Consider the following 144,179-nt stretch of genomic DNA (forward strand, 5'->3'; position numbering starts at 1 on the left):
TTACCTTGTGTTCGCTGATCAAGTGAGCAAAATGTACTTCTTGCGTGTCTTAGGCCATTCTTCATTTGATCGGAAGAGCTCCTAAGAATATTTTCTAAATAGAAGACAGTTCCAGAGAGAACTAGCGAGCGAAGGATCACGTTTAAAATTGAAGTCGACGTGCATCTCGAGGACATTTGCGCTACCTGTGGACGTAACACACGGATTAAAAGCTCGAATAGATAGTTGTTTGGCCGTAGCGACGATGACTTCTTAGTCGATAAAGCCATAACACTGACCGGGAACTTACCGATTAGGCGCACGCACCCACCTTCTTATTTTAATCATATTATATATAGAAGCCAAAAGAGGCCATCCCCCGAATGATTGGTCATATGAAAAACAAAAAAAAAAATTTACATACAATCTGTTAACAGATACGTTTATAACATGCCATGCTCGCAAAGCACGTTTTTAAAATCTATTTAAAAAAGCACTTGATTGTCTTTGATATCCAAGTGATATAAGTGCAAATATTTTCATTAAATTCTTTTTATTATTTCATTTGCTTATAATTAAAAAGTTCTAAAGATATTTTCTATACCATGTATATGAGATCATAATCACCGTCATCATAATCGTCGTCGGCATCATCGTTATTAGCTTGGTAAGGATTGATTATTAGCTGTTTCCTACAAAATGTCATTGATACGTTTTGATGAGGTCGCATTCATTTGGCGAGCATTCATATCCGAACACTGTAAAGAGCACAAAAGACAAAAACAAACAAGCAAATGTGATATATTTTCTATCTATCATGACTCGACTCCCAATGGTTTTGAGCTGCAAGTTCTCTGATTTTAAAAAATAATTCCAATGCAAACCCCGTCTTTAGCTTTAGGATTAATTATCATAAATTAAAAAAAAAAAAAAAAAAAAAAAAAAAAAACCTTTTTAATTAACAATAATATATTTTTGTTTATCATAAAAAAGCTGACATGCGAGCCACAGTCTACTGATGCGGTCCGTAGTCATTAATCGCCAGATGCTTCAAAAAAAAAAAAAAAGAAAGAAATTTACTTAACTGAAAAAAAGAATAAGAACAGAATTTTATTAAATAAAAGAAAAAGCTATTATGTATATAAATATGTGAAAAAATCGAGATTAACGCGGTTGCCTCCATGCAATAGAAAAAGCGAATAACGTAGTAGAAGAAAAGACTTTTAAGCGGAATACAAATAGCAATGTTTTTTATGCGAAAATAGAAGAACGTTCTTAGAAAAAATAGGAGAAAATGTTAAGCTTTAATCGAGCAAAATTCGTCTACTATAATTCATAACGAACTATATAAAAATCAATTACAGTAAGAGCTCTTAACATTTAACCCACTAATGGCATAAAGTCAACTTACTAATAAAATCCTACTAAAATGATAAAATGAATTATTATGATTAAAGCGAGATGGATAGCAAAGATATTTGTTCAAAATTAAATGTAGACAGACATTGACATATTGGCGATTTTTACAATATCAGCTAGAGGTAAACTTAATAATAAATGAGGTAAACTTACACGTTACCTTTATGTGGATACCTCACACCGCTTGTGATATGAGGATATATTAAGTTTGTGCGAATATATGCGGCGCGAGTAATTGAGATAGACCATTCTTTCATTACACCGATTCAAACTTGTCTGCCTGTCCGTCCGTTTGATTGCCGACCTTTATAAGTCGCAATATATGAGATATTTTGACGAAATTTGGTAGATCGATATGTTCAGGCCCAAGGACGAACGCCATTGGAAGTGGTTCAGATCTGAGAACTTTTTCGAACACTTCCCAAATGACGTCCTACTCTGAAAAGTCCTTGTATGAATAACTGAAGGTGGTGTAGAGTATTTAATGGAAGGGGTGCCTCACTATAGTGTCTACTTGTTTTGTTTTATAATTTTGAGGAATTTTCTTAGATCGTAGATCTAACGTTTATTAAGACTTGGATGCTTTCTTCTTTCACCAGAAATAATCAGAGAAATACAAAATACGCCCCGATTAATTATATTTTAAAAGATTTTAATTAAAATTAAGCGGAAATTTTTTTTTATCATTTATTAATTTTTGCTTTGGAATAGAAATGTTTAGTATTTAGTATAATCTGTCGAAAATAAAATTTAAATAATTCCTTTTTTTTTGCTAACGCAAGTAAATATTTTACTAGTTAATAAGACAAAATTTATTTTTATTAAAAATTAAGAAAACTTTTCAAAAAATATATTAAAAATTATAGATTTATTAACTTTGTACGTTTTATATCTATACATAGATATATATATATATAGATATATATGTATACATATAGCATATATAGTTAAAAATAATAAATTAAACCTTAAAATATGGAAATTCGAAGAGAGTCGTTTACAATAATTATTTGTATAAAAACTAAGAGGTCTTACGAACGAATAATAACGCTTATCGAAGTCCAATGACCACAATAATTCTGTAAAAAAATATTGTAAAAAAGACCAACAAAAAATAAAAATAATATAAAATTACGTAATGTGACTTGAGTAAAAGTTTTTAACCAATAAATACAAATTAATAGAACGAAATAAAAACACACGTCGCCGTAATGAGTCGGAAAAGATCGAAATACAATCAATCAGCATCCAATGAAAACTTTTAGAAAAAATAGTTAAATAATTATAAATCTTTTTTTGTCTGGAGAGATCTATTCAGTCCTCTTAGACTTTTCTCAAATTTTGAATTAGCTTGACATATTTTCGACTCATCGTGACAACTGCTATAAGGTTAAAACAATTTATTCACAGTTATTTAATGTTCATAAGAAAAAAGAACAAAACTAAAAATTACTAATCATAATTATATCAGTTTTCAAATAAATTTCTTGCACTTTTAATAGGGAAATTTTCATGCAAACGTGTTTGAGGTGAAAACTATAAACATTATTTTCAATTTGGTGAAGTCAGCCTCTAGTTAAATGTCTTCGGGTTTATCGTAAGACAATCAGCTGATGAGGGAAAAGATTTCAGAGCATTCATCTTTTGTTCACATTATTTGTATTGAATGTATTTATTTGTAATGATCACATACGCTCTAATATTAATGAATTTGTGTTAAACGCAAATATAGGTAGATGATTTTAGCAATTGTCGGGAGCTATTTTAAAAACAAAAATCGATGTCCTATTATATTTGCCCATTATACTTTTCCTTCATTTCTTCATTTTTTCATATTTTTGGGTGTTAACCGTCCGCTACGTCACAAGAAAAATTCTCAAAAATTCTTAAATACAAAGTTAAAATTTTTCTTTGGTATATTTTACATTTTCGCACACATTTGTCCAAGTATCTACAAATGTTTTATTTAATTTCTTAAAAATAAAGCGTATAAAAGCATCTTTTATAGCCCTTTCTTGATAATTTTTCCAAAAAGAGAAAGAAAAACTAAGAAAATTCTTGAAATATTGTAAGATTTTTTTAAACTTTTTTTCATTATATTTCAAATTGTGCATTTTTAAAAAAATCAAAAATCTATTGAAAGGAACTTTTTAAAAGTTTAAAATAAATCAATCCCAAAAACTCTTTCTATTATTCCAAAAGGAGTAAAAACATTATAGTCGGCCACGGCTCATCATTAAATATCCTACACCTCTTCCCGTAATGCAATTATATATTCATATAATGTCTTTTCAAACTAACACAATGTGTGGGAACTGGTCACAAAAGTGGTCGTATCCAAAGCATTTTCAATCGGATTTATATCTCGACCAATATTGGGATATTAAATTTTATCAAAATATCTCAAAAACTATGACCTTTAGATTGAATGCAAAAATACATGAACAGATATTAGATGGACAGACGAGTTTAGATCGTTAGGATCATTTTTGGAATCGATCGGCATAATAAAACGTGGGTCTATCATAAATTTTTCTGGATGTTGCATACACTGCCACAAACTTAATACACCTTGTATCAAATGATGTAGGATATAAATATAGGTGAAGTTTGAAATGCTTGAAAAATGGGTTGATAATTAAAAACGCTGGAAAACACGTCCGAATTGAAGAGCATACTTTCATGACGAGTGCGAGTAAATGTCACTTAACTAAAGATATTCACAACTGAACTGAACTGAAATCACTAACTAAAACTTGCTTTTTTTTTATTCGTACAGCAAGATTAATTACATTAATGGTCACTTCAATCAAAAAGCAAGTGGAAAAATAAAATAAATGTCCTTCGAATTGTCGACTAATGACTTTAGATTGATATGATTAACAGTTAAAAAGACCTAAGACAGGTAGAAAACAAAAATGCATTATTTACTAAAAAATTTATCTTGAAAAAGTCTGCGCTATCATAATAATGATTTAAATTTAAAAATAACAAAATTCTTACTTTCTTTAAGTCTCTCAATTACAGGATGGTATTCCGCGTAGAGAAAACTTTTAATAAAACGGAAAGGTTGCAGCTATGAAACTTTCACTTAATTGGTCATCCAATTAATCAACACTTACTCAAAAAAGCAACTCTGTTAACGTATAATAAAAATTGAAGTCTTTTGAGACGTTTTTCATTATCTTCAATCGTTTACAGATTAGACTAGAAATAATAGGAAGATAGGAGAAAATAATTGGAGAACTTAGGAAAGATCACTTCTAACAAAGTAACATCGTTAAAAGGCGAATATGATAGCACGCAAGACGTATACTTGCAACCAAATCTGTCGCCAACTTTATTAAAGTTCAAATAAAAACCTACGTGTCCTTTTTTCACATCCCTACCTCATCTGTCCTTGAAGTGTTACCACACATCTACAGTGACGCGCCAGAAACTTCGGGAGCTTGGTTGGGAAGTTTTAATGCATCCGCCATACAGTCCGGACTTGGCACCAAGCGATTATCATCTTTTTCTTGCATTGCAAAATTTCTTTAATGATAAAAAATTGGAATCTAGGGAGGATTGTGAAAATCGACTACTAGAGTTTTTTGCAAATAGAGATCAGGACTTCTATGAGAGAGAGGCATTTTAAAGTTACCTTTAAAATGGCAACAAATCATACAACAAAACGGTGCATATTTGACCCAAATCGGACAATCCGAAGCATGTTCAATAAAGTCCTAAAGTTCATATAAAAATAATGGATTTCTTTTTTCCCAACCTAATATATTTCATTTGATTGTTGTGAGTTACAGCGTGTTAAAAATGGAAGTGAACAAAGAGAAAATTCGGTACATTTTACAGTTTTTCTTTGACAAAGGCGAAAATGCAAGCCAGGCGGCTAAAATTGTGAATGGTGTTTATGGTTCCGATACTGTAACAGCCAATTATGTGCAATTTTGGTTTCGTAGATTCCGTTCAGGAATTTTTGATGTTAAAGATGCACCTCGCACAGGTAGGCCGGTCGTCGAAAATGTCGATAAAATCGGAGAAATGATCGAAGTTGACCGGCATGTTAGCAGTCGTAACATCGCCCAGGAGATAAAAATTGACCATAAAACAGTTTTAAACCATTTACACAAAGCTGAATTCAAAAAGAAGCTCGATGTTTGGGTGCCACACCAATTAACAGAAAAAAACATGATGGATCGAATTTCCATCTGCGAACCTTGGCCAAACGGAATAAGATAGACCCATTTCTTAAACGGATGGTGACTGGAGATGAGAAATGGATCACATACGATAACCCTGTGCGAAAACGATCGTGGTAAAAAAGCGGTGAAGCACCTTAAACGGTGGTCAAACCAGGACTAACGGCCCGGAAGGTTTTGCTATGCATTTGGTGGGACTGGAAGGGGATTATTTATTATGAGTTGCTTTCATACGGCCAAACGCTAAATTCTGATTTCTACTGTCAACAACTGGACCGTTTGAAAATAGCGATTGACCAGAAACGGCCAGAATTGGCCAACAGGAGAGGTGTCGTGTTCCACCAGGACAACGCTAGGCCACCTCAAACGCAGTGAGCCATCTATTATTGATTTGCAGAAGAATTGTAGGTATTTATCTGAACATAGCTCGCAAAATGATAAAACAGATACGCTTAAAAAAGACGAGACAATTAAAATGCCAATCAATTTAAACTGTTGCCCTGCAAACCGTTGTGACACCGTTTAATTAGCCGAATTGCTCTAATGAGGCGTAACAAATATTTTAAATTACATCGCACTTGGCTGTTATATTGAAAACAATTTTTTTGTTGTTGTTTCTGGGTAAACGGAGTAAGTCTGTCGACGATCAGGCCAATGTATGAGGAGTTTCTATAACTTATTGATCCTGTTTATTAATTTAAGGTTATGAGTCTTCCTGTTGAAAATCTTATCCTTATTGGGTGTGAGATTTTCTTCAAGTTTTTGGCTGTGTATTATGTGTGAGCATTGCGCCGCAATGCGAAATTTGCCAAAGAAGATTCTTTAGAAAAATTTCATGAAACCATTTTATTTTGAAAGGGAAATAGAAATTTTATAAAGGCGTAGGTAGTAAATTTTCCATATGAGTATTGTGTTAGAAAAGTTTACATAGTTTTATATAGTTTTATACAATTAATGATCAATTGATTTTAATGTGGAATATTAAAACTTTATTTAATTTTTGTGAATGGAAATGATAACAGGTCGACTGAATATATTTATTTTGCAAATTTTTGCGTCTGTGTGCATGCAAAACTTACATGTATATATATATATATATATATATGTGTGTGTGTGTGTTTTTGTAAGTATTTATTAATTGCTTTTTTTTAAAAAGTTGCGCTAAAAAATAAAATTTGTAATTTTTTCTTTTTAATTAAAGCTTAATAAAATTTATGGCTTGCCATTGAAAACTTATTTATAATGTTCCGATATTTTTATATAATTGTATAAAAAAACCAATTTCGGAATGTTATGCCTAAAAACTAAATAAATGTATACATATGTGTAGATATTTAAAAAAAAAAGTTACAAACATGCTTCAAAATGTAACACATTTCCACAAAAATTACAGATTATAATCTAAAGACAACTATTGTTCTTAGAGGAGAAAAATCGAATCTAGAAAAAAGCAAAAAAAAAAAAAAAGAAAAGCAAAAGAGCAAATAAAAATACTATATTCGCTTTGGAGCGAAACTTCCATACCCACCACCTGAGGCGAATATCTATTTGAAAATCTCGGAAACAATTTTTTATATGAACGAAAAAAATTCTGAAATTTTTTTTTTTTTTTGAATATAATCTCATTCTTCTTTTCTATGAAAATGAAGCAATACGTGTCCATTCAGGATTATTTTATAATCATTCTCTTAATCATAATGTATCGGTAAGAATTTTAAAAGCAAACCTACTGAACCGATTTAAATCAAAGTCGGAATTATTATATTCACGTGTTCAATTTTGTCTAAGTTCTCTTCTTCTTGTTCCTGAGTCTTCAACCGGGATTATAACATGTAACAAATCCCAATACCCTCGGGTGGTCGGTATTAAAAAAAAGAAAATAAAACGTGTTGCAAATAACAAACCATGTGATTGCACGATTAAAAATTTTTTTAAGTATTTTTTTAGAAGTAATTTTGGCGGCCGAAAATTAATGAATGAACCAGCATACATTGAAATTTTAGTTACAAAGCATAGGAACGACCAATTATTAGCTTGTGGGGAAGGGTGTTTTGGGAAAGCATTTCGTCAACAATCAAAACTTAGTTCATTCAATTCAATGCATTTCAGCTTGATACTTGTGCAGCGCTCTGCTCTGTCGCGCTCTGTTTCTTTTTCGTATTTTTTACCTGATTTGACCAGTCTCCGGTGGGTATCGTTGCTCTGTAGAATTTTGAACTTGTTTTATTAAAAATAGGTAACAATTCATTGGCCTCATCAGATATTGCCTGGAAAAATTGAAAATTGGCATTTAGTTTTAATGCATTTTCAAAAAATTTCAGTAAATACCTTTAAATAAATAATGGCATCAGTCCCATAACCTTCACATGATAGCAAAACAATATCACCGTGAAAATAACGAGCGTAGAGACGTGATATCGGCAGACCGTAACCATAACCAGCTAAGGGTACTGTATGCAAATCAGATTTTGATGGCTGAGGAGCGGTGCTATACATATATTTAAACAGTTGATCGCTTTGTGAGCGTGGAATACCACCGCCTTGATCGGAAACCTTTAACAATTATTATAATCAATTAGCGGAATAGCTTCAGTAATTTTTTTATTTACCTTTACACAGATATCTTCTTTACCTCGAACTACTAACACTTTAATTGGCGGCAATTTATCGCTAGTATCTTGATCGTGATGTTCCACGACAGCTCTCATTGCATTCTTAAATAATTCAAATAGCATATGATACAAATGCGACGGTACGTATACAGTTCGTATGGGCTGCTTTTCATTGTCCACTTTATTGTGTTCTTGTATCTCCAGTCGTGGACTTGTCAAGTAATATTGATCACATAAAAATCGAGCATTCTCATAAGCATCAGTCACCACATTCGTTATTTGGCACGCGGGATCCAAACAGCCAATGTGTCTTCCCTGATCATTCGGAAACTGGCCGAACAGTAATGCTAAAAAAATATTAATAACACATGTAATAAATCAACTGACCTTTAAACACTATCGCAATAATACACTTTTAATCAATCTATGATGATGATAGTGCCATTTTACATAATCATTTTGATTAGTTATAGATTATTATATATTAAAATTGTTGATGCAGGGATATGGCGTCATTCTATTAGATAACGATAAAACCAACCAAGGCCAAGGCAAGGCAAACAATGCCGCTGATAATCCCGCTTTTCAGCAAAAACTAAGGTCTCTATAAAAATTTTCACATTCGTTTTTTCAAAGAGGGGAACTCACGCTTAGATCGCACCTTTTCACTTAAGTTGAAAAGTTTGATTGCTTACTAAACGATTCATTATACCCTACATCACTTATTTGTGCGGATGTATGCGGCACCAAGAAGGACTTTTGATAGAGTCACCTTTTATTATACTGATCGATTCAAAGACCGTTTCTACACCGATCTAAACTTGTCTGTCCGTCTGTCACTCTTGTCTTCTTGTGTTCAACGTACAAGTCGCAATTTTTGAGACATTGATGAAATTTGGTAAAACGATATATTTTAGATAAACGACGAACCGTCATTTAAAATGCTATATAAACAGTTATTTTGAACGCCTATATTAAACCAAGTGACGCAGAGTATTGAATGGTAAGCCGCATCTCACTATAGTGTTTTCACTATTCCTGAAAGCTAAAACACGTTTCAGAACATTGACGCAAGCCATTGCGCAGCATAACTGCGCAGTCAGCGTCAATATTTCCTTAAGTCCTTACTTCTCTTTGTTGGTTTTGATACAGATACTTATACATTTTTTAAATACCTCTTGACCGTTTGGTATGCTTCTAACGAACACGAGCTGTACAATATTGCCACAACAGTGCAACATGAAGTAAATTAGCCTAAACACACGACGATGAACAAAATAAATAAAGGCAAACTACTGCCTGCCAGCCTGCAAGCTTACTTTTTGTGACACCATTTAACATTTTGTTCCTATTATGTTACCGCAATCTTTATAAGGAATGCTTCTAAAGTTTCGTTTGAAAAAATTCAAAATTTGCAACCAAGACTTAATATGAGACGGCCTAAAAAAATATTCAATCTTTTGGAGCGGAGTGTTTTTTTTTTGTCACTCAAGCCTTCTACACTATCATCTTAGGATGGGAATATATTCAGTTTGCCAAAACGTTTGCAACACCCGGAAGGAAGCCTCATAAGTTTATAAATTCTTCATCAACATCAAATTCTAAACCGGTTTAAGAAGACAGCTCTGTACCTCTGTATAATGTCTGCGATAAACATTCTTCTTGCGCTTTGCTTAGGCGTTTGCAAATCGGAAATTATGATTGAAATGTAACGCCCGTGTGTAAATGTTATTTACAAATTACATCAACCACTTGCTCGTGGCATATGTTTTGATATTTGAATATTGAAAATAAGAAAAGACAAAAGCGCAAGGGGTCTACGTCATACTTTTTGGCAATTCGCTTCGTCATTTATTATTTTACAGTAGTGTTCATAATTAACAAAATTAACAATGTGTGTATGGATCGAATCTTCTAATCTCATATATTGGGCAGTGTTAGATATTTGACTGCAAGATTGAGTAAAAATTTGTTCCATAAAACGTGTTCTTGCGGGATTGCTTGTAACGAAATTTAAAAACCTGTATCTATAAAAAGAAAAAAACACTTAGGCCAGAAGTTCTTCAACGCATTCAATGCTGTTTTGGTGCAAATATGCTTTCTCACTCTAATGAAAAAAGTTATGACTAATAAATACTGCTTTTATTCTTATTCATTCCATATGATGACGGACGCACGTACTACTAAAATACACACGCACACATACAATTACAGAACCATACAAATCCATAACAAGTGCGAAAATTATCCTCGGCTGTGATAGAATCTTTTACACCTACCACCTTTGTCATAGAATGAGAAAAGAAACGAAAAAGGCAAATTTTCGTGCACTTCAATATTGGATGGGCGTGGCTGATTGTTTCCATTTTGGTGGAATATATGGGGAAATTTTGTGGGGAAATTCGAACGTGATATCTCCATCTTTTCAAACGGATTATCGTGCACTGATTGCAGTTGGAGAGACGGACACGCTTAAGTACCCTCCGAATTTAAAAGGTGCCAAGAATGTGTGTGCTTCAATGGGATTTTGAAGTTCGCTGCTTCAGTGGTTCAGGCAGTGAAATACTATTGAGTGGGCATGGACGAATTTTTCCATTTTCCAATCGAATATATTTGCACATTTTTATACTTTTATCGGCTATAGTTTGTGACCAAAGAGCAAAGAAACAAACTGTCTTTGCTTTTGAAAACTGAGATGTTCTCACCAATGTGTGCACTGTGTGCAATAAATTCCAATGTTTCTGTCAAATTTGAAGGCACTAGCTTCCTTTTTGCGGCCAGCAGCAGACATTAGACAGACGTGCAGATGAACGTGCTTAAATCGATTCAGCTTTTAGTCCTGGTCAAGAGCATGTACACTCTATCGAGTTTCTGAACCATCGTTCTGCGTGTTGCCAACGTTTTGACAAACTGAATATATCTTCACCCTCGGTGATGGGTACAAAAATAAGCAAGAACATGTAATCCTACATAGCAAGCTCTCTCCCTCTTGTCTTTCTCTCCCCGTTTATATTTTTCTTTGATTCTCCTAAACCCCTAAATGAAACATTCACAATAATAAAGAGATTTATGTGAAAAAACTTACTATGTTGATTAATTAGCATACGTATGCTAATGCGCGACATATACAAGCGATCTAAAAAGTATTGTATCGAGGCTTCCATAGAAGAATCCACAGCATCACTTTGAGTCTCTTTCATTTCAATAACGCCTTGAGCCATGGTTTGTACCACATCACTGTGACGATTGCGTATATGCTCCAAAACATTAACGAATCTAAGAAAAATGAACGCAAAGTTAATCCTCTTCGTCTTCTTAATAAGTTATTAAGTAAGTTCTTATGTAACTTACAATTGCAAATTTTCATGTGTTGGATCAGCTTTTTCAAATTGTAAAACCTCTTCGAAACTTTTCACGTACCACGAACTAACATGACCCACGGATCGCGTGTGCAACAGATCATCAGGTAACAGAGCGATTTCTTTCATAATATTTGCCAAGCGTACTGGAAGTTCTTTTTTTAAAAAAACAAATGATTTCTTTTCGCAGGCATTCTGACCTGAAAAACATTAGCACATAAATAGATGAGGTTAAAAAGTCATCTAACTTCACTTTAGAGCCTATCATGCACACGTACCTCCCTTACTTTATATAAAGTTCAGACATAGTTTGGTCTCTCTTTTCAAAATGATTTTTTACTAACTTGAAAACAAGTAAGGACGCTATATTGGGCGTGGGCTCATCATTAAGTACCGTAGACCACCATACAGATATTTATGTAACGACTTTTCAAGATGAAGCGTTGTATGTATGAAAAATGGGTGAGAAAACGCTACGATCGGAATTGAATTTCATCAAAATATCTCAAAAATTGCCGGATGTAGGTTTACAACGAAATGGACAGACGGGCAAGCAAGTTTAAATCGATTCACAATCAGTCGAATCGATCGGTGTAATGCAAGGTCGGTGTATCTCAAGTCCTCCTGGATGTTGCACACATCCGCGTTAAGTTAATATACCCGTGTAGCACAAGTCGTAAAGGATGCACAAAGATTTGGATATCAAGTGCAGACAGAAGGGCTGCTGGATTGTGGAATGTGTATAAATAATATGTAGAAAAGTGTTCTTCATATACTATCAGGTAGCTTTCAGTCAGCTTCGGCTAAAATAATGAGAGTTCAGCATATTTTCCGATCAACGTTTTTCATAGGTAGCCAATGGCCAAAGATGTTTTTTACATTTTTTTTATGAAATCAAATTAAGAGCGTATACTTTCTACACAGATTCCCTCCACGTTTTCATAAAATTCAAATTCGGGGATTTTGAAATGTATAGTGTTTTGAACTGTTAGATAAGATAAAGTGGCAAAATTATTAGTAAATTTCAATTTATTGGAGATAATTATAAAAACTACTCAAATTAGATTCACTTCTGTATGCCTGCCTGCAAACACATCTGTTTACATGCACTTCAAAATGGACTGACAATTATTTTTGCACATGTGGTATTGAAGGTTGAGGTGCATTATTAAACAAGTGCAAAGAGTCTATTTGAATGTGACATAGATGCGAGGGAAGAAAAGGGAGGCACACGAAAAGTAAATTTAAAATATCAATAAATAAATATATTTTTCTTATTCGATTATTTTTCTTATCACTTAGCTTCAAAAAAAACAAATTCTGTCTTTATATAAATAAATAAGTACTTTGTAAATTTGTATTAATTAGAAAATAAAAGAAAAAAAAAAAAGAAGAAGAAAATGATTATATTCGGCGTATGACGCCCACCAAGTGCCTCACCACCCTTGAAAAAGTATACGTGACCTATTAACATGCGGCACTTCATTTAGATTGATGCAGTGATGTAAGTACTATACATATATATGCATATACTTAAGTATGAATATTAAGTTGTATAAGAGAGAATATAGGGAGGGAAGACTCTGTCTGAATACCATAATTTTCGGGTTAAGGTAAAAGTGTCAACTAACACTTAATGGAATTGTAGACATGTAGAGTTTCAATTTTTTGGAGTAAGGTAATAGTGTCAATCAGTTCGTAATAGAATAGAATAGAGTGGACTTGCAGCGTTTTCGGAGATTTACAGATCTGCGTTTTATATTTTTAGAGTCAGATGTCAGATGTAATATTTATCATCTCAGGAACGTTTATTAATGTTAGTTAAAGCAGCGTTAAAATGGCGGTAACTAGTTTTGAGAATGAACTATTTTCATTTCTCTCTTATTCTTTTTACATAATTCTAGCTACTGCTACCTTGTATTATCAAAACTGATTTATGAGCAACGAGATGGACGCATGGTTGATAACTTTGACAGCAATGTAAAGAAATTTGTTATAGAGGAGAGTAAATATTGGCCGGGTGACTAAGGCCTACTATCTTTGGGATTAGCAGGACAACGTGCAGATGGCCATTTCTTTATAAATCTAGAAACTAGAGCTTGTTAAAGAGAAGCAGCGACAGCACCAAAGGCGCGGGTATGTCTTAGAAAGATGAACGGGGTTTAGTGATTTAGTGTGAACCTGCAAGCTACAAGCTACAGTTAGTTATATCAACTTATACAAGTCGCCACAAAGCTTGATTAAACAGACTAAGTATTTGAAGGCGCTTCTTTTAAGATTACTTTATAAACTATTGAGGAAAATATATCCAAAATTTCGTCATTATAGCCACCACTTACTGGTAACCAAATCTTTAGGGCTAAATGTAAGGCGTCCGCGCACTCACATCTCAGTCGGCCCGCTAACTTACATTTATTCTTACATATTTGGTTCGGAATGTTATGCTTATAGAGACCAAACGGGTCAAAGGTTGGACTATCTCTATTTTCATTGTGAACTTGTGCATAGATTTGATGCTAGTCAATGTTGGTAAAGCCTGTAGTGAGATAAACTGATAAAATGTACAAAATTCAAAGTTAAGAGAGCACGGCTTGAAGGAATGGAAGGACTAAGCAAAAATAATCAAGCGATAAAAAGTGAATGAAATCGTAGGCTTCTAAGAAATTTGTTTTTGTGTCTTTGATATAACTTCAAAAAAAAAATGAATTAAATCTTACGCTGATATAAAATGTATACACTTCGTGCCTAAAAGTTCCGAGCTTTCTAAATCATATTTGTTGACGTTACCCAAACGAATAGCAAGGCAAATGAATGTATTTGGCTCGAAGAGAATATAATTTCAATTTTATCATTATTATAACTCAGTAAGTAATTTTTTTCGTACACAAGCGGAGAAACAAAAACATTGTCTCGACAGGTATTATAACAAAAAATAAGGTCGATAACTAAATAAACATAAAAATAAAAAATTTTGGAGGCCATAGAGAGCTTTGGCCGAATCTTTTCACACCCAATAATACGCACACATTATTTATTTATTCCGCAAGTATAGATTTCTTCTTATCAATCTTTTCGCTAATTTATGAAAACGTAATTTGCATGGACTTGCGAATTATTTTTGTTTTCTTGACGTTTTAAATTTTATAAATTTTCTTTCTAGAGGACTCTCAGCGCTCTAACTGGCGAGTAGACCTTGTCTAAAGATACCAGATAGCAGCGTGGCTTCTCCTCTTCTCCACCCTCTACAAATAGCGATAAAATATTATGGGCCTCTTCAGTGTTATCTAAGTTCAAGGTACGATCTATTCAAAAGGTTCATGTCTAAAATCATCAACGATATATGGTATTGCTAACAATTCACCAGTTCGATGTCCCTCTGACAATTTTCCAAATATTATTTTTGTAGAATTTTTTGTTCTTTTCTAAATATTTATGCAAGCACTTAAGGCCACTCGCATTATTGCAACGTACATGTTAGCGTTACAAACGTAATCGCGAGATTAGCAGATTAAATCAGTTGTAGTTTTAAAAAAACAAAGAAAGCTCATACACACCCCCTTATCATCTGTTTACGTTTTCTAAGACGAAGTAAAAACAAACAAAAGGAATAAAACAAAAAACGAAAAGACTTTATTATGAGTGCTTCTCTATTATATACAAATTAATGTATATATATATATATATATATATATGTGTGTGTGTGTGTGTGTATGTATGTATACATATTTATTTTATGTATTTATACATTACTCGTGTCACTCAGAACGGAATTTAAATCTATTCAAACATGGCAAGATGTTCAACACGTTTAAAAATAATGTAAGAATAAAACCTCGATGTCTCACCTCAAGGTTTCCTCATGAATACTTTCTGATTTGGACTTGCTAAGGAGGGAATTAAATCTTTCATATCCACTCCGCGTATAACTATATTTATAATTGTGTGTTTACTATTATCCACAAATCCCGCTTCAAGTAAATGATACAATAATTGATTGATTGAAGTTAATGAAATTGATTGAGAAGAGATGAAGGAGGAACTGATATCAATTTCCCCATAAATTAGTTCGTTTACACGAGCGATTTGTGTCACTCTTGTGTTTGAATTCATTTTTTGAGTTTTCTTATTCCATCTATTCACAGTTCAGCGGTTGTAATGTCATTATGTAGGCGAAATTCCTGCATGTGTTGGAAATCATATTCGTTTTAACAAAAGAATCGAGAAATTAAGAATTTAATCGATCTCGTGGCATTAGTTGTTTACATTCACTCGATCAGTAGGATGTCTATAAAATCTAAGTAACGATATTTTATAATAATAAGCTTGGCAAAGGTAGCTTAAGACATGAATATGTTTCTTTAATCTGGATCGGGGGATTTCAGTTTACGTTTCAGGTATGAGACGTCTTGCATTGCGTGATTTCAGATCCACACAAGATCTAGGTTAATCATAAGCTTTGGAAAGATTGCTTAAGATGTGAATATGTTTCGTTAAGCTAATCGGGATATTTTAGTTTGCGCTTTAGGTATGAAAGGTTTTGCATTACATGGTTCAAAGGGAAGGAAGTCTTACAACAAAACCTCGGATCCATATAAGTTAATGGCTCTTTGAATAGCAAATTTTGAAGATTTCATTTTCTTTTCTATTCTGATTTAACACATCAAGGTCCCATTTTAAGTATCATTTTACTTGCTTTGTGATGGTATTCGACACCTTAAAGGTTAATCGTAACAGCGACGCAACCAAATACACTTTTAGATCCTATTCTCCGAGTTCAGTAAAACAAAAAAAAAAAAAAAATGTTCAATCCTCTGTCTCAACATTTGCTGCTTTCAGTATTCAAGCCCCATGTTTCCAATATTTTCTGGGAGAATCCAAAGGTATCAGTTGTTGGTGATAGGGTCCCAACAATTTGATAGCTTGTTCATCTTCTAGGCATTGCAGACGCAAAGCCTAAACATGTTACGATTTTATCTAGTACGAATAACCGGCCCTCTTGGAAATCTCGAAAAGTAATGCGACCCCTATTTCATCAACACAAACATTCCTGCAGAGCTTTGATTTGACCTTTCAATTAGGGAATGTAACAAGCAAAAGCTGACAAATGTTATAAATATTATAATAAAAATTCTTTCGAAAATATTACTTATTACTACCAGCGGACATGAATTCTACAGCATTTACTTTCATTGTAATGCAAATTGACGTAAGTGATTGTTTCATTAATATTTTATATCATATGTAGAATTCATGTAATTTTATAGGAATCGGACTGGTAATATGCATAACTGTTAAAATATATATTCTGACGATCTTTACGGATGTATATCATGAAGTTAACGCAGATACTCACCATGAAGGCTTAACTCTATGGCACCCGCGAGCATGCAGAATGAAAAGGCGTCAGTCACGCCACACAGGAAGCAAGGGAGGGAGGCTACCCTGAAGTTCCAGAATAAGAACAAGTAAAGAGCGTACTGACTATCCTTACAGATATTTCAGTGTTTCGAGATTAATTAGCCGTAAGGACGTATCCCTCCCTCTGGTGAGAATAAGGCACTATCTAAAACTTCATCCTTCCTCGCAGATGTCTCTAGTGGTTTAACGTAAGTGCTTGTATGGAAACCTTATCCTCAATACACCTGTTGACACACGGGCTATTTGTGCGTGATCGAGTGTCCTCCAGAGTGTGAGAGAATTCCCATAAGCAAAATACCACACTGAGTTAACAGTGACTGACAGTGGAGTTTAAACTTAGACTATACAATATAACTAATCACAACATTTCGGATATCACACCTAATATTGAGAAAATATTGCTTCTCCATTTTTGCACTTCAATGAAATTTTTATCGGTTGTGAACCCGTTCACGTATCTCATTAATTAACTTGCAACTAATTTGTGTGTAGATATGCCTACAGTAATTTCAATTACTTTTCTTTACAAAATGCTCTTAGCCATTAAATAACAATAGAATTGTTGTTAATTAATTTTTCATTAATTTTCTCAGCTCAATTTGCAAACTTTGCGGTTTCAAATGGGCAGATGGTGTAACAACGATAATAATACGTTCTCCGGAGCGGAAATGAAAACGTTTGTTCAATCTGCCCGCTATCGTGTTTCAAATAATCGGACGGAATAACAATGCTAATGTACGGATATGAAAATCTCAGTACGCTTTTAACGACTCTTTTGTTTTTTTTTTTTTTTTTTTTTTTTTAGCAATATAAGTTACATGCTGTGGCAATGCTTTTCGCTATTAAATGAATACGAGGTTAGATGTATCGGGTTGACCTTGTACAGCGCAAAGGCTGTTGACATTTGTATTTCAGTAGAATTGAATATGCATACACAATATATGAAACATAATTGTGCAAAAGTTCTACGTCTTTTCTCGTAGACTGTATTCTAATATCTCACAAGTAATTCTCCCTCTCTCTCTCTCTCTCTCACTCTAGTTAAGGCGTTAAGGTGTTGGTTTCTTTAACATCCAGTTAATCTCAAAAATAAACGGACAATATCATGGACTCCTTTTTGCGGACAATCTGATGTACAGAGATTCCGAAGAACGACAGAAAGATCGTAATTTTAGTTTTTGTAACCTACATTACTTGTGGTATGTATGCTACACACGAAAGGACTTGACATGGATCTTTTATTATACCAGAACCCTTTATGAATCGATATAAGCTCGTCCGTGCGTCCGTCCGTCTTCTTTTTTGTGTTCCCCCTACGGGGCGTAATTCTTTGTAGGGATGTATGCTATATCAGGAAGAACTTTAGATAGACCTACCTTTTATTATATTAGAACCTTTCTAAATCGATTTGAGCTTGTCCCTACGTTCGCCCGTCTTCTTTTTTTTGTACTCCCTGTACAAGTCGTAATTTTTAAGATATTTTGATGAAATTCGGTAAGCTGAGATGTGTAGGCCGAAGGACGACCGCTGTCAAAAATGAATCAGATTGGAGCACTTTTTCGAGCACTTAGCCAGATAGCCACCTTAGGTCAAATATTATTACAGAGGTCTTAAAGGAAATTATTTCCACAAAGAACTAACTGAACTCGTGAAATAAATAAGAACAACTTTTTAAACGGAAAAATACATTAAAAAACTTACAATCTCCAAGTAGTCTAAATTTTTGAAAGAATTTTTTCAAGTTTCTTATAAAGAAATAAATCATAAGTAGTAACCTCGCTTCAATTTCAATAAGAGAGCTCATACATAGTTAATTAGTCACTACTAAACGATCACAAAGAGGCAAAAAAAGAAAAAAAAATAATAATAATAATTTTAATTTATATAGCGAAACATTTAAAAGAAAAGAAATTGCAAAATATTTTACCAAACACCGCTCACCTACTTGTAAAATGTTTGCTGATAAATGTGAAATGATAAAGGAAATGAAAATGTTTATATGATTAAAGATAAAAATAATTAATTGTTACTCTCATTTTAAAAACAAATGAACGAACACAATATTAGAATAAAGTATAAGGGACAACAAATTTGATCTAATATGATCATTTGCATATAAGACTGTTTGCTGGCGATTATCAGGTGTTTGTTGTTCGCATATTGTCATAGGAGGACGCAAACGTGCAAAAACAATTATTACACAATACTCACCGAAATCAATGAATTGTTTAATGGATAGCGGTGATGGATTGAATTGCGAATAAAAATCTAACATTTTCGTTATGTTTGAAAATCGGGCTGGAAATATCCGCATTTTGACCAATTTTTGTAGAGTGCAGCTTTTAAAAAAAAAAAAACAAATATATACGTGTATATAAATATTTATATATATTATTATTCTCTGTATTGGATATAACGAACACTTAGTAGATATATACTAATGCACTTTTCTTTTCGCGAAAACCACTTTCAACGTCCACTCTCACCGTCTAACAAATATGTACTGCTTTAAAATGTTGTTGCGTTGTTAGCTTTTAGTTTATTACTTTCTCAATCTCGTTTATTTCGTTTCAATGCTTTCTTTAACATTTTACGCAATAATAATAATAATAATAACGATAAGTAATTGTTTAGACAAACTTCTCTCTTTTTTTTTTTGAATATTTTTATTACTGTCTACCTATATTTACCCGTTCTCAAGTTTGCTTCACACACATATACATGCAAGTGAAAAACATAGAGGGAGGTGTGTCGCGGAACTTTTGTTTTTGTGAGAAATATTTAGAAGAAGCGGCAGGGGAGAGAGAGAGAGAGAGAGAATAATACATTTTATTTATTGTGACGTATGTACATACATAACAGCTGTTATAAAACGCGGGTTAATTTATTGAAGAATTCATTGCGTCCGCAATTCGTTGCAGCTGGAAAACAAATCATCGATTCGGTACTTACGCGAAATGAGGAACAAAAAAAGTTTGCTCGCTCACAATTTTTCGTACAAAAATTTGAATTCACACATTCGCGCTGGCCGCGCTCTTTTTCAATTATTGCGATTTACTCTTCCGTATCATTAATTATTTAATTATTTATACATTTTTTCTTCCCGCAAAAGCTACGGAGTAAATAGCTTTGTTGTTTAAACTTTAGGAAAATTCGATATTTATTGTAGAGTTACCAGACTTTTAAACGAATGTCGACAAATACGATAAATAATCGATAGGAAAGATTATCATCGTTTATCGTGCCGTCAAATGATTTCGAATTATAATGCAATTTTCCCCATTTTTACAATGTTGTGATGCTGCCAAGTGAAACATATGGCCTTTTATCGCTATGTTATCCTGCTTAGGCAGTGCAATGTTAGTTACTAATTAGTTAACATGCCAGCGTATGATTACTTTGATGCTGATGAACTACTTTATGAAAGTACATTCGATAGTGTTAATTCAGATGGTGGCAAGTAAACCTCTCTGAGTATTGACGGAGATTATTGAAAGTAGAAAATATCATGAAACCATTCTATCAGGGAAGATGTTTTAAATTAGAAGATTGTTGCGAAATTTTTGTGTTTCTGTTATCAATAACAGTAGTAACGCTGTTAACTAGTAGCCAGTTGATAGCTTACTCTTTCATTCTCATTATTTGTCCGAGTAATAATGTGTTGCATTCTCTAAAACCTTTGCAAAGCAGATACGTGAAGAGTTTACACCAATTGGTGATTTCCTCTGCGATACATTGTTAATGATAAGTGAGCGAGAAAACAGAGCAATTTAATAAACTGTTGACGATTTTTATAATTTATTTCATTCATTTTTATATCTATGAACACATATACATAAAAAAAGGGGAAAAAAAGGAAAACATTATAAATAATTTAAATAAAATAATAACTTATTTAATTGCAATTTTCTCGGTGAGTGAGAGAAAAATTTATGAAAGAGAAATACTATTCGAAAATAAATACGTTTTTTATGTTTGCCTGATGCTAACCGCACGCTTGGTGTGGATATGAGGGGTTTGTAGACGGTATTTGTGTCGATATGAACGGTTTGCAGACGATATTTGTAGAATATAAGCTGTTTGTAGACGGTATTGGTTTGGTCATTAGCTGTTTTTAGAAACTAATGCTTTATGTGAAATTCAATGCAAAAGCGATCATTCAATTACAAAATTAAATTTAAAAAAATCGTAGAGAAAAGGAGCTTCGAGAGGAAGATTTAGGATCGAAGCCAGATTATTAATTAAATTATTAGGAAGAAGTGCAGATTGTTGTCTTTGAAATGTTATGAATCATCATTGGAACATTTAAGGCCGAATGTTGCAAAGTATTTTGAGATTTTAAAACGGTTTGTTGTTGAAATTCAAATTGCTTTGAATTATCTTGAGTAGGAACCCATTCACAGGAACCCAAACCAAAGAATCGTTAAAATCCTGCATTCATAATAAAATGGAAACAAAATCAAAACCAAAGACATTGAATGTATTTATTAAATTATAATATAACACTAAAAATTTCTGATGTTTTTTTTTTGGAATCTAATGACAACAAGCGATTTTTACGAATCATTGTTGGAACATTTGAAGCCCGATGCCCGATGCCCGACGTCGGTTTGTTCACATTCAAATTGCTTTGAATTATTTGGAGTAGGAACCCATTCACTTAATATGATGTCGCTTCCCACCTCTCCACTGCCTTCATCGTTTTCAACTTTTATATTCGACTTTTTGTCATCTCCTGACAACTTCCTGCTACAACTGGGGTAATCTCCTTCTTCTTTCCTGTTTGTTAAAGATGTCTTAAAAGCTTTTTTCTCAGACAGTATGCTTTGCTTTTTAGAAATAACTTTATTTATTTATACAAAGCAAATTATCCTCAATATCACCATCACTTTCATGAAATTCATTTATCAAGGCTTCCACACGTTTTTTCCCTTTCTCAGATATGAGCACTTTCTTGCCATTAGCCATTTGGAAACCTGTGGGTTTGTCGGCTTGTGCACTGCTCTTTGCCATTTTTTTAAATTTGAATTCCATGCGATCTTTCTTTCCAGTTTTATAGTCTTTTTCGAACATTAGTCTTTTTCTGGTTGCGGTTGTTCTAAACGTGGATTTCATACTTTTATTCGATATCCGAGCTTTTATATCTTTTAATTCAGTTTCATAATCCGTTTCCTGCAAATCGTCTTGCAATTCTCTTCGAATATTTTGTATGAATATTTTGCTTTCTTCCGATATGGAGGTTGTTTACCATTCGCTGTTTGAAAACCTGCAGAAATAAATAAAAAAATATAAAAATAAGCCTCAAAAAATGGTGAGGAATCCATACCTTGGGTTATCTACTTATTTACTTGAAACTTAGATTTATTGGGAAAGTTATTATTATTGATGTTCTCATTTTGATCTAAGATTTCTTGTGCGCTAATGGAGGCAAATAAGTTATCGTCATTTTCATACCAATCATCATTTTTACTTATCCCAGTTTTACACTGATTGGATGGCACTAAAGGTGAAAAATGTTGGATTAACTTAAACGTTGTCTCTTCACAAATTTTAAAAATAACTTACTTTGATTTACGTTGTGCGTGTGTAACAACGATCTGAAGCTTTTCCTAAGAAGAATGTACAAAGTTAGATTTGTTGGCCTATAAAGAGTCACTTACTTTCTGTTTCTGGCGTAGAATCGTATGACTTTTTAGAATTCAAAAAATGCTTATCATGCAACAATGTACTCATATTCTCATTGTCATCAATAGCGGCCTTGAATTTTTCCTCCAAATTTGAATTCGTCTTTTCTTTAAATTCACGGCTATAGTTACGTTTCGGTTTCTCTTGTAATATAAATAAAGGGGACCGCTCCAAATTTATTAATTTTCTCTCAGGCGATGCTGTAGGACTGTTAAAAGGCGTTGTAGAAAAGTCCTCAAATATTATATCTACTATTGTCCTCCTTTTGTTGTCACCACAAGCTCCTTCTGGTGCGTCTACGTTGTTGTTTATTTCTTTCATCATAACTTCCACTTCATTGCAACATTCGATTAAATTTATAAAATTCACTTCCATTTGTCGATAACTTTCATCCAAGGTGGGAATACGGCATTGACATTGGGACCGGCTATGCATATGTTAGCCGCCACTGAAGTTGGTGCTGTAACATTGGTATTCACAAATCCATTATGGGTGATCAAGACACGTTTGTGTTTACAATACGATGCGGCTGATAACAAAACAGTCAAATATAACGGCATGCTACACGGTCTAGCACACATTTACAAAGAGGATGGCATAAGAGTTTTATATAGTAGAAGTTGTTCGGTGAGGGAAATCGATAAACAAATTACTTAATAAGTAATTCAATGTTCCTGCGCGTCCGTTTAAGTGTTTGCGGCTCACAAACCTAAGTCAATATGGATCATTAACTAATTTATGGTTGCATATAAAAACTTGAACGACATTTATAATCTCATTTCCGTATCGCCATCAATACAAACCATAAAAGGGCCTTAAAGTACTTAATAGACGCATAAAATATCTGCTTGTACACATAAATTAATCTAAAAAATATCGAAATTAAAAACAAGTAAGAACTTTATAATTGGGCAAGGTCTACGATTAGTCACCCTACACTACTACACTATTCGTCTAGTACAATTATTTACTCATTCTGATAATAATGCACCAAGAAGTATAATATATATTATTTTCATGCAAATGCGTACACTTCATGAAAGTCCTCATATTGACGGATGCCCAACCATCGCATAACGTCATCGAAATTTAGTAAACTTGGCTTACTTCTCAAATATATTATTATTTCTCGGGTTCCGGCATAAAAAAAAGAAACTAGGCGTTCTCATCCTATAAGGGCCTGCTTTTCTTTACAACCCCTATATATGTTGGGATCAAAAGCATATGTGATCCTAATTCATTACCGGTAATTTATTTGCTAAATTCCAATAAATATGTTTTTTGATAGAAGTAAACAAAAGCTGGTAGTAAGGGATCTTCTTTGACCTTTTAATAATCAATTTCTTAATCTCATTCTAACAGGAGCATTGGCGTCTGCCCTTTCATCGTGGAACACTGTATGCGTTCATTTAGCATGTATATTGTACTTCTGATCGCGTTCAAAATGATTTTAATTCAATATTTAGTTATTTGGTAAGCTAATGAGATTGATGAAACGTTCTGCATCGTTTACGATAGTATTGATTACACACATAAGCTGTCAAGTTTTTCTTGAAGCGAATAATTAAGAAGCATGATCAATTATTACTTCGGGAAACGATTATTGCCAGAGCCCGAAAGCTATCGGCACTGCGAGTATATAAATAATAATAATAAAATTAGATAAAGATAAATTATTCCTAGAAGAAAATTCTTTTTAATAATAAAAAAATTTCTTCATACTTCTTAATATAGAAATATACTTAATTGAACTTTGTCGGAGCATTTGACGAATATAAAATTTAGAATTCTTCAATGTGAAATAAACGAAGTGAAAATTATATTTGCCACTGCTTCACCTTTTTCATGCATACGCATTTACTTGTAATACAAGGCGCGCTTATCCACTCAGAAACACAGAATTGGATATGATTCTGATTAGCAAACATTCGACGGAATGCGACATAATATCACGAAACTATTAACAGAATCTTTGATAACACAAATAATAAAAATAGAAGAACTGTTAACGAACAGCGTTACAAGTGTCATTGATAACAGAAGTACAAAAAAAAGCCCGTAATAATCTTCTAGTTTGAATTTTGAGCAAAATATTGGAGTAGCTTGTCATTTCGTTGTCTCTGCTGGTTTTTGTTTAAAATTAATCGAAGCCAATTGTTGCTTGGCAATTGTATAATTAGGATACCATTTCTGAATGCGTGTGAGATATGCAAAGTTCCTAGTGAATGATAGATGAGCGAGAAATAGAAGAACTTTGTTAATAATTTTTGCTCGTCAACGAAACAAAAATTGCAAAAAAGAAACAATTTTTAAAAAAAAATTTTTGCAGCATTTTTCTGAAAACAAGAAAAAATAATTTTTGCTTTTGCTGGAATATTGTTTATGTTGTTAACAAGTAAAAATTTTTGGAAAAAAGACCTGAAAAGTATACAATTAAAAACGGTGTATATGTAAATGGAGAGAGATTAAGTGAATAAAAAATGTAATGCTTGTATCCCTCAAATGAGCGTTTTTCTTAAAAGTTAGTTAAATTTTTTCTCCAATATTCAGTAGATTTTCCATTCCTTAACATTAGAAAATTTTAACTAAAAATCTAGTTAAAATCCCGGTAAAGAAATCAAATTTCCATTTTGAGTTTGTTTTTGAGATTATTTTCTTTTATTCATTGTGAAATTGAATTTGTTTTAAATATAAAATTTTATTCTTCTATTGAAGGCCTATTGGGCAACGTATGTGTAAATAAAAAAAAAATAAATAAAATGACAAATTTGTTGTTTCTGTAACAAAAGGGATCGATATCACTGCTTTGGCTCTGTTTAATTCACCAAATTTTACTTTATCACTTCCCATCGTTACGTTGTATCCGTTATTTTCGCCCTCTACATTCGAAATCATTTTTAACGATCTAATGTCTCCTAATGCGGGCCTTTAAGCTTGCGTCCAGCTTTATTGAAGAGCTGTCTGATGGACAATTTTCTTCGCAATGCAAACCTAATTCGCCAACATGTAAAAGTAAGATGTTCAGCAACATCTTTCATTTTTATTTAGTAGATAAGCGTTCAAGACGTTCTTTCCTGCCTTTTATTAGTTCAAGATCTGCTATGTCTAACACCAAAGGCGCAAAGAAATTCCAATGAAGTCTTTTTTTTATTTTTTTAAGTAAAAAGCAGCATCTATGCAAATATAGGAAAACACGTTTCCTATATACCTGTTTTATATCTATATTACTCCCAGCTGCAAACGCTAATAATTAAGTAATAATTCATTTTTGTTAAAAGGTATTCTGGATTTTTTAATATATTAAGAGGTTATATTAAGTTAGTGAGCGAGTGCCGATCGATTCAGAAAATGAATTTTCTTCTGCTTGTCTGTCCGTCTTTTTAGTGTTCAATCTAGGAGTCGCAAATTTGTTCAAATATTTCGATAAAATTCGGTTCCATCAAATTTAAGATGAACGCTATTGAAAATGGTTCGGATCGGATCACCTTTTCGAAAATATCCCATATAACGACTTACTTTTTAAAATAATTGAATATATGGAAAAAAATTTGCAATTTTCAAAATTTCCCAACAAAAGTCGCTGAGAAATATGATTTCGACGTTCCAAGTTTCTATGAAAAGCTTGTTTCGGCTAGGGTAGTATTTTGAACTTCTCGTCCATATAACTAACTGTTCTTACATAAGCTGAATCCTTTTTGTGGAAAGAAGGTTGATTCACAATAGTAAATTGAGAAAGGAATCAATCGCATTAAATTTGGATCACGTAGGCCTATTTTTTGGACACCGCTGCATACATGGATTCTCAGGAAATGTGACAAACAGTTTAATTGTTGTTTTATCATTGAAATTTGTTCCCGTTAGTAATTTGACATAAAAATTAAGTGGACCAAAGTCTATTTCTTGTATGTCACTCTATATAAGATTCCTTATGCATAGTATCCCCTCAAAGAGAGTTTTAATATTTTATGATGAAAACAGGTCCATAGTAGCAGCTTTGCACGCGTTGTGAATAGAGGGAGAGGACAGAGTTGCTTTCAATAAATGATGAAAAAAAACCTAACCAATTTTGCTAAACCTTAACAGTTTTGCTAAATGGGAATAAATGGTGGAAAAAAACCTAAATAATGCTGCTAAATGAGAATTTGCTACGTCTTTTAAGCGGAATGATGTTTCGAAAGAGTTTCTTAGAGTGTTCGAAAACGCACTATTTGTAATAAATCAAGACTGCTGCATATTGTATTTGCATTAACCATTTTTTACACCAAACTTCATTTTTATATTTCGGTACGAGCGCTTCGAAAAATGGTATACAAATTATTATAAGCAAATAATAAAGAAAAAATTGAAATTTTGAATAAGATGTGTTTTCGTAGCGGACGGAAATAAAAATGCAAAATTAAATAAAATGCAAGGGAAAGGAAAGAAATAAATTCAAGTTAGGATTAAGACAATCAATGTCTTTTTTTTTGCTTTCTCTACGTTAGGCTTTTCGATTGATTATCATGTGAAAGTATTAACAGTTCAAATGTTTATAGATATATATATATATTAAACAAATTTATTAAACTTAAAATTACAACATGTTGCAAAGTATCAATATTGTGTTTATTAATTGTAATTACAATAATAATAATGATAATATATATGATTATGAATCGATAATAAAATCATTGTTTATATTCAGGCGCGGTAAAAATAGTTTCAAGTAAAGGTTGGTTGCGTGCATTTCATTCATGTAATTGTACGTCTCTAAAAGTAGCCAAAAATTTCAATTTCATTGCAGAAGCGTTTTAAAAAATAATTTAAATTTATGTATATATATATATTTATATATATATATATATATTTTTATTTTTTTTTCTTTTTTGTTTAATAAATTAGAATTTTGTTTGCGTTACGCTACGCAAAAAGGTGATAGATAACTGACAATATTTTCGATTTTCCTAAGTATTTGCATCAAAAAAAAGGAAACTAACCGAGTCATAGACTAATTAACTTGGTTTATAAATATTATTATATTGTGTATGTATATATATATATATGAAAATTAGATTCTCTCTCAACTCGACTCCCATTCAATCCCATGTCATTCACTATTTCAGTTATTTCGTATTTTGTTGTTTCGTTTTAACAAATTGCATATGAAATTGAAAACAATTACGTGCCATTATCACACGCTTTAACACATACGCTATCAACAAGAAGAGGCGAAGGAATACTTTTACTTGATGATTTTTAGTTATCTTTACTTTTACCAAGGAAGGCATTGCGCAAAAGTACATAAGCTACTGTTTTAATTACCCAATTTTTACGTCATATTTCTGAAACATTTAGGTTGATGTATTAACGCGTGCGTGGAGTGACGAAACAAAATTTTTTTAGTTGTTACTGTTGCATTTTTGATTGTCTACTTGTTTTACTCAGTACACAAAACGATTCATGTTAATATTCATGGCGTTACCACCACAGCTACTAGCAGGCGGTGGCTGATCGTCTTCGTCATCGTCGAAACCGTCTCGTGTCTGCTTGGATTGAAGATTATGCATAACGTTTAAATTTGCATTTTTATAATGTCTCATCTCCGCGGTAAAGGCCTTATTGTCGCGCTTAATCATTTCTCTAAGCTCAAGAGGTAATTCTTCCAGGCTTAAAGGTTCGGGTATGTCAACCTTAATTACTTTCGTAGAAGCTTCTTGGGTCTCATTGGAACGTGCGCTCATTTGATAAAACAATATATATGGAGTATTTGGTGGGGAAAGATTGTGCAGTTCCTCTGTTTTGGAGAGTGTGACAATGTTGTCATTAAATTTATACCATTTATTGGTTGCATCTGCAGCATACGTATAATAATGCCCGGAATCCATACTAAAACCGGAATGCACGACGCCAGCGTAAAGGTCGTAATGAACTGTTGCAACTTCTTCTAAAGTTTCCGGCGAACAAACTTTGACCGAAACCTAGGCAACCAATAAAAACAATAAAGCATCTATATATATATATATATATATATATATATATATTATTATATATCTACCTTTTCATCGTGGAACACTTTGTGCATTAATTTAGCACGCATATTGTACTTTTGATCGTATTTAAAATGTTTTAAAGTCAGTATTAAGTTCTTTGGTGCGCTAATGACATTGATGAAGCGTTCCGCATCGGAGAGCTTTCTGCAACGTTCACAATAGTATTGGTTATCGCCGTCAAGCTTTTCTGGCGAACAATAGTATTCAATGAGATCTTGAACCGAATAATTTGAAGCACAGTCATTTTTTACATCGGGAAACGATAATTGCAAGTCGCGAAAGCTATCAACATTGCGACTTTTCCAACCACAGGTAAGACATTTATATGTGGTGGCCAATTTACCGGTGAAGGTCTTCTCAATTGTCGAATTCGATGTCGGCAATTGCATGTTGGTCGTCGGTGTCGTGCATATTGGGAATAGTAGCTGTGCGCTCTTCTGTGTTGTGTCTTGAAAGATCCTATTGTTGATGGCTGATGATATCCTTACCGATTCTGCGTCATTATAAGCCTCATTGTCTTTACATACAGCCGAAGCACCGGCTTCTTGTTGTACCTCTGCAACATTTGTTGTAAATTTTTCTAACGAAAACACTTCTTGTTCATGTAAAGTTTCCAAGAGATATCCCAAAAATTCGGAGCTATCCTGTTGTAGACCAGGTGAGAAACCAGGCGGTCTTGTGGCATTTAAAACCTTAATAGGAGTCAACTCATGACGCGAAGAGTACAGCATCAAAGCAATCTGTTGTTGTATTTTTACCAACAGTGGCGATTTACTTTCCGACAAAAGGATCTCACGCGAAAATCTAATAAAATTATATAAGTAAATAACTACAGTATGAGAGTTTAGTTGATGAACTTACTCTTTCGTCATGGCTAGAGCCTGCAATACGCTATTCATGTAACAAGTATTCCCTAGATTAACCAAACCAACTTTGACATTTGTGTGCTGAGTAAACGATTCGCCATCGAAATCCAACGAGGCGTACTTGCGATAATTTAATGACGGTTGGAAATCTTTAAGAATTTGCTCCTGAAAAAAACGCAATTATTATGTAATTAAAGATAATGCTGCAAAATTTAAGTCATACAATAGGTTCATAGAGGTGATCATAACCATAGAAGCGGACCATAAGATCACTTGTAAGATCCACTAATTGCTGTAGCGACTTTTTCGCGCTCTCTGCAACTTCTCCTGTGCCAGTAGACTGTTTTCTTAGGACCTTTACAACCCGGGTGAAGTTTGGCAAAATCTGCAAAAGAAAATTGGTTTAACCTATATTGGATTAGGGGATACCGCCTTACCTTATGAAAAACGTCTGGTGTTTGATCGGCAGATGACAACATAAGCCAAACAATGGGTGCAACTTTTGGTCGTAACGCTGGGATCATAAGGGATTCAAACAATTGCTTTATATTATCAAGCGCAATCTCTTCGAGAAGGGTTAGTTTCTGCTGTTTTTGGAGACCAGTTAGAATGGCCTTAATCCAGACATTTAGATTGTGACAAAAATTACATGTTCGCAGCCATTCACACAATAAACCAATTGTCTTTCGCATCACTTTATCGGAAACTTCGCGTACTACCAGGGATTCGACTGCTTCGGAAATCATATCCGGACTGAAAAGTTCGAAAATAACAGCAATGGCACAGGATGGTGTATCTCCGTTCACTGTAATAAGTTTGCAGACCAAATGCAAACAAAACTTGTAGACCACTGTGTCATTGGGTTTGGCAAAGAACGCTCCCACCTTGGCCATGTCTTCTTTAAAACGTTTCAAGTCGTCCGACTGTCGAGGAATCTGCACAAGCGCTAGCTTGAAAATGAGATGTTGATAAATTTTAGCGCGCTCGTGATTGAATATTTCCTGACGATCTGCAAGCCATTCGATTATGCTAAGTATACACGTCATATCGTTATGGTGATTAATGGCAGCGTTGTTGGTGACATCAGTCATATTTGAACCGATCGAGGACATGGCTTTGGTTTTGCTTAACGTCCCAGAGCTACCACTGCATCCAGATATGTCAGCGTTATCGCTTCCTGACGTTATGTTACCTGCACTATCCTCACTGCCGACATTGGAATTAATTTTTTTTGATTTAGTACCCGTAGCATTAGACTTGATGCCGTTTCCATTTTTAATCTGATTCGCCTCCGCTGATGTTCCATTTGACTCTGTATTATTTTGCTTAACAGCCATATCCCACTATGCAGTTTTGTTTTAACTGCACCAATGAACCCTTACAGACACAAAAAGATTAATGGACAATTTTTTTCGGAATGCAAGTCTAATTCGTTCGCTTGTAAACGTAAGAGGTCGCGCAACGTCCTTGATATTTTTATTATTTGATAGGTGGGATAGAATTGAATGCACTTTTTTGAGTTCTTCGAACACGACGAAATTTGGCAAAATATAAACAATTCGATTATTAGTTCAAAATAAAAAAGAAAAATTCTGACACGTCGATTTTTACGAAGTAAGGGTTCTGTTTTTCATTAATAATAATATGTATATTATACTAAAAATTACTTTTTCTATATTTCTGCTGCTTTTGTTTTTACGCCTTTTCTAAGGTGATACGACTTATAAAGACCTCTTTACAAATTTTCAGTTCCAATGCAGGTATTTTTTGTTATTTTGCGGCTTTTCCTTTGGGAAACTTTTCGAATGTAATCTGAAAGCGTATTGCAGATGTAATTATTATTTTTTTTTTTTAGTTATGAAAATTTTCAATTTTTTTTAAGATTTTATTAATTTTTTTGCTTTTTTTTGTGAATAATTACAGTAATGCCAACTCTACATATAACGCATTCAGTCATATTACACGAAAATGCGGCCGTTATTACGTGAAATAATTTTGGAAACAGAAAAACCTATCGTAAATGTAACAATTTTTCAGAAAACGAACAATATACTGATCATTTCAACATATTAATTTATAATATTATTACTGAAATTAGTAATTGCGTATTTATAAATTTATCATCGAAATTTTCGTTTTTTTCCTTCAATTGGCAACATTGCTAACACCTTACGATACAAAAAACGTTATTAATCTTTATTCAACGTGATTGGTTTGCTTTTGAAATATTTTAATATATGTTGTAAATTTGAGGTCTCTTTACAGGGTACTTGAGCGCAGTAACATAATGGCGTAAATGGCATTTTTTAAATTCATCGTTACACTGAAAAAACATTGTCACATGTATCGCGGACTGCTTTATATCCAAAACGAAAGCTTTTTAATAAATAATAACTGTGCTGCCCACGATGGGAGGAAGTATTGCAAAAACAGCGCTCAATTTAGTGTTCCAGAGCTTAATATATAACCAGAAGTTCTTAAATTGCAAACTAGTAACAGTGTCATTACTAAAAATTACAAAAAATTATCCTTAAATTTCTTTTTCTACAATTTCTATATTCGCCAGTCGTTCGGCTAATTTTTCTGCATCATCATTTAGGAATACAAGTTCGAAAACGCAAACTAATCGATTAAATTGGAATAAAGATTTTGTAATCGACAAACCTGTATATGATTTGGTTTTCTTTATATAATTGATGTAGAATGATTTTAATTACAATAGAGCAATTTTAACTGTTCAAGGCGTTTAATTAATTCGTGATCCGTTTATCTTTTTCTACTCACGTTATGGTCCCAATTTCATGAATCGGAACATGGTGCCGTTATGTTCCTAAGTGCGATCAATTTGGAATTCTGTTTATAACCGTGTTATTTGAAGATCTGCAGTTATATGTCCTAAAGGAAGACATACGCTGCACAACGAAGACGTTCTTTTTGAAGATTTTTTCTTCAAATTGTTGGTGGTGACTTCGTTATATGAAACAAAAAATATTAAGGACTCCTCCTCTAACTAAATTAAACGATTTTTTAACTCCTTGACAACTTTTTTTTTCAATTTTGAGAAAGAATTGACATTACAAGTTTCAGAGAAATTGCCATAGTTTCTTTTTAAAAAGCAATACAAAGATTATGTGGTATGGATGTTATTATGTATTGATAAAGGAGGAAAAGAAACCGGCCGCACAATTTCTTTCATTTCACTTATTCGTTTCTGGACACAAAACGAATATGACATAAAGAAAGATTCGAGTTTTTTAAAATTAAGGCATAGATTTTTGTTTGGCCATAAAATTCACATTTTTATCAAATGTGATAAAAGCGTTAATTATACTGTAAGGAGCCAAACCAAAGTATTTTTTTCTTTCAGCAAACATTCCATAAGTTTTCAAAAAATTCTCGTACATGGCAACAGTAAAATCGGAAAAATGAATTATCAATAGCTTTGTTTTGGAAAAATTTGGCTGAAGAGAAATATAGGAAAACATATAAAATATGGAATCTAAACTTATAGAAATTGGTGAGATCACAGACTATTGGTCATTCCTAATGAGTGTAAGGTGATTCCTCGAAAGCATGAGCTGAAAAAACATATAACAATTTTCAATAATTGCAGATTGACTGGAGAGATCCTTGGCTAATCGGCTTAATAGCAGTTCATGTATTAACAACTTTTACAACTCTCATGACACGAAATAATACAAACTTTCAAGTGCTATTATTTCTGATATTGTTATCCGCTGCTTATTTCTCAGAATCCATTAACGAGTACGCCGCACTTAATTGGCGTTCGTTTTCTAAACAACAATATTTCGATAGTAATGGTTTGTTCATTTCGACGGTTTTTTCGATACCCATTTTGTTGAACTGTATGCTATTGATAGTGAGTGATAAAAATGATAAGGTAATCCAAGAATTTCGTCTGATATCTTCTACTTATTTTTCTTTTAAGGGAGCCTGGTTATACAATTCAACTCAAATGATGGCAAAATTAAAAACGGCTCAATTAAAAGATAAAGCTCGCAAAGAGCGCTTAAAAAGACAAGTGCCAGATGTGCATTAAATTACAATTATGTCGCAACCTTCGAGATGCATATCAGTTTCTTACTAACAATGTGGTCGCTCGCTAAAGAAACCAGTTTTTCTTGACTAAAAAATCTAACCGCCTCTTCCTTACAGATAGACTAAATTTAAAAATTCAACGATTTGATGGTATTGTGTCAAGATTTTTGCTGAATAATGTATTTAATAAATTGTTTTTAAATGTCTCCAAATTCTGTTGCTTGTCTTGTACTTCTTCTTCCTCCGTTATTCAACAAATTAAGAACCGGAAATTCGAGGGATGTGTAAAAAAGACCCATTGTGAACACAGAGTTCTTTGTTTGGGCCTTAGTAAAGTTGGTGATATGACATTATTGTTTATTTATTTTAGTGGTTTTTAGATCAAAGTGTAAACGTTAAATATCTGAACACTCAAGTTGTTATTTTATTGATATTTTGTTACCTCTATTCTTAGCTCACTTTTCTTATTTTCGTGTCCTCTATCCCTTCTGCTTTCCTATTTAGCTCACATAGTATTGCCACATTTGCCACATAATGCTTTGTGATTTAAAAAAAAAATAAATAACGTATTGCTTTTTGTTAAAAAAATTTTATCATTAAATTGTTAAAATTCATTAAGTAAATGTAAGACTGAGCAAACAAACAATGTCGTTTTAAATGTAAAAAATGAAAATTAATGTGAAGTAAGTTTGTTTTTTACTCATTCAACTTTTGAACTCAGCTTACTGACGTATGAATTTTAAATTTTTAAATGGATTTGTGGATAAATGTAGTTATGCGGCCGAACTGTGAACAAAATCACTGACATATATCTTCGTCACATTTTGATATTCAAGTTTCTAATCATAAATTTGGAGACTTAAAGAAAAATCAAAATCAAATTTTTATCCATCTCAATATAGAAGCATCTGAGAATAATTAAATGAGCGAGTCTGAAAACCACTTGTTAGATTGCAATACGACTCCGAATTTGGGAGTATGAGAGTAATTAAATGAGCAACTTGATTTGTTAGATTGTAATCAGTTCAATTTTTTCTTTTTCTACCTTCTTCAATTTTATCTTTTTACTAGCATTCAGCAATTACGAAACATTTTTTTCTCGAGTTTTTGGGCAATTTTTACTAGTTTTTTTTTCTATTAATTTAGTTTCAATTTTTCCGCCTTTCAAGCACAAATGCAATTTTATAATTTTAATCCGAAAACGTTCTTCAAATTACAGCTGATTATGATATTGCGCAACTAAATGGTTGTGTTTATAAATTGAGAATAAACCGACACGCAACTAAATGGTTGTGTTTATAAATTGAGAATAAACCGACTTTGTACTTGCATGTATATTTATCAGCGACATCTATTCGTCGAAATGATAAAGTAACGTGAAGTATTGACAAAATAAAAAAAAATCAATTATATAAAAAAAACAATTTAATTGAACATTTTGAACATTTTAATTAATTAAATTAAGGCTTTGATCGTAATGGTTTGAAGAAGTTTGTAAGTTTCTCCTGCTTGGCAGTTTTTAGAAGCTTCTTCAATTCAGACTGATACGTAGCAGTCGCATTAGCAATTTGCCTCTTAAAAATAACACTTCGTTCCATAGAGGAATCAATGATCATAAAGAAATCGTCAAGCTCATTTGCCATTCTTAAACCTAAGATCACTAAGACCTTTCAAATTAAACGTCACGTTTTCAGTGCTACTTGAAGCCTCTTCTGCAATGGGCGGTGAATTTAACATTTCCTCCAAACGACAAAAAAGTATAGCTTACGACAAAAATAGTATAGCTTACGACAAAAAAGTGTAGCTTACAACAAAAAAGTATAGCTTACGACAAAAATAATAAATGTTTAATGAGAGAAAGAAAAACACGAAGAGATACAAGGAAAGTGAACGGGAGAGAATTAAAAATTCTAAACAAAACATACAAAACACAGAACACAAACAGCAACGCATACACAAACAATCAAATAAAGCCAATTGCACAAAAATCCAATTGCAGTGATTCATTGATGAACTCGACTTTCTCTACATAAAATAACATAAATAACTCACCAAGAAGAGTGAAACGGCTTCAAAAGAAAGTTTTTTGAAAATTGATAAAAAGCTTTTCAACACCGTGACGCGCTATTCCTAATTTCGGAATGGTACTTCAATTTTGCCTCCTTTTTGCTCGGGTTTGTGAAATTTTGCAGATCATAAGCTTTTGCATATGTGCACACAAATAAAACAAGCTGAAAATAGTACATAAGAATTTTGAAAATTAAAATTTTGTTTCATATAACAACTTTCACAGAATGGGGCGTTATATGGGAAGCGGACCGGTCCGCATCATTTTCAGTGGCGTTTGTGCTTGGGCTAAAACACGTCACTGTACCAAATTTCACCAAAATGTCTCAAAAATTGCGACCTGTAGCTTGAAAACAAATCCACATGGACAAACATCAGACGGACAAACAGGCTTAGGTCAATTCAGACTATGATTCTCAATCGATTGCTATACTAAAATATGGATCTATCTTAAGATCTTCTGCGTGTCACATACGACCAGATTAACTTAATATACCCCGTACCACAAGTGGTATAAATATATATTTATTTATATTCATATATATATTAAGGGATTTCTGCAAATATCTGATATACAAGGTATAATTGTAGCAACTGGTTACCTTCACGTTGGAATTATTTCGCAAAAGTATTTACATTTATATTAAATGTCAAGGACTCCACTTCCTTCTGTTTTTGGGAATTTTGATTGATGATGAAAATTCCAAAATTTTGGAAACAGCAAACAATTCTTTTCGATGCTTTTATTTTCTAGTAGCATCAAATGAAAGTTCACAAAGAAATTGTTGGAAAGGATTAAAAGGATAATAAAAAAATTTGAAAAAAAAGTTGTCTATCAATGGGGCTCAGTCGTGGAGAAGACACCATCACTCCCAAAAGAGATTAACGAATAAAAACAAAAATTTTTTTAAAACATGAACATTTGGTTCTGTCAGGGATACTAACTGCTTTTGCAGGAAAGTGGGTTACTCTTATCCCTTTACACGTTCCTTGGAACTTTCCCATGATTTTTTCTTGCAATTGCTTGGAGCGACAGTGAAATTAATTTATTTATTCGTACATTTTGCATAAAGTTTTAAAGTTTCACATGTACTTACTTTAGTTTATATTCAATATTGTTTTGATTATTTACTTTTTCTTCTTCTTTGCATTCATTCGCATATAAATCGTTATTCTAACACCGAAGAAATACAACGCCGTTTATATTCCGATTGAAGCACGCGGGTGTGTCCTCTCGCGATATCGAGAACCATAAACAGCCTTCAGGTTAATCGTCCTTGCACCTTTTTGCCCGCCCGTGATAGGTTTCAAAAATCTTTTCCCGTCTCGAGAAAGATTGATTGAGTATAAGAAAGCCTTTACTGCTTTACATATAACATTTTGGTTACAATAGTTGTTTTTGTAACAAATGCCATAAATTACGTTACGTGGCAAATTAAGTATTAGTCAAGTTGGTTTCGAAAGACTTTTTATTAAAATTTCACGGTATTTTATGCAACAATAAAAACTAATTGACTTCGAAGAATTTTTTCCATCAGTGAATGGAATCGTTTTCACGTTTCTCCTACGGCATACGGACAACGTTGGGCGTTAGCAGACAACCTATGAATCGACTGATTGTTTGCGTTACTGGTCGAAGCGAAGTGAGACTAAAAAGACTACCTGAAGTGAGGGGACACGTTTTTCTGTTCTTTGACGTGTTTTAATTAATTAAAAATGTCCCATCGTACACTTTCGGCTTCTCGCCATGGTTCTGTGCAGAAACGTTCCCGTTGTCTTCGCTGAAAAGTTAAGGCGTTCCCTAAAGATAATGCCAGCAAGCCTGTACATTTAACTTGCTTAATTGGCTATAAAGCGTGTATGACGCCCATTGCCGGTAAAGCTGATCGTTCCGGTTAAAAAATCATTAGAAATCAAGTTGTGGAAGCTTTCACCGTTTTGGAAATACCCCGTATCATTGTTGTTGGTATGGTAGGCTACATCGAAACACCTTTTGCCTTGCGTGCTTTAGTTAGCGTTTGGGCGCAACATTTATCCGAAGAATGTCGCCGATGTTTCTACAAAAGTGGACTTTCGCCAGGGCTAGCAAAATGATGATCTCGGGAAGAAGAGCATTGAAATTGACTTCCGCAAGATGTTATGTTACCACCAAGTGATTCGCGTCATTGTTCATTCTCAGATCCGTTTGATTGAGTGACGATAAAAGAAAGCCCATTGAGGAAAAGATGAAATGGATGCGTGAGCATTTAGAAAAACCTGTTACGGTTAACAATGTTTTCGGTCAAAATGAAATGATATTTTTTTATCGTTTTGTTCAAAGGTAAAAGCTTCGAAGATGTTACTTCGAGTGTACGTAAAGCCGCCTTTGTAGGCTCTCCATCTTGAGTGTCGGCCACTGTGGCTCGTGCCGTTCAAAAAGCTTATCATTATCGCACTCAAAAACAACGCAAAATCAATAACAAAACTTATCGCATAAGTACCGGCATACATAGTAAGGACGGAAAGTTTATCAAAAATAACGTCTCAACCGAAGACGATTGAACACATAAAAGCATTACACCTATGGGTGGTTTACCTTATTACGGTGAAGTAACAAGCGATTTCGTTACGTTCAAGCGCTTTTGCATTAGCTTGAAGAAACGTGTGATCACTTTACGCGAGACTTTGTTGAAGCAGCTCAAATTGAAATTTATCTACACTTCTTTGAAAATAGGCCGTGGTCGCTTCCAGAGAACGTCCGACAAGCTGGCTTTTATGGGTTCCCTTAAAAACGAACGCATCAAACGGGAACAAGCAGCCACTACCACTGCTGCCGCTACCACGTCGGCTTAAAAATATTTCCGAGCTTACGATTGCTAAAAAATCTTTGTATTACCTACTGCTGGTGGTAAATAAATAAAATTTACTTTGTGTTTACGTAAATTCTGATTTTTTGTTTAAAGAGTACAGTTTTCAAAGTGGGCCCGACATGGGCTTCAGAAGTAATACACATTTGTTAAGTGTTCAAGTCTAAGGTCGATGTAAAAGTGAAGAGTCAGCAGGCTTGTCTTACTGATCGAGACAAGAGATAGTTGGAAGGAGCAATGATTGGAAGAGTCAGCGGATGGGATGAAATATTCGCATTGAATGTTCCTAAGTAGACTAGTACTGGCACCTCAATATATTGTCGCGATAAAAAATCGTTTTGTTGCGTCTCGACTCATAGTGTGGACATTTCCTTTTTTTCGGTGCTTGGGTCAAACATATCTATTGTAGTCAGTAGCAGTCCACTTCTTCGTATAATTCCGCCAAATACGAAGGAAGAGAACCTTGAAAAGTAATGTTCAAGCATGGTCGGTCTTATAGTACGGTTTCTTATGCTTTGAATTGTCTTTTCATCACCAACATGTGCGTCAGTTCGAAGATTTGAATTGGATTGGTTTCGTACTATTCCCACGGCTGTGAGACGTAGACAAATTGTTTGCTGGGACAACCAGAAAGATCCAGCAACTTCTTGCGTTCGACATTGGTCTCAATCGTGCTTTCAGTTCCGCATCTCGAATTTCAGTCTTCCTTGGTCTACATAGCTAATACATAGCTCTTTCACCACTTTGAAATTGAAGATGGTTAGATTAGGATCAATTAAGGGTACGATTTAATATTTGTGAAGCCCTCTATTGTAAATCCTTACTATACATTACTATCCCTAATATTGTGTATTATAGCGATAGTGTTACACGTTACTTTACTTTTGCCTGAAAATTTCCAAAAACTATATTTACTAAATATACTATAAATTTTATGATAGCGCCGGTAGCGCCGAAACACTGCCCACGTTGTACTTCCACTAAGACGAAATTCAATAACATCGTGCAGAGTAGGAGGTCTAATGTTACGCTCCGAAGGATTTTAATCACATCATCGCAATGAAACGAAACGGCATGCAAATGATAAACGAGAAAAATTAATAGAAATGGACATAAATTACAAAAACAAAGTTTCAATCATAAATTTCTCTTTGCTTAATAATGAAATATCGTTCTAAGTGCATAAGCAAAGGTGGATAAATTAATAAGCCTTGTTGGTTAAACAAAAGAAAAAAATAAACTAAAAACTTTATGATCCGGCTAGGCCGACTTTTCTATACCTTATATCACTTCACTTATTACAACTTACGACAAAACACATAAAGTTATATCAAGTTTTACTGTCGTAGGCCAGAAATTCGAAAATTGATTTGCAATAGGCCCGGGCTTCGTACCAAATTTTGTCGAAATATCACCAAAAATTGAGCAAATCAGACGGACAAAAACCGACGAGCCGAGAATTAGATCGAGAGCTAAGCTTAAATCGATTCGGAATGTGTTACCCAATCAATCCGTATAATAAATGTAATCGGGCGTATCTTAGCTTCTTTCGAGCATTGCAAACATTCGGTGGTGTTAGGTGTGATAAAGAAAGGAAGGAAATTTAAAATTTATGCGTATCTTACGATACCCAACACTTGCCTGTTAATTAACATAACTAATATCTAAAAGACGCGAGGCCACTTATGGGCAATACATAGGCTTTTAGTAAAAGACTAACTTGCAGGTACTGGTACTCTTACCATCTCTTTTTCTAAAGGATTAGCCCCATTAATGTTTGAATTGGAGTAAAATGTGCAGCATTATGTAGTGAGTGCGAGATTCATGCGCTGTTGTCATGTTCCTTTCGAAAACAAGCGGATTTCAAAAACTCTCAAGTACAACACAGCCATTGCATGGCAGATATACGTAAGGTATGCGACGTCTACGCTATTTTCTCAAATAAAGTCGTTGAAATGTTGAAAGAGCGCCGTTCGATTGAGACTGGGATTCAATAATAAATTTGCATCATATGGTAAAATGTATGGAGTGCGTTTACTTTCACTGCAATCGCTTCAAGCTTGGGGCTAAACAAAAGTCGAGAATTCAACGTGACGCTGAGAAGTCTGGGGAGCAATAAAAAAAATCGCAAGTCGCATGGGAAATGAGCTTCAAGGTTAAAGAATAAAGGGAAAAAAACCGTTAGCTAAATTTCCAGATTATACCGTTAAATTCGATTGCGAGTAGCCAGACGAAGCAACCAGACGGCAAATGTATAGACAGACAAAGGGAAAGGTGAACATATTGGCCTACACACAAGGTGTAATTGATTTCGCATTTCGAGCTAACCATAAGCCGTACATTTTGATAAAGTGTTTAATGCCTTATGAAAATCTGAATAAACGCAGGCTCACGATTGACGTAATTATATAAAATTTCAATCTGAAATTTTTACACTTTCGCTGATCGTGCGAACTGTTATCGTAATCCTAGATATTATATATGTTTGTGGTTTGTGCTTGGTTCATGAATTTCATTTTTTCATCACCGTGGTCATCATGGTCTTTTCACTAATTGGATAGACAACATGAGTAAGCCCACTCTAATCGAGAGTAGCCATTATTTACTTCTTTGCGTCACAAGTATTTGTCAAAGTTAACATATTTCCTTGATTGTATATAAGAGCGAGGAGAAAATGTAGCAAAACATCCAAACGAACTCATGTACTCCTGTACCTATCAGCCATGCCAGTGCATTTGAGGTTTACAACATAAGCAATAATAGAGAACATGAATAATAGGAGGAATAGGGAATAGGGAAACATGACCTTCGTGAATGAACATAGGGGTCAGTTGGTGTCTGTACGGCTACGCAAACTTTCGTAACAACGCAAGAGCATGTAAAAATGTAAGTGTGAAAAACGATGGCTACTTGTTGCGTCGCTTCCTTTTACACACCACCCACTTTTCATTACTCATCTAAAGGTTTTTCATGCGAAGTGTATGTAAATTAAAAATCAATTGACTTCAGTAAGGTTATGGAATGTGTGCAGTCCTTGATGTGAAAATTTACGACATGCACTGTTTAGATGTCGTTTAACATTTAATAACCGCAGGAGTGTAGACTTTTTACTCAAGTAAGATAGGAAAAAAAAAAAAGAAAAACAAAAAAATATTTTCTTATCGTTAAAGCTTTAAAAACTGTTGATTTATTGTTGTAATTAAATTAAAAAAAAAACAAACAACAATTTTTTTAGTTATGGTCTTAGTTCAGTTCGAAGCAATGGTTTCTTTCGAAGAGTTTGCGGATAGAATTTATTTTACTCTATTAATTATTCAAACATTAAGTGTCCTTCCTTATCGAAAGAAGAGAGAGGAGAAGGAAGAAAACCAAGAAAATTATTGAACTCTTACTTAATAATCGTAGTTGTGGAGCTTATAAGGTTTTGCTTATTTATTTATTCATTTATATTCTTTTTTCTTCTTTAGGTATTGATCAGACGGTTTAATTAGGGATAACGGAATACGCAATTATAGATTGAATTACAGTTTGCCATACATCTCTCAGTACTCAGTTAATAAAGTACTGAAAAATGTCGTAAATGATAGATTTTTATACCCTACATCACTTTAAATGAATGTAAGCAACATTTAGAAGGACCTGGCATAGAGCCACCTTTTATTATACCAATCGATTTGGAATCACTTTCGCAGTCGATTTAAAGTTGTCCGTCCGTCTGTCTTGTTTTCTTGTGCTCAATGTACAAGTTGCAATTTTGAAGATATTTTGATAAAATTTGATGCACTGACATGCTTCAGCTCAAGGACGAACCCTATTAAAAATGATTCGGATTGGACCATTTTCGGCCAATTTCCACTTAAACTAAGATGATCTTTGTTTTATAAAAAGGAAAAATTGACTTCTTGTTCATTACTTGCAGGCTACAGCGGATAGGTCTATGAAGCTTTGCGCTTACATTCCGTATTATAGTACCGGCAAAAAAATGGCAAAAATGGGCGACGCCCATCCAAATTGTACTTTTTTGTCAAAGCCTTTATTACGCGCAGAAGTTTGAAAAACTCATGATCGGCCGATCATTTGGTCGGCTCCTCACCGACAGTGGACGTTATCGGATTTTCTTACAGTTAGTGGCACGTCGTTTGGCAGACGGTTCGATTCTGAAGTTGGAAGACACTCAGTACTCTCCTGCTCTATATTTCTGCTCGAATATGATTGGCGTTTCCAATCGGTAAAAATTGATCCCATTCGAAATATGTCAGCCGACTTTCGTCCCCCTCCTTATGACTTAAACCATCTCGTCGACGAGAAATTAACAGCCCGCTTACTCAGAGAGAAACTAAACAAATAGTAAGAAAAAGAAAATATTTATTGTGTTTAAAACCGCATGTAGGACAAAACAAGTCGAACGAGTTTGGTTCGTACAATCCATAAAAATGATATTGTTACGCAAATCCCAAATCCTCTTCATTCCAGCTAAGTAATAAAGTCCCTAAAGAGGGAAAAACTAAATCCACATTCGCAGCGCGTCATGCAACTGCCGGCCGAGGAAACCGAGTACCAGAAGAGCAGGTTAACGAATTAAAAATGAAGCTATAGAATTAGGTATAGTAATGCGATTGTAAAAATGTATATAAATAGAATATTTGTGGAAGACAGAAGTCCAAGTACAAGAACATTTTATTCAATTTTCTTACAATTTTAATAGATTACCGCTACGGAAAGAGGGAGCTTGCAAAAAAGCACTGTTTTTCGAAAGCTGTCTCCTCCACCTCCATTTTGTGTTTCCAAAATCTGAAAGAAATTGTTTACTTCCCTTAAGACTTAGACTTTCACACCTAAAGCCGAGTAGCTTGGCAAACATTTTTAATTTTTATCATATAAACTTAAAATATACACACATACATATATACGAAATGTAATAGATGCTTGCATGTATTCTGATTAGAAATTTTCTGTCTCACGAGCAATGCGACCGCGATGTTGGAACGTCTTGAAATGGCATTTTCAGCCAATTCGTATAGTAGCCACTTTTTGTTTCCTTTTGGATCTTTACGATCGCAAGTAAACGTCTAGAGACAGTTTATTCATCGACTGCTAAGCTGTCCGAAAGTTCGCTGAGAGTTTGGGCAATTGCTGTTGCACTGAACGTTCACTGCAAATGCGATCATGTATTTTGTTTTTATTTTTTAACAGCAATCGTCATTTATGGCTTAAGGCGAGCCGTCTGAGTGGCCAAGTAGGTGAAGGATTTCGACTTACAAGTCAATGATCGTGGGTTCAAATCTCAGTTGCGATAGAGTTTCTGTAAAGCTGATACTTTTAGATGGTGGTGTTTTAAGGTGTCAGTCTTAGGATTGATTTCTGTAGGCTAAATTAATTATAATAACAACAGTAAATAATAATAATAATAATAATAATAATAATAATATACAATAACAATAGCAATTCAAGTCGGGTCTTGCTTTCGTACTAACGACTTCATTCATTGATTCTACTACAGGTAGAGTGTTAATAATTTTTTGTACTTCTTCTTATGCGTGAAGCACTTTTTCCTACAGGGACCACTAAAAAGGAATTCTGATCTCATCAATTGAAGAAAGTGGAAGGACTTCTTCTTCAAAGCCTTAGTTCATTTACTTTTATATTACGAATAACATTACATTACATTACATTTTACATTACTCGGCCTGTAAAATTTCTTCCTATGATTTATTAAATATGATAGCAATATCGGCATAATATGTATATCTCATCTCAGACCTAATCGCGCTTTTTTTTTTAGAAAAAAATTACTAAAGGTATGATTATAACTTAAAGTACATTTAAGTTGAAAATGATAGATAAATCCCACGGGTAGAAGGATTGAAATTTAATTTTATGTGACGCACACAAACCACACCACAAGAACAAAAGCGAGTCAATGTTCAGTATTCAAAATACCTAAGGACCCTTTCAATGGCAACTTATTACTTTCACAATGAAATAAATGAATAAACTATGCTTTTATTTTCATACATATATACACACGGCAACGGAAAATGTTTTTCCATTGCGGATTGACTGAATGACAGTTATGTAGTCATGAATGTGTCTTTTTCTTTTTTTTTTTTTTCTTTTTTTTTTTTAGAGCTAGTCATCCTCATGGAAATAAAAAAGTCCTCCATTGTTTTGAATCATACGATATTAGGTAACTAAAAAAATGATTGCCCTCTTATTTTGTGCATACACTCAAGAATAATGGTCAAAGATTCATTATTAATTGCCCGCAACGTTTAACATTAGCTTCCTTAACGTTCATTTTGTTGTCTTCCCAACAGGCCTTTCAGCTGTAAGAAGAAACTATGATTGAAATTTAAGATTAGAGGGCCCTCTTGAATTATATGGAGAAGATCTAATGAAAGAGTCAAGATTTCTCGAATTCTAATATATGCTCGACAAGGCGCTACAGTTGAAAGTGTACAATTTTTCGCTAGGTTAAGAATGTGTAACTGGCAGTGCAAGAGAGCCAAAGCGAACTTAATGAAATTATTAAAAGACATGCTTAAGGCCTTCGGCAAGTATTAATCCTTGTTAGTTAAAAGTAGACAGTCTTGAGGCAGACAAATCATCCGCAGATTAATTCATAACAATGAAAGCCATATAATATTTACTAACGCTTATGTTGCGAAAAAAGGAAGAACGAACGATATTAGTGAACGGACTCATGGCGAATTTATCAATTAAGACCTTTTAAAAGATTCACAAAAACTTTAATAATTGCGATCTATTGCAGTAGATCTGCAGTGACTTTAAGATGATATAGTGAAAACAGCTGGTATTTCGTATTTTTTTTGCTTATTTCAGAACTGGTGATTGAAAAAGAAATGTTGGTCGAAAAAATGGACCGACCCGAGCCATTTTCAACAGCGTTGGTCAAAACAGGTCACTGTGACAAATTTGGAGATTGAACACAAATTTTCTGTCTTAAGTCCTTCTGCGTGCCATATACGCCCGCGCTAACTTAATATATCCTGTACCACAAGCGGTGTAGTGTACAATAAGAAAATGTTCTTAACCCGAAAGATGGCGAGCGTGGTCACTTTTCTCTGACTTGATGTCTTTACGCATTTAATCTATAAAAAGTTCGATTTCCTCTACACTCCCCAAGTATTTACCCTTCTTCTTCACTACAATTCCCGTTATTTGATATCCATATCAGGGCGATCGGCAAGTAAAAAATATGCCGAAACGTTGCATTCGGGATATTTAATTTAGAACTAATGCACTTAGTTTGCGGTATTCTACTGTGCTAGCCCTTTTAATTTGATAACCATTTCAAAGGGATTACTAAGGAAACGATATATATATATATATATACATACTGTGACTACCGCCATTTTAAATCTGCAAAAATATCGGTTATGCTACAATGCATTGTAGTTAGAATCAAAGTGGTGGCCGAACTTCGGCCTGTTCGGTTATACGAAAAAGCCCAAAATGTCGATTGGGAGCGTCCATGTTAACGCGGAAGCAAGATAGATGAAAGCGCAAAAAAATCATCAAAAAATATATTTTGTTACCCAATACTACCGTATGCTCAATTATTTATGTAAATACAATAAAACCCTTCTTTATGCGAATATTGTTCCCTGTTGTGTGGTTTGCGGTCTCTACAAAAACTTCGTTTTTTCAAAAAATTGAAACGTAGTTCGAATGTTTTTGTTTCTTCGAAAAAACCTTTAAAGTAAATATTAAAATACTGAAAAAGCTTAAAGGCGATTCTTTAATTGAAACACGAGTTCAGGGCAAAGTAAAAACGTTTCCTAGAAATTGAAAGAAATTTCGAAGATAAGACGTGCTTTAAAGTGTTATAGTATATAATACAGAACCGTGCCAAGTGAGTCTTAATAATATTAAGAACATCAAGCGATTGATGACGAAATGAGTGTTCTTAGGAATGAGGCAACTAATTTATCCTTTAGGTCTCGCTCATGAAAGTTCTTGCTTATTTCCAATATCCGGAGGAGTACACACAAATAAATCGTTTCCCGGCAAGATATGAAAGAAAGCAAAATCACGCAAGCAACCCAAGATTCTACATGAGAAAGCATTTTTTTTTTTGCTTTCCAAGCCAGGAAGAGCTTTGCCAAAAAATCAATTTCTAGTGATTACTAGACATTTTTTTTATATTTTCCTCAAAGTGTATGTTATCGAATATAGAAACCTTGTTATGATCTTTGAAATCTGTTGACTTCGCAGCTTCGTAATATTAACGCCAGTCTTTACTAGCAAATGGTTTCAGGATCCAGTCATTACTCCTTTTATTAAAAAGCACTAATGGTACGAGTCAAAGGCTCTCTTATGGAAGCGAATTAAAATTTTATTACTTTGACACAAAATTTTAATAATGTTGTCGGGTAAACATACACTTAGGGATATATTCTGCTGTCAGTCACAATCAGTCATAAGAGAAAACAATGTTTTTATGGCTAACAACACTTGTGGTACAAAATTATATAAAGATGTATACAAGCTCCAGAAAGACTTGACATAAACCCAGAGTGTGATTCTAAGCTTGTCTGTCCTTTCGTCCATCTTGTTTTCTTGTGATCATCCTACAGATTGCAATTTTGGAGACATTTTAATAAAACTTGCTGCATCGGTGTGCCTCGATCCAAGGACGAACGCTATTGAAAATGGCTCATATCGGAGAGCTTTTTCATATAAGACCCCGTCTTTTCATAATCCACTGTTTTAAATGAAATGGTTTAGGGTGAAGGTGTTTTAAATGAAAGGCGGGCCATGGCCCGCTATAGCAGGTTTGCTAATTTTCTTTTTATAGTCGTTTGGATTTTGCATGAACCTATATCTGTATCATTACAGAGCAGAGAGTTGTTAAGTTCCTCAAACCATTCAGAAAAAAATGTCTTGTGATTTGTAATGACGTACGTAACACCCAGAAAGGCTTAAGATAGACCCATCTTTTATTAAACCGATTGGTTAAGCATCATAATCAGAGTTCATCTAAGCCTATCGTCCATCTATTGTCAGTTCACGGATATTGTGTTCAAGTTACAAGTCGCATCTTTTGAGATATTTTGATGGAATTTGGTACAGTGACAGTAGAGTGTTTTGACGAACGCTATTGCAAATGGTTCGGGTTGATTCACTTTTTCGACGCTCTGAAAAGTCGTTATATAGAAAACACTTGCAGTTTTCAAAATTTCTGGGCAAAAGTGACTAAGTAGTAGCATTTCGCCATTCTAAACTTTGGACCGACTGTGGCAATTTTTGAACACCTTTTCATATAAGGGAAATGGAAGTTCGTACGACAAAAAGCTATAATTTTCAATGCGTCATGATGAAAACCAGATCATAATAGTAATTCAAGATAACAAAATTAACTGTACCAAATTTCGACCATTTTGGCCTATGTTTTGGCCTCTGCTCTATACATAGATTTTCACGAAAATTGATCCTTTGCAGAAAAGTCTACATTTTGATATGTTATGATGAAACTTAACTCATAATAATAATTTAGATAAAAAAAAGGTATTTTACCAATTTTGGACCACCCATGCCTATTTTTGGGTCTTATCCTATGTCTTACCCTAAGTAATTCTGCGAAAGTTTTTGCTTTTCAGGACAAACAAATTTAAGTTTTAATTAGTTACGATGAAAGTTGATCCATAGTAGTAGTTTAAAGCAAAAATTAACTATGGGGAATTTTGAGTGCGCAGCATAATTTTTGAATCGCTTAGGAACAACCATTCTTACGGAATGTTAGCCTTTATTTGCAAAGAGCTCTAATTTTTAATATACGATCCGAAAATAGTAAGTTCACACAAAAACGGAGTATAACTGTTGTGTTCTGTGACAAAAATAGGTGTTGTGTTAGGGAATTTAGTGTAGTCGGCCTGGCGCGACTATAATGTTTTCACTTGCTGTAAATTATATTCCGCAGCTTAAGGGGAACCTTCAAGTATTCATTTGTTTCACCTTTTAGGTATCTTTAGAAAATCCCTCCTTGGAGAAATATATGCGTCACATGAAATGAGACTTTGCTGTGACATAAATATATTTACTTTGGCATAGAAATGCTGACGCGTGTGTAATGTTGGCAAAAAGCAGTAAAGGCGCACGATTATTTACTGAATTAAAGGTGAACGCATTCTTTGCAAATTTCTTTAAATAGTATAGAGATATAGACAAAACCCCTGTAGTAATATCTTGAAGTAAAAAATGGAAAAAGTTAACGTGTCTTTAACCCTAATTGCATCACGATGTGTCTTTGAATCACCTTTGCACTTTAATTTTTTGAAACCATTTTTTTACTTGACTTTTTAATAATTCACCTTAGACAATGAGTATTATTATACCACGATATGATTCATAGTCGGAGAGAGAGAAAGGAATTTCCTATCTTGTAACGAGATCTACCAATGAGGTAGCGAGAGAGTTATGAAATGGGAGCACAGGTTATACAAGTTTTTTTCACCTGTTACGCCTTTTTTTTTATAATTTGAAATCGAACAAGGTCAGTCAGTTATAATCAGCGAAGGCCCATATATACCTCGTACACCCTCCACATAAACTCTTGGTCCACTTAAGATTTTAATGTCCAAGGAATGGCTTTCTTCCAGACGCCCCAAGACTTTATCATTAAACGTCCATTATAAGTAAATTATAGCAACACACTTTATTACATTTTACTCTCCAACTCCTTTCAACTGATATCTATATCGAAGGTGTTTGTAAAATTTATTCACTAAGTCTTACCACAATTAATTCAGAATCAGCTCACTTAACTTTTCGCATTCTACTCTCCAAGTCCTCCAAGTCCAAGTAAGTGATACCGATATCACAGCTATTTTAACGAAAAAATGAGTTCATTACGCCCTGACGTAACTGACTGACACCCCTAGCTTTTCACATTCTTTTGTTTGATACCTATACCGCTAGTATTATTAAGAACAAACTAATCCATGAATTCGCGCTATCCACCCTGTACTTTATAGAATTAACCCATTTTTAGGCAGATTATATATCTTCATTTGAGGGATCTACAAACCTATAGAGTTTGAAACATTCTGTGTTGTTTGTCTTGTGATAAATAAGCATAAAACCTCCAAAAAGTGAGTAAATATAAAATTTCATCATTTGTAAGTTTGTGTAGGCGTGGCAGATTTTTCCATTTTTTCACGTAAAGACTAGAATGTTTCGTAAAGTAAATGTGGATGATATCTCAGTAAGGAACAATAACCCACAAATTTTGGTTAAGAAAAACGGAGTTGCGTTCAGTCCATGCTCCACTGGGGGCTTCTGCTCTGACCACTTTTGACCGTTTTAAATACCACACTGCGTGCAAAAACTTCCCATGTTTCTATCGGATTTGAAAACGATATCTTCGCTTCTGCCAACAGATTGCCAACAACAAACACCACACAGATGGGCAGATATGGCTTAATCAATTCAAAATTTCAAGCTGATCAAGAATGTGTCCACTTTATAGGGTCTTTGAAGTTTCCTTTTGGATGTTACATACATACATACATTATGAAAAAAATAAAAAAAAAAAACAAAATAAGTACACACCCATCCTTCAGTGGCCTATGTAGAAGAATTTATGTTTAGATGTGTATTATATACATAGCTTGCTGGGATAATTTAGTTATTCAAACAACAAAGAAAAACAAAAGCACATTAATTATTGCCATGATTCTCATAATTGATTGATTCGTGCTATTATTCGTTAGAAAAACACATAGTACGACTGGGTTAATATTGGCCATACAGTAAAAGTTCCTTATTCGCGGGGGATACGTTCGATAAAAATTCCGCGAATACAGAATGGTGGTAAATACGGAATAGTAATTTATATAAGATTAGAGGGGATACGTTCCTAGGTGACAAAATAAAAAAAGACACCGTGAATACGGAATGATAATTTATATGGGATTAGAGGGGATACGTTCCTAGGTGACAAAATAAAAAAAAGTCAATTTAATTGAATGCGAATGTGCATTTAGTTTTTCCCTCTTTAGGCAATTTGTTATTTGGGGAAATTACTTAGCTGAAATGAACTAGATTTGGGATTTTCGCAACGATACCTTATTTACTTTATTTACTCTGTTTGTTTACATTCTCAAAAACCGCGAATAAAGAAATTTGTAGTCGCGAATATGGGAATTGGTCGCATTTTTTTCATCCGCGAATAGTGAAACCGCGAATAAATGAAGCGCGCATAAGGAACTTTTACTGTATTATATGTGAATAGAATAGAAAATATTTCCGATTATTTTCTAGCTATACTCTACACCACTGGTACTATAGGGACATATTGCTTGCAAATATGTTGTTCAGAGACTTCTACAAGTGAAGAGATAAAGGAATGGGAAATATCAGTGTACATGACGGCCGAATTCGATGGGTTTGATCTTGCTGTACGTGAAATTTAATATTCTTGATTTGTTCAGCGTACGCGGACGCTAATCATGGTACCATCAAAATCGGATTTTCCACATTCATACTTGTTGTTGCTTGATTTGAAGATATCTGCTGCCGAAACCCATCAAACATGTTTAGAAGCTTATGATGGTAATTCTCCATTACATCCCTATTATCGGTCTTGGCTTCAACTTTGTTTGATAATGATTTTGATGTCAATTACAAAAAACGGACTGCAGGATCAAAAAAGTTCAAGGACAGTGACTTGCAAGACTTATTGGCCGAAAACCCAGCACAAACTCTCGAAGAGCTTGCGAACAGTTTAGCTTAGTTGACGAAGGAACAGTTGATAGATGTTTACATGCGATTCGAGAGGTCCAAAAAAAGAGAGCGGCTACTTCGGAAATTGGCTGAAAATGCTATTTTGGCCACTTGTTGCAAGAGTTGTCCAGTATACGCTGCTGCAACTCGAATGGGAAGTTCTGCCACATCCAGCGTACTCATTAGACATGGCGCCTTCTGGTTACTACTTGCTCAAATCGATGCCGCATAACTTGATCGCCAGCCGGGTGTGCAAAGTTGAAGAAGTTCCAAAATGGATGGGTGGGTGGATCGCAGTCAAACCAATATAAGTTCTTTCAACATGATGTCGCCATGTTGCCATGTTGCATTGTAAAATATTGATTAATATACATTGGAAAACACCTAATATTAATTTTGGGCGGATGTGTGTACCATCCAGGCAGATTTAGGGTAGATCAAACTTTCAGTATATATAATAAACGTCTGAAGGGTAAGCCTTTATATGATGAATATGTTTAATTTTTATTACTTCATAATGGAAATTGGTCCATATTAGAAATATAAATTAACTGTACGCAATTTGGACCATGTAGACCAATTTTTCTAAATTTCACTTCTTACAAGATTCTCATTTACTGAATCGATTTAAGAACGCTTGTCCATCTATTCGTTCGGTATATATGCATTTATTTTCGTACTGTACCTACAAGTCGTAGTTTTTGACGAACCGGTTGGATCGGATTAAATTTTTATGGTGATTCCTCCTATAATGCTTTTTTTGAAAAAGTCATCACAAGAAATAAAAAATGTAATTTACAAAACTCTTCTGATCCCATTAGACAAGGGGTACCGTCCTGCTACCAAGGCAACCCATTCTAGCAGTCGATGTAGATGACACGCTTTGATTTATCCATGAACTTCTTACGCTTCGGTTTCTCAAAATAGATTCGCTTTTCATCGAAGATGATGTTAAAAACGCTTTCTTTTGTACCGTTTGAGCAGACAAAGAGAGAGAGAAAGAGAGACAGGCAGAAGCATTTCCACAAGTTCAGCCACGCATGTGTTCCACATGTGGTCTTAGAGTCCGGTTTCATATTTACATACTTGATAGTTCAGAGCGTACTAATGGGACATTGCAAAACCTTTGATTTGCTTAGCATACCGTTGATGACATTGGCAATTGACGAGGAATTTTCCCTTAACAAAGTTTTCTATGCTTATAAATCATTATATACCATACATCCTCACACGCGCGTATCTATGCTTTTTTTATGTATATTATATATAGGGTAAAGTTGATGTATAACGTACATGAAAATTTCTAAAGAGAAAAGTTTTTTATTTTGGTAATGCGTAAAACTTTATGAAATATTGATTTCAGTAGAGCGATATTTTTATTACGGTATTATTAACAATATGCATAAAAATGTTTATTGCTTTCAATGTTAATTTTTTGAAAGTCTTTTCTATGAACATTGAAAAGTGTACTGAATCACGTTGATTTCTTTTGTTTCTTAAAAAACTATAAATAATATATTTATACATAACATATATACGTAAATAAAAATTTACTTTACCCTAAACTCTCTCTCTATTTGCTAGATGAATAGGGCATAAAGAGTTCGGCTGCTGATGCATGAATTTAAACAAGTTTTTCCCCTATTTTTCCAATCCCAAGATAATTGACTTTTTTTTGCGAAATTCTTCTTTTGCGTACGAATATGGGCAGGAAGTGTACTATGATGTACAAGGCTTTAAATTCGTTGAGCTTTAATACTTCGGAAAGCAGTTTTATATTAAAACTAAGCCATAGCTTATTGTGCATGACATACGATTTGAAAATACAAAAAATATTTGATATATCGATCGTATATCGTATAATGAAAACTGTTTTATGTATAAATGTTGGTCTTAAAATCTAAATTAACTTAGTAAATATCATTTGATATAGCTTTATAGGTTACCCAAAATACCTCTCGATTCGAGTCAGTCGTTTGTCGATTCTGATGTGAATATCCAAGTATGAAAAAATTGTAGAACCAAACTAAAGCTTTGAAAAGAAAATAAAATGGAAGTGTATTAGAACTTTGCTTGACGGGCGGTCATCGGATCCCTGACAGAGGCGATGAGAAAAAATTCGATGTTAACACTTTGTTGACCGAGCGCTTGGCGGAAGACCTTCGTTGTTGCCCGCCCTGTTTGTATGGAATATCTGTGATTTTCTTATTCTGAGATAAAATTGCTTCCAAAGCAAGGTAGCTCCTCAACACGAAGCAAGAAGTGACTGTTTGCAACGATGACAACCGACTCTCGGTATTTAAGCGACGGCGCCAGAAAAGCTATTAATAGATTATTGCTCATTCAAGCGTTAAGTTAACCATTCGAGATGAAGGCTTGTGATCATAACCGTGATATTTCAATCGACAGACATAGGCCAAGAGATGCTATTGATCAATGATGCTTTTGTTTACTACTTAGCACCGTTGCTGGTGATGATTTTGTTCGTGCTATTTCTTGATACGAGGGACGACAGAGCTATTGTTGTTAACACTAAATTTTGCTTAGTGTTAATGTTCCGATAATACTTGTTGGAACGGGGCAGCAAACTATTCGGGAGGCTATGCTTTTAACGCCTAAGTATTCGCTGCACCTACGATCGAACCAAACTCTACCGCGAAGAATAGCGATTTGGCAATCGAGATTCTTAGTAAATTTTATTTACGCCTTCTTTAATATCAACTTTGCTCGAAATATCGTTCATTGATTCAATAATTTTTCTTTTAGTATCTGAGAATCACCAGTAAAATAAAGTAAGTCTAAATCTAAATGAACTTGGCAGGGGCTGCATATTAGTTTAGTGATTTCCCCGCATATCTCAAAACATATTTGTATGCAACATTCTTTTAAAAAATATAGAAACAACAATTGTGCATCATACCGATTTCGTACTTTCCTACTTAAAAAGGTACTATTTGATAAAAATTTGAATATAAAGCAAAGTAAACTATTTCTCAGCTATGTTATGATTACAAGTAATAACGTATTATATATAAGAAATAAATGCGTGAGCAATTTCTCATATGACTGTATAGGTATATCTTTATCTGCGTATCTCTCATGTAAGTTTTAGGAGAAAGCGGCAGATGGCAGGGGAGGTTTATAAAATTTTCTTTTCTCCCTCTCAAACATTCAGAAGCAAAGTAAATCTTGTCTGAGTGGTATTAATATACACCACCTGCCCTCTGAATAGACTCTTAAAGAATCTGACGAGAGGATAAAAAGAAAAAAAATTAATAAATTAACATAAATAAGTGAATTTAATTTAATTATAAAATTATCAGCTTAGTTTTCAATAATTATCTGCTTAAGGAAATGTGCTCAGGTTCACCAATAAAAAAGTAAATCTTAAAATTTAACGATTTGTGATCTGATCATAGTATACAAAAATGCAAAATTTAACTTGTCGAGTAATTCCACATTTCCACATTTAAGAACACAAGTTTCTTTATTAACATATGGAGTGGATTTTGTCACACTTTCCCGTTATTCATACTGCAAGAAACTTATATTCGACCAAGATCGAATCTTTCATATTTATCACCGTTATCCCAAAATGATTAAAATAGAAGAAAAAAATTTCATTTCCATACTCTATCGCATAGTGGTGGCGTGGGTGTAGAATAAAAGTAGTGCTTTTTATCTAGTTTATGGGCACGTGCGCCGACTTTCATCTCTTTTGTCGAATTTAAACCCGATATCACCCGTTCTGCGATCATCAGTACGTCTACCACAGCAATTAACAAGCAGATGAACAGAAGCGTTGACAGATATTCCTAGATAGAATCAGATTTGATATTGATTTTATGAGATCCTGAGGCTTTCTTCTGGGCGTTGCAAACGTTTTGATAAATTGTTGAATAACAATGATGACCGGTCACAACGTCAGAATACGATCGTCGCAAGCGCATTAAGCCGTTACCAAATAAGTAAGAAAATTATAGTCACCGCCGTTATCTTAAAACAGAATATACGAGTTTTTATTGTTGTTATCCATAAGAGATGACCAGAAAGCTAATTTTTCTGCTTTTGGAAACAAAGCTGTTCTCAGTTGTATGGTTGTTTGTTGTGTCTTGTATTGCGGGCGTTTTGTTTGACTGATTTCACCGATTTTCAACACCAATCTGTCTCAAATATCTTCCAATACTTTTGCTGAATTTGAAATCGATTTTTTTAAATTAACGAAAATGTTTACATATACAGACGGACGGACGGACATGGTTAAATCGATTCCGATTTTGATGCTGGAAAAGAATACTTTATGGCGCCTTTGAAGCTTGCTACTACGTGTTGCAAATGCTTTGACAAAATTAATATATACCACCCTCCTTTCGGTGGGTGGTATAAAAATATTAATATTAATATTAAATACAACCAACTCTTTTTTACCGACCTTGAAACAACACGGTTCACCGATCCGAACCATAGCATTCAATAGCATTGGTCCTTGGATGGAACTTGCCAGTGTACCAGATCTAAGAAAATTGTGTTGAACACAAGGAAACAACGCTAGCAGACGGACAGGGAAGCTTAAATCGATTCAGAAAGTGATCCTGAATCGATGGGATTATAATAAAAGGTGGTTCTGTCTCAAGTCCTATGCAATCTTGCTGTTGCATACCTGTTGCAAACTAAATGCACCCCTGTACTACACGTGATAGACATTAAAGGGGGCCGTTGCCCACTATCAAACACCAGTCCAGCACTTTGCTTGATACAGTTATCTATATGCATATTCAACGACTTGTCAAAATAAGGCGGTATGAGGAAGTGATCGAGAGAGTGGTTTAATCCGAAGCATTTTCGATAGCGTTCCTTCCTGCACTAAAATGCTTCACTGTATCAAATTTCATCAAAAATATTTCGAAAATTGTAACCAACCGGGTGAACACAAGAACGCGTTGGCAGACATCATAGGGAGGTCTATCCCAAGTCCTTCTGGGTGATCCAACCGTAGCTCGCAAAACCTAATGAGATGCAGGGTACGAAGCCACGCAATAACTACACGACTATTAGTGTACCAATGGAGCTCTCTAACAACATGCCTCGTAGAATTGTTTATATTTACTTCCGACTCTGCATAGTTGAAGCAAATACTTTCGATGATAATTGTGAAGATTAAAATCTGATCGTTTACGTATTTGAACAAAGCTGTTATATAACTGCAATGCGAATCTTTTGCTGTATAGTAATTTGTCTAAAATTTGTAAAATTTTAATCAAAAGTTCGTATATCTAACATTACATTAAAACCCTCAACCGACCAAAGAGCTAGATGGGGGTCTATTCTGCTGATGAAGAGTGTGATAAGTTTGCAATAATTTCTTTTTAGTTTTATTTTTTCCCTTTTTAGTTTTTTTCTTCCAACTCTATGCTTACATTTCTCTTTTCCACTCTTAGCGACGGTCAAACTCTCCGGGGTTTTTGTGTGTTTGGAGTTTTGCAGAGAGAGAGAGAGAAAGAGAGGGAGAAAGAGAATACGAAAACCAATCAAACGATTGACGGCAGACAACAGAATCAACAGCTGCTGCGAAAAGCACTTGTTGTTTCAGTAACATTCTGACGAAGTAAAGAATCCAACAGATACACGCATAATTTAAAAAGCGATTGAATACGAATGCATAGCATAGCATAGCATTTGTAGTGTAGCGTAAATGATAAATGAAGTGCGCGCAGGTGTGTGCGTAAACGCGCGTACATATGTGTATACATTTTCGCATTTGATAAAAAGAAAAGTAAAAACCTGTAGCATTTCGTTCGTTTTATATACGCGTTGTACGCGATGTACGCGATGTTTGTAGCGAGACAAAACACATCTTATTTCTCGCACGGCATGTACTTACTTCAATTTGATTCAGTTCACTTCATTTCGATACGATTTGACAGTATTTAACGATGTGCTAGCCGGCCGTCTGGTTTCGTATTATTATTTTAAGAGTGAAAACTAATATATTCATAAAACACATTTACACATACTGATAGCACGAGTCTCTATTTCATTTTGCGTTCAACTTGAGGCGCGGTGTATGCCTTAAAAGTCTCTGATTAGAGTGTTAATTAGACAGACGCGGTGCGGTTATTGTGTTATGTTATGTTTAGATTGCGTTCGTTGTACAACGTTGAACGCGCTATAAGAAACTTACGTTACGATACTTTTGCGAACAGAGTACTGAATGCGGTGCGATGCGGTGAGGTACGGATCAAAACGAGAATAATAAATAGTTAACGAAGCAAAATTGTTAAGGTTAACTTAAAAAAAAAAAAACAAAAAAAAGAAAAAAAACAAAACACAAAAAACAAAAATGTGAACAAAAATGAAAAAAAAAATTTTTTTTTTTTAAATTTTATTGAACACACGCACGCAAAAAAAAAAAAATAAAAACAAGAAACAAGTGCGCAACAAACATTTACATGCGAGTTCAGTTCAATTTTCAATTATCAAAGCAATAAATTTTGTTAGGCTATCTATCGCGTAGTGAAAGTACTATACTATCCTTAATAAAGTGCTTTATCTTTATCATAAGCCTACATCTGTCGACTTTCATAGGCACGTAGAAGAAACCTTACATCTGCTCCCTTACTAGACATAAATATAGAAATTTGTAATAACATTGAGCAAACAACAAAACATAGTTTGATAAATTTCAATTTTTACTTCTTACGCATTTCTTTTTACGCGAAGCGAGTAAGAGTTGATAACCTTAATTATATGCCATTGCTAAATTTTGGGAACGAGACTTAGGGCAAGTGCATGTTTTGATCTACCGCGTGCCTTAATATCTCTTTTGTTTAGATTCGTAGTGCTTTTATCTCTTACGCATGCAAATGCTTGTGATGTGGCTCGTGCGAGGAAGCATATAAGGACGTTAAAGCAAGATCAAAATATTTTACCTTTATAAGTATTTTTATCGAAAACAAGTTTTTATGGAAAATTTTCAAAAATTTTTGCTGTTCGTGAGTGAATCGAAACTTTGTCTGATATTTGTAAACCCTTGGTATGCTGTTTGAAAACGTAAACATAGCAAGATGGGAAATTTAGGTTCACTTCTTCTATTACAGGATTTGTTCTAGTGGCTGTATGTACAAGTGATTGCCTAAACTTGGAAACCTTTGGCAAAACCTTTAACCTTAATATCCTTTTAAGTGTGCTTCGTCCGAGCTAGATAAAATGGAAGACAGCGTCGTTGTAAAAGTTCTTTGGATGGTTTCGAAGTGACTACAATGCTTGCCTTTCTTCGGCATATGCATTCTTCGAAGAAATAGAAACGTCAACGCTGTAAATCGGGCGAAAATGCCGAGTGTGATTAATACTTGAAAGGCGACCCTTGGCTTTAATTGTGACTTTTGCTTTACAATATCTGCTCATCAAGCAAAGTTTATTTATATGATCAACGAAGAGAAGGGTGGAAATAGAAGGAGGTAGGGAGGCGGTTGTAGCTGACTGAATTTGTGTGCAACAAAGTCTGAGCAAATATTTTAGAGAAGCAGATACTCGCTCAAAAAGCCTTAAGATGAAATTCACTTTGGAGCTTTTGGTTGATCTTCATATTTAGGTCTTCTGCATCTTTAGTTATTACAAAAATGCTTTGCCCTCCTCGTTGATCACTGGTTTGACTATAACATATATATACATATATATATATATATATACATTCCGCTTGGACTCTATTATGGGATAAACGCCAGCATCATCGCGAGTTTGTTTGATTAATTTAAGCTTTTTTGTAAAGTTGCTACAAAGTTTAAAAAGCTGGTCCTTACTTTCGATATTCATTTTTGCATCGATACAACAAACGCTGCGTGACTTACAAGCCCGTAACTCGTCTTCTGTATATCCGATTCCCATGCACGTTTACAGAGCCTGTGTGAATGAGGCACATATCCAAGCATATTATTTCGAGAAATTCTTTTGTACTGTAGACCGTATCTAGGAGTGTTGTTATAAGTCAATTAAGCAATGGTATCATTTTTGCACAGGTCATATGGCAGGTGGCGGTATCTCGCTTAAATTAACTGAATATCTATAACATCAATTTCTGGCCAAGAAATCACAAATTTTTCGTACCGCTTCCGTTCATCGTGTGGGCCTTATCACTCGGAATGATTTTGTTTAAGAGATCATCACACATTTCTCAGACCCAATGCAAATGTCAGCAAATATATCTGAAAATCTACTGGTCTTTCCTGTCAAATGTCGCCGCATTTTTAGCCGTCTATTGACACTTTAAAAATGGCGCGAAATTTAAATTGACACCTGTTGTTGAAAAATAATACGTGAGGGGAGATGATGGGTTGAATGACTTATTTCTACGACAAATTTCGATTGAGGAGACTGATGTGATTACAGAATTATTGATGGGAGTGAACTCTGTCCGTCTTTTATTTTGTAACTGTGTTCGTTTATATTAAGGATATTAGGTTAGAAATCAATTATATTTGCTAACATATTTTTCTTAGGTTTTACTAATCGTTAGTAAAATATTTAACGTTCCAAGCCTATTCCTTGGAAAATTTGATATTTTTATTAATCCCTACTATCCTGCATTATTATAACGCCTACTGTTCGGATATACTTTGATAAGTTTGTTACTCCGCAGTTACTTTATTTATACTCTTTATGCTCTCTTGTGCATTCGATAAAGGGCGTTGACTTCATTGTGACCCCCGGTGACATAATGAAGAACACCTGTATGCATTTAATGCAATGTCTTCAAGAGCATGCAATCCTTATACGAATCAAATGAGTTTATTAACATGTAACGTTCATTATAAGCCCCTAAAAGAGTAAGGATCTTTGAAGCTTCCCTTGCCTGTGCTTCTGTCTCTCTCTTCTTATAAAGCGCTTAAGATTTGCTTATAAATTTTCACATCTTTTTTTGGACTTTAAGACATAGGATCAAAAGAACGCCGAAGTTTGTTTGAGCCTATAATGCCCTGAATAAATCTTCATGTGGGGGATGAAGACGTCCTTTTCTCGATTGATATCGGAAATCTCTAATTAAAAGGTCAGAGCACTTATATCTAAGAACTTTTATATCCATATATTATGTGGTGTATAGTGAAAGTCTCTTATTTTGTAAGTAACTTTATGCACTTATCCTTAAGTGAATGTGTGCATACTTTTATCATTCTCTCTCCTCTCAACTCATTCTCTCTTCATTAGTTTGTTTGTCGAATGGATTTCTTTATTGTGCAACAAATCTGGTGTGTTTGTTAAGTATTTTTTGTGAATTGTCATTTCGTTGTTATTGTTGTTAAAATACTATCATCCTATTGTTTTTATCAGACGTGTTATGCGGATCAGAATAAAAGTGAAAATCGTGTTTATGTTGTTTTTCTTTTTAGAGATACAAAAAAAAAAAAAAAACAAAACAAAAATATTGACAAAATAAATTTGTGCGTGATTTTTATGTAAAACGTATGGATTGTTTTTAAAAGTTTCTTTCAATTTAATTATCTTATCTAAAACAAATTAAAAACCAGAGAGTAATGACAAATAAATAAATAAAAGAAAAATATTAAATAATTCAATAAATGAATAAATTAAACACGACATCTGATTATGATTTTTCTTCTCTCTAGAGTTAATTTTTTAAACAAATTTCAACTGATAAAATTTCAGTAAGAAAAACACAACAACACACACAACACACAAAACAAAAACAGTAAGAATTTTATTATATGCGGCTTACATCGATTCTTTTGTTACCTATTATTCGCTTCTGTCAATTGCTTCTTTTTTTTTGTTGTTTTCTTTTTCTTCGTGGGTTAAGGCGTGAAAATAACATAACAAGTGCGGGCTTTGATCAAAAAGTAACGAGAAAGCAAGACCTGTTTACACTTTCCATACGAAAGTGTACCAAGTTATGTAAGCTATAACTTAAGAACAATAACATAACATATATGAAGAGTAAATGCAACAATGTAAGGCAAAGACACATATTGGTTGTAGAGATACATTTTCTTATCTGTTCGAAAGCTTGCTGTTAGTTCGTAAGTCTTTGAAAAAATTAAACATTTTTTTGACTTAGTTAGTAAGCACAATCCGCTTGAGTAGCCGGGTAAGTAGGAATTTCGACTACCAGGTTAGTGTTCGCGGCTTCAAATCTTCAGTGTTTAGAGAGCAGAGTTTATTTCACTCGTAATTATAGTGAGTGCTTAGTTGGTGAAAGCATAATCTTTTCAATTCTCTCTATCCGGCACCGTGCTGCACGAATAAGCGACATGCCCTGAGAGAATGGTCATCTTAAAAAAAGAAGAAGACATCACTTAAGAATCCATTTCGACCAGGAAGCGATGTTGCAATAATGATATCTAAATCAAGCACGGACCAATTAAGCCAAGACGTACGGACCAATTAAGCCAGCATATTTTGTAACTTGTAGAGTCACCTGTGCCCAATTCTATGCTTTACATGCATTTGCCAATCACCTAACACTTACTTGTCAATGATTACATTGGAACGCTTATAACGGCGACTTTTTAGTCGTCAAATTTCGGCACACAGCACAGTACAAGCTGCAAAAAGGACATGTGATGTTTTGGAAGCCTTCGGTAATTTTCTTCCAAATTCTTAGCTTTGCACAAGACCCGTTTTTCTAAATTTGACCTTCGGACTTAGGATTTAGTTAATCCCGCTAATCTTGAGTAGAGCTTTTAAAGTTTTATTTTAGACGTCTTCTCGATAGACGCCTTCGGAGTTCTGTAACAGATTGTAAGATTTATTAGGAATATATATATGTCAGATTTTAGATTTTCATCTGCAAATGAAGACTGAAAGAATTCAATTAATCCTTGAGCGCTATAAAAAGACCCACAGACAGTTCAGTAGATCAGTACTTATTTAGAATATATGTGACATTGGCTACGTCTAGCAATCATTCTCCGCTAGAGAGAGATAGGGGCACCCTTATACATTGTTACTTGGAATTAAATTAAGATAAAAACTACTACATACACCAAATGTACTGGATACAAACGTGATAAAATGTACGCATCTGAAAACCATATTTTTACAGTAAAAGAGAAAAATTTTCCACTTAAATAAGTTACAAGAATGGGCATATATTAATTTCATTAATTCATTTGCAACAATCGATTACATTTATCACACGTCTTGGGGATTTTATGTCAAAAAATTTGTACAAATTGGGAATTTTCTCAGATTAATTTTGAAACTGGATAGAAGTAAAAACATCTTACTTAATCGAAACGCGCAGAGTACTTCGAAAGAAGAAGCCTTTATTTTTATCGACAACCTTTTGCTTTAAAAAGTTTAACCTAGCTTTCAAAGGACCATTAGAACCTAAGCGTGTTTTTCGAGAACCATTTGAAAAGTCATCCAAATATTTAGCGGAATCCTTTATGAAATTTAATTTAAAAGTCTTTTCATAGAGACCAGCTTGAAAAATCGACCAAATATTCGTCAGGGCTGTATAGATATGTTATTGCAAGAAGACCCAGATCACAACCCAGATTAAAAGAGAAGCAAATTAAACAAAATATTTATTTAGTCCACAAAAAAATTTTATTCGAAACCGTCTACAGCGTAGACGGTTGTATAGGGGGAAAGTTCAAAATTCGCCCAAGTGTTCATAAATTGTACCTTAACCTCGCGATTTTATTGCACACGATAAACGATTTTCTTCCGAGAAATTAATCCCCTTTCACAAAGCTATTTTCTTCCCATTTATCAGTATTTATCGCGCGATTAATGAAGACCGACGATTTTTCTTCGGGAAAAGCATTAAATTCATGCAAATATTTATCAGAGCTTAATTCATTCACTAAGCCAATGTCCCTTTGAGGAAAGGATATATATATTTCAAGATCACATGATAATCACATATTTATCAAGATCACATCGAAACAAGCATTAGAAATATTATCCGGGCACATATAGATTGTTAACTGTACTTTAAGCAACTTTTACAAGTTAATTGCCTATATAAGGATAGCAGAGTATTGGTGGAGCAATTTCGTTAGCAAGCATTAAAAGTTAATTTGAAATTATTTGCTTTTGTGGGCCCAATGCCCAATGGCTCGTGCCAAATTAGACCTGAAAATATGAAGCAAAGCTGTTGTAAACAAACCTGTTTTTGTTTTACGGAGCCCCTTGCTTACTTCCGCGATCGTTCTTCCCTTGTTGTATCCATCAAGAAGAAAAGGCAGACATATGCTGCCATAACTCAAGCTGAAGAATTTCGTTTTATGCCCTTTCCATACGTTCCGTTTAGTTTCTATCAAGTAAAAATTTCTAAGTTAAATGTTAACGCAAACGTTACGCACATATATGTGAACATGATATGTTTATATATGTAAGTCAACATTAACTAGAGGTCATACACTACAGCTGTCGTTGCAACCTTGTCCATTGCAATTGCAAAAAAAAAAAAAAAATTCTCAAAATGTTTATATTAACCAGTCTCTAAATATTTTTCATTGTATACATAAATAAAAATGTTTAAGAGTAATAAAAATTTTTATTAAGTCGATTTGCATGTGAAGATCGATTAAAACGAACGGCAACGTTTATATATTCATATCGCAAACAGATGTACATATGTTATGCGAAACGGTCTTTCAGTTGATTTGGCCCATAATGAAATTTATTCATTAACTTTACATATTTTTGCATTTGTGCGATTTGCTTAAATATTATACCATTTTCTTGATCGCTTTTATTTATTTATTTGCCTTCTTCTTTCTCTCTTTCTCTTTTTCTATCTAAGTATTTCCTACACATAATTTGTTTACGTTATACCAGAGAGACTACTATATAACAAGATATGCCAAGGAATTTTTTCAGAAAAAGAGCTAACAAAATCTCAGGGACTTTTGATATTTTTCGTTATCAATGACAGTAGCAGCGATTTATTATTCTTGTGGTTAAAATTTCTGTTAATGGTTTCTTGACATGATCTCAAACTGCAGCAAACATTTACAAGCGAAGCGAAAGTGTTTAAAAGTCTACACTTCTTAATGAATATGTCTTATGGTGTATGTAAGGAAAAAAAACAAAGACAAGGTAGGAAATATATATAACTTCTTTTCATCGTTCATTTCATCGTTGATTTCATCGTTTATTTTCCGCACCGAGTAAACGAAAAGATCCAAATCGCGTGTTAAGATCTCAGTGCGGTAGAGTTTATTTTGAACGTAACTGTAGTAAGTGCTTAGTCGGAAATGGTATAATGCTTACCGAATGGATATACGTTCACTACATTGCGGCGAGTTCTCTATCTCTTTCTCTTTGTTCACTCATCTGTGGCTGTGCTACATGAATAGGAAGACATCCCCCTAAACGATTGTTCATATTACAACAAAAAATAAAGATTTTATATTGAAGCATTTTCATTTTCTTTCATGTTCACCACTTGCTTCAATAAATTTCAGTGAAAATTTTCTAAAGGAATCCGAAAAAATTTTTTATATACTTGAAAAAATTTATATTGTAGGAATAATTTATCTCCTTTAAAACTTAAAAAAAGAAAAAAAATGTTGAAGGAAGTCGGCGAGGAAGGATAAAGTGACGTTAATGTTCGCTGCAGCCATCCTTCATGGTAAACTTTAACTTTCCTTACGCCTATAATTTTCGAAAACTTCTGCATATTTATGCAACGCCCATGCGCATTGTATTGACTGGTTCCCTTTTATTGCAGCTTCCTCTGCAGATTCTATCCCATACCGAGTTTTCAGGTCGTATGGGACCTGTTGCTAAGTCTGACCGGAGACTTTCTTATTCTTCTTTCATTACTTCCTTCATTATATTCGGTACCACGGGTGTCAGCTTCGGCCTGTCAGCGGGAACGGCCCATTGCGGGAGTTTTGTGGTGGCTGTGGTTGGCACAAATTGCGGGAAGAGCCTTGGCTCGGTGCGGAGTTGGATAGCAGCCGGGTGGCTGACCCAAAGAAAGACAGAGGTTTTAGAAAGTGCCTCGCCCTCACCGGGGGGAATATACTACCATATACGTACCTCCACTGGAACTCGAGGTTTTTCCTCAGGATGCTGAGTGTGACTTTCCACACTACGTGTGCCGTTGGGCATCGTGGGGTTAAGCCTTCACGGCATCCACGTAAGTATCCACGTTAAGCACATGGAGAGACTTCTGCATATATAGCGTTGAAATACACTGAACTCAGCTTTTATTCTTCCGATCGGTTCGTTATTTTTAATTACATAAAAATGTTGTCGTATTCCAATCGAAAATTTTCGCCGAAATGTGTTGAAGCAGTTGTCAAACATAAAATTTAGAATTCTTCTATAATATGAATTAGACGATGAAGCGGAAACAAGTTATGTTTGCTCTCTTTGGTCTTTAGCTTTTTTTCTTCCAATACAATAATAATAGAAATGATTGCTACCCCCCCCAAATTAAAAGTTAGTAAAAATTGAGCATTACAAGCGAGGGCAATGCGTTTTCATTATATTTCAAAAAAAAAAAAAAAGTTTGCGACCGCCATTAACGGAATATTGATTTCACTTATATGTATGCAACGTTGTATATTCACTTAAAAAACCGAATTCTATATGCTTTTACTTTGTAATCGTTTGATACAGAGTGACGTCATATCAAGATCTCATTAATTGTACCTTTGGGCAATACAAATAAGGAGAATGAAAGTGCAAGCGATCGAGCCACTATTAATTAACATTAATAAGAGGAAAATCAAAGGTCCCTGAGATTTTACTACTTCTTATTTTGAATAAAAAGTGGGCACATCTTGTCTTTAGTTATACATTGTATAAACAGACATACGTAGATGCGGATGAGATTATAAGAGAATTGAAATAAAAAATAATCTCAGTCTTCTGAATCAAATACACTTAGCACACATTGCAATGAACAACGATCAACGATGTAGTAGGTTACACGCCATAATATGTATTAAATATTTTGCCTGGTCTTTAATACCTTGTTCGTAAGATATATATGCTTTTCTTTACTTTATATTGAGCTAAGAGTTTTTAAGTAAAAAGTTACATTCGATCTTAGCAGACATTTTTAATACTCACTACTTGCATGCTTTCCATTTTTGATTACAACATAGAAAATCAATTTACTGAATATATTTCGCAGATCTTTTCGCATATATCTAGTATAATTCATATTTTTATACAGCTTGGTCAGCCGTCGTAGAAATGATTTTTTTCTTTCGATGTGCAAAATTTTATTATAAAAGGTGCTTACGCTTATGCTATTCAAAAATTGCCTGACCGCTAGCTCTGTGAAGAAAAGAGAACTAGCGTTTACAGTGGCCGTGCGCATAAAAATTCATTTTACTAATACCATCTTAAGAATGGAAGCCCTTCCCGGACAGACAACAATTCACACATAGCACCCTATGTTAATCAGAAGGTGTAATGCCTGGTGATAACAACGGGGCACATTCCCAGTTGGCATTGCTAACATTTCCTGGCCAGCTTCTGTCACATGGAGCCGAACTTCGTTATGTCGGAAGCAAGATTGTATAGTGTATCATAAAAAATATAGTACAGATATTTTTTCAAGTCGCAGTCGTGGGTACACGACTAACAGAACGTAAGAACATAATGTGGCAAACATAGTTAAATCCATTCCGCTAAAATCTATATTCTTTATCAGATTTTTTTTTCTCCTATCAAAAACTTCATAATGGCGCATTGTTATCAATGTCTGTCTTAATGCGAGGCTTTGGAGGAACTTTCCCATGAGATCCAATGTGTTTCCTTCAAACTTTATGACTAGTCTATTGTATTCACTGCTGCTCTGCATTCTAAGCGGTTTCATGGAATTTTCCATTCAACCCAAATTTTTTAATATTTTGCAAATATTTTGATTGTTAGATGCTAATCATCATCTGAGTCTCTTGAAGCCATGCTAATGATAAAATACACAAAGTAACTTTATGCATCCTTCATGCCACTATATCTGCAGTTATAAGCACATAGAGATACATTTGTTAGTTTATTACCCATATCAAGCGATTGGTACAGTTTCTGTGTGGAACCTATCTTAAGTTTCTTAAGTTTCGTGTTAATGTTAAGATTCGCTTATTATTAAGGTTCGCATTCATTTTAAGAGAACTCCGAAATTTCCTCTTGTCTTGATGCTAAACTATAGCTCTATTAATTAATCCAGATGAGACGACCATGTGTCTTCTGCTCACTTAATTTCGGAAAAGCACCCAAAAGCATTTGTAATTTCCTATAACTTGTGGAGTGTTAAAGTCGAACAGGATCAACCATTAGATACCGTACGCCACGTTTCCGAGTACAGTAATTTACTTGTTTGGTACCAAAAATTACACATTATATTATTTTCGTTATTTTCGTGGAGGGTGCCCAAAACAACACGAGACTTAATCCAAGTTTAGCAATCTTAATTTGTTTCCTAAACGTTGTATTTATATTGTCCGGTTTGCAGCATAAAAAACTAGAAGTTACACTTTCTCTTCACATATGGACTTGCTTAAAAAGTAGTCCAAATTCCGTACTCTTAATTTTTTACTAAATTTTTTACTAAATCGTGAATAAATTTCCTTGATAAAACAACGGTTAGGCCTATTTACCTAAGAGTTTACATATCCCGAGAATCCTTATATGGTATCCAAAAACTGGACTTACGTGGCTCAAATTCAATACGGTTGATTTCCTTGCCAATTTACTATTGCGAAGGAGCTTTCATCATGAAGTATTGAAAACTATACCTAGGAATGGTTAATTTTTTCCATATAACAAATTTTCAAAAGAAGGATTTATGTGAGAAGTGATCGAAAAAATGCAGGTTAAACACAAGAAAACAAAACGAACGGACGAGGAGAAAAGCTTTGATTGATTCACAATTGATCAGAATAATAAAAAGTGGACCTATCTCAAGTCCTCTTGAGTATTGGATACATCCGCACAAACTTAATATACTTTTGCTCCACAAATGGTGTAGGGTAGCAAAAAGGATACTCTTCCAAATATTCACTTTTAATAAAATCCTGTTTTTTCGTCCTATCAATACTCATACGAAAAAAACCCAATATTAATGACGCTATGTTATTATGTAAAGTTATTTAATTTTCTTGTCTACTGGAATAATATTTTGCTTCTTTTTTTTTGTATTTTAATATGTATTCCCTAGTAGTACGAAATAGTGTAAAAAATTTTTATGTTCGGACAAGGGAGTGGGTTTAACAAGCGTTTACTTTTTGCCGGGCGACGAAACCCAATGTTCATTAGACTCACTGTAGGTCCTATTTACCTAACTTGCGCTTATCTAAATTTAAATTTTCTCATTATAACTATACCTACAATAAATTAGAACAACTAAGAACGTTATAGTCGTGCAGGGCCGACTATTAAATACCCTACACCACATTGCCTGACACACTTCTTATATTTATTACAGACCAAAAAAATTATATCTTGTTTCTATACGAAGGCATATTTTCCTTGTGCGCATGTTTGGGGAAGCGGGTCCAAAACGTAATCTAATTTGAGACAAGTTTAAGCCTTACATAGGGCAGGATCCAAAAATAGGCATAGAAGGCCCAAATTTTGTGGAATTCATTTCTGTGCATTTTTTTTGGCACTTATTAAAACTTATATTTTTCGGCTTTACAAAGGATCAATTTTTTGTGAAAATCGTTGTTAGGGTCGGATCCAAAAAATAGGCCGAGATGGTCCAAATTTGGCAAAGTTAATCCTTCTATGTTAAATTACTGTTATGATATAATTTTCATCATGAAGCATCGAAAATTATACCTTTTTCTCGTAAGAAATACAGTTTTGCCTATATGAGAGGGCGTTTAAAAATTGCCCCAGCCGGTCCAAACCTTTCGCACTAATTTAGAATGCCGAAATGCTACTACTTAGTCACTTTTGCAGAGAATTTTGGCAAACTGCAATTGTTTTCCACATAACAACTTTTGAGAGTAGGGCATTGAAAAAGTGGATTGACTCGAACCTTTTTTTAACAACGTTCGTCCTTGGGTCAAAGCACATCACTATGCCAAATTTCATCAAAATATCTCAAAAATTGCAACCTGTAGCTTGAACACATATGTACATGGATAGAGTTCGGCCACACAGGCGGACACACAGGCGGACAGACAGGATTAGATCAATTCAGATTATGATTCTGAATCGATTGGCATAATAAAAGGGGCGCCTATCTTAAGCCCTTCTGCGTGTTACATACGACTGCACTAAGTTAGTACACCCTGTACCACAAGTGACGTAGGGCGTAAAAACAAAGAGACGCAGTGCTTCAACTAAATTCGGTGATCAGAAATTGTATGCAGTTTGTAGGAACTCTAATGTGTACTGGATGGTACGAAATTAAAAAAAATATTTTTCTGAAGTTAAGGTGGTACGCCTTGAAACCGAATTCTTCTTAAGCACTGTTTACGGGGTAGATTTATGAGAACTGTTTAAGAAAGACAGTGTTAACGGACCAATCGAAATGCTGTTAGCGTAAAGTTTATGATCGTTAAATACCTTATTATATTCAACTTTCATCACTTTTCTTTCTCTCTCTCTCTGACCTGGGCTGAAAGAACTAAGGGTACTCGCATAATAACCTTAAAGTTTTTAATTCACTTGTCTCGTCATTCAAAATTTCCGGCACTTGCATTTCGATAAACCTAATATATCATACAAATTTAAACCTAGGTAAAGATAGGTCATACAAATTTTCTACAAGTACTCACACTGCGCACGTTGACGAAAATAAAAAACAAAACACTTTTTTCTCGTACTATATCCAGAAACTTACGGTATTTTTAGCCAGTTAAGTAAAAAATTTGCGGTACCACCTTGGATGATGACTGTGAATATAACAATTAAAGTAGTGGCGGTTAGCAAGGTTTAGCGGGCCTCTGCTAAAGTGTTTCTTATAGCCAAAGCAAACGACATTGCTCCTCGTAGCCCAAGTGGATGAATTGATCTATCTAAAATGAAATAGAAGTAATTAAATAAATTATAAATAAAAATAAGTGAGGGTAAATGCAAACTTACGTTTAGCATACAACCAACTTTCGTGTTTATGAGGCGGCGAGGCAGCGACCAGAAAGCTGCACTTTTAAAATGACGGTTTTTTGCTCCCAGTTTACCCCCGTCAGCTGCAAATTGATCATGAAGCAGATTTCTTCTGTGGCTTCTTCCGTCGGGACAGGAGCCTGCCTCCCTGAAGAAGGCAACCCGTGCTTGGAGGCGCTTGCCGATGTCCCGTTCCACCTTATGTTTCAGCCTCACGGACTTGTATATGATGCAGGCGGTACGAAACGCGTCGTATACTTCCGGCTTTGCAAACTCTGGTTCCAGATATTGGTGGGTTTCGCTGGGCAAGTCTCCTGCGTCATTTGCATCTTCAATTGTTTTGTTATGGAAAACTTTGTTGAATTTGATCATGGCGGCATAGAGTTCGTACCTCCGAACTTCTACCTCACTACCGATGATTCCTTGCTTAATTCTCATTTCCAACTTTGCTGACATAGCCGATGTGAAAAATTGGGCTGCTTCTGTGATATTTCTGGCTGTGGTAATTAGCAAGTTGGCGCCACTCCTCTTCCAATGCCCCCAGATGGCCGAGTTTTTCGGAGCCACTTTCGTTACAATCTTGGCGTCATATCTTTTGTTTAAGTCCTGAGTTTTCTTATTATTATTATTATTATTAATTTCGTCAGAGAAATAAATTCTAAGACTAAACTTCTTAAAAGCACTAGCATCTAAGGCTATCGGCTTTTATTAAAAAACTCTACCGCACTTGAGATTCGAACCCACGACCATTGACTTGCCTACTCGGCTACTCAGGCGGATTCAGTTTTCTTAAAGTTCAAGTATTTGTATTTGTTGCGAGCATCTGAGAATAAGCGTACAAAAATTTGCCGCCAACTGAAAATGATTCTCAATAATTCCAAACATGTGAGAATAAGCGTCCACCTTGTTTACAATTACATATTCTACCTGTTCACTTTTCGTACATACACACGTACATATGTGTACAAATGTGGTGCATAGCTCTGCTTTGCGAATGTTCAATGGGATTTGACGTCATATCAAGAAACTATTAACAGAATTTTCGCCCATGTAAATAATGAGAACGAGAGAGCAAAGATACAAACGGCTTGGAATAAACAGGGCTTAGTAATGTTATTGATAACGGATACGTAAAAAGTCCCTAGAATTCTCTTAATCTCAATTTTAAACAAAATGTTAGGATATGTATGCATGCATTTCGTTGTCTCTGATTGCAAATATAGGTGGTGTTAACTTTTCGTGCCATACGCATAGCTTGTTTTGTGTTTTTCAATTTCTATTCTTATTCAGTTTTGTCTGCTAAGACGCAGTTAAGAACTCAGAGAAGACTCTCTCTCTCTTTCTCTCTCTCTCTTCCGCTTTCTTACTTATTACTCATTCATTGTATATTTTTATTTGTATTTTTTTTAGTGTCATTACTATTATACCAACACAATCACAAGACGTGACATATGTCGCTGAACTAGTATAGCACCAATGCCGTTAACAAATATGCTCATTGAGTCCACACTTGTTGCTTTCTTACCACATACGATTTCTCTTTCACAAATTCAAAAATCTGAATGCGTGTTAATCAAAGAACTTACGTGCACATGCATGGAAATGGTGAAGCTTAATAAAAAACAAAGAAATAAATAAAAAAAAACTATAAAGATAAAGTAATAATTTTGTTATACCAGCGTATAGATATCAAACGTTAGCGCTTACGTATTATATATCAAAGTGTGTACACATGAGGGCAGGCAGGCAACCTTTTCGTAACTGATAATTTGCTTTAGTGTGCCTGCTTTGTTCATTTCAATAGCGATTTTGTAGCATTAAATAACGGTTTTATATCAAAATTTATTTTTCTAAACGAATTTTTACACTTTTTTGGTTAACAAAGTAACAAATATTATTTGCATAGCAATTTAACCCTTGACAGACCCAAGATATTTCCAATTTATTACATCCAAGCAACGAAGATAAACTGTGAACTAAACAAAAGAATACAAAAGAGTATCTGAATTTTATTCAGGTTACTAGGACAACTATTGGATCCTGATTCAAACTTTGGCCTTTTAACAAAGCACTTGTTTTTTTCTTTTTTATTTTGATAATCAACGATAACGTATGGTGACGTTCAAAAAGAAGAAAAGAAATAGAAAGAGATAGGGACACTACCTGTCGGCAAGTGTCATGTTTTCACCCAAAACGCCTACGTACGGTCGCTCCGAGACTTGAACTCGCGAACGACCAGCCCACATTGCGGAGAGTGTATGCTTGTTGTCACCTTAAAGTTGCATTTCTCGTTAACGCTTTATTATCTTTCACTCCTAGCACACTTGACAATCTAGCCTACCATTGTTTTCAATCATACAATAGCTTATGAGAAACATGATAGTCATACGCAAGCGTATGGATTACAGTCAAGATATCCCGAGCACAAGACATATTGTTGCTCCATCTTTAGAGATCACTGGTTAGTTAAGGATTAATTTCTTTGCACCGCCATCAGTAATTCGTTAGTGCTACTGCATACATCGAAATCCCCCTCGATCGCTGAGCAACAAGTTCGCGATTGAGACAAGGAAACAAGCAAAATTATATATGTTTCCGGTAAAGTCAATCATTATATATACAGACAGTCTTATCGCGTACATGTAGTAGTATGTGGAGCGTTATCCATGTCGTTTCAATCGACCAATGACATCTATTATTATGTGAGCAGAATTTTTAAACGACTTTAAATTGTCTCGACAAGTACTTCTATCTACATTTAGATTAATGTCAGCTGCAATTTTCTCAATTTTAGAAATTTTCCGTCTGATAGTACACTGACGGAACTCTGAGAGAAAAGAGTAGTTTTTTTATTTTTTGCAAAATTCGACTTTATTTACAAACACGGAGTCCTGTTTATCAAGAGTGATGCAATCCAAGGCCAATGATTAGCTACTATTTCGTTGTTTTTCTTTATAGAGCAATATAGGTGTCCAGGAATTCTTACAACATTTGCTACAAACAAGCAATCTACACTCCTTTGAGCTTGATTTCTCTCACTTTACGAGTGCCATAACATCACGGCAGTACTTTCGAACGGGAACCACTTATTGGCCCATGTTGACCATGCATACATTTGCCTGCTATGAGGAGTTTTAATGCCTGCTCGGCTTACTTTCAATGCTTAAAACTTCCCAGTTTGCAAGAATATTGAATATTGAGAAAACCCTGAAATGATTCTTTATGCATACGCAAGATTTTCAACTAGAAAAAGTTCATCAATCTATGACTTTATCTGTCTTTGTATTCAAATATCTTCACGCGATTGCTTGAAATTACTTCCGCTTACCATTTAGTTAGTTGAAATTTAAACTTTTAAGGCCAGCAATTTGTAGACAAAATTAATACTTTTTTATACGTTTTATGAATATGAAAATATGAATTTCCTTGTGTAGCACGAATACTCAATTTTCATATCATGCATTAATATTGAAAACAAACAACCGCGTCATTGTTTTCGAAAATTTTCAACAAAATTATAAATTCATTTGAAAGCCAAGGTCATGGTTACGAAGGCCTTTAACTGTGACAAATGACGTTAATAAACTTTACGAAAAATTTTATATTAAACAACAGACAATGTAACGTTCATTGCTAATTATGTATGTTTACCGTAACATTTTAATGACGGCGGACATTAATCACTTGGGTATGTTTATCATGCTTATCAAAGCTTAAATGTGAGGTCTTTAGGGCGCTGCGCTAAAGATGATAGTGCGAGAGCACCTCATGGATATTTGTAATCTACAAAGCAGATGTAGATTGGACGACACATACGTGTGCAAATCACTAGCCCAGAGATTTTTAACTAAACAAAGTGTTTATTGAACGACTGACTGACTGGTTGTATTTCAGTAATTTGTGTTTTTGTGTCCGGGAGCTTGCCTATGGACATCTGCATTAAACTAGAAACCGCACAAAGTTGACATTTAAGTTCTTGTCTGTTGAGTAAAAGAAGGGAAGCGTTCATGCGACTCCATCGATTTTGAGCGACTATGAAGCGGTATGGAATAATATAGTGAACAATGTGCTTATCGGTGACGAGTCTTAGATCTGCTACGGCATCAGCTGGACGTAATAGTATTGTGCGTTTCTCCAAGCAAATCCCTATGGTAAAATCACCATATCGCGGTTTTGCGGCACGGTGATGACGTTTGTCCAAATATTTGAAAACTTAACTAGAAAACATTAACAATACTGAAATACAGTGCACTACTCACCACGCTGTGCTCATCTGTTCCGTAAGGTTTCTAATTTGTAATTGTTCCACTTGATAATTTATTGATTGCTTCGATTCTTATGACGACGATACCTAAAGATAGGTGCTTATGAAGGCAAACTGGACGTCCTTTTGCCACGAAATTCAGATGGTTTGAGAGAACGCCGAAAGTAAGGAAGACGTTCGCGCTTAGTCCAAACCTAGTGCAGTGGTTTGGCAGAACGGATGTGGAGACGAATTATTACCTTTCTGACTGGCGACGGGTGCTTCCGGAAGTACTTGCACAGATTTTCTGTTGTGTCCGAATTGGATCGATATGGAGGAATTTGATTAGCACGCCATATTTCGCCGCAGAAGGTTCGAGCAAGGATGGCCCAAAGCGAGCCGGGAAATATCGTCAATAATATGATTGGCAGTACGAAAGTTGGGAGCGCTAGCAAAAATGTTCCGTTAGCTGCGCCACTTAATAAGATAGCGGAGGAGAGGAGAGAGGGGGTAATGGAAACTAGAAAGTAAAGCTACTAATCACCCAGCAGAAAAGCGAAATATTATCAATCAGCCTCCATGAGGTAATACCTAACACCGGTCTTTACGTTACATACATACTACTCTCATATGCATCACTGGTTGTTGTAACGCAGCGCTACATAATTTTCGCTTTTATTGTTCTCTACTTTAAAAACTCTACGCTTAAATTAGTGATCTTGCGTTTGACTCCGGGCAGAAACGTGATAAGGACAGTCTGTCAATTTTCTTGTCTCCCCAGCAACTTTATCTGTTCGCATTTATCGTAGTATTGTCTGTTTTTGATGTTTCCAGATTTATAGAAACGTGCACGAATGTCACTTTATTGTCATGATACGTGAAAAGCGATTTCCGCTATCGTCTCTGTATTCATACATTCCTAATGAGTTTACTATTTTGTAATATTTTTAATTATTTTTTTTTATTCTGAGAAAAAAAAAACAAAGGAGAAGGAGAATTTTGATAAGCAATTTCAGCTTACTGATGCCTACAAATGCTTAAGAGTAATTTCTGAAGAGAGAGTGGGAATGGAATACAACGAATTATTGAACGAATGCCAAAAGAAGGAATTGAAAATAAAATCGAAAATAGAATTTTATATGAAATGTTTTGTTTTAATGTCTGCCATAATTAAAAAGCACAAAAAAAAAGAATGCTAAGAGTTCTTCTTTGAATAGAAAAATAAATATGCGAATGTATTTGATTGAAGAAAAGCAATTTTAAAAATTTAACTTCATCATATATAAAGTATAGCCTTTATCGAGTATTAAATGCTCAGTACATAAACTTCACGCCTTACAGTGTATAAACAGCAATTCATGCTAATGATCGAAAGCAACTCTGAAAATATTTCTAATTTCATTTTATAAAAGTCTATGAATTTCCAATTTCAAGCAATACATAATGTGCCTCAAAATCGAAAGACATTGGGCGGAACCATGCAGTACTTTGGACAACTCACGTAAAAGATTTCGAAGAAAATACTTTTATTTTAACTAAATTTTACAAGCATAACGAAGTTCGCCATTGAGGGCTGACTGCCTAGCTAACATGGGGTGTGAGTGGCCATGACAGATCCAAACCTTTATGTAAACAATGGCAAGCGGAAAAATTTATAAAATCACCCGGCACGTCAAATAAGCAACGACTACTAAGAAAAAGCGTCTTACGTATTGCCATAATTACCTCAGGCAAGCATCTCTGATACCAATTCACGCAGATTCTGCGAGAATGAAACGTGCCGTCACATTCTACGTGCATGCGAAGCCATCTGCAGAATCAGAATCTAGATGTAAGCTGAATAGTTAATACCTTCAGACACTGTATGTCCCTCCGAAATAAAGAAGGTGACGCGATTCATAAGAATCCTAAAACTGAAAGGCTAAAGACATGGGCGAGTGCAATAGATCTTTTAGGTCGCAATACGGATTGGCCACACAACACGACCACTACGAAAGAAATGTTAAATACAATCAAATCATTGTTCATAACACGCCATGAGGTGATCATCAGCAAAAAATGTAATTAAAGTCACGTTCCGTTATCCATTGCAAGGCCTTTTCAAACTCTTTTGTTAAGTAATAGGCAATACCATATGCAATACAGTATTTCTCTCCAAATTTTCAAAATAACTAAAGAGAAATTTTTTAGATTTTGTTTTTATGAACAGAATATTTGTCTTCGTTAACAGAAAATATTCTCATTATGAATCTGCCACGCCTGTGCTTGGTGACTGGTTAAATGAATGGGCCAAGACTTCCTTCGAACAGCCGATATTATTCACATCTTATTTATATTTGACGAAAGCCTGAAAATATGCAAAATTTTTAGCTAACAGATTTGCCTAAAAGCAAGCAGTACTCTGTTAGAATTAAAATAATCTTATATTACACATTGTCATGGATGTTTTTTAAACGGGTACGTGAAAAGTTATTTCTGCCCAATAGAGTACTTACCGTAAGCTAGATATAAGCTAAATATAAGCTAGATATTTACGATACTTTTCATCTAACTTCCAAACAGAGTCCTTGAGTTTGAAACGAACTATTTGGAGGCCAAACGTTTATACCCCGCATGTCTTGTAGTATAAGGATGTACTAAGAATGTACCAGACGTGTAATACCCAGAAGGATATAGTAAAGACCCACATTTCATTACACTAATCGATGTAGACTGCCGTTTTGTCCGTACCTTATGTGTTCTTGTATTCAACCTGCCGGGCGCAATTTTGTGAAATATTTTGATGAAATTTGGTACACTAACCTTGGTCCAAGCACAAAAGCTTTTGCATATGTTTCAAATCCGCTCAGTCCTTTGCCTCAGTCCTACAACACCATGTTTTGAGAAGCCCTTATATGAATAAGTAGGAATTGGGGTGGTGTAAGGCGTTTATAGTGTTTTTACTTGTCTTGATTTATATTTTTTGTATTTAGAAGATCTTACATCTTCGTCTGGAAACATTGTCATCCTGAAAGAGCAAATCTAGATAAGTAAAGTTTTCGTAACTTTTTGCAAAGCTTTTTACCATGCCCTGCGGCTTTATTCCCACAAGTGTGCAAATGTATTCAACAAGAGTTTTCTTCAAGACCAAATTTTTCTAAAACAATCTAATTACTATTCTATTTCCCCCTATTTTAATGACATTAATTAATTTTATAGCGCTGACGGAATATTTTGAGAGCTAAGGAGAATTCTTAATTTTCCTAAGAAGAAAGCCCAACTCTTTGTCTCCGCCTCCTTATCTCTTTGCTTACCACTTCCATCACTTAGCATTTAAGACCAAAAGTTGAAAATGACGAAAAGACAGCGTATAACGCGGTACACTTGGTACAGTTACTTTAAAAGGAATGGTCTAGCATATAAAGCTATGTTTATATTATATAAATTATTTTTCAATGCTCTCTGCATTTATATATACATGTGTTATTGTCTCATATAAATTGCACGATGCATGATGACAGGTTCATTAATTTCATTTTCTTTGCATACGTCTTTACAGATAATGGAAGACAGCTGGATGATGAACGCGTAAAAGCACTATAAACAATAATTAAGAATATGTATAACAAATGCAATAAAAGTAAGCTTATTATGTGTGCATCAAAAGTGCAAGACACTGGCTGTGTAAATCACAATATTGTAAATGAAAGGCCGTCAACTGCGATATTTATTTTAATGAAACAAATTTTTAACAAATGAACAAGGCAACATCATCAACAACAACAACAATAATAATAATAATAATTTAAACATCACAACATATTACCTATTACGTAGATGAAACAAACATCTGTGCCATAATGCTGGTCATTAAAGCTCAAGTCAAAGATTAAGTTTCATTTGATAAGCTTACTAAATAAAAATACACTTAGCGAAGAAGACAAGTCGAAAATCATTTCACAATATGGGATGTTCTCCAAGTGCCGTGGCAAGGCCTAATGACGCTAACACTACGGCTATAACTGCCGATGAAACTATTGGGACTGGTCATGAAAAAAATGGCAATTTATTTTATTGCATCAAAATACGGAGATCACGTTTACGTCGATGTAGTTTGCAAAATGGTTGTGACACCAGCATACAAGTCGGTGGATTAGGAAGTGACAGAGCAGCTGCAAATGGAGAGGACTTGTGCAATCAAGCATTACTGAATCCAATGCAAACGAAAAATGAAGCCAACTATGAAAAGGTGAATTGAAACGTGATTAAAAAAATATGAATTGAATATTGTTTTTTTAGCAAAGGCACTCTGGTCTGACATGGTGATCGGGCACTAGTCGTCAAAGTAAACAATGTGTATTCTCATTATAGCTCTTTTAAGTTGCCATCAGTTTTGGTATTCTGAAGGAATAATCATAAGAAAACGCTCAAGTTCTATACCCATCGCAGTTATTCTAAAAGAGACTAAAAATAGCGAAAAAATTAAATTTTCATACCCTATAATATTGCGGGGGCCCAGCTGAATTTTTCTAATTTTAGAAGACAAGGTGTTGACAGTTTTTGTTATATAGGAGTGTGAGCGTTGTAAGCGTGTGCTTTGATCTGTTCGGGCGATTTGACTTACTTGACCTTTCAAGGTTGCCGCCAAATTTGAACTTTACAGCTTCGTTTCTATGACTGGAAAAATGTTTACAACAGACATTACACAGAAGGAGAGATAGACGGATGGAGAGACATACTCTAAATGATTGAGAATCTGATGCCGGCCAAGAATATACATACTTCATAGGAACTCTGAAGCGTCCTTCTAAACTCTGTTTAACACATTTTGACAAAATAAATATACCTCTCATCCTTCCGGTGATGGGTACAACAAGGTTGTTAAGCCTGGCATATCACATAGAAAGAAAATGCTTTGTGCCTTCTAACGGCTCAAATTGAGAAAGTATTGGAAGGTTAGGACGTTCAAATTTGATATGTTCCAAATTTTTGGAAATATAAGCACTTTTGAAAAGGGTGTCTTAGAAGTGGCATGTGCTTTCGACTCCATTCCTGTCAAAAGACAATATTATTATGTTGTCAATCTAACTTTGGGTGAAGAATTCAAGCAAAAGTATTCAATTAGATTAACTCCAAATTTTACTTTGATTATATTATTTGCATGCAATTTACTGTTACTGTTTATCTATTGTTTCAGATAAGCAGTAGAAAGAAAGATTCGATCGTCACTGTAGCGGCTTTCGGAAATTTTACTCATCGTGTTGTAAAGCGAGCAACAGGGGGTAAGTAGTTTCTGTTTTTATCAAGCCCGATATCGGTTTTATAAAGATTTTCATCAATATCAAGAATCTCACGTTAAGACAGATTCAGAATCCTCCATCATCCATTCATCGAAAGCTTTTTAAGAATCATTTTCGGTGGAAATTTAAAACGTATATGTAGTTTACTTACCTGTCTTCAAGAAATACAGGCGATTTAATTTTCTTATCCATTATCTATTCACATCAATAAACTGAAAGACCTTCTAGGTTTTATTGAACGTTGATAGAAGAAATTCGTTCACTCGTGTACTACTAAACAATTGTTGTTCGTGTGGTAAGACTGGTTTTTAAAAACCAGTTCTTCAGTTATCCAATCCTCATCATAGCAATAATGCATTGGTTTTACGAAATAGGTTCAGAAGCGGCTTTCCTTAATCGCACTACGATGGGATGGGGTTCTTACGAACACCGATTTCAACGCCTTACCCTCTCCCGACACATCTAGCCTAGTTTTGAGATTAAAATTCACCTTCAAATTGCTTGACGAATTCCCCAACCTTTTGCCGTCGATTTTCCGATTAAGTCCAATCCACGTAACCTTATTCCTAAACTCAAAATCCTGGTGTGCTATATATTATAAACATTTACAAATTACGCGTTCTTTTACTCAAGCCCTTAAACCGTAGACCACTTGTGGTACAAGTTTTAAATTTGGTCGGATGTACGTAACGCCTAGAAAGAATTAACCCCCTTTTACCTCTCTCTTTACTGTACCATTAGATTTAGAACTGTTTTCTGCTTCGACATAAGCTTGACTATCCATATATATATATATATATGTGTGTATAACGTACATGTCTCGATTTTTAAGACATTTTGATGAGAATTGGTGTTCCGCCCTAAAGGCAAACGCTACAAAAATTAATTGCAGCAGACCACTTTTACGATTACTCCTCGTATAAAGCCTTACTTGCAAGGCGTCATGATACAAAAAAGGCTCGCAGGCATCTTTGAACTGGTTGGGTCATGGTTTTGACGCTTAGAACTGCTAGAATCGTTCTGGCCAAAAATAAAGCAAAGCAAACCTTTATAATGCAAAAAGCTCTAACTTTTAACATCTCGAAGCAAAAAGCGGTCCAGAATTTGAGCAACATACATCTACTTTTCGTAACCCCACCTAATATCCATCTAATATATTCTAGCAAAGAGTAAGTCCTGATATGAAAACAAAGCGTAATTTTTAGTATTCTGTAACAAAATATTTATTAAGAAAATTAATTCTGATAAATTACGATTACGTTGTGGACCCCGTCCCTTATAAGGGTTCCGCGAAAGGTTTGTCTTTATATAAAAGCAAGGTGAAACTCTTGGGAGTTCATCACGAAAATAAATGAAAATTTTAGTATATGTACGGTGTATTAATAGTCGATTTTTCATTCCATTGATATATCTCATATGAATAGCCGATTTTTCATTCCGTTGGCATATCTCTTCGATGATTTCAAAACCACTGTCAGGCTTTTGCAGGTAGGCTGCGCTGTACATTTTCACTTTATAAGCGTGGAGGATTACTAGACATATATATATATCAATCGATTTAAGCAAGTCCGCCTGTCGTTCGACCGGCTGGCTGTTCTTCCGTCCGACTGTAAACTGAGAAAAGTTCTGTTTTTCAGAGGAAATTCAAAATTAGCTTTCGAACATTACTCAAAAACTATAGTAGATGAATCTAAAAACTTTGAACGCGCACTCTATGGAGAACGCTCTAGCACCTCTGCTCAATTACGTCATAATTAAATTTATTTAGGAGAACCTTTGTAATGCACCGAAACAAGCTTCAAAAATCCCTTAAAGTATAAAAAGTGCAGGTCAGTTTCAAATTCGGAATGCACCTAACTATGTCTGCTCGATCATCTGTCCGTCGGCGCAACCGCACACTTGCAAAAGAACGTGAGAAAGAGACAAGCTTTCGAAAGAACACACTTGTGACACGTCCGCACAGCTATACAGCAAAAATGATGTATTTTAATTTTTACCTAATTCGCCTGATCGGCCCAGAAGCCAAACCGACGCAACCAACAACTCAATAGTCGTGGGTTCAAATCTCAAGTTCTGCAGAATTTTCAGTAAAAGCGGTAGCCTTACAGCCTAGTGATTCAAGAGTTTAGTCTTGGAACTTATTTCTCTGGCTGAAATAATAATAATTGTAATAATTTAGTTTTTTAATTTCCTATTATTACCGCGTTACACCGTCTAGAAGACATCACATCCCCTTAGTGATTGAACGTTTAAAAAAATCAAACACTTCTCGACCACTGCATCTTTCTGACGAAATGAGAAACTCCCTGCTAAACGAACAACTGATCTGTTGTGGCTAAGTATGTGCTTTAAGCCTTTCCAGAGACGTAACATTAATTTTAAATTCTTAGTTCTCTTCGTCTTGTCACTTACCTTCCTCGAGATTGTTTTTTAGACTTTGAGTTAGTTAGAATGATTCTTTCTAATTTGAATTGAAGAAGTTGTTTATTACCTAATCGCTGCTTTTTTGCAGTGTAACACGAAATTCGATCTTAGACAGAAGCGATTTAACATATGTTATTGAATCTTTTATATCTACCCCTTGAAGGCATAAAACGGTTGTTGTTGACAGAGGAAGAAACCTTTTTCTAAAACTTCGCCTGCAAGAGGTCCTTTGCATAACTTCAAATTTATATAAATTATGTTATAGATTAATTTATGGCTGCTTAGGCTTAACATTAATAGATTCACGAAATGGTGTATTTTTCTTCTTTGTCAAGGTTATGAAAGATAACAGCTGTTTTTTTTTTTTGCAGATTTAGGTTACGAATTAAGGTAGACAGGCACCTGCACATAAAACTCTAGTATTCCTGATAAAAATATACGAGTATGTGTAAATGTGTTTTGTTTCTACCATAAACTGATTACAAGAATAGAGCGGACGTGCCGAAGCACATGTAAGAATATATGTGTACTTATGTATGCGTACAAAGATTAATGTAAGCCGCATACATTAGATTCTTGCACATACCACCTATAAATAAGGAACAAATTTCATTTCCAACATTCAGAATAATCTAGCGACTTTATAAATTTCTGTATATTCCTTAGCAGCGCGGGATTCTAAATGAATTGGGTAAGGGGAAGAGCTAAGAAAGTAAGTTGGAAGAAAAGCAGAAATATATAAGTGAGCTTTTGTTGACGCATTATCAACAACTGACATGACATATATCGATCTGAAATGTACAGCGAGTACGATGACTTTGCCTTATCGATCCGCCTACAGTTAGTGGAATATTTGCGACCTTTCTTCTTTGTTTTCTTTTGCGTCTCTCACCTAGCGACCTTGTTAGGCCAAGGTAGGCAGCTTATTTAAGAGAACGATTTAAAATTTTGGGTTAGGTATGGATTTGTTTCGTAAGACTTTCACACAAGTTTAAAAATCATGGATATATGTATACAGTGATTTTTCGAGTTAGGATTTCACGGCCGTATTGACTCTTCGATAAATTTACCAAAGACAAGAACTCTTGCAACTTGTATGGGAAATAATAGCCACGCAGGCGTGGTCCTTAGTCGTCAGGTGCCAGTCGTATGACCTTGTTGCTAAGAATTCTTGTTTAGAAATAGACACATATGCTTCGCTGCTTTTCAATTATCTCCGTTGTCTCTAAAACTTTGGAGACGATCTTTAGCCCATAGTCATTGCATATGATAATCTTCTGGCTTGAGAGGTGCAAAACATTTGTTGTTGATCATGTTCGAAGATTTGTGTATATATTTGTATTTTGGTTTTGGAACTAAGCCGTCTCCTTAGATTGATAATAGCTTTAGCTTTAGTTAACTCTCTCAATTCGATGTTTTTAAGTGCGTTCTTACTCTGGTTTTTGTTTTGAAAATTTACTAAAAATGGAAATGAAAAATAATGTTCTGTGTTATTGGGTATACAAAGTTTGTGCCATGCCTCAGTTAATTAACACTTATTGAACGGCAAAATTTATTATCGATAGTTAAAGCGATTAAAGCGATTGCTTTGGCATATTGCAACAAGCGGAAATGAAACGTGGGGAACGTAAATATATGAAAAAGGAAAGAAATTAATTCAATTATCTAATAAATAAGAGTAGAATTAAACTCTATTATCTTCTGTGAAATTTCGCACAATTGTACAAAATTTTCCTTCATATAGATATGTATAAATATTTACAACTTTACTCCTCCATTGTGCACGCAACTGCTAAATTAACCACTACTTTATGTTCAGCACGTCAAACTTGATTTGTTTAGATAAGTTTGCTTGGTGCGTTTAGTTGCCTTAGTTGCCCTCATTTATTTAACGTGATCAGTTATTTAAACGGTCGACTCTCAAACGAAAGTGCTTTATTTATTTATTTATTTATTTATTTTTTCTTCTTTTATAATAATTTTTATTTCATTTTGTTTATCTAATTTTGCGATACAAATTAATCTGTAAAATAACGTAAATGAACTTTCGTACGTGCTAATATCATTATTATTATGCTGAGTTGAATTGTTTCAAGTGTTCGCATTAAATTATTCGAAAAGTTAAATTTTCTACCTTTATATGCATGTATGTACGCATTCAAAGAGCATGACTATCAACTTCAACGGCTAATTTGTTATTGAAAATGCATTTTAAACCCGCTCCTTTTTCATACGTTCTTACGACGATCGACTCGTGAACATGAAAACAACTGTTAAAAGAGCACATTTGGTTTGACGTTAAACTTAAAGTCCATTTGAAAATGGATTTCATTAAAATCATAACCGATAATTAAACGAACGAAATCAAAAATCGATTCAGTTAAGAAATCGAATTTAGAAGAAAATGAAATTAAAATAATGCAAAATCTCATATTAAATACACATTCGCAAACATATATGTATGTATACGTAAGAGCGGGCGCCCCCTCTTTACACACACACGTACCTGCATACATGATATAACAAAAAAACGTGTTTTTTATTATCTGTAAATAAACTAATATTTCTTTTGGTTTTTTTTTTTTTTTTGTTTTTTTTTTGTTTTACGAAAATGAGACGTTAGTTAAAATACGAATATATATGAATATGAAAATATTGTTCGATTGAAAAGCTGTATCTGATAAAATGCATTGGCTTTTAATTATGTTTGCTTTTAGAGGCAAAATAAACATAAATTGCAAGCAATGTCTGGCCGAGTGGCATTGGCTTTAGTACGATCTTTTAACGTTGTCCAATGATTGTGGAGCGATCAGAAATTTGGCTTTAGTATTTATTGTTGTTGGGCCCATTGAAGTGCCCGAAGAGATGGGCATCTAAAATTTCGTTATGGCCTTAATAGGTTTGACCTTCTCCATCGTGGAGGAAAACGGCAAATTCCGTCTCTGCAGGTTTTATCCACATGTTCCATCAGCACTGCGTACGATGTTTGAAGATATTATGACATTACAACTAATTTGTTGCAATTTTTGCAAAATATGTTATATTTCCACGACATTTTTGCTTTAGTTAGTTTTTTTTTTTTTTTGTTAACGGCTACCCACATACTTGGGAACATGCTGATGAAGGATTGTATGTAGGGAGAGAGAAAATGGGAAGCAGTTTTACAATAGGCTAAGTCCATGGTCGAAGATGATCATACATCGCCCAGTAAGCTACTTACATTGACTATTATGGTGCTTTTAGGGTACTCTATCAATTAAATAATACTAGGAGGAGATTTGCCCTTCCCTTATTCAGCTACACCGTTTACGTAAAATAAGCGGAAAATTAAGGTCAGTGGAGCCAGATGCCGAGAAGCTTGTGAAAGATGGCAGTCTGTGGGTTGAACACTAGAAAGCGAAACGGGCAGGAGGGCAGACTAGATTCAGAAAGAGATTCTGTATCTCAAGTTTTTCTTAGTGTTGCGTACATCTGCACAAACTAAATTTACTCTTGCATCACAAATGATGAAGGGTCTAACGAGTTTTCGAAAAGGTTTTATATGGAGATTCGTCTGAGAAAACACCAAAAAAAAAAACCATATTGTGGATCAATTTCCATTATAAAAATTGGACCTTGTTGGCGCATGGATATTTGGTCATTTCGGCAACATATGTAGTAGCAATTTGAAAAAATGGTCCCACATCATCTAAATCTTTCAGTTTCGCTTAGTACAGCAAAATATTGTTTATTACTAATTTTTCGCGAAACACTCATATTGACCAATTTTTTCCGTCTAACGACTTTTCTAAAATGCGACGTTATATTATATAGACTGGTCGTAAGATTGGTTCGCCCTTTGATGATGAAAGGATGTCAGTGCATCAAAAATAGTGTGCGAATCTTGGAAATTGGGGCCTGTGGTTTAAATCCACGAGCAGATATCAGACGGACAGACAGGCATACAGGCAGGCGGATCGGCTGGTTTAAATCGAATCAAAAAGCTATTCTGGAACGATTGATCCAAGAAACATGATCTTATCTTAAGTCATTTTGAGTGTTGCGATACGCAGACAAACATACAAAACGGCTTAGATAGAGGAAGTTAGGAGGTGGAAGAAATTAGGAACGTAACTCCTTCAATACAGATTTGAAACATAGTCAGTCGCATGTGCTGAATATTTGTTAAGCTACTTAAGTTACATTTTGCCTTGACACGTATACATGCATATATCAGGTATAAAAACATTGAAGCACCCTTGCCACTTACATACTATTGCATTATACAACATCACTTGTGATATATAAGTTTCCGAAAGAAGATAGTGCATGATTTCAAGTGCATGATTGAAATGAAGTCCTGTTACGTTTACGTCTAAGGAAGTGATTTCTAAAAAATTAGTCTGATTGGAAATAATTGGATAACATGTTGGCGCTAGAAGGTGCCGTTGAAATCCCGGGTAAGTAACATTTTTTGCATAATTAGATAAACGAGGGCCTTTTAAAATAATCCGTAGGATTTGTAATTTTTTTATCCGTCTCTTTGTCTTTCGATCTATTGCTTGTCGACCTATCAATTCAAGCAAATGTTTTTACACCTTGCATCACTTATAGTAAAGCTGTACTAAGCTAAGTATAGATGTATACGATAAACATAAGGACATGAGAGAGTCCCAATTTTAAAGTTTTTACCAGCAAAATAAGCGTGGAATTGTACTACGCGAACGGCTTTACGGTGCTTAATAGTAGAGATCGATCGGCAACAACGTTTTAATTTGTCTTCTATCCTCAACTGTATTTTTATTGAAATGGCGATTCAAATTTCTATAGTCGTTGCAGTCTAAGAGAATGTCGCATCTAACGACGACTAGCAGTATAGCTTGATCTCTTATTAAAACTTTCCTTTTCCACTAAATTTTCTAATCGGACTGCTAATTATTAGATCTTTTGACTGACATTAGGCGAAAGATCTTTGGCGCGCATTAGCTGAGCCTGCGTAAGTCATTCGTTGACTCTTCTAAATATTTATTTTATATTAATATAAAATTCTACTTCTTATTCAATAGTTTTTACAGGTAAAATTTTTTATTTTGCCCTGAAAATAACTGGGAACGGTTGTGAGGATCAAACTCTCAAATTCGTTTTGTTCTCACACTTTGCTTAAGTTGTTATTTTACGTATTCCCGTATTATTATTGCGTAGATTGAGTTAGCCTATTCGTATCGCAAGTTTAGGGTTACCTCTTTGTGAATTGAAACATTATTTGTAAGACGATCGGAAACCTAGAAAACAGCTCAAAACAAAAGCAAAAGCTACCTTTTTCGTACGTGATTGCTGCCAAGGTAGATCATGGCAATCGGGCGGAAATGCGCTGACCTACAAACCAATTCGCAATTCTGATCTTATCAGAGATAGGTTTCGAGAAAATATCAAGGGCATTTGCTCCTTTTCTTGGATTCAGCAGCCATACAGGTCAGAACGTAAATTGAAAGACGCGAATGCAAGGAGTCGGATAGGTTAGTGTTCCAATCCCAGACGGCATGACCAAATAGAGCACGACGTTAAACTATAAAGATAAATAGGTTGCTTAGATTTTCATATAATCCGCGCGATTAGAATATCAATATAAGAATCCATAGAAAAAACCACGCGGGTCATAAAAGCTCACAAAATAAATTTTATTGTTAACGCACCGTAATACAAGTCATGGCTTATTTCTCTTCTTTTTTTTTTGAATCATTGGACTTATCGTCGTTGGAATTTCGTGAGCTGATGTTGAACAAAATTGATATTAATCTGGCCGCGATCGGCAATTCAAGGCATTGTGTGTGAATGCTTATTTGCCCGACACGGACACACAAATTGTTAGCGTTAAAGCAGGAACAAATCGATTGATTCTCAGATTTATCCCACCTCTTAGAGACCAGCACACCTGGACAAGACTGGCGATGCGAAACCTTGTCGTAAAGCAGCAAAACTTTACAACTGAGGCAATTTTCGAATCTTTGCATAGTGTAGGTTAACCCATTGAATGCCTGATCTTATCCAGCTAAAGTTACCACGCGTTTCGCAGTATTTCGGGTTGTTACTGGACTTCTAAAACTAGACGATTTAATGCCTGTGCGTTGCTTACGATCGTACCCAACGAAATCGTTGCATTTGAAAACGTGATTTTATAATCGGTCGGGTTGAAGGTTTTTGCGACGCACGCACAACACAGTTGAGAAATTCGGGACATCACCGATCATTCTCATATTTATACATACATTATGACGATGGGTGCGGAGGTTGGAAATATACAGTCCATAATATATTGTGAATGCAACTATGAATACTACCAAGCCGTTGTATAGGATTTCATTACGAAAGTCCGTAGAGAATAGAAAAGAATTCAAAAGTAGATATGTCAGTGAATGAAAAATAATTGTTTTTTTTTTTTTTATATTTTACACATTAAAATTTTCACATAAAATATCAAATTCTAAATTCTGTAAACAACGAACTCTTTAGGCATTCACAAAACAAAAAACGTTCGAAAAAAAGCATCAAATTATCCGATACCCCGCACAATATGTTAAACTAAAAAAAAATTGTATGAAAATTTTACGAAAACGGATTAAGAAATGGTTGTTAGACCACAACTTGGTAAATGCAAATTCAAAAAAAGGTCAAAGGCTTGGAAGATTCGTAAATGCCGAATTACTCTACAGAACGCAGAAAGTTATTTCTAGGAAGGGGTAATAGTCGCCAACGAATTCCTTTATCGTGTTTTACTTAAATTCTTTGGATTAATTACGCAAAATCTTTTTGCAGCTCCACGACCGGTGGGGCCATCAAATGGACAAGGTGCGACTCAATCGCAATCACAATTGCACCCCGATGTGCTAACACGGCCGTCAACGCCGTCAATCCGATTGCAAAGTGAAACCAGGCCGAATGTTGAAATTTTAGCGCAAAGGCTTGACGTACACTATGAAGGATACGATGATGTCGAAGTAGATTTCGGTTACTCAAAAGCCTTTCTAGAAAAACAATTAGGTAAAGAAATATTAAACCTGAAAATTCAAAAGTGGCGATCAGCTTAGCAACTCACGCATACAGTGGGTACAATTTACTTTCCACGCTTTCCTAAATAAATTCAATATAAATTTCCAACTTGCAGTTGCCGCCTTTACCTGAAATTTCGTCTTAACATTACGCTTCGCTTGACCTAGATTAAAGCTTAATAGGTTTTTTTATTATTAATCGCGCCCGAAATTTTTCGCTTATAATAAGGGAGATGTCGCATTTAATTGGACGTCAAAAGGGACCTAAGTTGAACTGTACGTTGAACTGTTAACTTTAAGATAACAGAACACCAAAGAGTTACGATAAAGAAAGTGTTGTCGCCTAGCAAGATAGCCTATTTACGAGACTATTAAGTATATACGTGTGTATGCCTTTAGTGCATAGTATATTGTATACACATATATATATATATATATATATATATATACATGGGGTATTTTTACATGGCATTATGCTTTATCCAAAGTATTGTTCGTCACTAGTTTCTATGTTTTTTCTTCGTTATCGTCAGTATATGAATTCCGCAACGAAATTTTTTTTTCGAGGCATTAAAATGCCAAAAGATCAATTTATCACACGTTTCGGCATGTTGCGTAACAACTTTAGTGCTTGCTTCGTTCCATTTGCAAAATTTCTAAGAAACTACACGCTGTTCTAATCTGGCATTAGAATAATGCAGTTAACCAATCAGTTACAATTTGTCGCAAAATCTTTTTTCTCTTCCTCTTTAGAGCAGCTTTTGGTATGTGATAAACCGACCTTCAATATCTATGAGATTCAATTTGTGCAATACGTGAGATCTCTCTGTTTTCGAGTCGTTGAAATCCTATTCTATAAGACTTTTTTTGGGTTGATTAGAGTCGCAACTATTTTGGAAAAGGTGTTGGGATTGTCATCGAGAAGATTGATCGTAGACTTTTGGTTCTTTTACTGTGATTTTTATAATTCAGAAGGTCATCTCAAAGTGTGTGGGCGGCATAATTAGTGAATCTTTTACATGCCAACATACGTTGACTATATTTTGATTTAAAAAAGGTAGAATAAAAATATTTATTATTCTTCTGTGTTTGAACTAAACATAGTAGGTATGGGAAGGAAGACCGTATAAAACAGGGCCGAATTCGCACCAACTTTTATCGAAGCGAATGTTTAAAAAATTGGAACAATGGACAGGTGAAGACGACTGAAAACGGCCCAGCCCATCGACACACCATTTTATAAATGGCTTACATACTTGAAAGGAAAATATCTCCAAAAACCCGAATGATGTGAATGATTGGACGATAACTTCTGGTTCAAAACGCAAAAGCATGGCGGTTTATTTTAACTTCCGCAATATCAGATGTAGAGCGCCTCTGTTCTTTCCTTTGGTTAATTGAAAGCTGAAACTACTCACATATCTCTCTTTACTTACATACGCTCCTGATATAAAATTTGAAAGTGGATGCGATCCATTCGGGAAGCGGTTAAAATGAAAATGAAACCGACAAAAGTTCTAATGGTTAATGATTATTTATTTTTAAAATCGGGCCACGTAACAATCGCGTTGAGATCTTGATCTTAGGCTGACTTTAATTAAAATGTCCGAAGTGCAGGAAAATATTGAAATTACTCTCTTTACGAACGTATGGCAGGCTGTAAATTTGTGAAAGAATGAAATTTCTCGTACACATTTCTTCAAGTCCCCTATTTATAATTTAATATTTATCTGTTTCTGTTCTCTTTATAATTTCAGGCATAAGAATCTCATTACCATACGAAGAGGAAGAGGTGCCAGAGGAGCTACCGGTAAGTATTTGCTTTGTGTTGACAACCCGCAATTACTAAAATTGAATATTAGCCATATCACGAAAATTATACAACGTATATATATTGGATTCGGGGCCAAGTTCTACCGCATAAAAAATAAAACATTTGAGTTTGAAGATATTTGATGCGTTCATCAACAGTACAACAGTGGTATATGTCGGTTACTTTCCCACATGGGCCATAGCATTATTTCTTAAGGCCACTATCTTCGTGGGCGCTGAAATTCTCTGTATTAAATTTGGCAAATCATCTGATCCGAATATTTACAACTTCATTTCCCAACGTGTCATATAAGTTCTTACTATTGACGCGTTGGGTCGTTTCTGAGACTCATGTAGCATCCAAATGCACATAAAATTAAGCGCACTTTATTCACTCTGCTTTTCGCAACTAACCGATATAGGATATGAAAAGTAGTCCACTTACATCCCACGCGTAATAACAAGAGCTCACATAATGCATTCTGCATGTTTGTCTTTATCTGAGAAGTAAAATTCCCAGTAGGTAATGCAATAAGGCAGAACTTATCCGCTAACCTATTAATAAAGTCTTCGATGAAACTCGAAGATGGTTACCAGAAACTCAGATCATAATGAATAAGAAGAGAATTGTAGTTTCCTACATACGCACAAGGTTTTAAAAATTACAAAAAAATAACCTTCACACGAGAAAAATGACGATGCGTCTTCAGACGTATCTTCGATATATAATACAAAGACTTACTTACAATCTGCAATACATAGATAATTAAAACTCAATAAAAATTATATTAAGGGCTGTCTGAAAAATGAGTTTAAAAAAATGTACTGATCGATCGCCTGGTACGCCCATATTTCAACATTTTCGTGTATTGGCTTGAACGCGTTGGCATCACCAATAGAACGCAAAACCTTTTTAACCGTAGTTATTCCTTGTTTAGGGCCTTTTGATATCTTTTTCAAACTGCATTGGAAATCTTCAGAATAACTAGTAACCAATCAAACCGTAATCACATCAGAAAACGCAGTCCATCCCCTATCCTTTTTTCTCCTCGCATTTTTTCCTAACCGCCACCGTGAAACCTTAAAAAATGAGAAATGTCTTATAACACTAAGGAAATGAACGGCAGTCTGCTTTAAACTAAATGTCGAGAGCCCTCCATTAGCTTAAATTACTTTCCACTCAAGTAAGTGCTATAATGATAGATAGATAGAGAGAAAGAGAGAGATAGAGAGAGAGAGAGAGAGAGAGAGAGAGAGGGAGAAATATGTTCATGCCAGATATTCTGATTAAAAAGCGAACAAGTTAAAAGTGCCACGCTAATTGAAAAGTTCATGGAGCGGAGATGACAAACACGTACGAGAAAATATTGCGATTGAGAGGGAAAGCGGTTTAAAGAAGTTCCTTCAAGTCGGATATAGCACAAGCACTTCTAATAGCAGGTCGAAAGTTTTGATACGTCAGGATGCCATTTTTTCTCAAACGATTTGCTCTTTTCTTTTTAATTAAAAAAATTCACATTAAATTGAGATTCCATTGGGTTTCGTTGAAATTAACAAGAGGTCGCAATCGTTAATTACCAACAGCCACCTGGCCAGAATATTTTCGAAACAGATTGGGAGACTTGGTTACCATCATCCTTCAGCCTCATCAACGGATACAGTCCGCAACGAAAACAAAGCTTTCTTAATAGAAAGCTCCATTTATGATATCAGTCACCTTCTTCCGCATGTCGAGAAAGACATAGTCGCAAACGTGCATGCAATAAAGAGTACAACAACAATAGTGAACGAGATCATATCGAGAATTTAGAATATGCATTTAAAAAAGCTCGATGAAGAATTGCTTTTAAGGATGATTCCATAGAAACGTATGCAAAGTGATTTAAGAATTCATGAAAGAACAATCTCAAGAAATTAAAACGTAAAATATTAAATGAAGTCAAAACTACACTGCTACCCCTTTGTTGACGCTTAAAAAAAAATTACAAATAATTTAACGAAGTGCTTTCATTTCCTTAAAAGAATAATTTCTTTCTGTTTCTTATTTCTTATAGCAAGCGAGAGCGCGCGCGACGAGAGTCTGGGATTTATTGTTTTTTTTTTTTTTTTTTTTTTTTTCTTTAACCTATGAAAGTTTGAACAGTTAATGACAAAATTTCTGCCAACGTTATTGATATTTACTTAATTTGTGTTGTAATTTTCCTAAACTTACGCAGCCACAATAAAACACCATAACATCTCGCTCTTATTTGGCGATACTGTCAGCAGTCTTCTAATATCGATAACGAGCACGACATCTCATTAACATTTTGAATAGACCAAGGGGTCTATTAGATTTGCCAAATGAATAGAAATCATAGTAATATGCATAGAGGACGGGTCGCGGAAACGGGTCTTCCTGTTCGTCTAGGTGCTCGCTACCATTTCAATTGCAACTGTAGTTACAATGCTTTAAGTTTGTCTACAAAAACAAACTTGCAATGAAATTTTTGCTTGTCGCTCCTTTTGGCCGATTTTGAAAACCAGCTTAATCCATTAAGATTCACACCTATATAAAAGAACAATAATTTAGTGTCTACGTTATCTTAAAAATTAATTTTTAAATTTTTTAAATTTGTCTGTGGCAGCTACGCTGTCGTCCCTCTAATTTTATCCACAAAAACAAACTTGTGCTTATTATTTTTTAATGCTCTTTTTAAGTTAAATTCAAAAATCAGCTAAATGCCAGACGATTTGACCATGTCCAGTCTGTCTGTCCTTCTCGCCGTTTGACTGTGAAGTGCTTTTTGAATTGGAAAAACTGAGATGAAAAGGTAAAATCAAAAAAGCTATTGATCTAAATCGGAATAAAATATGTAGCCCATGACTCATCGAAGAATCAGTCGAAACAAGTAAAAGCACCGTACCACGGCCCACTACGTTTATGAAACGATAGATTAAATTGAGGCTTTATTTGAGAAAGTCATCCAATCCTAAACATGTTTAATAGCGTTCGTCTTTGCACCAAAATATGTTGATGTACCAACCTTCACTAAAATATCTGGAAATTGCGATCTGTAGGTTGAACACAAGACGAACAGGTGGACGGGCCAACAGACAGGCTTAGCGTACAAGCTTAGATCAATTCAGGAAATGGTTCTGAAGGTGATTCTAACTCCGGCACATGCCGGTATAGACAAATTTCCCGATCATGACAGACGGACAGACAACCTCAAATCGATTCAGAAAGCGACTTTGAATCGATCGGTATAATAAAAGCTGGATGTATCTGAACTCCTTCTCGGTGTAGCATACATCCACACGAATTTAATATACCCTTGTACCACAATACACACGCGGACATCAGCCGGGGGGACGGACGGACAAGCTTGGAACGATCTCATATGTGAGATAAGAGAAACGCCGAAACTAAGTAATTGTTTTTATATTTTTGTTTAAGTAACGCAACATTAATTGCATGCAAGCATTCATCTTTTTTGAAAGAGGTACTAAAACACCGACCAAAAGAGAATACATATGTAACGTTATAATTTTTTCGCCCTTAAAGATGTTGCCTCCGTTTTGTCACTGACTGTATATTCTTGCCTATGTATGTTAAAGGTATGAAAAAAGATAATTTGCCTTATCGTTATCGAAACGGTGAAAAGGGAAACAGAAAACAAAATATCGTTTAATATAATAAAATACGAAATAAAGCTCTCCCTCATTTAATATTAAGGCTATTATCGTCGTCACGAAAACTATTGGCAATAGAAGGAGAACGCAATCAATTTAAATATATGCATAGATTATCTAGTGTAAAAATCAAAAAAAAAAAAAATCAAAAAATTAAGTGATAAAAAAAAAAACAAAAAAACACAAATTAAATCAAATTGTTTAGAAATTAAACATACTTTCGTAGGGGTGTAATATTCAAAATTATTAAAGAACTTTAAAAGAATGCACTTATATTGCATTACTATATTTGTAAAAAAGTATACAGTCATGCATGCAACAGTGCCGGAATATTAAGTTTAATTTAAATAAATTTAAACAATTATGTTCAATTCAAATAATTAATTGATCATTTACGCAAAATTAAACCTGGCATATATCTTGCGCCAACAAGTCAATACGTAATTGTGCGGTAATCGCGACCGAAACTTTCGATTTAAGTGTAAAAACGATGCGCAATTGTTTTACAAAGATCGCGAACATCTTTCGCAAATCGCCCCTACAGAACCAACTTATACATGAAAATTTGTATGAGGAATGTTTACAACTGGATCATTGCGAAGGTGATACAAAAGAGGGCAAATTAAAGGTGACACGATCACAATTAACAATTGTCAATGGGCCCGATGGCTCAACGAGTACATCTGATAAGCTGGCACATGGCGATAATAACGAAAATGATAAAACAACAAACACAATGTCACATCGCAAGATAAGCAACGAGAAGGTTGATAACAAATTATATGCTATTCAAACTTCAATACAAACGACACCAAGTCTGCTCAATGAAAAAGATAAGCAACATTGTTTTCGTACTAAAAGTCAGCATAAAAAAATCCGATCAAAAAATATTAGAATAGAATCTAACTTTGACCACAATCGAGCATTAGTTGGCAAAGAAAATGATAACGAAATAGATGTGAGTGAAAACTTATTATTACAGAAAAGCATTGAACCTCAAGAGACAAATGTGATTTTAGAAGAACTCGAAACTCATTTGCGAACCATTAATTCCGCAAAAGTTACTAATATATGCGCGAAGGACTTTGAAAACGGTATGAAAGCTTCCAGTAACGTAACTGCAGAAGACATTGATGACGAGGCGAGAATAGCTGCTGAAGGGACAGATTTGGTAACACCGTTGCCAAGAAGCAATCCTCTCAGACACTATGGTTACGCGCGCAGCCTACAACCGGATATTATCGATGCCATACGCAACTTAGACGCCCATGCTTTGCGCATTAATAATATCAGCTTAGAGGACAAATTGGAATTGTTACGTCGTTATGAACATAAACAAAAATTTACGCGGTTTCCTTGCCACATAAGTATTAAATCAAATTTAAGTTCCGCTAGTGAAAAACAGGAAAATAATCAAGTAGAGCAACTTAATATGGATTTGCAAAAAAATAATTGTGACGATGTTGTACTACGGGGAAAACCCGTGTCGCATCGCAAACGCAGTCTGTATGAGCGCCGTCAACCTCGACAGCCAAAATTAAAATTAATTATAAAAAAAGCCGAAGATCAAGATCCTTGTCTTAGCAAAATAACGACGGTAAGATTTGTGCAAACAATTTCGATCCATATAAGCAAATATTTCTGCCATTTTCGAATTCCTTTCATTGAACATGTCATATACATAACGTGCGGTACAAACCCGGACTAATCGCCCCATGTGTGAGGAGTGATTCCTTTTGTGTGTCATTTGGGACCGTGGGCATGAGTCTTGACGGCGGGAGCCCACGTTAAGCTTCTAAAGAGCATCCCAGTTCTACGTCCTTGACTGATAAACCTCACTTTATTCAACGACAAAAAAAAAAGATAAGGGGAGCTCGAAGATAGCGCTTGATCTAGAACCAATTATTCCATTACGATCGAATCTGCTATATTATTATTATTATATTATACCTACCACCGTTATCCTAAAAAGAACAAAAAAAAAAAAAAAAAATTAAAAGAATTAAATTTTGATACTCTACAATACGGAGTGAGTGCGATCGACTCTTTCTTTTTTCAAAATAAAAGTTTCTGTCGGATAGGCAGCGTTGTGAGCGTTGTAGCCGCGTCCTTGGAAAAGTTTGGCTCACTTCCAAATTCTCTTGCAAATTTGTAGGCGATATCTTCATTTTCGCTAACGGAAGAACGTTTGCTAGAAATACTATACAGTCGCGTAAATAGACAAATGGACAGACGAACGGACAGACATGTCTACGTGCTTTCCAAATTTGAAACTAGCCAAGAATTTATTATTTACTTGATGTGGGTTTTGAAGCATGTTCCTGCAGATATAAAATTATTGGAAGGAAAACTAAATTTTGATACACTATAATATTGGGTAGGCGTGGTCAATTTTTTTCCATTTTTGAACTGGTACTACGTTCAAATTTTTGTACATTTATCTGCTGAAGTTTATAAGTAATGAGTAGAAACCCAATTCTTTTTTATTTCTTTTGAAAGACAAAGGTGTTCCCATTTTACGTGATTCTGTAGGCGTGTCTTTCGGACATTTTCTCTTGGCCCATTGTCAGTACTAATGTGCGTACAGCGACTTCCAACTAGAAAAATATTTACAACAGACATTACACAGACGGACAGATGAGCGTATTTAAATCGGCTTAGAATTGAATGCTGACCAAGAGTATATATACTTTGTGGGGTTTCGGATGCGGGGTTGATGATAGTGTTGCAAACATTTTGGCAAAACGGATATATCCCTCATCTCTCGGGGATAGATGTATCAAGCAGATCATCGTATTCAACTTAAGCTGGAATCGATACAAAAATTAAAACAATACTCGAGGCATTGGACCGAAAAATTGTTTACTTGAACTTTCATCTCTTATGTTTATAGAATTTCTTTCAACATTATAACTTGACCTTTGCTAAGATACTAAAACTCTATGATAAATTGCCTCTGGTATTTAGTTACGTAAATAGTAAGAGTAGGTCTCATTAGTCGTCATTTTCGTTGATTTGTTTTGTCTCAATCTAAATTTTTTAACTCATTGCCTACATATGAAGAAATGCGAGCTGTTCCAAATTTTTGCAAGTGCCATCGATAACACGAAAAAAGTGTGCCAATGTAATATGAGGTATTTTAAGTGTTTCACACAATGATGACCAAAACTAAGCCAAATACAGGCCAGAATTTTATACACGCTATAAAGAAATATTAAATGCTTGAATAAAAATATCATTATCAAAAATTTGCGTTTATATTTTCGATTTCAAATTGTTCCCGACTATCCTTGACTCTGTTCACTCTTTCGCATGCCCAACCGAGAGTGAACGTGGACAAGATTTCTGTAGATATCCACATTATAGGATCCCATAAACATAGCATTTTCTTCATTGGCTTATGTTTTTCAAATGGAACTCATCGCCTTCATTTTTTCCTCAGTATGTCTGCTTGCCAGTCTGTCTGCATGTCTATCTAGCTGCGTGCATGCTTATCGAACGTTTAGTTGTCTGTCTATGTGTCTTCTCTTCTCTTGAACACACTATTTAACAACTACATCAGTTCGGGAGAGGGTCACTGATCGTGATGATAATCCTACGTCTCCCTTCCTTGAATGAGATTAAGAGTTCGAGTTACGAACTACTGCTCATGTTATCGCAGGGAATATTATTATATTATAAGGGTAGGAATCTTCAGGAATTTGAATGGCTAGGCAAATCCTGTGTCTGTCTGTTCTTTTGGTAGACTACCCATTTTCTGTCAATTGTTTAAATGCTAACGGCCATAAAAGGAAACATAGACAGATCAAACGTGCCATGCAAGTCAAACTTCGGTCATAGATCGAGTTTAAGCATTTTCCAACAAGTTCGCTCACAACTCATCCCGCAAAAAACCAATTGTAACAGACATTGATGTAAATGTTCACTATAACGCAAGTAATATCTTAGGCCCAGCAAAAAGGACCGAGGGAAAATACCATAACTCGCAGAACCACATTTAACAAAATATTTGATCATTTTAATTGGTTGAAGCCAACTTAAGGCAAATATAACCTTATTGGTTTAGGACAAGTCAATTTGTCTCTATATATAATATTAATGACAGATAACAATCAAATCGCGTTTGTTGTTGTAAATAAAGTGAAAAATTAAATTTGCCAAATAGTTTTCTATAAAAAGAAAAAACACTATTTCGAAAGATGGACGCCACGGTGAAACGACCGCATGTCTTCCAAGGCGATTTACGCAAGCGCCCGTTTTCTGATAAAGCCATAAGAGCAGTAGCGCTGCTTAGACTGGCGCAAACGGGGCAAAAGTATGCTTATTCTATTTCACTTGTTAGCGAACATTGGAATGTGAAGCCGAGCACATTGCTGCTAAGAAAATACCTCTGTAATTGCATTTTTATAGTAACTTATTTTTTGGGGAAACTCGCTAAAATCCTTTAGAACTGACATTTTCTGGCCGCCACAAATATTCCAATAAACAATTTTTCGTTTTTCGCCATCTCATCCAAAACCGTATTCTTTCACTAGATGAGTAGATAGGAATCGCGACTACCCAGTCAGCGCTCACGGATCCAAATACAGCGTAGATTCGGTAGAGCATAAACTGGGTCGTAGTTGAAGTTAGTGTGCAGTCGGTGAAAGCATAACGTTCACCAGGCACGCGCCTAAAAGGCCGCGGCCAGCTGTTGTGCAGAGGGCTGTTCATTTTCGTTCCGGCATTAATCGAATTTTCTTTGGTTTTAATTGCAGGAAGCAGTGTATCTTTTACCAACTGTTGTGGCACCAAAGCTAGCACTTAAGGTAAATTTGGCGTCTGTAAACACTTTACACTGAAAGCAATTGCTAAATTCACTAAGTGTAAATAATCTTAGTATATTCTCGTTTTTCTCTTTATCAGGGTTTGCTAGTCTTCTCTAAGGAAGATAAAATTTTTCATTTGGTGCAACAAGCTTGCAATAGACGAGAAGTTGACATTTCAATTGCTCGAACACTGGAGGCCACCACAGAAAAGTTAACTACTGGACCGGATATATACCACTTAATAGTGATTGATGGACGTTATCCGAATTTTTTAGACGCTGCAGAAATTGCAAAGTAAGTATCAGTGTGAGTATGAAGAAGCGAAAAATTATATTCTACTTAAGATGGATCTTATATCTTACATCGCTTTCTGTTTTAAAAAATTGATTCTACTGCTAGATTTTTACAATCTACATTACTTCATGTATAAGCCTATATTAGGTGTGGGCGGATGTATGCAACATCTAAGAAGAACTTGAGATAGGCCCATCTTTTATCATATTAATCGATTCAGAATCACTTTCTATTTTGATTTAAGCGTGAAGGACAGTCTTGGTTTCTTGTGTTCAATCTACAACCCACAAATTGTGAGATATTTCAATGAGATTTGGTGGACCGACATGTTTTGGCTCAAGAATCAACGCCATTGAATATGGTGATCGGGTCGCTTTTTCGACTACTTCCCTTATAATGACCTATTTTGGAAAGTCGATATACAAATAATTATAGATTGGTCTAGTGGATTTAATAGTGTATCGTGATCCAAGAGAACTAAGAAGCTATTCGCGTAGATTAATCTGAATCATTCGAAATAAGTGATCCTCAAGAGCGCAGCTGCCTTGAACGGCATATCGTTTAAACAAATAAAGAATTGTTCACCGATTTATCATTTTTTTTCGGCGCACACTCATTGGGAAATTTTACTGCCCACAATTTGAGACTAAGCGCGTCAAAGCCATGCAATCAAAACGTCAAATGATATGAAATTTAAGACCAAGAAAACTAATTCCCGATCTACATTTAAATCTTGCAGCACTTGGCGTATGGTATTCTCCATATTAATAATCGGGGAAGACATTTTTGATATTTCAAACTATTTTCGAATTTGTTTCTTTTGTCAGCTTTGCGTTGAAAAATGCATTAAAGCACATTTCAAACTTAAGTTGAGCCAAGTTTTAACGTTTTATCTTGCTTTGAAATGTTCACTCTTCTAAATTATACACGACAAGAAAATACGTCGAATCCTTCGCTGAAGAACTTGCACGTTAAGTACATTGTCCGTAAGTATTTCTAAGTATTACGAGTAAAAATGACACAATTATACGCACCTCAAGGTCTACCGCATAATCGAATCGCGACTACGACGTCGGTGCTCCCGGGTCTAAACCGTAGCTGTAGTGAACAATTACTTGGCAATTGGACGCACACCCATTGCCATGGTCATTCTCTAACTAGAGAGATACTTTTTCGATTTCGCGACTTCTTTTTGATCATCATCGTCTCACACACATGGCGTACATACCCTTAGTGCTTGAACACATCTAAAAAACAAAACACTGTAGCGAGCATATATTATATAAATATAAATTAAATTTTGAACACATCTACCATGAATGTAAAAGCTTATTAGAAATATATCTGTATTTAATTTCTTCCGCATCCGTCGACCAAACGATTAAGTTATTGTGGAAATGAGGTCTGCTTTCTATTCATTAAGAAAGCGTCTTAAGGTCTTAAGGCTTTTTTCATTATTTTCCTATTTTTATTTGCCTGAAAATTTTATAGAATAATTAAGTTTCCTTGATGGCGGCAAGTCTGCACAAATTTTACTTAAACAGGATTTAATTTACTTCTGCTTATTTAAGACTACATTTTTACATTTTCAGAGCTATACGTTTAACGGAAGGTTACAATTGCGCAACAATAGTGGCTTTAGTCAAAAGAAGGTGAGATAATGCAAACAATTAATTGTCAAAAATATTTTTGATAAAAAGATGGTGACGTCGGAAAAACTTCTGCTGCATTCAAGTTCATCGCTCCAATAGGACCAAATTTATTTTTAAAAAGAAGCGCGGAGTGAGGAATGGCTCAGTGTATCAAGAACGAATAATTACAACATTTCTTGATACACTGTAAACAAAGAAAAGAATACGAAAGTAGTCATCGAGTGCTTCTCATGTGTTTAGATAGGCAGTATTGCTGTATGTTATCCGAAAAAAAAAAATTGTCACTGTGTGGCAAGTAGCGCAGAGTAAATCTAAAAGTAGAACAAAGGAAAAATTCAGATTAAGCCTTCGCCTATAATTTGTCTAAGAGATAAAGCTGACACCACCACCATTTTCATTTCTCATAAGATTCCTTTAATTGCATTCATAAATATTCTGCAGCCAAAGTGTGATCGTCGGTAGAAGTGTTTCATTAAGACTTTAGTGGCAACTGTAAAAATGATAACGACACGTTCAATTAATTGCATATGTTGTTAAACGTGTGCTATTAGAGCTTGATATGTCTCAATTGTTTGCCGATATATATCGCAACAAGTTTACGAGAACTCTATAAAACTGACAATCAATCTTCGAGCAAACGAAACCGCGAAGTGCCCCGTAGACGCACGCTACTGATTCAAAACAAAGAAAGTAAGAAAATTATGTTCGACTATGAGCGATTCTTTAAGACCCACCGTCCTTATCATAAAATAGACCTAAAAAAACGAAAAAACTAGATTTTCTTACTCTATAGTATTATATGGGCGTGTGACTGATTATTTTCAAATTTGCATAATATAAGCGGGAATTTTTGCCTGGTGCCTATCACAGCTTAAAAGCAATGAGCCAAACATCCAGAAAGCAGGGGTTTCTTCGCACTTTACACTGCACTGGATTCGGATCCTTTTGCAATATCAAACTGCACGCATGAACATCCAATTTCCAACTTTTGGTAAATTTAAAACTGATAGTCGCATATTTGCGTCCAGACGAATGTTTCCGAAAGACATTGATTAGATGATCAGACGGGCAGACGCACACACGGACCGACGGACATGATCAAGTATATATATACGAAGTGGGGTCTTTAAAGCCTGGAAAATATTTTATGTAATGGATATACAAGTAAGAAAATTATATTTGGCTAAGATCGAATCGAAATCTTAAGGAAAAAAGCGAAACCGTCGATTTCTGGACTGTGCAATAAAAAAGTTGACATAATCATTTTGGCGTTAAGCAAAGACTGCAAACAGCCCCGATTTATAGATGGGCATTCTTACCAAAAGCAGATTCGGTCCGCGAGCTATTTCCAGCAAGTTATACAATTCGAGCCCCATTCTCTTATGTATCGATCTGATGCAAAATTCAAAAGTTCAGTCACGTTGTCGCCATAGTCGGTTCAATCGATTTGACCTGATGCCTGCATAAGTAAGACCTTACTATTATCCTACGTTCATTACGCATTTTATATTCAAAAAGTATACTAAAAGTTTATTCATTTCTTTGATAGCTATTTAAGACTTGGATGATTGAATGCATTTTTTTTTTTTTTAAATTTGCAATGAAATCCGCCATTTGCTAATAGACAATAAATTACTTTTCGTTTTGTGCAGTTTCTTTGAGAGTGACGCTACGATGACTGCATTTTTAGATGCTGGCGTTAATACAGTAAGTAAATGAAGGCTAAACAAATTCTAAGAAATTTCTTCTTCAACACTATTCAATTTTTTTCTTTACATTTTAGTGTATTGTTGAATGTTATCATTTGCCGTACTTAAATATGGAACTGAAGCAAATCATTAGCACTACAGTTAAACATTACAGTATCATATCGACTCAGGAGGTAAGTGTAATAGAAAATTTTGGCCGAACAAGTAAGAACGTTAAGTCGAGCAAGACTTACCTTTTATGAGAACGCTCAAACCTCAAGTGCGGTAGAGATTTCTTTGGTCGTAGCTATAGTGAGTGATCAGTCGATAAAGGTGTTAACACTTATCGATAGGACACTCATCCAGTAGACTGCGGCCACCCTCCCATTTCTTTCTCATCCCTGTTTCATGCCCCTTCCTGACAGTGACCGTGTTACGCGAATAGGGGAGATCTTCTGACTGATTCACGATATTAAAAGAAAATATAGGGGAAATGGACCGAACAATGCAGCGTTCTAGACCAAATTTAGCAAACTTCTTAAAAATCCTTTTTGCCAAAGAATTTATTTTTCAAGTAACTTCATTGTAAAATACGAAAAATTAGACTTATTGCCATATAAAGTTTTACTTTCTTGAAAAGACTGGCATGGGAAAGCCTCAGAAAAATATAGGTTATGTCGCTCATCATTAACAAAAATCGAACTTCGTTGCCATAAAAAGGGTTATTTTTGTAGAAGCATGTGTATGGCAGAAGATGAAAAACGATCCAATTCCATTCCACATTTCCGCTTTTATTTCGTATATTAAAACAAAATTGATTTTTACTGATTATTGTTGAGAAATATTATCTGAGAATTACATATTTTCTTAACATGATTTTTCAATAAAACAATCTTTACGATGAGTGGTTGAAGAAGCGACCTGATTCAATCCGCTGGGCTAAAACATATCAGCGTACCAAAGTCGAACGGGAAAATACATCCCGTGGAGATATTCAATAAATATTTCTGAATCGATTGACATAGTAAAAGATTAGATTAGTTGATCAAGTCCTGCATATGTTTAGTTTAAGGTATCATGTTGTTTTTTTTTTTTTTATTCTCAATTTCTTGCTACTTTTTATAATCTTTTGAAGCTCAACATCGTTTTTCCCGTTATTAGGTCCTCTATACGGCATTAAACCGCATTAAAGACGTGTTGATTATAACAGACAATAAATTTGTCATTCAATATGTCAATCAAGCAGCTGCACATTTACTTGGTGTGCTTCAGGTAAGTTAAAAATGTATGAATTTTTTTAACACGAGATCTACCAGCGTCTTGTATATACTTATTGCTACGAAAACGGATCATTTTGGTCACACTTTTTTGTCGAATTGCTACAGTCGCAAAAATAAAGATAGAAAATCAAAATTTTCCAGGATTATTCCTTAACCAATTAAGACTATAAGTTAGAACAAGTATCGTGATCTGGCTATAAACACATCAAGAATATAGGAGAAATTGAATAAGCCTTGAAAAAAGAGTTTTAGTCTTTAACTTTTCATCCCATGAAGAAAAAATTCCCCCTTAGTTATTGTCAATGTGCAATAAACATTATCCTGAACTTTTCCAAAAATTAAAAAACGAAAGAGTCACGAATCTTGAATACATCTCTCTCGGAAGAGTTTTCTGTTTACTTTCGCAACCATCTACACGCCGGTTAGAAGGCTTTTCATTACCATATTTTAGACCAACTTTTTTTTCCTATTAGATTATTGATGAACACTTTTTCAGTTTCGATGATGGTGCACGCATCACTTCTTTTCGAAAGTGAGAAACTCAATTCATTTTTATAGAATGTGTTTATCAAAATTTCAACGTTCTGTGAGCGCTGACGATGATCCAACTCGCACGTTGACTAACTTCTCAAATATCTTAAGCGATTTTTGATATGTATTTCCAAATTACGAAATTTATTCGATAATTTTCGCAGAAGTATATCAAAGGTCAAGCAGAAACACTGTTCAGCGTAAGGCATTATATGAGAAGTGCTCGATAAAGTGATCTGAGTCAAACCATTTTCAAGGGCATTTGTGCTTGGGCCAAGACACGTCAGGGTACCGAATTTCATCGAAATGTCTTAAAAATTATGACCTGTATGTGGATTGAACACAAGATAACAAAATAGAGAGACGAACAGACATGCCTAGACATCTTAGAATCATTTTTTAAATCGTAAAAGTAGATCTTAATTCTTTGGGATGCGTACATCCGTACAAACTTAGTAGCCCTTTGTAGCACCAATAATGTAGAATATAAAAAATGAAGATCTCTGGGGAAATGACAGGAGGCTAGTACCATACGACACGGTTAGTATAAGGTTTTTAAATAATTTTCATTTAATTTTTTAGAAAGAACCAACAAAGAAACATTTATCCGAATATTTTGTTTCGGACCTCACACAGTGGATCAATGCACTAAAACCCAAAGATTTGACGGGCGACAAGCCTTTAGATTTCGCAGGCACTGTTTTAATAAAAGGAAAAACTTTAGAGAGCACATCATTTCCGGTACGTGCTAGACAGCTCGCTTGCTATGGAAGGTAAGTATGAGATGTTATTATTAAATAATATTAAAATGCTTTACAATTATCATAGTTTACATCTATTAACGTTAATCTAAATATAGACTACAATATGTTGCATTATCAATCAAATATTTACGTAATTGGAAGTGTTTACGAAATTCAGTTCAGCTTTCACATTAAGCTCTTTTTCAACTGCTTTTCTGCTTTCCGTTTAAAATACAAAATTAGGCAACGAGATCACACTTCTACGAGGTTTGCTTCAATATTACATCTCAAGGTTTCATCACTGGGTACCCCGATTGTTACGGTGTGACTAAGAATATTGGAGAGTACAACTCTGCGCCTCTGCCGTAAGCCTTTCACCCTTTCGCCCACAGATTACAGATGGTGATCAGAAGACGTCGAATTTGGTGGATGTTGCGGAGGTTTCGTTTTCCTGCTTAAGCGGCCATCTATTTGAATGCGGGACCCTTTAACAACAATTTGTCTGGTTACAAACTTTTATTTACTACTTTCGCAGGACTTAACATGAAAGTCGCGCTATAGGTTAGTGCTCATGGACCTCTTTTCAGAATCTATAGCTTTTCCTATCATTTATAAATATAAAATCATCTATAGAAATTGTAAGGATGATGGGGAAGATGACATGACATAAACTGGTGGTGGATATTTAGTAGATTTGGCCTACCGCGAAGACAACTTCTTTCTTGGTTAATGACTTTTATATTAACCCTAATTAGGCTCCGGCAACTCTGGATGTGGATAACCCGTTCTTTTTGTACATAGCCTCGTATACAGGTTTACCCATTAAATCAACAACTACACGCTTCACTCGTTCTGTAAAAACCAAAATTTTATCGCTTGTTGCAAAGATATTCCTTTATTCATATAATGTTGTCCTGAGTCTAGCTTATCTCCAATGTTAGAATTCGAAGTTTCTACGCTGTTCTGACAAAAAACGTTGTAGCCCAAGAGTAATAGTAGTAACATTTATCTTCGTCTTTAATCGCGATATCAATAGATTTAAGCATTTCTATTTGCCCCATATTTCCTCGTGTACATTGCTAAAGCAATACATATTTCCGCAGTGTTTAATGTGCGTGCCTACAGTGAAAGGCCTAATGTCAGAGCGCCCCACACATTTGATAATCGCCGAGGACTATTTACCGTCTCATTGTTTAATGGCCCCTCGAAACATTGGGGTAACCACAGCCACCACTGTACTCCCCGAAAAGGCCCCGTATCCAGCAGTCAGCCAAGAAGGCATTTATCCCGGTAGTCTGATGGGAAGTGGACTCTCATATCAGGAGGAACCCTACTTAGGGGCAATCAAATCATCGTGGAAACCCACAATTTCATGGTTTATCGTTTTTTGAGCTTACGTGGCTCTACACAGCTTTGGGTGTTATTTTACTGTACGCAGCCGGAGTCGCTGCGTTTGGACAATTAGCACACCCCCGAAGGCCAATAATCATATGAGACGCTTTAAACAGAGTTTAAAACATTTAAGAAATAAATACTAAAATATCGAATAACAAACGCCATCAAACGAACACCATGGCCTGGGGTTCGTAAGTCCCGTCTTTCAAGCCCGAAAAACGTTTCCATTGAAAGACCGAACATTTCGTAACAATTTCATAGTTCTAACCATCGTAAACGAAAAACAAAAAGAAAAAATTATTGAATAATAATAATAATGTGATATTCAGATATAATAAGAAAGAAAGAAATAACTATTTTATGTACCATTCATTCCATCCATGTTTCATTTTTCTTCGCTAATCAATTAGAATCACAACACACCTTATATTTAATGTTGACGTGCCCGTTATAAGTCAAGGGGACTCGTCAATTGCTTCATCACATACGAGAGATTTTAGAGGTTCTTTTGCCGCTGCGCGACGTTCCAGTGACTTAAAAGGTATACCAACAGAAAGCCGCCGTGCCAGTGCGGCGAAATTGGCAGCAATGCCTCTGGAAGCTCCTATTACAAAAGTAAGTTTACAAGCATGATGTAAATATCATCGCACAGAATAAGTCATACATTTCAACTGTAATGTGAAACTTACTTAGATTTAACTTTAATTGAACATCAAAATTTTTAAAAATTTTCTTATTCATCTGAGAAACGGATTACGATAGAAGTAATTTCTACAATTCTGTGACATTCGAATCAAAATCGAACATGTTTCAAATTTATGTAATGAAATAACGCGTTGCGTTCTCTGCACTACATGAAGAAAAGGTACATGGAAAATATGTCGAGAACTACACGATTGATCTTATTACTCTACGAGCATTTGTAAAAGTGTAGCTTCTTCGTATACAAGTACTATCTTTAAACTTCTCTGAAAGATATCAGTCTGTGAATAAATCGAGCCCTGCTGAATTATGGCAACTTGTGCACAAAAGTGGACAGACCAGGTGAACCGTCAACGACGGACAGTAAGACCGAATATCCTTTGCAAGCATATTCAGGGGGACTAGTTGGAATGCTGTCTGGTGAGCTGTTCAAATTCAACGAAGTCATAACTGAGGGAAACGAGCACTAACAACTAATGCAAGTAATTAATGGGCGTTAATGGGCGGACGACCTGAATAAGCGAAAAGGCGTCATAGGCTTATTTTTCAGTTTGACTGAATATTGGTATTGATGAACTCTACATCCAGCGTTAGCAGGACTGAAGTAGAATAAGTTACCTCTTTCGCTAGAATTATCAAGCATTCCCCTTTCTGTTTAAGACTTGCCTATCCGTCTCTATGTCCTGTTTTCTTGTGTTGAACTTACATACCATAATTTTTGATATATCTTGATGCAATTTAGTACACTGTCGTGTTTGGACCGAAGGACGAATACTATTGAAAATAGTTTGGACCGGACCGATATCCATAGAACGCGTTATTTTGAAAAGTCGATATATGGATAACAGTAGAATGATATAGCGTATTCAATGGTCGACCGTGCCCCACTATAGCCCAAGTTAAATTTGCCTACATATTTGGGCTTTGAGTTTTTCTTCATATTTTTCGCTTAGTCCCCGCAACAGTACACACGTATATATCGTTTGAAATATCGATTGTCTATATTCATAATTTGCCCCAATTCTCGATGAAGGTGTATGCTTTTTAGCCAAAGAACAATTTTAGGGATCTAATCAATTACTTAATGTCTCTCAACAAACTAAGGCGCTAATTAGTCAATTACTTATGTATAAATTGGAATAAATAATGAACGGAGATAGAATTTCCCATCTGAGCAATCGAATTCTTTACCGACTTCAGATGAAGAAAGCCAATCAGCACTGAAATGAAAAATCATGCGAAGTTATGAGCTTTCAATCTGCTCATTGTACAAGTCTCAAGTACAGTTTACGTTGCCCCGAAAATGAAATACGGAACTAATTCATTCGAATCATCGTTAATCATTCTTTTTAGATGTTTAAAAATAATTTTGTTGAAACGAATATGTTCCATAATCCTATTGTTTGCAATTCATTTCAAATTTTGCTTCGCTACATACACTTATATTCTTCTTATTCTCTAAATAATTATTATATTTTACTTCATTTTTCTTTGCATATAATTTTTGATACGTTTTACTGATTGTTTCACAACTCTCTGGCTGTAAAAATGTAAATCATAATGTGGGCTTGACATTAAAATGTGTTCTCCTGATAGATAATAAATTTGCTCTCGCAACTGCATGAGAACTGTTCAACGGATGAGGCTCATTTAATTGATAGAGTTCTTGACTTTTTGAAATACGAATCATTGTATAGTCCTCAGATGAAAGATATTCAAATGGAGGATCCAATTGCCACCGAACTCATTGGGGCTCTGATCACGGTATATACATTACATTAAAGCAATTATTAGATTGTTGTGTATCTTTACCGCTTGTAATTTTTTAAGTTCAGGGTTCTAACGTCCATTCATCACGTCGCAGCTCAAATGATTCTACCATACGAACAGCAGTAACCCGCCCCACAGCTTCCCTGATATCCACAATGAAGGTACGTGCAGATAACAATTTCGATTTTCTTTTTTTTTTTTTTTTTGCTAATTCTATCTATTACTAACGATTAGGCAGCACCCCTTATAATGGATTCACTAAAGGAGTCGCTATCTTGGGAGTTTGACATTTTTCGCTTTGAAAAGATCACTGAGAAACGACCCCTGCTGTACCTAGGGATGGAAATCTTCGATAAATTCAAAGTTTTCACCTCAATGCGTATGGATCAGACAGTTTTCAAAAATTGGTTTCTCGCTGTGGAAAGCAGATATCATGCTCAAAATGCTTATCACAATAGTACACATGCGGCCGATGTCTTACAGGTACATAAATAGATAGTGATGTCGTGATTTTACCTCCGTAATCAGATGCAATTATAATTATCATTATAGGCGATCGGGGTCTTTCTATCTCATTTCTCTAAAAAAGAAATGAGCATGGATTGCTTGGAGGAATCTTCAGCCCTAATTGCCGCCGTTGTCCATGATATTGATCATCCGGGACGATCTTCCGCTTATCTATGCAATTCAAACAATCCTTTGGCTATATTATATAATGACGTTACTGTATTAGAAAACCATCATGCGGCGTACTTTTTCAAATTAACTTTATGTAATAAAAATTTGTAATTATTCTGGTAGAAGGAGAAATTTAATGTCATTTTTGTGAATCTTTGTGCAGGTGACGACAGTGTGAATATTTTTAAAAATCTAGAGCCGGACATATATAAATCAATGCGCAACATAATCATTGATATGATACTAGCAACAGAAATGACCCGGCACTTTGAGCATTTGGCAAAGTTTGTAAGCGTTTTTGGAGGAGAAATGAACTGTAATAAAGAAGTAAGTAAAATAAAATGTATATCTTTCTCAGAGTAAAACACAGGGATTAAGGAAAAAAATGCTTTTTTTTTTTTTTACAAAATTCCGCTTTATTCATCAATATAGCCTATCACAAGAAGTGGCGGAATCAAGCCAAAGCTTCTTTACTTAACATGTGTAGAACGATTAGCCCGACATTCAATCAATATACTATTCAGTTTCAGTAATGGGCTCATAATTTAATCCAAAACTGTCTTGCCTGGATTAATATTGGACGCCAGATCGGTAGACCGGCACACATGTGTCAAGTCATGCAATTTTATCTTTGTAACAATCGACCGGTGGCACCGTAATATATATACCCTTCGAGATACTCTTTCGAAGAGCAGCTTTCTTATACCCAGAATTTTGTGTTGTTTTGTGCCTTCCTTATGACATCAGCTATCTCTTGCAAGTTTCCGGTTATCAAAAATAATTTTTTTGGAATTCTCTTTATATTTTCTGTTCTTTTGTGTTCATTGTGTTTTGCTTCATCTTTATCCAGACAAAACTTGCTTTCAACTTGGACCAGAGTGTTGTGAAGAAGAAGAGTTACCACAACATTTTTCAATTCTACTCTAACTTTGAAAGATGACAATATTTCTCAGTACAATGCGAAATTTGATTGACAGACGAAATTTGGATATTTCCACTGTTTTCAAAATAGCAAAAGTGTTGTCAATGAAACTATTGTAACTCGAAATGGCCAACGTGTTATAAGTTGAGTAAATATTCTTTCGGTCGATTTGTGCCCATCAAGTACCGACACAGATTGAAGAGCATACCATTCTGATGAAAAATCTTTGCTCGTAGCATGATGGGAACAATAGCAACCCATTCCTAGGGCATGGTTTTCGTAGTGCGAAGGCCATGTTTTCGATATTTTACAACTATCTTACTACAGGAAGAACGTTGCCCGGACTATGCCTTTAAGTATCCACTCTACAGGATAAAGATTTTCGGAATATGCTTAGATATGCCATAAATAGACCATGTGCTCTTCTTCAACCCACATACTAAACGGTTATAAATTAACAGCTCAAAAATTATCAAAAACATCTTGGCTTGGACTTTCTTCTCATGTTTGCTACGAAGTGTAAAAAAATAATTAGAAGAAATAAGTTCGATGGACTGAACTGTATCTGCAAACAATTGCACGAACTAGAAAGCATATGCTGTCTTATTTAAATATGATTTTTTAATTGGCGAATGCAAAAGACAATTATATAATTTAATCTGGCAAGAACGACAAAAAGAAACTTTGATCGGAGTGTAGTCTTCTAGAGAGAGCTTGGCGGCGGCGTGACAGCGATTTTAACAAGCGGACAGCTAAAAGGCATGCTCAAAATAATGCGGCTTTTGAAACTGAACGAACAACAGTTTTTATATTATTTTAATTTTCAATACTCACCCTCGCAGGCAGCAGAAGAAACCAGCAAACTAAAGTCAGAGAATGCGCTAAACATGTTTAGTTATTTAAGCCTTGCAAACTTGTGAATCATAAACGACGAAGCGACATCTGAAAAAAAGCGACCACAAATTTGCCTTCTGTTTTGCCTTACGTTTTCTTACGTTCCACGTGTGCTTACTTCCTGCTAAAAGAAGTTTCTTCTATCGTTGTTGTTAATCAAAAATATTAAAAGTGAGGTTATGCAGGAAGAATTTCTTTTCGGACAAGCGCAGTGGATGTGCTTTGGAAATCTCTGTCTTAAATGCTTTCTAATCGACCTCTCCCTGAATTACAAGCTTTACACAAATTTTATAGTATACTCTTCCGTAAATACAAAAACAGGATAGGCTTACTGCTGTCGATAGCGAGTACTCTCGACGACTGTCGACAAGTGTAAATTTGCAAGTATCGATAAAATAAGACTTTTTCTTCCTCCCGAACGAAAAATCTTTCGATCGTAAAATTGCTATCGAATCTATCAAGTTAAGGTCGAATTTACTTGATATCCTCAGCTATAAACCAGCCCCTGATTAATTCAGTTCACTCCAGAAAATATTCCCAATCTATTTAAGTTAGATTAGACCTTGTTATGTCCCATGTGTGTACAATCGTGAATTGTATAGCGAGCTATTTCGTTTCCCAGTTCTCAAAAATGTGGTCGAAATCGAGTAGATTTTACAATGTTTTACGATCCTTCCCCACTACATAGGTTATCAAAATGTTTTTGAGCACTCGTAACTGCAAATTTAGCGACGCCTACGAAGATGATGATAGGCAAATGGTCATTCCTTTTGCCTAGCGGTGTCTTGATTTTCAAATGGAATAACAAAATAAAAAGAATTCTTATTTTCGCAGATAGCAGCGATAGAGGAAGACAGCGCTCTGCTTATGCGTCGCATGCTTATCAAAGTGGCGGATGTAAGTAATCCGTCGAGACCTTATCTATTCTGCGTGGAATGGGCGCAGCGTATCGCCGAAGAGTATTTTCAGCAAACCGAAGAAGAGAAAACTCAAAACATGCCAATTGTAATGCCAATGTTCGACCGCTGCACATGCAGTATACCGAAAAGTCAAATTGGCTTTATTGAATATATCGTCATGGACATGTTGCTCGCTTGGGATAGTATGTAAAATGGCAATTGAAAGCGAAAAATTAGTTTAGAAAGTTTTTGATTTAATTTTGCAGACTTCATCGATATGCCTGAACTGATTACGTATACGCGGAACAATCTTGAAATGTGGAAACATTTGGAGGAGGAAGGAGTGCGAACTATTGCGGATGTTAAGCGCAGGCAGGCTGCTCTTACAATCAGAAAGACGAGCGTAAAATAAAATATATTTCATTTCAGTTGTTGTTATGGCTTGCCCACGTATTCAAACGGCAAATCAAATTCGAATGCAATTTAGATATTGGTGAAAATTGACTGAAAACGATAGAATAGCAATAACGGTTCAAATGTGTGCATGGAACAATCTGTGAACTAGTCTTTATTACAAATTCATTTATTTTATAACGTTAGGTATGTTTTTTTTATGTCTCCCCAATTATTATATTAAATCACCTTAGCGCGAGCCATTCGATTTTAACAACCATAGAGAAAGAGTAAAAGAGGTTTATACCTGTTGCAAATTTAATCACTCGTTGTGCACTTGTCAGTCAATTTGCTTAATATACGAAACAACTGGGAGTACAAATTTTGATAATGCACAAAACTCACAATCAAAGACAGTTTTTTTTAGCACAAAGCGCGACATTAAGGAAAACAAAAGAAGACGAGAAAAAGGAAAACTTTGAAAACCAAATGAAAGTTAATTAGAAGAATACTAAGGTAGAAGACATTTTTAAGATAGAAAATATGAAAACGACATCTTACAAACATAATTGGGCTGGACTCAACACTTGACTTTTGCAGCGTCTTCTGCAATAGAATAAAGTAAAAAAAAAAAAAAAAATCACAAATAAGGAGGAAAAAAGAAAAATAGGAAAATAAAAATAAGGGAAAATCTCAGAAAAATGAAAAAAGCTAATTATAATTAAATAAATGGTGTGCATTTGCCATGAAAAATTCATTAAAAAAATAATTTATCTAAAATGTAAGAATACCTGAGAATATGTTTATATATTTAAAATTTTCAAATGTATGAATTTAATATTTATGTGTATATGTGTATGTGCATGTGTAGGACACACTCTATCAATATGATTAAGGTTGAAAGATATGCAGAGCACGTCAAATTTTAAGTAAGAAAAGAAGTTCAAATAATAATAATCAAAACAAATGAGAGCCAATACAATCGGTTAGATTCGATCGACTTTTACAGACGACAATATATATAAAATGAAATTAATTCAAGTCGACCATACGCCTTTTATTATATCCAACATCTTTCACTAATCTTATCAGGAACTTATAAGCCGTAAAGAAATGTAGGCACACCGTCATTGATGAGATACTATTTCTTATACCCAGATCTTAGAAAGATGATTAGTCTCATCTTGTATGTTCTACTCAATCTCTACATTACTGTACTGTACCTTATTGTAATCTTGACCGTTGTGATCGTCGTATGTTTATCAAATTCAATTGTTGTTATTTTATATATTTCGAGGAAGGAAAAATTTTGATTATTTTGTTTAAAAGCAACAAGTAAGAATATTATAGTCAGGCAAGGTCGACTATTGAATACCCCACATCGCTTTACCTAATACAGTTACTGACACGTTTTGGTAATAATATACAAAAAGTAACACATTAGTTTTATACAAAGGCATACGCATCCGAGTATTGCGGGAACTCTTTATAAGCGTTGATATTCAAAAAATCGGGCGACTGATAGAGTGAACAGACTGATTTCTATGCGTATTTACTACTATCAATTAAGAAACATGACACAAATTTTCAATTTATTTGGGGAGTTGTCGAAAAAATAGACCGATTCAAACCATTCTCAATAGCGTTCGTCCTTGGGCCGAAGTGCGGCGGTGCACCAAATTTCATTAAAATATCGCAGAAATTGCGACCTAGAGCTTGAACACAAATTTATATGGACAGACATTAGACAGACGGACCAAAGGTCAAACGGACAGACGGAGAGGCGAAGAGAAAAACTCATTTCATTTTTTGAACCGATCGGTATAATAAAACGATGGGACTGTCTTAATCCTTTCTGTGTGTACCACAAGTGGTGTAGGGTATAAAAATTGTACCATTTAAGTGAGTCCCTGAGATGACTTGGATTGAAAGAAAGATTGCGATAAATGCAATTGTGTAACGTAAGTTCTAATAAACGCTAGGACGGAATAATCTCGAAAGGATGTAACCTCCTATGAAATTATATACACTTTATATGTGATGAGCTAAAGATAAAATTCTTTCTCATATTGATATTTTCCCTTAAGGAATATATTCCATAAACATAAGCTTAGAAAAGTCTTTGAGCATAAATCAATCAATTATTGAAATTTATTTGTGCACTTCTTTCAATCTATGCTAAAATATTTCGTCTATAAACCGGATATGGTATGTTAAATGTGTAGATGTCTTCACGTATAAGGAAAATGCATAATACTAGCGTAAATATAATAAACATACATCACAAAGAATTATATCCTCTGTATTTGAAAGATTAATTTATAAAATATATATTAATATTTAAGAAAATAACTTTTGTTTATTCCTTGCAGGTTAAGGATTTATTAAGAGTGTTTATACTAACTATTACTTACTTACTGCTATTTTAATTGTGTTACCTTTAATTCGATAGAAAAATTATTTACCAAATAAATTTAAAATTAAAAACTATGAAATCGAATAACTTCTCCTAGCAATTCGTTAACATCTTGGTTAAGTTTTGATTTCCTCTGAATCGATGAGTGAGAGGAAATTGTGTGCCTAAGAACGCTTTACTTAAACGTAAGGATATTGAAGAAAGTTTGTGAAAGAGTCGAAGAAATTGGTCCCGATAGGATGCCGTGTTGAGATGGCTGAGAAAACGCCGAGTGGCCCCACTAAAGGACTTTTTTGTAGACGAATCTTTTAGATCTCTGAAGGACATCTACCTGTGCCTGTAGATAAGCGCGCCTTGGGCCATATAACGCCAAAGCTCAATAGTTTGTTGTTTTGGATACAATTGTGCTGCCCTTAGGCATCCGCAGTCTAACAAATACGCACCAACTGCGATGAAATATAGGCAGTGGATAACAGTTATGGTGAGGAAATATTTCTTGAACCACATTAAAAAACTTAAGCATTTCCCATTGAGATACGCCAATTTTCTAACAGGGATTCGTAAGAATGCTAAAGTGAGAGGACTAGGGGCCACTTCTAATTCGCGGTACGAACTGCCCATGACATTACGTTTACAGTTATTGAAGATGAATGGTAGATGCATTTTATCAAAACGTTTGCAACGCGCAGGGAGGAGTGACAAAGTATATACATTCTTGATCAGTATCATGAATCAAGTTGAGCATGTACGTCTGTCCGTCTGCGTAAACATTCTCTTGGCCGCAAAAATGCCGCTATCAACTCCAAATTTAGCAAAAACTTTGGAAGCATATGCGCGCAAGTGGGTTTTAAAAATGGACGAAATCGGTCGAAGAACATGCCTACACTACCACGTAAAGTGAGAATACCTCTGTTTTTCAAAAGGAAAAAAAAATTATTTAGCGATCATTACTCTTAAACTACAGCAGATAAATCTACAAAAAATTTGAACGCATATTCTATAGACGGTTTTAGGTTGTATAATGGTGTGCGTTATGTAATTTGATACTATTGATCAATATAAATTTTGAACAAATATAAATGTGAATGAAAAGTCAAGTAATATGCGTTTTACTCAGTCCCATCTTACGCAACCCATCATTTAAAATCAAAATATTCGCCCCTTTCATGTTTGCTATTAAAAAAAATGACAAGGAATAGGTTGTTTAGTTAAAAGTGTTCGTGTGCAGTACACGTGCCGTAAGAGACATAAACCTACGTTCGGCCAGCTGAGGTGAATCTTTGATAGTTAATTTTGAATCTTTTCATTCCATAGGTGTTTCTTCTTTTCTTCTATACCAATTAATTTTTTTTTTTTTTGAAATAATTGAAGTCTTCTAGCGAGTCTTTAGTATCTATCACGCCAGTGTAAATTTTCAAAAAATCAATGTTTTTTTATTCGCTCAGTAAACTTATTGAATCTTTTCATCATTTGGAAGCGATCGCCAAGATGTCGACAGCTTTTAGAGGAAACCTTTAGGTGAACAGGTAGACCACGTAACTGAATCGTTTTGGAGTGTCAACGACTTGCTTCTCGAAAGATGCCTCAAAGCAAATCAAAGAGGGGTTAAGTTGTGGATACATACTCTGTTCAAGAAAAAAAAGACAGTCCGTTGCCTTAAAAGGCAGTTGCAGCAGGCGAGAAGGTATAATGCAGCTTTGATTCGAATTGAGGCAATGCTCCAATGAGTATAACTGTATGCTCATGAAGACTAAAGAGCAACGGCTGCAGAAATTGTGTCCCTGAAATCGCGATGACCCTAGGAATAAAGTCTATTGTGTTATCAAGGGGAAAAACGCTTAGAGATAAGTGTTATTTGTACTTCAAATAGAGCACTATCTCAACCGAAGCTGGGTACACCCCTTCTGGACCTTGAGGTTTTACGATTTAGTAATGCTTGTAGGATAAAGATGGGCCGGCCTTTACTTAACGGGCTAAGAACTCAGAATATAAAGAGATTAAATTCTAGGAAGCGCGAATCGCTATTAAAGCGACGTGTCCATGCTTTATGGCAATCACGTAAGGATAATGGTGAGAACGGCAGATTTACTTTTAACTTTATCCGTGACGTCTTGTTTGTAGAAAATCACCCGGATTTTAGTTTTAGCTTACATCTCGGCTTTCTAGTTATGGGCCACAGATCTCTGAATGCATTTTTGCATGAAAGGGTCCGTTCTGAAACTAGGGTTTGCCTATGTGGCAGTCTGTCCGAAGACTATGAACATGTGTTGTTGGTGTGCTCCAAGCACTCTGCATTCTGACACTTAGAGGCCATGGGAGTCGAGGTAGTTCACGGTAGAATCGATCGTACTCTGGTTCTCTTTACTCCTGAAACGACCGCTGCATCGAGCACATCTGGTGGTGGTCCTCAAGCGCCGGCTTATTCGACGAGATTTGTTCAACTCCATCTCTGCTTCGATTGGCACGTTGTAACGTCCGCGTACAAGTGTAGGATAGGGGTTCTGTCGCTCTGACCAGTAATATCGTAATAACGGCATGCCCTTATTTGATATCATTTTTGCAAGAAGAGCGGCTTGTCGTTATGCAAAGAGATCGATGCGAGGAAAATGATTTTTGATTTTTGGTGGAGTAGTTAAGTAATATCTGGAGAGAATATTGTCGCTTAGTTAACATCGTGTAATTTACGTTTTTTTTAATTTCGTTTTTGCTTCTGTTCTGCGCAAAAAAAAAATTGTAACCTAAATGCAAAGCAATTTATTTTTTTTTATAAAATAAACTTAATTCATAAAAACAAAAAAGATAGAAATAAACAAATAAGAAATGTCTGAATTGATTGCAAAATTTCAAAAGTTAAATGAATTTCTTGATCATGCCTTGGTTTGGGAACAAATTGAAGAAATTTACAAAGCGCAACGGACAAAAAACGCTGTAACTATGGCGCCGGAGAAGTCGGAAACGGAGAAGTCATCAGTGCAGCTGAAGAATTTACCTCTTATACAGAAAACTCTCGCCAACGATCAAATCAGTTTTTTGTTATTACAATTCGTTCTCTCCGAACGGATCCCTGCGAAAGTTATGATAATACCTACGATTGCTGGGATCAGCTAATAAAAGTAGTGCAGCGTGATCCATACTTAGCCTTCGTTTACGGAACAAGTGGTTTATTGCAGGTTTCACCTACGAAACAAGCTCATATTAAAATATCCTTACTGGTGGTAGATGTATATTTCTTGGCACTAACAATACCAGGTGCCAAAGGTTACCACACCTTTCATAAGGATATTATAACTCACTGCCTGCAAATGTTTGCTTATATTGAACGTATACAAAAGCCCACAAATAGATTACAGCTACAGGCGACTCATCGGCAGATTGTTAGCCTTTGGCTTCAGTTTTCGACATGTTCATCTGACCGACCATCAAGGTACTCGAAACGCGATACTGAGGAAATTAATAGATATACAGTATCTAAATCATGAAAAAGGATATGTGCAAATGTGTATTAAACATGTTTTGAAATATTGGAAGAAATGATTAATGCCCACAATGGTGAACCCAAACAAACTCTCTTGAAACTTGTGAATATGCCTGTTTTCGTTCACACATGTCCGCTCAGACGGAAAAGCCAAAACGGAAATAGTAGTACAGCGGACAATGAATGCGAACACATCTCAGATTGGTTTATTAAATGTATAGGCAAATGTCCCCGCTTATTGGTAAAAGTGCTAGATTTTTATATATAATGCATTGTTACGAATCCTGTCAAATCCTGGAAAAGTGATCAAATACAAAAAACTTTGGAATATGCAGCCAAATATAACGCAAATCTATTTACAAAGTGCAATGAATCTTGCCTGGAGTTTTTATGCGAAGCTATCTATGTTGATGAAATAATGATACGATACCGTGCTGTCGACCTGATTGCAAAAATTCTTCAAACCGATTCAAAAGTTGATCGCCTGTGATGAAGTTGCCATGACGTCTGGTGACGTCCTTCAAGCCAGCCATTTAGAACTGCTTTATTTAATTTGTACGTTAATGGTCTCCTCTTGGTGACAAAATTAAACCAGATCTTAATGTACTGCTGACGATGTTAAACTTTCTTCTTCCTTCTCCTTGGCATCGCAATTCGACCAAAGACTACGTTTTTATTTGCATGTTTAGCTCTTTTTAAATAACGTTAGGTCCGCGCTTGGTTTCATTAATAGGTGGTCGGAGGAGCTGAAGCGTCCTTACATTACAAAAAAGCTATACATGTGCTTAGTTAGACCAGTGCTTGAGTATGTCTCTGTTGTGTGGTCTCCTTTCTACTAGTGTTATATAGATTCAATTGAATCCGTTCAAAAGCAATGCTTGCTGCTTGCCCTTAGGTGTTGGGTTGCTTATGTTGTCCTCACCGTCACTAGAGGAAACTAAATTTGTTTTTGTAGTTTCCTTCATAATTAAGTTAATTAACTAATTAAGACTATCGGTTCGTCCACATTACTTGGTGAGATAAGCTTTATTCTCCCTAACCGGTTCCCAAGGTACTTAATCTTCACAAACTGAATCAACGTAAATGTAATAATGAGCTGTTTAACCTGTTGTTTACATGATATATGTCACCTAACTTCAATATCGGATTCTTTAAAGTCTATCAAAACAACTTTCCTTAAAAATCCGCCTGAGTAGCCGAAGGCGAGGAATCTCGACTAGCAAGTCAATAGTGGTAGTAAAAGCCGATAGCCTTAGATGCGAGTGCTTTTGAGAGTTTAGTCTTAGAATTTATTTCTCTGGCGTAATTAATAATATTAATAATAATAATAACTTTGCCTAATACACGCGAGTTGCCTGCGTCGTATGTAAACAAACTTTTAATATTAACATCTCATTATGATTCGAAAATTATTGCGATGGATTAGCGGTTCACTAGCAATTTGGTTAAATACTGGTTGTGGGTGTGCCTCTACGCCAATTGTTACTTAGTTATTTTTAATTATTATTACTTCTCCTTATTTGCTTTATACTAGTTTTTAATATTAATTAGTATAAGATTTGCTTCTAAGAGCTAATTGAATTCGACTATTAATTTATTTCAGTTGAGTTTCATCTGCAAGTAAATAAAAAATAAATAAATAAATAGATAAAAATAATATTTTGCATGAGTAGTGCTCGAAAAGTGAATCAAATGTGATCCAAATTTGAGACAGAAAAAGAAGAAGCAAAACCGCGGTATGGGCTGGTCGATACTCTTTAAACTTTAAGAAGAAAGAAAATTTTTCTTTCAAGTCGTTGTCACGACTATCCTCCTTAAAGGCAATTTCCTTTCTTATTATTACTGTTGCAATAACGTTGCAGCACAAGGATATATTAAGCTTGTGCGGATGTGTGCAACATCTAGAAGGGCTTGAGATATACCCAACTTTTGTTGCACCGATCAATTCAATATCACTTTCTAAATCGATTTAAGCTTGTCTGTCTGCCCGTCTTGCTTTCTTGCCTTCAATCTATGGACAGCAATTTTTGAGCGATTTTGAGGAATTTTGTTATATCGACATAGTTTGGTCCGGGAACGAATACTATTGAAAATTATTCGGATCGCATTGCTTTTTCGACCAGTCTTCATGTAGCACTTTACTTTGAAAAGCCTTTATATCAATAACTGTATTAAGCGAAGCGGTGCATGGTATTTAATGGTGAGCCGTGTCTCACTATAGTGTTTTCGTTTGTAAGTTTTCTTTCCATCACCAACGAATGATGCGTTTGCAACGCCCAGAGGGAAACTTGAGAGTATATATATTCTTGATCAGCATTTAATTATAAATCGAATTATGTACGTCCGGTTGGCTGTCTGCCCATCTGCGTAATCTTTGTTGTAACATTCTGCTGGCCACAAAAATGTAGCTGGCGGTTTGGCAGAAGCATTGGAAGTTATTGTACAGAGGCTGGTATTGAAAATGGCCCATATCGATCGAAGGACACGCCTACAATGTGACGTTAAAAGTTGCGTTTCTTGTTCATTATTCATAAACTACCACAGATAAATCTACAAAAATTTGAAAATCGAATAATATTCCATGAGCAACGCTGTAGTACCTCTACAAAAATGAAAAAAAAATTGGCCACACCGAGTCAATCTTATAGTGTGCCATAATTCAATGTTTTTTTTTTCAAAACATTTATTTTCCAAACATTATATTTATCACCCCATAAGGTATAAACATTTTTGGCCGGCTTTAAATTCGGAATGCATCCAAGCATGTCCGTCTGTCCATTTGTTCTCCTGTCCAACTATGTAGTATTTGCGGTAAACATTCTCCTATAAAATTTTCAGAAGACATGCCAACAACGCCTGCACGCCTACGCGACAAGAATTTTTAATATAATAGAAAAAATCAACCACGCCCACTCCGTATTACAGAGCATGAAAATTTAATTGTTTTTTAAGGGGAAAGGTGATAGCTATAAAAGATTGGGTTACGGCCGGACACAATTTTCTTACTAGTTGTTATCAACTCTAAAAGTTTTGGACGGCCTGTTGGAAATACTTGTGTTTTAAGTAAATAACACAGATTTAATGAATATAAGTAAGAAATACAAATACTGTGGTGGTTTCCTTCCTCTCCTTTTAGTCTCTTTAAATTTAAATTACACACCTCCCTTAGATTGGTCCATATCATATTTGAATTCGGGAAGGTCTGGAAAAGTTCTTATGAAAAATAAATGTTTAGTTTGCACTTTCTATGCTAGTGTTGGTAAATTTAAAAATTCCCCTAAGGGAGAAACGCAAGTATGCATAAGTATGTATATGAACTTAAATTTTGTCTCAAATCAAGAAAACATGTGTTTTGATTACTGTCCGGTTAGCTTACAGGTGCCCTTACAAACGGAATGACAAAATTAAAAAACTACCATCTTGTAAATATGACAACACATTCACATTAAAAAGAAAAAAAAAAAAAAAATATCAATCTTTTTGTACAAAAATCGTCACTGGATTTATCTTCAAAATGGAATTTCTTTTCATTCCGTAAACAGCATTCACAGTGCACGGAGCAGTAAAAACCGGTTAATTGTAAAAGTGAGAGAGAATTTTTATTATCAACCAGTTAATCCAACTACGAAAATAAACCGAAATAAAATTTAAGGTAAAACTAAAGAGAAAGTTTAATTACCCCCGGGAGTGTTTTTGAAATACAAGATTACTCGGGACCACTTTTGCAACGGGCTTTACTAAACTTTATTAAATTATAAATCCGTCTGTGCTATATTTTATTAATTTTTATGAACTTCCTTTTTTTTAGTTGTAAAGTTTTTATACCCTACAGAACATGTGGTACAAGGATATATTTTAAGTCAGGTGTAAGCAAAATCCAGAAGCAGCAGTTGAAATAAATCCACCTTTTATTACACCGATCGATTCAGAATCATTTTGCCTTGTCTGTCCGCCTTGCTATCTTGTGTTCAACGTACTAGTCGTCAATTTTCGACACATTTTGAACGAAATTATGTACCCCGACATGTTTTGGCCTAAGCATGAAAGCTGCTGAAAATTGTTAGCATCGGACGACTTTTTTGAACTCTTCTCATATAATAGCTTACTTTGAAAAGTCGTTCGTGAAAACGCATAGAGCCGCGCTTATTACCATGAAAACTTCATCAAGTTTCCACTGTATGCTGTATATGCATGATTATGTACAGTACTATTGTATATACAAGCATAAAAGAAAATAACGCAAGATTGTGATGCTCACAGCAGATATCGTTAAATGGTATAAATCGAACGATTGACATGCGCACTCCGACTAGATATCTCCTCTCTTATTAAGTGTAAGAATAAATATTTATCAGCTCTTTCATGAAAAGAAAAATAACAATATTTGATTCGAATAACATCGAAGACTGAGTACCCTATACCACTTCACTAAATATAATCCTTTAGTTATTTTCGGCATAAAATACCAAAGATGACGTCTGTTAAATGTCTACTTTGCGTAGAATACCTTCCTTTCACAATAATCCTAAAATCTGAATCGAAGTGATACAAATTTTCTAGAGTCAACTGTTTTTTGTCACAAACTTTTTACTCCTCATAAATTTAAATGCTAAAATTAAAGATTTACTTTTTAAAAGGCTGTCATATGGCAAGGTGTCAAAAATTGGCCCTTTGTGTTCCAAATGCACCAAATCAAAATTGTGCGCCAATTCGCTATCTTGGACCTATTTTCATCGCGAAAAGACTTATTGTACCTAAGAGCATTTATTTGAGGGGGATCAAAAAAAGGGTTTCATTCGATCTAAATTTTCCACAATTTTCTACCGTTTGTGGTCCCCCAAATATTAATAGTTGCAAGTTTTTTTACGTAACAACTTCGCTGAAATCGAGTTTAATAGACTGAATGGGAGTTGATATCATCCATTTTTAATACGGTTCGGTCTTGAGTTAAAACATGATAAGGCACCAAATTTCATCAAAATATTGTACAGATACCCACTTATAGCTTGAGCAAAGCTGTTGGATATACGTCAGACGGAGAGACAAACTTAAATCGATTCAGAAGATTATTCGAAGTCGATCAGTACAACAAGAACTGGATCTATCTTACGTTAAATTAAGTATTGCTGTTCGTACATCTGCACAAACTTAATATACTCTACCCAATAAGTGATAGAGGGCATAAAAAAGCCTTTGTTTCAAGTGAATGGTCAGACGGATGAACGACAAAACCAACTCAAATCTATTCGGAACTTTATTTTATATTGATCGGAATAACAAGAAGTGGGCCTTTTTAACGTTAGGAATGAGTTCATTCAAAATATTATCCGTCATTTGCAGGTTTTTTCGAGCGTCTGACGGGATGTGAATTCGACCGAATGACCGAATGAAAGAGATGTTCATTAGAAAAAAAGAAATGCATGATACATCTAACTAAAGTAGTAACATATCTTAGCTCAGATCCGCCAAAATTTCGCGGATGTGTTTTACAATATTAAAGCAACCGTCGTCGTGCTAAAAAAATTACCCTACAGTGCCTTCTCAAAGATTATAGTCGGCTTTGCTTTAGTGATCGCTTGTTGGTAGCGTTTCTCAGTATTGGCTTCATTGAGTTTGAGCGGCTGCTTACAATACACTACACCCAGTAAACCCTCTAAACACGAAGTGCCAAGAACATTCTTTTCACTGTCGGCGTTAGTTATTCTCTTGGTCTTAAGTAGGATTTTTTACTTTACAAATGTTATATCGTGATTAGCTTGAGGTTGTAAGTAAGTCGGCATCGAACTATGTGTATTTCGAATATCGATGTGAAGACACACACACACGTACATTTACAACATTATAAACCTATTTGTGCATGTCGCTCTCACGTCTGACCGCTCTTTATCTATCTGTTTCCCCGCAGCGCGCCGTTTGAAAGCTTGCAGTCGAAAAAATTAGTATAGAAAATGTAGATAGAAAGAGATGTAGATAGAAAGGTGTAAGCACACACCCCATTAGCGTCAACAAATCATTTATATATGCCTACAAATATATGTGAGGCTTGCGCGTGACTTTATGCCCCTCATAAACATTTCTATAACAAAATATATGACAAGTAGCTGATCGAGTTTAGAAGCAAACTTTGTCTTTGCACGCTTGCATACTTATGTGCGCACGTTTGTTTGTGTGCTTGCGTTGTATACATTTCATTACAAAACACGAAAAAGAAGCACCCAGGCTCACAGCACACAGTAATACCAATCATTTCTGCTCTAATTAATAAAAGCGATGAGCGCAAATACTGCTGTGGTACGGGTGGCGGGTATATGGTATTGCATATATAGTACATCTTACATAGCATAGTACAGTATAATATGATACATGCAGTATCGTACATAGCGTATGCTAGATGTCTATCAATGTAATTGATAAATCTCTTAAATTTAATAAAATTAAAATAGTTTTGGTTGGTCAACTAACATGCCCGGAACGAAAACATTTTCCAATTGTTCAATTTGAATATGGCTTTCATATCGACTTGAGAGTGCATATATAGCCTTTTAACGTATATTGTTAGCCGATGCTAACTCGAATATTTCAGTGATTCCAGTGATGATATTTTGCTTACATTCTTTTCTTTCTCATTTTTGTAAAAGATGCCAAACTCTTGCTTTTGTGCAGAGAGAATACCATTTGATCAAATTGAAAAGCTTTCCATAACTGGAGGATATTCAAGGTTTTACTGCACCGAAAAACCTTTAGTACCTATAACCGATAATTGGCGTAAGCGCTTTTGCTCTTTGGCCGACACCTTTAAACCAGTACTAGATCGTGTGTACAACTTTGCGGTGCATCCTGACGATGTCTACATAGTAACGAGTACAAAATGTGGGACAACTTGGGCTCAGGAAATGACTTGGCTTATTCTGAATAATTTCAACTATCAGTTGGCAAGAGACAATGATATAATGATACGTTCGCCATTTCTAGAGTAAGTGAAATCAGATATTTTTTTCCAAAGTTAAAGTTGTTTTACAAATGCAAGAAAACAAAAAAAAAATATTTAGATTTAATGGCGTAGTAACGAGCTTACCAAACGACACTATCAATGAGGCGAATCGATTACAGTCGCCACGATTATTGAAATCTCATTTGCCGGCCATGTTCTTGCCTCGAGAAATTTGGACGAAAAAACCCAAGGTTCGTGCTCTTATATATGTACCCATCATCGTATCTATCTCTATGCTATTAAATATTTCGAATAGATTATCTATGTGTTTCGAAATCCCAAAGACGCGGCTGTTTCCTATTTTCATCACTGGTGCGGCATGGTTGGCTACAAGGGCACTAAAGAGGATTTTGTTCAATCTTACATTAATGGTCATGTGAACTTTAATCCTTTCTGGCCGCATATTTTGGATTTTTGGCAAATGCGTCATGACTCGCAAGTGTTCTTCACAAGTTACGAACGTATGAAGAATGATCTCGCATCAGTTATCAAGGATGTCTGTCATTTTCTCGACGTTCGCATAAATGATGCACAACTCGGCCGTTTAGTTAATCATCTGTCTTTTGAGAAAATGCAAAATAATCCCTCATGCAATCATGCAAAGGAATTTGAAAGCTTAAGAAACGCTGCCGGTCGAGAACTCGAGCAGTTTTGTTTTCTTAGACGCGGAATTGTTGGTAGTCATAGAGATGAATTGTCAAGTAATTTAATACGCGAATTCGATGAATGGATCGACAGTAATCTAAGGGAATATAATTTAAGCATTGAAGACTTTATAAATTATTCAAAGTATTCTTCATAAAGTTTTGTGCAAATAATTATTGAAATAAAACGTTTATTACGGAGTCGGATCCAACATCTCAGTGGAATGTTTAAGAATCGTAAACTTGTTTTTGTTATAGTCCTTTGTACGTTTGCTTCAACATTAAATTCCAAATTACTGCGAGATATGCATTCAAGATTGAAGGTGTGCTATGGGCAGATGAAGCCATTCTCAAACTTCATAGCGTAAGCGGAAAGCATTTGCGATAAATTTTAGGGCTTTTCGTGCAGTTTCTATAACAGCCCGAATACCCATGGCAAACTTTGGACGAGGGGGCATGCGGACCTGCCAACTGGACCTTATGCAGCGTCTGATATGCATCTAATCTAGTAGATTCTTATTAAGTGTATTAGATTTCTTTTTCGCAATGAAATATTGAACGACTCAGCTACCAACACCTGCTCAACAAAAACTATAGTCTTCAATGATTTTAAGCTGCGGTCTATTCTCTATCGGATTGTGCTATCATCTAAGAATACGTATGTCAAGTTGTAAGGAAGGACAGTCTGACCGACTAAATCAAATCAACGTCTTACGATAATTAGGAGTGTATTCGTCTATATTCTGCGGTAATGAAGTCAAAACCAATGTTCTGTAAAAATGAATAAATAACAATGGCTTGAATTTCTTTTAATTTTTTTTTATTAATATGATCTGTTGCCCGAAGAATTTTTCCGACATATGTGTAAACACATACGTGTGCAATAGTGTAATAGTCAGAACGAAATCAGTGTATAATACACTAAATGTATTACATATGCACTAATGCACTAAATACACTGTGTATATATATATATATTAGTTTGGGGAAAAAGAAATCCATTATTTTTATATGAACTTCAGGACTTTATTTAACATGCTTCGGATTGTCCGATTTGGGTCAAATATGCACCGTTTTGTTGTATGATTTGTTGCCATTTTAAAGGTAACTTCAAAATGCCTCTCTCATAGAAGTCCTGGTCTCTAATTGCAAAAAACTCTAGTGGTCGATTTTCACAATCCTCCCTAGATTCCAATTTTTTATCATTAAAGAAATTTTGCATTGCAAGAAAAAGATGATAATCGCTTGGTGCCAAGTCCGGACTGTACGGCGGATGCATTAAAACTTCCCAACCAAGCTCCCGAAGTTTCTGGCGAGTTACTGTAGATGTGTGTGGCCTAGCGTTGTCCTTGTGGAACACGACACCTCTCCTGTTGGCCAATTCTGGCCGTTTCTGGTCAATCGCTATCTTCAAACGGTCCAGTTGTTGACAGTAGAGATCAGAATTTAGCGTTTGGCCATATGGAAGCAACTCATAATAAATAATCCCCTTCCAGTCCCACCAAATGCATAGCAAAACCTTCCTGGCCGTTTGAGGTGCTTCACCGCTCTTTGATCACGATCGTTTTCGCACAGGGTTATCGTATGTGATCCATTTCTCATCTCCAGTCACCATCCGTTTAAGAAATGGGTCTATCTCATTCCGTTTGGCCAAGGCTTCGCAGATGGAAATTTGATCCATCATGTTTTTTTCTGTTAATTGGTGTGGCACCCAAACATCGAGCTTCTTTTTGAATCCAGCTTTGTGTAAATGGTTTAAAACTGTTTTATGGTCGATTTTTAGCTCCTGGGCGATGTTACGACTGCTAACATGCCGGTCAACTTCGATCATTTCTCCGATTTTATCGACATTTTCGACGACCGGCCTACTTGTGCGAGGTGCATCTTTAACATCAAAAATTCCTGAACGGAATCTACGAAACCAAAATTGCACATAATTGGCTGTTACAGTATCGGAACCATAAACACCATTCACAATTTTAGCCGCCTGGCTTGCATTTTCGCCTTTGTGAAAGAAAAACTGTAAAATGTATCGAATTTTCTCTTTGTTCACTTCCATTTTTAACACGCTGTAACTCACAACTGAATGCACCAAACAAAACACAGCAAAAGAATTTTTATTACTGCGAAATGTCACCTTTCCAACGAGCATAAATCTGAAATTGTTTGATCGATACTTAACGAGAAATCTATCAGTGCAGCCATCTACCGAAAAATAATGGATTTCTTTTTCCCCAAACTAATGTATACATATATATGCTCTGTGTATATATGTATGTATGTATATATATATATAATACTAATTATACTGTGTATACAGACTCTCTACAGAGGTTTAACGCCGACACCTGGCGTGAATCCTCAATCAGACGTCTTGCCTACAACCATCGGCAATCATTTCGGTCAATTGTGGATCCCCCAGGGCGAAAGGCAATGCCCATTGAAGGGGGCTTTGCTGACCTGAGGTACCGCAGTAGAAAATTGGTGTGGAGGCTTATCTAAGGACCTCTTAGAGAGCTCCATGCGAAGCTTTGGCGTAACCGCAGCGAATACTCCCCGAAGGACCGTACCCAAGCAGTCAAGTAACTAGAGATTCTTCCGACAGTCAGATGGGTAGTGTGCATATTCCTACCAGCAGCAATCCTACTTTGGGGCTACCCGACCCCCGTGGAAACCCTTTAATTTCATGGTTTATTGATAAATCATAGAACTTACACCAAGCTATACAGCTTTGGGTACTCTCATACTGTACGCAGCTGCAGCCGGCTTGCTAGCTTTTGGATTATGCATACGTCCGCGCGGGCCAATCCAATCACTATCCTCTCTCAAGGAAATAATGCTTCGAAAGTTGTCATCACACGGCATGCACGCAACTGTGCCCCAGCCCTCTGTGATATCGCTGGCCATGTATCAATTTAGTGAGCTCCATTAAAAAGAACCAAATTGGAGAAGAAAACGCCCCCTTTTCATTCGAAAAGAGAGCCCCTTCCAAATTAGCCCTCTTAGGCTTCCAAGAGAAAAACCAGTCACCTCGGTTATAGATAGCAAGCCTTACACTCTTCTTTGCCATTGACTGTACGCCTCTCAATAGAGATGTTTATAGCGAGCACTACGAAAAGGTGAGGTTTTGGGCACCTCTATGTGCACCCATGTGATCCCATAGTTCCACTCCCTATTATATATACAACATATCTATGTACACTACTCATTTATTCATTTCATTTACTTATAAGTAAAACTCAACCAAAGTAAACCAACAGCCGGATTCAATTGATTCTTAAAAGTAAATCTTATACTAAATATTATTAAAAGCTAATACAAAGTATATAAGGGAAAAAAAAACAAACAAATAATTAAACACTTCATGTACAAATAAATAAGAAATAAAAAAAGAAGAAAAGCATGTACATAACTAGTACAGAGGCACATCTACGACGAGTACAAAACTAAGTTGCAAGTGAACACCTAAGCCATTACAAACATGGAAAGCTTGACCAGTCAATTTTCGGATCAAAGTGTAATGTTAAGATTGCAAGTTGGTTAAAGACGACATAGGCAAATCGCGCGTACTAAGCATAGTTATTTTGATAGACTTTAAAGAGTCCGATATTGAGATAAAGTGATAAACTCCGTTTAGGTTTCGGTAAACAACTCTGAACAGGTTAAACGGTTGAGGACATTAAAGCTTATCTCATGAAGTAATGTGGACGAATCAATAGTACCATTAATTGACTTAATTAGGAAGGAAACACCAAGAATAAATCTACATTTCGGCCGAATTTTTGAGTTTAGACCCCTAACATTTTGGTAAATGAAAGTTACTGGACCTGAAGAAATATTTAGTTCTTTGAGGATGGAAGCATTTCCAAATTAGTGTTGCGGGGTCAATCCCGAGGAATCAATTTCTTAATTAAGGATCCAGCTGGTCAGAATGGTTTACTTAACAACATTTCAATGTTTTCAGTCGCAACTAACACTTTAGAAGACGAGATAGCTCTGTGCTGAGTTGGAGTCAATTGAAAAATGCTAACACTTTTGCAAGACGATAACTTTTTATGTTTTGCCCAGAGGGGGAAAGACGCAAATCTTGACACGAATATTGCCTTTGTAGAGCGTACTGCCGTCAAGCAGACGTCGCTGTTGCTAGAAACGATAGGATTCACATGTAGAGAATTTTGGGTTACCGAGAAAATAGAGGGAAAGACCACACTTGTATGCGCAGCTTGTGCGACCTGCCCAGCGTAGTGAGCAGCGAACACACACGAACAGCTATGGGAAGTGGCGGGTTTGTTATTTTTATTAATATTCATTGGAAATGCAGACAGATAGAGTTTGTGAAATTCAAAAGTGATCTCTTAAATTAGACACAAACTTCGTATTACTAAACACGAAGAGTAAACCAAGAGAAAAAGTGTAAACACCGCGAATTAACTCAGATGTTTGGAAGCAACAATGCGGAAAAAAACAAGAAAGGCACCTTTTTTTTGACGAAAGCACTGTACTATTACATTATATTATTTTATATGTACATATTTTAGTTAACACCCTTTGGTTCCATAACGGGTTAAACTTTAATCCCATAATTGGTTAACCAACGTAGGTTAATGCACGCGCGTTAACGCATGCGCAGTTCACTATTTATTGAAGACGCTTATGTAAGCATAAAGGTAATATGAACATACTTTATTAATAGGCCTTGTGAGTAGACTATGTATACTGCATTAGAACCAAGTTTATGGAAATGATTATTTTATTTCGGTAAGCTTAGTTCCAGTTTAGTTCCAGTTCAAGCTAAGTGAAGTTCTTTTTATCCTTGTCAATAAAAATATTAAAATTATCAATACGTTCCGTTTTGAAAAGGTGAGTTTGACCCTCTGACTCTTCAAACTCCCTTTTTGTATCTTGCTCTTTTCAAATGATTCCAAAATTTCATGAGGTTAATGCGTAGTTCTCTTTCTTTCGTTACAGCTGGCACGTAAGCAGGTCCTGCTCTATCAATTGCAAATGTCAGCGCAGAGCGCGGTGCATCTTTGATATTGAAATTTCAGGAATGGAATTGAACCAACCCTGGTTCCGTCGTTTATTCAAAGCATTCTCACTGTTCACTTCGCAAATTTTTCGGCATGTTTCTGCATGTTTCATCTTTTTTTTACTAAAAAATCATTATATAGTGAGGGCATTTTTTTAGATATTTCACCGATTTTCTAATCAATATAACTTTTTGCATAACCAAAAAATTAGAGACTATCTTCACAAAAAATGTAAGCTGAAATGTCATCTTTTAAGCAGATGTACGTGTAAGATAATCAGATATTTATGCATTAACATCATCTTGCGAAAAAAACTTTCTATATGACCTAATAATGAATTTTATAAATCAGGCGAAAAATAAACTTCATACCGAACCTTCACACCAAAAAGGCGGTCATAACAAAAACCGTAAAAAGATGTCGATCGAATCTGTTTTCAATACAGTTTGTTAATCGGATCAGAATGCGTCAGTTCAGCTGAATTTGGTGAAAATATTGCGCCTTGCAGGTTCAACACAAAAATGCTTGGACACACTTTAGATAAGCAGATCGACATTCAAGCGTACGTCAATTCTAAAGTAGAGTCGTTATAGGTTGTGCCTAACTCTAGGCAATCTGAATATCTACAAAGGTTATGAACGAGGTAACAAATTGAATAATGTGACTTCCAGGGCAGATTTCAGCTTATAATGTCAATAAACCAATAATATGGCAAAGTTTTCCAAAATTTTTTCATTTGTTTTAGCCTATAACTCTTCGTGAATCTTTTAGGATTTTATGAGATCCAAGAAACGAAAAAGTGGGACTATATCTTTTGTTCTTGCTAGGTTTAGAATGTATTTAAAATTCCTATATGCCAAACTGAGACCACACTAAGAACTTTCTCATAATATTGAAATAAATTCCAAGCTTTCAGTTAATCCATCGGTCTTAACATATTTAACGAACGTGCAAATGCAAAAGTAGACGTCATACACAACCCCGTATATCCTCGGAGGGAATTATGTATGGGATCGATGAGAATGCCTCGTTACATTAAAGACAAATTGAACAGCTGCTTACTGCGCCGGAACCATTTAACAAATTGAAACTTTGTAGCGGCAAAAGATTTTTCTTCCTATGCGATATTCAGAAAAGATAAAAATAGTTTTTTTTTTTTTTGTGATAAAAATAAATATTACAAATTTTATTTTAGTCTAAAGCAGATGTGTGTGAATCTATGAATAACTAAATTATAATTATTATTCTGTATAATAGAAAAAAAAAGAAGCATTCATGTGCCAAATAATGCAGATTTACGCAAAATAAATATGCAACAAATGTGCACTAAACGAGTGTTAACTATAATAAGCAGTCTATAGCAGTTGATATCTATTACATATGAATACAAAAAAAAAAAAAAAAAAAAAAAGAACGTTTCAAGTTTCAAGAAAGCGGAATTTTAAGCATAAATATGGTGATTCGTTTCCTTCGGCCCCTCAAGCAGTGGTTGTTTCAACTTTCTTTTCGTTATCTTCCTTGGAAGAGGGTCCCGTTTGGGCAATTGGCACCACACGTTCGCTGCCTGGTGGTGGCAATTTCTTCATGGGCGCTGTTACGGTAAGAAGACCGTCAGATGACAACGACGAAGTAACGCTGTCGGGATTAACATCATCTAAACGCGAATTAAAAGCATTTTTATGCGCTCCAATACCAAAGTATTTTAATTTAGGAAAATCTTACTTGGAAGCATATAGCGTCTCGTAAATTGCCGCGAAACGTAACCATGTTCATCTTGTTTTTCTTCATGTTTCGCTTCCACTACAACAGATCTGTCCGTAACCTTTACGGTAATTTCATTAGGCGAGAATTGCTGTACATCCAAAATCACTTCAAATTTCTCATCATTCACGTTTAGAGTAGATCCGGAGTCAAGCTTTTGCAAACCAGTGCCGGTACGTTGCCATGGCCGCAAATAGCCCGAGCGTAAAAGCGTTGGACGCGAGCTCCAAATTGAGGACATTAAATCATCGCGCCTTAATCCAGTACCGAAATGTTGATCCAAGAGGCGCGAAGTGCGCATTGGAAAATCAAGCTCATCCCACCAGTCACGGAACATTAGTGGCACTACTGACATCTACGAGAACACAAATTATTCGAACTGAATAAAACTTCTCACACAACTAACGAACGTGAAGGTGAAGGGATTTTTTCAAATAAAAACAAAAAAAAAAACAAAAGAGAGAAAAAGAGAATAAACAAAATACGAACGAAAAAAAAAACATTCACCAAAAAAATTAAAGAAAATATTTTTCAATTATTTCAATTAAATTTTTTTGATTTTTTTTTTTTTTGGTTTTTTTGTGCTTTCTTCAATTCCTTTAATATTTCAAAGTTTTTTGCACATTCACTGTGTTCCAGAAACTTTTTGGAGGTGTGTTGTACCTTTTTGAAAATTCTTGTTTTCCCGTTTACTCGAAGACGCTTGCTCTGACGCTGCCTATACTTGAATGCGGTGAATTTTCGTATTGAAAAGTTTTATATTGAAAATCTTGCTGCTTTGTTTGACTCATTTATCATATATACATCGTTCAGATGTTTTGAGAAAAGAATACGAGAGCGAACAAAAACAAATCATTTTTCTAAATATAGCGGAAAAATAAACAATTTAAAAATGCATGCGTTTCACTTGGAAATATCTTCAAATAATTATAATGGCATAACGGCATATATACATACCTGAGGTATACACACAGTCGGTTTCAAGGGAACATAGAATAAGTCAACACATTTCATATCGACGAAAACTGACAAAATTTCAGAATCGGTTCTTGAACTAACCTAACTTAAACATAATAAAATTACTTGGCTATCGAGTAATTTCCTACAACTCCCAACTCATTACACTTAGTCGATTTATTTGTACACGCTATGGGCACTCTTCCTTCTGAGAAAAGTGATCTCTAGATCTAGATATAGAAAGCAGCGTCATATTACTCTCTAGGAGGAGAAGCTCTCGTGAGGACTGCCACAGTAAATAGATCTGGGCGAATATAGATAGGAAAAGAACCTGCATTAATCTTCATACTACTTCGAATGGCAGGGCTCTCTATGTCGCTTTCTTATCTTTTTGGCAAAACAATGCAAGTTCTTCGTAAAATACTGTTACGAAAATTCCAAATTCAGTTAATGTCAGCTAAGTAATTTTCGTAATAATAAATTCCGTAAAGAAGGAAAAACCAAACGAGCATTTGCAGGCGCCTCATGCAGCTGCAGGCCGATGAAAACGATTAGCGGAAAAGCCGGCTGGGATTAGAAATAAAACCATAAATTTAGGTATAGTAAGATGCTTGTAAAATTGTATATAAATAGAATATTTGTGAAAAGTAGAGTTTGTCTGGCAAGAACGTAGAAGTTGAGAGTACGGCCAAAATAAATTGTGAACAAATATTCCTACTGTTGTGAAAGATAAAGTAGCAAAATAAAAGAACTTTGAAGTGCATTTCTCTTGATCAAAATATCCACGATCTAGTGATACGGACTGTATCGTAGCAAAAGCGAATTTCATAACAATACATTTCCCGTAGCGTTCATTATATTGTTTTGAACCACTACTTTTCGATGCGTCTTCTTTTACGATGATTATCATGCAGCCAATGCCGTTAGACACATGTGTAAAAGAAATCCAATAAAGTGCTTTATATATGTATAGCACAAGCCCTACGAAAGCGCTAGTAGCGTCACAATGGAAAGCATAAATTATTTAGTTACGTACACATTTTTGTTTTTTTTAGCATATATTGCCTTACGTTTAACACATTCTTTCCAGCAATGTTCCAATTCATTTATGCCATCTTTGGTGGCGTAAAGTTTCTTTAGATCTACAAAATTATTCACCCATGCCTGCTATAACTTCTTCCTTTGATAAAAAAGCACCAAACATACCGAAATGTTTTTTATCACCATAGTTTCACACCATAGTTAGACACGTCTCACCACTAAATAATCCACATTACTCTGCTCATGTAGCGACTTCTGTGATGGTTTGATCTGAACCATTTTCAATAGCATTCGTTTTTGCGCTAAAAACCGGCAGTGTATCAAATTTGATCAGAATATCTCAAAAATTGATGGCAGCAGACAGCTCAGAGAGCTGCGTTGTTGTTGCTTGAAGTTTGAAGAGTTCATAACAATTACGTTCCTTTCGGTTGGATCTTCAAAGGTACATTGGAAGAAAAGTTAAAGAGAAAATTGCAGAAGGAAATTTACAATACCATCGCCAACACTACTCTTCCATTAACTCTCAATTAACTCCACCTTTGTATCCAACGAATGTTGAGAAAACCAAGACCCAAATATTTTCGAGAATTCGTCTTGGTTATACAATTGCAACTCACCAATGGATCTTGAAGAAGTCTTCCTCCCCAATCTTTCAGTTGTGGACAAACTCTCACTATAAAGCACATTCTCTGCGACTGCCTTAGCATTTCCTTGGCCAGAAGTATTGCATTTGGAACGGCTAACCCTTTGCACATTCTAAAATCAGCTTCAGAACCGAACATCAATTCAATATATTACTTTATTAATACTACTAAGCTCATTATCCATTTATTTAAATTAGAGCCGATAGCCTGTGCTGCTAGTGCTCAATGTTTTTTTTTTAGTCTAAGAATTTATTTCATTAGTCTAAAATTATAATAATAATCATAATAATATAATAATAATACTTTCCATTCGTTCAATCAACCAACGGCGACTTACTTTGCACACTTTACTTTACTGTCGCAATCAGGGAGTAGAGTCAATTTCATTCCTTTGTAAATAACGTGAAGATTATGATGGTTGCAGTGCAAGATTTTTTGATTTGAATTTATCGAATTTGAAGACGATTTTGTCAACAATGCATTTGTTGAGATCTTACGGGATGCAAACGGGATGCTCGTGTGAAGAAACATGTGAGAAAATATTCGTGATCGAAACAGGGAGAAGTAACGCAAAAAGGAGAACGTTACGACTGCGTCTCCAATGAAAACGAAGGTGCTTCGCAACTTAAAAGCCCAACCAAAACTGCGAAATATCAATTTCGATAATCGATTAAAAATTGAACGCCTTTCATTATCAAATTTTAAGGCAACTTCTGTATAGTTTTAGATTTGCAGAGAACACTTTGAAAGGTCTTAAGATTTATTCAAAGGACGTTAAGAAAGGAAGCTGGGATCGCGGATTTCATCGCGATCCTATGCGAAAATCGGATATCATCAGGGTTCAGAAAAAAGAACGGGTTTCGTTGAGCCTCCTTACGAAAAATAAGTTTCGTCGAGGCTCCACGATTAGGCAGATGGATTTGGTTGTTCAGTTTAACAAGATATTACCCAGAAAGGCGTTGAACTATTATTTAATAAGTGGAATAACGTAGTCATCACGAACGATTTTGCTGTTAACGAACCACAGAGCATTAACAATGAAACGAAGAACATCAAATTGAAATTTTGGGAATATTCGCGTTATTGGCTGTTTCCCACAATTGTATGCCACAGATATAAAGTTCGACTACACAGGTATATTTTGTGAACATATAGGAGACGTTGGCACTTATTAGAGGTAAAATTTCTAAACGCACGGGACTTAAGGTCGCGACCACTTGTCAATAATGAATGCCGAAATTTAACCGACAAGATAACGACCAGAATAACTATCGCCTGTCTCTTTCCATCCTCTAAGGGCTTGTTGTTGCTGTGAGATAGTTAAATATTAAAAATTTGTACTTTTAGTGTATATCAGCATGAGTAAGTGGGTAAGAACCGCGATGTTCGTGCGCCTAAATTTCAAGTGCGGCAGAGTTTCCTTCTTTGATCGTATCTATATTGAGCGCTCAGTCGGTAAAGGCGCATAACACTTACCCATTGGACACATACCTATTAGGCTGCTGTTTCCAGCCCCTTATTTCTTTTCCTTTTCCCATTCTTTTCTGACCGTCGCTGTGTTAAACGAGCAGGGAAGTTTCCGTATTAAAAAAGAAATATATATATATATTTGAACCTATGCCTCCATTAATACACATGTCGATAATAATAAAACTTTCAGTCCTATTAACCAGTGGGTTTTTGGGTTATCCTTTTAACTAAAACCGTTCCTTCTATAGATGTTTTCAGGCCGTAAATTTTACTGAGGCAAAAAAACTGATATCAGAAATTTTCTTTCTTCTCAATACCCATCGCTGAAGGAGGGGGATTACATTCGTTTTGTCGAAATGTTCGCGATATTTAGAAGGGAGGTTCAGAAACCACGTAAGGTAAATAAATTCTTTATTAGTATCAAGCTCGAAAGCCATTTAAGCGTGTCCATCTGTCCATCTATTTGCGCAAACTCTGCTATAAACATTCTCCTGGCGCGCAAAAAATTCAACTCAGTGTTTGGGAGTTCTTGCAAGTAGGTTCATATTGAAATTGAGTCTAATCGGGCAAAGCCCACGACCGTAGCACAACACAATCTGAGACTACTTCTGCTTTCAAAAATGAAAAGAAATATTGTTTTTTGCTCGTTACTTATAAGCTGAAGCAGACACAACGATAAAAATCAGGTATTTCTATACCACGGCTAGTCCTGCAGCGACTATGCAAAAATAGAAAAGATCAGCCACGCCTACTACAAAAAATTACAAAATATCGAAGTTTTTATATCAAAGCATTTGAAGCACCGGGAAAAAAGTTCCAAAGATCATAAAAAGTCTACATAATATTGAACAGTATTAAGTGCAGACAGGTATCAAGGACTCAGTCGCAGCCGATTTTAATTCTCTTACTTCTTCAAGACGCAGACGCCATTTCCCCAAGCCCTCTTAATAATAAACAAAGTGATCTCACTATATTGGCATTCCGTGGCATCGTAAATTCGTTTTACTGAGCCTTGCCACATTAGTAGAAGATAATTAATGTTAAGGACCACATCTAATAGTTTAGATGATTAATTTTCGTTTTCTTTGATGCTATAAAGTCAAACGATTTTAATTTCTTTTGCTTGCTTCAGTTGGCTTCTCTGCAATCTGTACGGATCATTCACTTTATTTCTATGACGTCCATATTTATACCACCTATATATATACATATATGCATATATAGATGCATTCATATATTTACAGACAGCTTTAGAATGGTGTTTTCAATCTTTCTGGTTTATTATATCCAATTAATATAAATATGTAAATATATATATAAAATAAATGAAATTTAAAAATTAATTATTCGGTATTATAGATAATAAATCGTAAAAATTTGGCGTGTTTTGCAAACAGAGGACTAGGAAGCATAAAATTGAATGTCAATGGACAATGAAATATGAAAATATTAGTGAACAACAGCGGCAAAATTCTAGCGATATGACGTTGCACTCTAGCAATGCCAAGTTTTCGTAAATTTCCAATCTGTACAATGCTTCCAACTATTGTAGGCAACAAGAAGCGTCTTAGGGATCGAAAGCTCAATGCTATAAAATTCATGCTTTTACTAAAATTTGATCATTCTGCTCGTCTTTTTATTAACCACGCATTACATCTAACATAAATTGTACGAACAGATAAACGAAAAAGTTTTAGCCTCGAGCAAGCTTTGAAGAAACCTGCCGCAGGCGATCAATAAAACCGTGACTGATGCGTAGATGTCGCCTCTAACAAATAGTCGACATAATTTTTGTGAAATAACGTTTTGATAGTCTGTACACAAGTGTGGTTTACTTTTATTATTTGCAAAACGAAAGAATTTCGTGGATTGTTGTGGCCAGCCTCGTGCGTTTTAACCGACTTTATTGAACTTAGTGGATATTACTACACGGAGCGAAAGCAGTGGACTGTACTAACCGCACTGGAAACTGAACGGAATGGATACTGAAGGCATCGGATATCAAACGCAGTGAAGACTGAACGCAGTGGATACTAGCGACAGCAATGGACATCCAAAGCAGATGATCACACCAAAAAACATGAAGTTGCATGCGATAGCTGATATCCTAAAGATTTCAAAAAGCAATGTATCCACTGTTTTATTTGAAAATTTTGTCATGATCCACAATAGGGCAAAAACACTGTGTCACTATTCGACAACCTAAAGCGAAAATTGCATGGATTGAAGTTTGAATTGTGATTATGCCTCAAACTACTCGATTGATATGGCTTCCAGCGCACATTATGTGTTTGCAAATCTTAAAAACGTACTCTAGGGAAAAAGATTTGAATCAAATTATGAGATCATTGCAGACTCGGAGGTGTATTTTGAGGATTTTGACTCAAGTCGTTCTACAAAACGGGACAATGAAATATTGAAGAAGCGGTGAAGTCATTGACCTACTATCGTAACACCGTAAAATAATATGAGGTGATTGCCTAATAAAATGCAAGATTCATTTCTTTTATAGCAGTAGATGTAGCGGTCTTTTGCGGCTATTATGGCTAGGTTTGTTGAAAACACAAACTACGCCACGATGACGATGTTGGCATGAATATATTCAATTTTTATGGATATAATTGCGTTTTATGCGAAAATCTTGGTGATAAACATAGTTATTGAGCCAAAAATTCTCTTCGTTACTGAAAAAAAAATCGCAATAAACATTGTAATATTTTCCGAAAAGTTCAACGTATTCAATGCATTGAATTTATTCCGGACGGAGTAAATGTTCGGCTTCATTTCTTGAGTAATGTTATCTGTGAGCGAGGGCAACTATAATCTAAGGACATAAACTTCTACTTGGTCGTATGGTTTTAATTTTTGAAGAAAGCATAGTATTTTGTGTTTCGCAGGCTCAAAACTGTATTCAAACCGCGCATATTCGTGTTGAAAGACTTTACCTTTTGGCTCAAATTAGTTTCTTTTGCTTGCAGGCTGAAGCCTTGAAACAAACTCTACCTGTTAGAGATGTTTCTTAAAAACCGGATCGTTAAAAATGCTTCCACTTGAAATCGTAATTTTCTGTATACTGCTGATGGGTTTGTATTTCGTTGGTCTGGAAACTTTTTGTCTTAATGCTTAACCACACAGTTAACGTGACGGCTGTTACAGATGCTGTTAGAAAAAGTCTTTGATATAAACAACAATATCATTAATCTTTAAATTTGGGCAGATTGCCGATCTATGAATTAATTTTACTAGATTTTAAAACTATTCTGTCTTTCGAGCAGAAAGAATCTGGTTCTGAGAACGACACATATATGTCTAAATTATTGTAAATAATCGAAAGTGCGCACTGTTTGATAAACCTTTGAAACATGTTTCCAGGGACTACAAACATGTGATAAATTTGAGTTGTAACGTAGTTTTTCTGACAAGTGTAGAATAAGCATAATTGATTTATTTACATAATTTATTTTACTTTATTTATTGATATCGAGATGTACAAATTCAGACTTTCCAATATCTCTTCAATTGTGTGTATATTCTGAAAATTTGATGCATTTTTCTATGGATGCGGAATAATACATCCGCACGTATACGTGCGTTCATAGTGGTTCCAAGCAAAAATCTTTTATACATACAGTAAGTAAATCTAATACAAAGAGATGATGTGACAAACACATATAAATTTAAATGCATCTAAAAAGCTTTTCAATTAATACATTGCCTATCTTATGGAGCTGTATAAAAATTCTATCCAATTTATTGAATATTTTATGCTAATTGCTTTACTAGTTTGTACGCATGCATATATACAAGGCATAAAATTGCCAAATAACGAGTATGGCTTTCAAACAAGACTGTAATTAGGAACACATACCTTATATCGTTTTTTATATACAAACTGGCAAAGCAACTTAATGATATGTTTTATAAGAAAATTTGCAAAATTATATTTATTTTAAATTTCATTAATAAAATAAATAAATAAATATGCATTCATTCACATATCAATCTGAGTTTTTAGTAAAAGATTCCATACACCGGACGAAACACGTGCCATAGAAACATAAACAAAATAAAAATGTTGCGGTGAGAATTTTTCTGAGCTTTTTTTGCTCGAAAGAGTTGCAGCTTCTGCTCATTTTCATTGAAAAGTTGATGTTTCTGTTAATTTTCATCGAAAAGTTGATGTAGCTTTTGTCCATTTTCATCGAATCGTTGATGTAGCTTTTCTTTAGATACGCATCGTTTTTTGCACATCCTAATGGATGGAAAGAAGTTGAATGATTTTAATGAAGCTTTTTTTTAAGAAATAACTTTCCGTCTAAAAGCTTGAAAAGCGGTAACGCATAATAATGATTGTCCGCGTCTCCGACGTTGTTCAATATTGAATAATTGTTTGCGGTAAATCTAATTATTTATACTACATTTAGAATCATGCGCTCATTTATTAGCGTTTATTTTCTGGCTGCATCGTAAAAGTAAAGACTCTGACACACCTGCTTTACATGATTTCTGGGGTCATGAAAGCCGAATGAAATTCTTGCGCATTCGCGATTTATTCGCCTGCGATAAATTAAGTATGGAAGGCGATTTAGAAGCGACCGCAGTGACTGAAATGGACGGTGCCGCTTCTTTAGAAGCCCTACTCGACGAAATGGAAGACCTACGTTTTAAAGATTCAAGCCTTTATTGCCACAGTCGCCCGGTGCTTGATAAATTTGATCACACCCTGGTTGACTAATATTATTAGTTCGTATTCTTATTTTTCATTCAATACATTAATAATATTAAACTTTTGGCAATAGTGGAAATGTTATTTCTTTTATAACACCTATAGCAACAAAGAGTCTTTTAACTGTATTAAATACTTTGAAGCAATACGTAGGGAATAGGGATGATAAGATAAGGGATAGTGATTATTGAGAATGCAATTTAAGATTCTGATTTGATTTGATTTGACCAAAAGCATCCATAGTTCCAGTCCTCTTACGTCTTTCTGTTTACGTTTTCTGTTGAGAAAAGATGAAGCTGACAAGATGGAGATTTACGTTAATGCTCTTAGCCATTGGTTAAATGTTAACTTTATAATATGCAATTTCCCCACAACCTTTAAATCGTTTATGAAAATGATAAGAATTTCAATGTGTTCCCAATAATTATTAACAAATAAAATTGCATCTGCGGTGTATCACGTGAAGTTTGCAAATGGCATTAATTTGCTTGCAGTTAAGGCATAACTGTGAACGAGTAAATACGATTCGCCACAAAGTGAAGAAAGTTTTCAAATTATATTTATATAATTTTTTTTTTATTTACATATTGGATATTTGAATACATTGTCCAAGTGACGATTAGACAATACCCAGTTAAAAATAAATGAAAGCCTTTTTTTTTTTTGCTTATCTTTCGTAAGGTCTTGGTATTACTTTTTATACACTAGTTCGGTGTAATGAGTCAGTGCGGAGTGTTTTAATGCCCAGAAAGACTTGAAACACACCAAGATTTTATTATACAGATCGGTTCAGAACCATTTTCTGAACCCAAGTTTGTTTGCATATCTCAAGAGCATATTAGGTTTAAGCGCATGTATTCAATACCGAGAAGAACTTCAGATACGTCCACCTTTTATTATAACGCTTGATTCAGACTTGTCTGATTCTAAATTTGCCTGTCTATCTGTCCGTTTTGTTTATCGTGTTCAAGGATTAGCACTATTGAAAATAGTTCGGAAGGGATCACTTTTTCGACCACTCACCGAATATTGTAACACTCACAACGAGTTGCAACAAAAATCGCTTAGTAATAGGATTTGGACATTCTAAATTTAAGGTGAAAACTTTGGATCGGAGGGGGCAATTTTTTGTACCCCCAGCCATATAATCGTTTCTACGTAAACTGAATCCTTATATGGTAAAAGTGTATAATTTTCAATAATTCTTGATGAAATTTTGTTCAGAATAACAATTTAGGAATTAGGATCATGTAGATCGGCCTCGCTCGTCTGTAGCACTCTTACTTAGTTTAACTAACCTATTGCCACAACAAAATGTTTAACAATTGACGATTTTGGATGGATAACCTCTTGCATAAACTAACAAAAATATTTACCTAAGTGTGCGCTTAGACGTATTGCATTTTGTGTCTACATTGTAAAGCAGCGCATGTCCCAAACTTTTGCTGAATGTCATTAACAATAATGTTAGGTTTACAACTGTAAAACAACCTCATTGAAAGAATAACAAAGGAAATAAATCTTCTTTCAGATGAAAACTCACAAGCGCGGTCTGCTCCTATTTGTTCACTAAATTGATTACTCATCA

At 35.0% G+C, this 144,179-nt stretch overlaps 8 protein-coding genes and 1 pseudogene across 16 annotated transcripts in view; 4 read left to right on the top strand and 5 right to left on the bottom strand.

The window, feature by feature from the left end:
* LOC119639681 (PTB domain-containing adapter protein ced-6) overlaps positions 1-80 on the bottom strand; it is a 21,978-nt gene extending 21,898 nt beyond the window's left edge. Inside the window, exon 1 of the mRNA XM_038037232.1 lies at positions 5-80. Within this exon, the coding sequence (XP_037893160.1) occupies positions 5-65 (61 nt within the window). The 5' untranslated portion in view covers positions 66-80. The remainder of the gene's footprint in view (positions 1-4) is intronic.
* A 7,555-nt stretch (positions 81-7,635) lies between these two features.
* Positions 7,636-19,387, bottom strand: LOC119639683 (pyruvate dehydrogenase (acetyl-transferring) kinase, mitochondrial). Its single transcript, XM_038037237.1, has 6 exons — positions 19,195-19,387; positions 11,558-11,765; positions 11,292-11,482; positions 8,204-8,553; positions 7,923-8,147; positions 7,636-7,861 (listed from the first exon to the last, which is right to left on the bottom strand). The coding sequence occupies exons 1-6, from the start codon at positions 19,295-19,297 to the stop codon at positions 7,700-7,702; spliced, it is 1,239 nt and encodes a 412-aa protein (XP_037893165.1). The 5' UTR covers positions 19,298-19,387; the 3' UTR covers positions 7,636-7,699.
* Positions 19,388-27,328: 7,941 nt separating this feature from the next.
* On the bottom strand, positions 27,329-31,419 carry LOC119639739 (ubiquitin carboxyl-terminal hydrolase 35). The gene is made up of 5 exons (XM_038037369.1): positions 30,001-31,419; positions 29,787-29,948; positions 29,559-29,728; positions 28,703-29,501; positions 27,329-28,625 (listed from the first exon to the last, which is right to left on the bottom strand). Exons 1-5 carry the CDS (start codon positions 30,898-30,900, stop codon positions 28,089-28,091), a joined length of 2,568 nt encoding a protein of 855 aa, XP_037893297.1. The 5' UTR covers positions 30,901-31,419; the 3' UTR covers positions 27,329-28,088.
* A 1,544-nt stretch (positions 31,420-32,963) lies between these two features.
* LOC119639753 (transmembrane protein 18) lies at positions 32,964-33,996 on the top strand. The gene is made up of 3 exons (XM_038037389.1): positions 32,964-33,115; positions 33,177-33,443; positions 33,513-33,996. The coding sequence occupies exons 1-3, from the start codon at positions 33,056-33,058 to the stop codon at positions 33,621-33,623; spliced, it is 438 nt and encodes a 145-aa protein (XP_037893317.1). The 5' UTR covers positions 32,964-33,055; the 3' UTR covers positions 33,624-33,996.
* Positions 33,997-37,405: 3,409 nt separating this feature from the next.
* On the top strand, positions 37,406-38,521 carry LOC119639768 (annotated as a pseudogene).
* Positions 38,522-57,001: 18,480 nt separating this feature from the next.
* On the top strand, positions 57,002-114,076 carry LOC119639845 (high affinity cAMP-specific and IBMX-insensitive 3',5'-cyclic phosphodiesterase 8). Of its 8 annotated transcripts, XM_038037516.1 has the most exons (21): positions 57,002-57,513; positions 76,803-77,029; positions 78,111-78,800; positions 79,749-79,833; positions 91,058-91,110; positions 99,545-99,595; positions 99,693-99,889; positions 101,482-101,541; positions 103,194-103,248; positions 103,325-103,423; positions 104,391-104,501; positions 105,623-105,813; positions 107,589-107,793; positions 109,477-109,644; positions 109,716-109,811; positions 109,885-110,133; positions 110,203-110,422; positions 110,492-110,655; positions 112,979-113,246; positions 113,310-113,415; positions 113,473-114,076. In XM_038037516.1, the coding sequence occupies exons 3-21, from the start codon at positions 78,516-78,518 to the stop codon at positions 113,528-113,530; spliced, it is 2,721 nt and encodes a 906-aa protein (XP_037893444.1). In that variant the 5' UTR covers positions 57,002-57,513; positions 76,803-77,029; positions 78,111-78,515; the 3' UTR covers positions 113,531-114,076. The 8 variants fall into 8 exon arrangements, with proteins under 8 accessions (XP_037893444.1, XP_037893443.1, XP_037893446.1 ...); XM_038037515.1 differs by lacking the exon at positions 76,803-77,029; XM_038037518.1 differs by lacking the exons at positions 57,002-57,513; positions 76,803-77,029 and adding an exon at positions 60,810-61,188.
* LOC119639848 lies at positions 69,984-70,934 on the bottom strand. The gene is made up of 2 exons (XM_038037521.1): positions 70,309-70,934; positions 69,984-70,241 (listed from the first exon to the last, which is right to left on the bottom strand). Exons 1-2 carry the CDS (start codon positions 70,783-70,785, stop codon positions 70,185-70,187), a joined length of 534 nt encoding a protein of 177 aa, XP_037893449.1. The 5' UTR covers positions 70,786-70,934; the 3' UTR covers positions 69,984-70,184.
* Positions 114,077-122,872: 8,796 nt separating the features above from the next.
* On the top strand, positions 122,873-127,120 carry LOC119639794 (sulfotransferase 1E1). Its single transcript, XM_038037465.1, has 4 exons — positions 122,873-122,912; positions 125,966-126,300; positions 126,377-126,509; positions 126,575-127,120. The coding sequence occupies exons 2-4, from the start codon at positions 125,966-125,968 to the stop codon at positions 127,118-127,120; spliced, it is 1,014 nt and encodes a 337-aa protein (XP_037893393.1). The 5' UTR covers positions 122,873-122,912.
* Positions 127,121-133,139: 6,019 nt separating this feature from the next.
* LOC119639759 (protein lethal(2)essential for life) lies at positions 133,140-134,526 on the bottom strand. Of its 2 annotated transcripts, none has more exons than XM_038037396.1 (3): positions 134,417-134,526; positions 133,715-134,108; positions 133,140-133,646 (listed from the first exon to the last, which is right to left on the bottom strand). In XM_038037396.1, exons 2-3 carry the CDS (start codon positions 134,106-134,108, stop codon positions 133,471-133,473), a joined length of 570 nt encoding a protein of 189 aa, XP_037893324.1. In that variant the 5' UTR covers positions 134,417-134,526; the 3' UTR covers positions 133,140-133,470. The 2 variants fall into 2 exon arrangements, with proteins under 2 accessions (XP_037893324.1, XP_037893323.1); XM_038037395.1 differs by having other exon boundaries at positions 133,715-134,154; positions 134,417-134,524.
* Positions 134,527-144,179: the final 9,653 nt, after the last annotated feature.

Source organism: Glossina fuscipes, unplaced genomic scaffold (genome assembly GCF_014805625.2).
Source record: "Glossina fuscipes isolate IAEA_lab_2018 unplaced genomic scaffold, Yale_Gfus_2 113, whole genome shotgun sequence".
Classification (NCBI taxonomy): Eukaryota; Metazoa; Arthropoda; class Insecta; order Diptera; family Glossinidae; genus Glossina; species Glossina fuscipes.

Coding starts and splice junctions, on each gene's coding strand:
- LOC119639683 (XM_038037237.1), bottom strand. CDS start 19,297: ATGCGGATATTTCCAGCCCGATTTTCAAACATAACGAAAATGTTAGAT. Junction 11,766..19,194: donor TAAACAATTCATTGATTTCG/GTGAGTATTGTG, acceptor AATGTTTTTCAG/GTCAGAATGCCTGCGAAAAG. Junction 8,554..11,291: donor TATGCTAATTAATCAACATA/GTAAGTTTTTTC, acceptor ATATTTTTTTAG/CATTACTGTTCGGCCAGTTT.
- LOC119639739 (XM_038037369.1), bottom strand. CDS start 30,900: ATGGCTGTTAAGCAAAATAATACAGAGTCAAATGGAACATCAGCGGAG. Junction 29,729..29,786: donor ATCACCTCTATGAACCTATT/GTATGACTTAAA, acceptor CGTTTTTTTCAG/GAGCAAATTCTTAAAGATTT. Junction 28,626..28,702: donor AAGTGTTCCACGATGAAAAG/GTAGATATATAA, acceptor TTGGTTGCCTAG/GTTTCGGTCAAAGTTTGTTC.
- LOC119639753 (XM_038037389.1), top strand. CDS start 33,056: ATGGAATCTAAACTTATAGAAATTGGTGAGATCACAGACTATTGGTCA. Junction 33,116..33,176: donor ATTGGTCATTCCTAATGAGT/GTAAGGTGATTC, acceptor CAATAATTGCAG/ATTGACTGGAGAGATCCTTG. Junction 33,444..33,512: donor TGAACTGTATGCTATTGATA/GTGAGTGATAAA, acceptor TTTTCTTTTAAG/GGAGCCTGGTTATACAATTC.
- LOC119639848 (XM_038037521.1), bottom strand. CDS start 70,785: ATGTCAGCAAAGTTGGAAATGAGAATTAAGCAAGGAATCATCGGTAGT. Junction 70,242..70,308: donor AAGTTGGTTGTATGCTAAAC/GTAAGTTTGCAT, acceptor ATTTCATTTTAG/ATAGATCAATTCATCCACTT.
- LOC119639845 (XM_038037513.1), top strand. CDS start 95,278: ATGCGCAATTGTTTTACAAAGATCGCGAACATCTTTCGCAAATCGCCC. Junction 105,814..107,588: donor CAGCTCGCTTGCTATGGAAG/GTAAGTATGAGA, acceptor CTAATCAATTAG/AATCACAACACACCTTATAT. Junction 110,134..110,202: donor ATGCGGCCGATGTCTTACAG/GTACATAAATAG, acceptor TTATCATTATAG/GCGATCGGGGTCTTTCTATC.
- LOC119639794 (XM_038037465.1), top strand. CDS start 125,966: ATGCCAAACTCTTGCTTTTGTGCAGAGAGAATACCATTTGATCAAATT. Junction 126,301..126,376: donor ATACGTTCGCCATTTCTAGA/GTAAGTGAAATC, acceptor AAAAATATTTAG/ATTTAATGGCGTAGTAACGA. Junction 126,510..126,574: donor TTTGGACGAAAAAACCCAAG/GTTCGTGCTCTT, acceptor TATTTCGAATAG/ATTATCTATGTGTTTCGAAA.
- LOC119639759 (XM_038037396.1), bottom strand. CDS start 134,108: ATGTCAGTAGTGCCACTAATGTTCCGTGACTGGTGGGATGAGCTTGAT. Junction 133,647..133,714: donor GAGACGCTATATGCTTCCAA/GTAAGATTTTCC, acceptor ATTCGCGTTTAG/ATGATGTTAATCCCGACAGC.